The 144,179-nt window shown below is 30.6% G+C and overlaps 3 protein-coding genes across 7 annotated transcripts; 2 read left to right on the top strand and 1 right to left on the bottom strand.

Annotated features, from left to right (window-relative positions):
• Window positions 1-80,857: 80,857 nt before the first annotated feature.
• On the bottom strand, window positions 80,858-83,539 carry LOC126741397 (elastin-like). 2 transcript variants are annotated; one of them, XM_050447791.1, is made up of 4 exons: window positions 83,376-83,539; window positions 81,757-81,982; window positions 81,258-81,611; window positions 80,858-81,196 (listed from the first exon to the last, which is right to left on the bottom strand). In XM_050447791.1, the coding sequence occupies exons 1-4, from the start codon at window positions 83,385-83,387 to the stop codon at window positions 81,024-81,026; spliced, it is 765 nt and encodes a 254-aa protein (XP_050303748.1). In that variant the 5' UTR covers window positions 83,388-83,539; the 3' UTR covers window positions 80,858-81,023. The 2 variants fall into 2 exon arrangements, with proteins under 2 accessions (XP_050303748.1, XP_050303749.1); XM_050447792.1 differs by having other exon boundaries at window positions 81,270-81,611.
• Window positions 83,540-102,272: 18,733 nt separating this feature from the next.
• LOC126741245 (glucose dehydrogenase [FAD, quinone]-like) lies at window positions 102,273-129,626 on the top strand. Of its 2 annotated transcripts, none has more exons than XM_050447623.1 (10): window positions 102,273-102,437; window positions 109,266-109,452; window positions 112,670-112,855; window positions 115,599-115,858; window positions 117,265-117,467; window positions 118,161-118,268; window positions 122,987-123,120; window positions 124,618-124,802; window positions 126,174-126,371; window positions 129,142-129,626. In XM_050447623.1, the coding sequence occupies exons 1-10, from the start codon at window positions 102,325-102,327 to the stop codon at window positions 129,413-129,415; spliced, it is 1,848 nt and encodes a 615-aa protein (XP_050303580.1). In that variant the 5' UTR covers window positions 102,273-102,324; the 3' UTR covers window positions 129,416-129,626. The 2 variants fall into 2 exon arrangements, with proteins under 2 accessions (XP_050303580.1, XP_050303581.1); XM_050447624.1 differs by lacking the exon at window positions 102,273-102,437 and adding an exon at window positions 102,803-102,960.
• Window positions 129,627-135,837: 6,211 nt separating this feature from the next.
• LOC126741477 (uncharacterized) lies at window positions 135,838-143,728 on the top strand. 3 transcript variants are annotated; one of them, XM_050447894.1, is made up of 5 exons: window positions 135,840-136,154; window positions 139,727-140,011; window positions 140,069-140,413; window positions 142,002-142,925; window positions 143,056-143,728. In XM_050447894.1, the coding sequence occupies exons 1-5, from the start codon at window positions 136,029-136,031 to the stop codon at window positions 143,098-143,100; spliced, it is 1,725 nt and encodes a 574-aa protein (XP_050303851.1). In that variant the 5' UTR covers window positions 135,840-136,028; the 3' UTR covers window positions 143,101-143,728. The 3 variants fall into 3 exon arrangements, with proteins under 3 accessions (XP_050303850.1, XP_050303851.1, XP_050303849.1); XM_050447893.1 differs by having other exon boundaries at window positions 135,838-136,154; window positions 139,727-139,918; window positions 142,002-143,728; XM_050447892.1 differs by having other exon boundaries at window positions 135,841-136,154; window positions 142,002-143,728.
• The last annotated feature ends 451 nt before the right edge of the window (window positions 143,729-144,179 follow it).

Below are 144,179 nucleotides of genomic sequence, written 5' to 3'. Positions count from 1 at the left end.
GTTTAAAGTTCCGAACTCCTAAATATCTAATCTGGAAATCTTCAGAGAGTCGTTTAGTGACGTGTATCGCCCTGATCATTTCCGCCTTGACGAAGTAGCAGGAAGCTTTATAGATTTTCGATACACATGGTTATTTGTGAAATTAGAAAAAAATTTAAAAAATATATAAAATACATAAAAAAAATTAAAATAACTATAGCTCTCATTTAATCTAGTTATTTGCGTCTTGTCACTTAAGTAAATTTTCTGTTTTCTTAAGCATTAAATTTTCAACTTACAATCGAAAATTGTTCTTTTTTGAAAATGTTTACATACATATTTTTTTAATTAGGCTAAATATTGATAAATGTCTTGCGGAATATTTTAAATTAAAATATAGCCCTAAATAAAATGACTGGAAAATATTTTTGATTCATTTATTCCGTGCATAAGGCAACAGATTTATGTAATATTGTATATAGGTGTCAAATTTAGGATATTTATGATAAAAAATCTAGAACATATGAAATATCTCTTATTCAAAAAACAATTACCCAAAAAATGGTTAAAGATGTAACGAGTAGCATTATAGTTTAATTTTTATGTAAAATATGAGGACCGGTATGTACATTTGCTTCATTCATATGTAAAAAGATGTAAAAAGAGCCTTGTTAGGAAACATAATAGCTTTGAAAATATGAAGTAAATTTAATTATCAAAATAATGTTACCTTAGTCATATATAGAACCAAGTTAAATAGTTGGAATGACCAAAATAAGCAGACATACATTTTGATAAAAGATTTGGTATTCTAAGGGCTTATACCTTAAGTTCTATGTTACATACTACAACCATTGTAACCTGTTTCCTTATTGTACAACGTATCTTTTGTTTTTTCAAAAACCTCGGACAGGTCGATTTTATTTTTGAGGTGGACAATTTTTCAGGAGGATCGTGTGTGCACCTTGTTTTAAATGGCTTTTAATTCTGAATATAACTGTTAAGTTTGAAGTGGCTGCTATCATTTCTCAGTATATAAGTAAAATTAAATAAAATAAGTTTATGAAAATAAGTTAATTTGTTAACTTCTCCCATTGAGCCTCGCCAACTTCTATACAAAAATAAAGGTTATAATCAAAACGAGGTCTGACATTTTCTAAAAATCCAGGTATTTTATCTGACACTAATTTATGAATTTTTGGGTCTTTAAGTCTTTCAGGGTTTTTGGTTTGGTAGCCTAAACTTTAGTTTTTAAATGCCCCATAAAAAAATTAGGTGGCGTCAAGTCAGGCGACCTAGCTGGCCATTCCATAAAGGATCCTCTCCCTTCAATCCAACAATTAAGAAATATCTTATCAAGATATTGCCTCCCATTAGCAGCATAGTGTAGAGGTGACCTATCTTGTTGGAAAAGGACTTGATCTTCATTATAATCGTTTTGGCCTTCAATTATTTCCATTATTCTTAGATTGGCCGTATTTTCCAAGAAATTTTGATACATTTTATTGGCATAACAATGAAGTCCCCTCAGATTCCCATTCAAACATTTAACTTCTTAGGGAACTGAATATAAACTTCACGAAACTGTACAGGATTGGCATCTGACCAGTCGCGGCAGTTATGACCAATTACTTTTCCATTAAGTAAAAATTAATGTACATTCATCTGAGAAGCAAATGTTGTTGTTGATCAACTGACTAAGGGTTTTCCAAAATTCTACGCGTTTCTCATATTCATCTTTATTTAGTTCTTGCACCAGATAAATTTTGTAAGGATGAAATTCGTTTTGCTTAAGTATCCTATGAATGCAACTTTCTCTTACTCCTATACCGGTCGCCAATTTTCTGACTCTTATTACTGATTCGGCATGAAGTTGATCTGGGACAGCTATTTGCGTTGCTTCATTAGCAACAACAGCATGTTGAACCTTATACTTTTTATGTAACACACTGCCAGTTTCCCTTAGTTTAGCCACTAATTCCAGAACGTATTTTCTGTTGACTTGTTTTTCTAGATAAAGGTCATTAAATACTTGTACCGTTCTATTGGTACAATTGTTGAGACGAAAGAAAAACTCTATCATCTCAACTCTTTTTGCAGTAGAATAAATCATTGTTAATGCAGTACTTCTACACGAAGTACTTTCTATAAGACTTAGGTAAAGAAATATTCTCATTTTATAAAAAGTACCAGTAGTTTTTAGTAACTAAATAATTCAATTAATTAAATTGGTTTTTATGTATGGTACATTAGGTATTTAGCAATAATACTAATATAATTATATTATTTTCGTCTATTTGTTGAAAACATTTGAAGGTATTCCTTCTGCTTATAATTAATAAATTAATAACAAAAAAAGGTCTTTGAAATAAGGTATGGTACGACTTCTCTTGATATTTAAGATTTTAGGGGTGGTTTCTTTCCCTCGTTAAGGATAGCAGATATCAGAATAGCCTCTTAGTTAATAAGTTACCCATTCAAAAATAAGAACAACTTGCGCTTTTAAAAAATATACCTAAAATAGAGTCTAAACCACATTTTTAATTTTTGCTTTTATTAGAATTTTGAAAAGCTCTTATATACAGAGAAATGACAGCAGCCACTTCAAAATCGGCAATTATATTGAGAATGATTAAATTAACTTTAAAGTAAGGTATCACACGACATCTGTTTCCTTAAAAGATTTTAGGGGTGATCCAACTCCCTCGTAAGAGGTTGTTGGTACGAGAGTGCCTTACTTATTAAAATAAAATTGACGTGTCCGAGAATTTGAAAAAAAAATTTCACACCGAACATGCCTTTGTTTTGTTTTCGCTGGGACACCCTGTTTATAAAGATGATATTAAGTATTTTCGTTTAAAGATGGGTCGAGTAGTATAAAATCATTTTATTTACAAAATGAAACAACTGAAATTACGAGTAATAGGTCAGGATTTAATTATTTTATCCAATAACCTGAGGGATCTTGTATAAAAGATTAAAAGACCTTTTTTTAATAGCCTATCGGATAAAAAAACCACACCGAAAAACATTTTTTAATATTATATATATATTTTAAAGTTAACATTGGTAAGATTCGCACCAACGCTCCACCTACACAGCAATACTAGGGGTGACATTATTTGTTAGTTAAACGATATCGTTATCTTCAAGTTTGAACGCTCGATAATCGTGGTGATTTCAAAATAATTCATGGCTTTTATTTCAATAAATATTTAAATTATTTGATGTTTAAACTTCCTAAGGATTCAAAAAAGGGACGTGATTTAAAATAGGTAGCTCGACTGAAGCTACATACGTAGATAATTTAATATGATTTTCTGTGTTCAATTTCACAAAACGTAAAAGTTAACAAAATATAAAGCGAAAAAAAAATTATTAACAAAACAAAAAATTTACTTTTTTGAAGTCGTCAGCTAACTTTTGACGTCACGCTAATTAAAGGACGTTCTCATCCGCTCGTAAAAATCTTAATTTAAAAAGCAATTTAGATGATTTACATATACAAGTTGAAACAACGCATTATAAATTTAGGATTATTTGCTGTTTATTTATCAGCTTGGGATTTATATCCACCTATGACCTAATCCATATCGATAGTACCTATGAGCATATACTACTAATGGCTCAGTATGATTATTAATAGTGAAAGGCACAGAGTTGTATATAAAAATATACAACTCTTACCACATTATATTATTTTCCAGTACTTCATCTTTAACTGGCGGTCTCTTTAAGAGATATACTAAAATTTGAAAAAGAAAATTAGTAAACATTCCAGATTTTTCAATAGTATTGGCTGTGTATAGTTGACAATAGGAAAAAACTTGAGTGTCATCTTAAAAATATTACCAAATACTAAAATATTGACCAAACTCTTCATCGTTTTAAGTAGGGAATCTTTGCATTGCTGAAATTAGACTAGATCAGATCTTTTCAGAAAACAGTGTGCACTCTAACTTTGCAGCAGTTTTAGCCTCTGAGCATAATTAATATTCCTTCCAATATATTGTGACGAAGAACTCCTTTCACATTTTTTAACGCCTACCTTACCTTTTGGCAGACTCAATATAATGACAATAAGAAAAAAGTAAATATATAATCCATGATAAAAACATGCCTTTTATTCAAAACATAATCAATAAAATTATTGGTATTAATATTATAAAAACTCTCGATCAATCACAAAAGGCTTATCCATATATATCCGATAAAAAATATGTCTGGCTCCTCTTTAGTAAAAGTGTTATTTGGAATTATTTGTCAATAATATGATCCCTATTCTTTGTTTAGTTAACAAAGGGCTTATTGGTACAAAAAAAAGTTCTTTATAAAGCCATATATAATAATAAATTCAATAAAAACCAATGTTAATTTAAATCTTATTTTTTAAATTGTATCGTATTTTTCCCTATGATAATGCAGCAAATTATTGACAATTTATTTCATTCCAAGGAGTAAAAGAAGAGAGCATAATTTCTTAGCTTATTTAAATCATTATCGGAAAAGCAATTGTCCTTAGTGAAACCTTAAGTGAATTTTAAATAAAGTAACAAGAAGTTATTTACCAATGAAAAGAAGACTTCCGTCATTTACAACTTAAATAAACACATTTAAAACAATACTAGTTTTTGCATAAGGGTAAAGTAATAAGTAAGTAAGTATAAGTAAGTAAGTAATAAGTATAAGTAAGTAAAGGAAAAATGTCGATTTATTTATCTACATAAATTTAAATGTCTGTGGCTATGTTTACGTATAACTTAAGAACAACAATACAAAATCACGTGAAAATTTGCACAATTATTAGTTTTTACCCTCGTCCGGTTGTAAGTGTGTAAATAGATTACATTACAACATATTCATTAAAAATTATATATACTATATTAAAAACGTGTTAATTATGGATGTGTTTTATTTTATTCTAGAAGAAACAAGTGAAAAAATATAATTTAAACATTAATAATTAAGAAATAATATTCTTTTATATAAAAGATAATGTGTAGCATAAGGGTTTGTGATTGGTAAAGGTCAAAACTCGATCACGACTTTTTTTAGTCTTATTTTTGTTTTATCCACTAAAACCTATTGCAAAGTTCTTATAAATAACAAAAATAAGAACGAATAAGAAAAATATTGTATGTAAATTGTACTTTTAAGCTTAATCGCACTAGGCTTTGTGTCAGACAAAAATATTCACAATTCCCTTAAAATGTAAGTAGTTTTATACATAAGAAGTACAGCTCTGTTTCAAATACACAGCTCCAAGACATGACAAATAAAACTTTTAAATTATAGCTACAAATTAACTGATTTTATTTTGAAATATTAGGATATATTAGGTTAACTCGCCCTTTAAAATATCCTTCGTATTTTCATATAACACATTGTCCTGTTTTGTTTAATGTTTGTTATTAGCGACTCTCACGGAATCATTAAATACTTTGTATTGTTTAGGCTTCTTTTAATGCTTTTTTCAGATTAAATTATTGTAATTAATGTGCCTGGATCCTATCGTACATAAATTCTGGTTTATAGTATCGAGTGCTTCAACAAATCTAATAACACCAAAGTATTAAAGTATCTTATTCTTTTTAAAATATTGAGAATTATGTTATTACATATAAAATCAATATAAGTCTAGTCAAAGAAAATACACTTAAACATATTCGAAACTAGGGGCGAAATTGTCATTATAACTTTTAATTCTGCCTTTAATACAGCAATTTACAATGTATCTAGTCCATTTTTTTGGATATTTAATTTTATCTTTAACTGAATTTTAATACATTAGATATTTCTATAAAAGAATATTATGGCAAAGCTTGATTTAAGGCATAGATGCTAACTATGATCAATTGCTATCTGGTAAAATATTTTTAAAACCTTTAAAAATAAATCCTTAGTTTATACAAATATTTTTTTTGTTAAATAGTATGCAGAGGCTACCACTTTTTCCTATTATTAGGGTTTACGATAAAATGACCTAAATAAGCTATATTAGAGTCCAAATGGGGAGGTCCGATTTGGATCCAAAATGTAAAAAAAATAATCATTCAGTACCCCACGTACAGCATGCTTAAAATATATTTTTACAACGTTAAATCACTCCGCAGAAATAGTTCGCTAAAGAGTTCGCTTGATGCACTACATAATTACTTTTTTTTATCGACAAATAGTAGCTTCGTCCCCTGGATTTTCTTGGAAAGATAACAAAAAGGTTAGATTGGGTAATGTCTGGAGAAATTAAATGAGATCGGTCGGCCTAAGAAAATCCTTTGTTCCGTTAATCTAATGTGAATTATAGGATTAAAACTCCTCCTTTTGTGTGTAGATGGACGGCAAAAACTACTAATCGTGTTTTAGCGGACCTAAGTAAAGTTTTATACATTTTTTACTAAAATCACCTTAATCCACTTAAATATTTATCCTAATCATTTACAATATATTTTATATTTTTTCTTTACTTTGTAAATCTACTAAATATAAGGCATATATGTATACATGGTTTCAATAAAATTAATTTCATTCTTGCTGAAATATAACTATATATAATATAATATTGTTTACTCATAAAGGGTGTTTTTTTAGAGGCGGAGAACTTTTATTTGGCAACACTGTTTTTTATGACAGTTCTGGGTTATTTTTAGATTAGTTTAGGGTATTTTTAGTTTGGTTTGGCAATTCATCATGAACAGACTCACGCCGGAGCAACGTTTCCAAATTGTTCAAATTTATTTTGAAAGACATGGTTCTATTCGAGAAACTGTTGATCGTTTTCGCAATACTTTTACTCTAGTCGACAATACACATCCCGTAAGACGCCGTACAGTGCGCACGCAACAAGCGATAGCTGCTGTGCAGCAAAGTGTTGATAATGATCCAAATGTGTCAATTCGTCGTCGTTCTCAATAAATGAACTTATGTCCATCCACTTTATGGAAAATTTTGCGCAAAGATCTCGGATTGCGAGCATATAAAATTCAACTTGTCCAGGAGTTGAAACTCCAGGATCATCTTTTGCACCGTACATTAGCTGAATGGGCGGAAGGAAAGATTGCTATTGATCCACGATTTCATATGAAAATTTTGTTCAGTGATGAAGCACACTTTTGATTAAATGGCTATGTAAACAAGCAGAATTGCCGAATTTGGGGGGATGAGAATCCACGAGCTATTAGCGAAAAACCGTTACATCCAGAAAAACCAACCGTTTGGTGCGCTTTATGGGCCGGTGGAATCATTGGTCCTTATGTCTTCAGAAATGCTGATGGTCAGAACGTTACAGTAAACGGTGAGCGATACAGAAACATGATAACCAACTTTGTTGTGCCTCAATTGCAAGCCGTTGCAGGCGTTGCAGAAATGTGCAGCAGGACGGTGCCACGTGCCATACAGCGCGTCAAACAATTAATTTACTACAAGAGACATTCGAGCAACGAATAATTTCAAGGAATGGACCTGTAAACTGGCCAGCTCGTTCGTGCCACTTGACGCCATTAGATTATTTTCTTTGGGGCTATGTTAAGTCGCATGTCTACGCTGATAAACCCGAAAGACTTGAGCACTTGGAAGCCAACATACGACGCGTGATTGCCGAAATACAGCCTACAGTACTGGAAAGAGTGTGTGAAAATTAGACCTCTAGATTACGCCACGTACGCGCCAGCCATGGTGGTCACATGCCCGAAATCATTTTTAAATATTAATGCCAAAAAAAATTCTTTAATATAAAAGCAAATTTGTTCATATCAATAAAATATTTTGTGTTTAATTTTAATTTAAAGTTCTCCGCCTCTAAAAAAACACTCTTTATAAGACAAATCTTCATAAAATCCTATCGTGTAGTGCCGCTTAAAATTTCGTTATTTTATCCTGCAAATTTTACAAAACTGGTTGGATCATTTCGGACAAAAAAATGATCACTGTCACTCTAAATCTGAACTTACCATGTACGGAGATCAGTATGTTTCGGTGTGTAATTCAATTATCCACTAATTAAACTTATATAACATAACATCCAGGTGCATTATTTTCTAAGCTTCTGAACAACCAAAGACAGCAGGCGAGTCCTGAGAAACACTACCTTGTGATTTTAAAGCTTTGGTTTTAGTTTGCTTATAAAATTTAATTCAGTTTATCATGTTATATAAAGTCAAATGAAATAATTTTCAAAAAATTATAATGTAAGTCCACAGAACTATTAATTGAATAAAAACTTACATCTATATAAAAAAATATTATCAACCTCCAATTGCTTGGAGCTATACAAATATCTATGGCGGGCTTTTTAAAAAAGAAATTGATCCTTAAATCTATTTAAGTATAATATGAATAGTATGAGATTATAAATGAAAAAGTGCTACATAACTAAATAAAATAAAACGTAAATAATTTCCAGCAAACTAAGAGAGCAATAAAATGTAAGCAAGGATAATAAAATCTACAATGAAAAGATTCGTCAATCTAAATGCATAAAAATATCGCCGCACCAAACAATGAATCCGAAAGTCACTGGTATGATATTCTGAGTTGAGTGAATATAAGTAAGATATCTGTAATATCCAGCAGGGTAACCTAAGGGGATAAGAGATGTGTAGGTAAACAAAGTTTCTCAAAATTCAGTGAGTAAATCAGTGTGTATAATACATTTAATTACGATTTAATACTTGAGTAAAATTACTTAAAGGACGCCGGTGTTATCTTAGTTTGATAGGGTTTCTTTTATTTACAACTTACTGGTTGGTGAAATTTTACTTTCTTACAGATGATCAATAGTAGAGAAAATTAAACAGTCTAACTATGATAGATCATGTTTTTCAGGAATCACATAAAACATATCTTAGCAATTAAGACATTAAAGAAAACACAGGGAAATTTTTATTGTATGAAAAAATATATCTATAAAACTTAATACAGCTCAAATATTTCATAAAAAAACACTTTGTTACTGAGAAATTTATGTTATTTCAAAAAGTAATTTTTATGTTACCTCCCTCGGGAGAGCTTACTTGCTATGTGTCAGCTACTGTCCCATATCAAAGTCTTTTTAGGAGCACTGCAGCAGTTTTCTGTTGCACTATACCTAAAATAAGAAATTTATAGCAAATATATAGAGCTATAAAGAAAAATTATTATTGTGCACAAATGTTTTGTAATACCATGTTAATGACAAAGCAAATGATCACAATATTTGTTATTTTCTTTAATTTTAATAAATGATATATGTTATTGAGTGCCATCGAGCTTTTAGTCAAAAGGATATTATTGACACTTTGTTATGCAAAGAGAACAAAAATCCCGAAGAAAAAACAAGTATAATCATTTATTATCCCGTTTCGCCAATTAACATACACCATCATATAAAAAATCACAGAAACTTTTCAACCTGGGTAATAAACTTCGGAGAGTTTTGAATTTAATCAACAATATGAATTTTAAAATAAATATACTGGGTGTTTAGTTAAGGTTGTACACTATCAATATCTCAAAAACCCTTAACCTAAGCCAAATAAGAAAAAAAAATCATAACATAAATGGCAACGAGCATTCGTCCAACAATAAAACAAGTCAAAATAATTTTGAACTTTGCAAAGTCGCAGTAACTTTTAAAAAAAAATAAGTAAAAATTCAAATTTGGCAAAATTAATAAATTCAATTTTCTGTGAATTCGCTTTAAGTCACATTTTTATTGGATCAATAATAAGGGTGGAGGAAACAAATAAATGTTGTCTTGTTTAAATTGCTATCTATATCTTGTACACTTCCTAACCAATTTTAATGAACAAGTTGTCATATGAAAGATAATTTAAAACAGGTAACAAGAACAAGAACAAAATTCTCAGAAAAATTAGTCACTTATTTGATGTGCTCGAACTGTTTTCCATTATTTTGGATATAGTGGTACAGCCCTTGTTGTGTTGACGAGACAGCAATTTCTGCCATGGATACGCTGTTTATAGCTATTCTAATTCTCTCGATCATATTTTCTCATATTGTTGGTCAAGTTTTGTAAACGAGATCTTGTTTTTCTTTGTTCTTTCCTATAAATAAGAATCGAGACAAGTTAAAGCATAGCACGAATTAAAAATTGAAGGTATAATTCACAATTTAGAGTTATATTGTAGATTAAAAAGCCGATAATCTTTCCCTCAACAATTCCGCATCATACATTTACTGTTCAACAATGTTGGTGGTCAACTTAACGAACCTAGTGAGGATTATTATAAAAGCAATAATGTATATTGGACAGGTTTAGTGTACCATTACTGGTAAGTTAGGCTTCATCTGTCCTTTTCATTTTATCCAAGAAACGGCTACTGTCTCTTATCATATTAAGAAACCAATGACAAACTTAAGCGTTTATCGAAATTCGGGTCTAATAAGGCCTAATGCAAAACAATATGATAGAGATTCTTACTTCCATAGAAGATCCATTAAAATTTTATGAATGGAACGAACTAAAAGCCTCAAATCCCTGTATATTTTGCGAATACTAGCGAACTATGCGAACCAACATTGATATAAGCTAAATCGCTTATGATATTCGTCTTATTTCTGACTGTGCGATACCTTATTTGAGTCGAAGTTGATTGAACTCATCCAGTTTCTCGTAGTCGTATTCCTAAACGAGTAAACACGTGCCTGAAATGATGCGTCCGATTAGGATAATCGAAAGCATACTCTCTTGAAGCTCTGGCTGCATTTCAAAAGCACTTAAAATACACACGTAACATATCGGATACGTCTTCATTTGTAAATGGCATTTTTACTTTAATAGCGAAAATAAGAAGTAAACTTTCCTTTACAACACAATAAACAAACTAAAATGACAGTTATTGCATTTACTGCCATGACAACAAAACGCAATATTTTTATTGTTGTTTATGGCTTGCAGTGACAATACAAGAATTAGTTCAAATGAACTAAGATTTTTTAATCTGGATATTATGCAGACCTTTTATATGCACTAATTACTAGCTATATGAAACTCGATTTTTTTTACCTCTTTTATTACAAATTTTTTGCCAATAACTTCAAGACAAATAAAGATATCTAAATTATTTAAAATGTTCTTAAAATTGAATTTTCAGGTCCTTGATCAGTAAATTTTCGGGCTATCTGTCATATTTTGATAGAAAAAAGAGTTTTAATGAAAAAAGTTTTTTTTGTAGAATAAAATTAGTTTTATTTAAAGCTTTTCTCACCAATAAGTGTGAGATTTATTAATTTTAGGATAGTTGAACGACGTTGTATAATTTATTTGATTGTTCACATTATGGCACTAAAAGACATAAAACATAAAGTCCTCAGAGCAAACACAATGTGATGAACTTCAAAGACATTAACCCTCTTAAACTATAATCTATAATCTCGTTAGCTAATAACGGCAAAAAGTGGAGGCTACGCCCCTGACGGTAATTTACATACGAAGCAGAGAGTATTATTAACTTCAGAGTTAACCATTTTGAGGGCTCTTTAAAATTTTATTAGTTCAGCATCAGTAATTTAACAAATTTGCACCGTCAGGATTTATTTATAGGGGACTAGGAGATCGTTTGGGGGTCGATAGCGTAATTAACTGCAGGTATAAAGTTGGCACAAAGGGATTTTTGCGGCCATCCAAGGGTTTAATTAAAAAGGCGGACTTGATAAAGGTACCATTATTTTGGTTTATTTGTAGACATTTAAATAAATTGCGTTGTAAGTATGGCCAAATTTATAGTCTATGGATTTACGAGTCAGTAGTCTTAAAAGAATCTTTAATTTGATTTTCTTACCAAACTGGAACTGGTAATAAAAATTAATTAGAATATATTGGAGAGATTTGCTATGGTATACACATATACAACTGCCGTTTTTTCTTTTTCCTCTACCTATAGGTAAGCTTTCTAATGCCTTCTTCATGAAATGTTGCCTTAGTTGGAAAGTACCAACCTCCTAGCTATTTTTTCATTTTAGGAGAAAGATAGAACTCAGTCGGTGCTAGGTCGGGACTGTATGATCAAAATGTGATGACATTTTGATCATACGTCTCAGTGTCAGACTGTCATGAGGTCAAAAGTATTCTATTATTTTAATTATTGAAGAAGTTGTTGGATTTTGCTGGCACTCTTTAAGGGCAGACATTGTCATGCAGCAGAGGAATTCCAGACGACAGCATACCTCTTTTTTATTCCGATGGGATCTTCGCAAGCGTTGTAGGTTAGTCTGGATGCATGAACTTCGCGAGCAATACACTTTGCAGAAAACTAATAACAGCATTCAATTTGCACTTGTCGTAATAATTAATAGAGGCTGCCATGCTTAGGCGACTATAACACAGCACAAAATGTATTCTAAAATGTATAGCTCCTTGTATTCCGCAGCGACAAATGTTCGTAAAAATATGGCATAGATTACCGCACACACCAACGGACTGCTTTTTTTTGTACATTGTTATATTTTATTCCTAATGTCAATCATGTATTTACATCAGCAGTTACACCAATAAGACGACCATAATTTGCAAAACAGCAACTGATTAAAACCATTTTCATCTATGTATATTTATTTTAACTAAATCGCTAGCAATTGCAATCAAGGTATTTGTTATTAAGCTAGTATGCCTAGAATAGTTAACCAGCTAACCTTAGTAGGTATTTAGTAGCCTGGTGAAAATAAACCAGAGCTATGTACCTCATAATCTATATCTCTTTTAGATCTACAATTTGCCCCAGAAAGGATTAAATTGTATCTTAAAGAAAGATACGAAACAATGAATTATTCTGAAGCAAAAAAGGAATTTTCTTTGAAAAAAAGTTATTTTAGGGATTCCATATTAAGCTTCAACGAAGTTTTAACGAAATTCACTGGCACAAAAGGGCAAACCCTACGGTACTCAAGTATCACGGACAGCGCCAGTTATACAAAGGTGTCTGTAAATATTTTTCTTAAAGTTCTGCAAGTTATAATGTATATACTCGTAATAATGGAAAAGACGTACTTTGGGAGTTGATTCCACAGACTTGCACTTCTCCATAAAAAGAAATCCTGATATAGCAACGTTCTAGCCGTCTGAAAATGCACTCAATATTCATAAGTCGCATCTGCCTGTGAAGAAAGTGATCCTTTCTCTAACGAGGATACGCGATTTAAATGACCATTTAATGGAATTTCGCCCCATATCGAACAAGAAAATAACCCTGTGGCAAATCCAAGTCACAAGAAATTTTTTGGAGCACTAAGTTTTGCCACAGGAACCATAATAAATATATCGAAATTTAGGCCTATTTTACTTTTATTATGTTTGGTCTTTGGTGCAGTTTAGCAACATATACCTAACCTAAAACCAGACGTATCGCTTCAAAGCTATCAAACGAGTCGCGTTTTGGCGACATTTTCCGGGCATAGAGTTCGGGACGTGTAAAATCGAATCAAACCGTGGAATCCTATGAATTCCTATGAGTATACCATCTTCCTTTTATGCGCCATACTATCCAAACTTCTAGTTATCTCTGGATATCTTAAAGGACGTATGGCTCTTTTCTGGATAGAATCAAGCAACTTCAAAGTGTGTTTAGGTGCAGAGCTCCATATGTGAGGGTAATATAGTAAGGAGATGAATGGAAGACCTTGCAAAATGTTGAAATTTTTAAAAAGCCGCTTTAGCTGTTTGCTAACATGATCATGCCTCATGCCAAGACACATTGCTACCGCCACACTCAACAACGAACTGGATGAAGACAGCGGAAAAGTAAGCCGGGTATAATAAGGCTTGGGGCAGCCTTTTTAGTAAATTCGGCAGCCTGAGCAATAGCTGCGTTAAGTTCAATCAGATTGCACTCACCCCAGTCTAAAATGATGTTAAGGTAGTGTTATATTTTCTCTCCGTCACACCTAGCCAGCTCGTGCGTTGTGACGACTCGCGACCGATGGTGGTCAGGCCGGACTTTTGACGGTAATCCGATAGATCGTTTACGTATCGTTTAAGACGCACATGTATCGCGTCGATCCTTTTTAACAAGTAGCGTTAACTTCCTTCACTTTGTTTTTATAAATTAAAGTTGTAAAATTGAAGTTTACTTTCTCTCAACCTTACAGATGACTTCAGCCGACACCAAGTATCTGGCGACGTCTATGGTACTGGGTATCGACTGAAGTCATCTAATCGGGAGACTTAAAGGAAAACACCAATGTACAATCATCAGAAAAATTGTAAATTGGATTCGAAGTCTTGTTGCGAAGATCGTTGATATATGTATAAGAGGGAGGGTAGGGAACAAGATGCATCCTTGAGGGACTCTGCGATGTGTGTCCATTAATGTCAACCTGGATAGATGGGTTCTCGAGGAAGCTTTCAAGCCAAGCAACGAGAATTAGTGGCAAACTATAAGAGTAACCAGAAATAGTAACTCTATTTACAACTTAGACAACCTCATTCGCATCGCACCGATTGGGAGTCAACGTAAAGATTATGACTATTTATTTTGCGCCCATGGTAAATAGCATTTTCTGGGAGTGGGTATAATTGATTGTCTCTTTAATGTTTATTCCCTATCTCTCTCCCTTATAGGAAATAACAAGAGGCTCGGAATTTTACCAAGGTTTTTAACATATTTTTTCAGATACTCTTTTCTGATACTTTGGCCAGGTACCAGACTTTGAGCATGTGATCCGTCAACTATTGGGGCTTGAGGTTTATGATATGTATTCTCGAGTTTTTAGGTAGTAAAATGAAAGAAAGATCGATATTAATAAATTAAAGATAATACCTAAACTAAAGACAAAATGGAATACTAATTTTTAACTTTTTAGCCTATTTTTTAATTTACTCTAAATCCTGTTGAGCCGGCATAAATTTGTAAACGAATATGCCTTGAGCAATTTAAAAACTTATAGTGCTTTTAGATGCTAATAAACTCTACAAAATATGTTATCGCTCTGTGATATTAAATTGAGGTATTAAATAAATTTATTTGTTTAAGATTTTGTTCATCAAGTAACTACATCAATTTTATTGCTTTAAAACAAACCTCTTTTATCTATATTCCAATTTTATTTTCAAAAAATTCCAATCATTAAATCCTCCCCTTCACCTAAAGAAACCTTAATAAAGATCCCAAATATTTCAAAATGAGGTCCTATTTGTTTACTTTCCCGATTTATTTTTCATAACTCGGTAGAATTTATTTAAGCACACGAGAATCAATGTAAAGGACTTGCTGGTAGTTTTATTGGTTGGGTTGTTTACACGAAAATATATTACTCGTTGCGACAGACTCCCTTGGGAAATTTAAAAAACGTATTTTAAGGTAAAACTGAATCTGTTTGATGTCATCTGTATATATGCGACAAGCAATCCTTTACGTTTTCATCTTAAATATTTGACCAACGGCCAAAAAACTTATTTTTTTATATCTGATTGAATTCATACGTTTAAAATTTATTTTTTTAAACAGAACGGATGCTTGGTACAGTTTATACGTTTAAGATGCCCAGTAAGTATTGCCATTTAGCTAATATTTTACTTCAATGATCTTCATACAATTTTTTTCATGAAATCTCATTTTAATGCATTTGGCAAAATAATATGTTACATTGTACAACTTTAGAAAATAATCATATCGTATAAGATAAGCAAAATCTATTATCCGACCGCAAACCCAGCCAATCCCAAAAAGCTGTTTGATTTATACCTCGATTCAATTTCTAAATTTATTTCACGCCCTAAATCCTGAAAACCAGGTGATATAAATCCCGGTGTTTCATATTCGCCCGGAGGGTCAATTACATGAAAATGGTTAAATAAAACCGCAGATCGAAGATGGATTAAATGCGGAATGGCCGTTTTAGAAAACCGACAGTCGAGTTGTGGTGGTTTATTTTATAAAAGATTAAAACTCTATGACAGATTTTAATTTATGGAGTTGATAAAGTAAAGTTTGGTGCTGAAAAAATGATAAAAATTTTGACTAAATTGACCATCAGTTAGTCACTTAGTTCACTAGTAGTGAACGATCATCCTGATCTAAAAGAATGTCAATGAATGTCCAAGTTTTGTAAAGATAGAACATTAAGATGACTTAATGACATGAAGTTCAGATATCCTTTTTATCACAATTGAAAGTTAAATGCCCTGAGAATAATAGAAAACTAACATCCAAAGACATAATGTATGAAACATTAATAAAAATGCACAAGAACCCAAATATTTCTAGTTGAATAAACATTTAGGTTAAGCGTTCTTCAAATGTCAGTCAAGCAGGTAGTGTAATGGTAATAAATGCAGAAATATAGTCTTTTAAAAATTGGTTTGCATCGCACAATTTGTATAATAAAATCGGATTTGTCATTACCAAATAAAGCACAAATTATCGAGAGTCTATCATAGAGACCATTCATATACAGAAAATATGATAACACAATTATCACTAAAAAATTATAAATAATAGCAATCTACCAGAATATAACAAAATCTAATGCGATATTAGTTAGTCACGAAATGTTGACCTCCGAATAGACACACAAAACCTTGATTAGCTATAGTTTTTAATCTTTGTCTGTAGACTTAAACTCTTTGCCAAAAGTAGTTCTACTTAAATCATATTTATATACTATTGTCAGTGTTTATTGAATGTGTTGTAAATGGTCTCATTAGATTTGTTATGAGACAAAATGACTTGAAATGGAATAAGTATAATTTTCTTACTATTAGGATTTAATAAGGCAAATTATTTTATTTTTAATAGACGTCCAATAGCAGTATCAGCAAATATTTATCCATCACTAAAACACTAGTTGCTATTGCTATTAATACTAAAAAAGGAGTAAAATGGGAGCTATATAACACACCATCTATAGTTCGTACAAACATTTTGAAAACCCCATCGGTCTCTAACTTTTTATTCGTATGATGTCCAAAAGTTGTGTCAGGCTTATATGTGATAAATATAAAAATATTTGAGGTACGAAAGCTAGATCGAGGCAATTTGGCTACATGTGGATTTTGAAATATCGCAGCATCAGAAACCGCAATTGGTATTTACTAAAGAAGTCTCATGACCTCTCAAATCATCGAAGTTTCATTAATATGTATTTTGGTAATGGAGCTTCAACAATATATCTTAAAGGATATTGCAATATTATTACATCAAGAAATAGGAGACAAGAGATTATGTGTTAAAAGATTTAATCGGTGGTACAATGATAAAGTACTACAGGTCTACCAAAGTATCAGGGACCTCTGAAATGCGAAAACGAAATAGTGAAACCACTGTGCAAGGGAGACAGGCGAGTGAGAGCCTGATATTTTGGTCACCATATACATGCAAAACTGTTAAAATGGCTAATCCAGCTCTGAACTCAAAAAGGAAATCCTAGTAACACTGTTCATCACAAACAGGTCAAAGTATTCAAAATCTTTTTGGTGATGCTAACTCCTAAACTAAAAAACTAGTTTCAGGTGGAAAAGAATAAAGGTTAAGGACTTGGCTGATCGATAGAACTAAGAATTCTCTATACTCTTAAAAATATTTTTGAGCACAAAGGAGTCTAAAGTTATAGTGAAGAAACAGGAAATAAAAAACTTCATTATAATAGAAGATTGATCAATCAATCTACCAGGTAAATTTAATTAAAAGCTACAAGGATGGTGACGAAGACACTTAACGTAAATTCATTAATTTCCGAGTAATGAGAAAGCACCGATTTATTTTTTCCAGTTATTCTTTAAGACATCTTCTTTATGATCCCTCTAATTTTTTAAATAAATATTCATCTATTTTTATAAGAGCTTTCCCAAATTCTCTTTTAATAATTTGCTGGAACGGCCGTTTTGCAAGTCAGATTTTCATTAGAGCAGTCTACAAAATGAAAAAGTCCCCTCTTTGATTTATTCAAAGTTCCTGTGACTTAAATTTTGTCAAAGAAATCAGGTCATCTAGACGGGAACGTATGCAAATACGTAACGAAAGAAAGTTACCTTATCTTATACATTAAATATTCTGATTATATAGTCCTTAAAAAATCCGATTCCTTTGAGTTTGTTTTTTATTAATGAGGTCAAAAACTTATTTGCTACAACAGGATTTTTTCTTTTTTAGTATAAAATTACTATTTAAAAAACGTAAACTAACTTAATGCTTAGTGGAAAAACTTTTGATTTAACTCCTTCTAACCATTTTTTTTAAATCGTATATCCTAAAAATAAGAAAGACTAATCACAAACTCTTGATTTTTTTTGCAATAAACCTTAGGGATTCTCAATCTTTATCTGTATATTATATAATGTTTACTTACACCCAGGTCCCCTTGTTTATCCACTCTCTTTATTTTATTATCGTTATACGTATATTTATATTAGCAATCACTTTTTTAGGGTCTATGACTTACACGTAAATTGACTTAAATTCAAATTGAAGCTATTAAAATTACATCAGCTTACTATATAAAAGAATTGATCCTGAAGGGTTTTACATGCTTTATTTTAAGAACCAGTGCAGCTGAAAACAAAAAGCAGGCATTCAGAATTTTTAAGTTTTTCGTCTATACTGTTAGTGATAGCTATAAAAAGAAAGGAACCAATATTTGATCTTTGTGGTACCCCAGAATATTTTAACATATTAAAAGCTGAGGCTTTGGGAGTATAAATCGAATTGTATCTGTTGAGTGAAATATGAATATACTTAAACATCTAAACAACGTTAAACTCTTAGAATTAAACTTCGTCTTATCCGAGGCTTTTTCCATATTGCTTGTGATATGTTTTCGATCGGCCTTCCTGGGTGTTTAATCATAGGAAAGTAAAAGTTTATTTTTAGTAAAAGCTTTAATAAAGATTTTTCTGTAACCCATCCTGAACATTATATACGCAGAATTGTCCTTTGTGATTTAATTAAGAATGCTTTTAACATATGAGAACTCGTATTTTAAACATCTAATAACACAGAAGTTTTTTGGTAGTTTCTCAGCTGGAGAATAAAATTTATATACGATAATTAATTTCTTGATATATAAAATCTTGCTTTTTGTTTTATTTTCATTTAAAATCACACTATTCTTAATAAAGCATTTTGTTGCTGATCATTTTGATTAACTTCGTCACTGTTTTGTATTAGAAATGGTACCAACGTTGAAATTATAGTTGTAAATCAAAAACGGTATGGTTTGAAGAACCAAAAAATAAACAATTAAAATCCACAGTGTTATAAAAACATGTAACTAAAATTATAATAACCAGATTTTTTTTTATTGTGTCACACACAAGAGAAACATAAGCAATGTAAAAAATTGTATTAAATTGAAGTGTTTATAAGTCTCTTTGTAACAATGAATGATCTTAAATAGTAATAGTAATAGTAGTAATTATTTTCCATTAATAAATCTTTAGGTTTAACACTATTATAATTAAAATTATATGATTTTAATTTAGAAAGAAATAGAATATGAAAATTAGAAGTATATTTAGTAAAATGGTTTCATTAAGTGACAAAAGACTACATCCAACATTTTTGTGGTTTTGGTTGTAATATTTCTGTTCATTTTACAATATTATATATTATCTTTGTTAACACTAAAATAAACTTAACCGTATATCGGATCAGTGTTACTTTGGTGATTTTGATTTGATTAATAGAACCACGTGCCTCTGACTTAAAAAATACTTATAACTGTCATATATTCAATTTCTATCATTGATAGAGTTGCATCCTATCAAAAGCGTAGACAGTAATAGTTGCGATTAAGTTTTTATATTGGATAAAACGTTTCATTCAAATCCCAATATAAAGAGATTACGACCGAGTTTAAACGAAAGGAATTAAATCGAACTGTAATTCTGCCTGATAAAAACGGAAATTTTAAATGAACAATTGAATTAGTAATAAAATATCCTTTACAACTGTAAGGTGGATTTCTTAATATATATTTTCAAGAAGAAATATGGAATTTTAAATTTAGCAAATATTATGAACTACACTTTTTGTACGACTCATTTCAGTTTGACTCGCTTTTTTAATTCAAGATAGTTTAAATATTTTACCTTTTCACCTGAAGATACCTTAATTTGTGTTTTAAAATGTGATTGCTAGATGGCACGAAAGTAAAATATGACAAAATTATTATTTAAATAGTTTCTTTTTTCAGATCTAATGACGACTTTAATTTGTGTATTAAAAGATTCATTTTAGATGGCGCTTTAGATAAAAGAATACTGAAAGGTCCCAGATCCCTAAATAATAGTGCCCCGCCAATGTCTCATATTATTCTACAGGACAGAAATTATAAAAATAATCTGAAAATCCTTGTTTACTTGAATTTAAAAATTTAAAGCAATTTCCAGAGAGATTTTTAAAAAATTATTAGAATACCGATCCGTACTGGTAAAGTCTATTTTATTTAAACTCTATAAATTATCCGTATTGGTTACCCAGGAGACCCATCAAGACTACGTCCCAGATTCCCAAATACTTTGTCGGTGAATTCTCACAAGACCGTCACGTGTTCTGGAGCTATAAAATAAGTTATTGTAGTCAATAAAACGATGGAAGTTTCCTGGCGAACATAATATGACCAATTTTATTGGAAAAAGTCGGCATTGGAAGCTGAAAATACGCGAAGGCAGATGCTTTGTCATTTGGTATAGTGCAGCAATTGAAACTGGCTGCTTAAAAGCTAAAATATATGGTGTATAGGATATGAATAAATTTATAAAATATGATTTAGTATCCACTCAATTTGAATATTTGAATATTTTTTAGCCTTCCTGCGTAATTATTCCAAAAAAGCACCTTGACCCAGAAACCAGGAATTGGTTTAGAAACTTTTTTGCTTAGTTTCGTCCAATGAACACGCCTCTGACAAAAGTCAGTTGATCTGTTTTTTTAAATATTTTGTCGCATTAGAAAAATAAATCGAAATGCCAAACTATAACACCCAAGACCTTTTTTAACTAAAGAAAATTCAGAGAATATGGCCTGGTGCTCTCCACTGTATGCCATCAACAATGTCCAAGAACTTAAAGGAGTAGCTGGCCTCTTTATTATAACCTCCAATATTATCTTAAAATTAAGTTTTAAATCCGAAATCTGTGTCGTGAAAGAGGTTCAAAGATGCAGTTCAACGAGCAGTTTATAGCAAATAAATTCCTCGAGCATAGTCCTTACTCGTCGATTAGACCGATTGTATTGACGCCTAGTCAATACAATCGCTTTAATCCAAATTAAAAAGGAACCAAAAACTCGACAAAATAGAGCAGTAACTAGTACACTCTAGACAGCTTTTACTCGATGCCCGCAACCCAATCAAAGGCCTTAGAAAACTCAACCTCCAAGACCATCAAGACCGAATCTCAGACCCCCAACTCAAGGTGGAAGCTCTTGCTGACTCCTTGGAATGGCCAATTGACCTCCAACCTTCTAACTGACTACAACGAAGACAAAATTTTACTACCGCATACAGAAACGCCTGACAGCTCTACCCCTATTAACCAATATAACAATTCTTGCCAAAATCAGAACATCATTAAGTTCACACAAAACAGGAAGGTACCTGCGGCGGATTACATCCGCGATCTTTAAAACCGCGAACATAATTTTTGTTCTAAAACCGAATGGAGCAGCCGAAAGGCTTGCAACCAGCTACTGCCCCATAAGCCTTTTCTCTGCCTTGGAAAAGGTCACAGAAAATCGGGCGAAAAGGAAGTATCGGATTATCGGATATTCGACATTCGGTTACTCGAATTGTCTCGACTTGCACTCGAATCCATTCTCGATTTTCTACCGAAGCAGTATTTCTGGACGGACATCAGCAAGTTCTTTGATAGAATGAGACATGACGCTTTGATGTCCAAACTGATCAATAAACATTTCCGACGTCACCAGGCACTGCTAATCCTTTCTGACTAATCGCTTCTTTAGGGTCACTGCCAATGGTTTTATTTCTACCACCAGCAGTACCACAGGGATGTCCTTACATCCCTGTGGTACTGCTGATTTTCCGATACAGGAATTCACAACTTTCATCCAGTACGCTGAAGAGACTGAATAACAGCCACCGCCTTTAGGAAAAACTGGATCATCTCCTGCCTTCACTCCCAGCTCCTCATGAGGTTATCAGTCAATCCCAGAAAGACTCAGGTCGTGTCTTCAAAAAAAAAACACGCACCTTCGACTCTTCTTCAACTCCCCTGGTTAACACATGAAAACTAACTTGGTCTCATATTTGACAGCAAACTTTTATGATCCCGCCACGCCAAATATCAAGCAGGAAAAGCCAAGGAAGAGCTTTCGAACATTTAAGCTCTACTCGACTCCTGAAACAAGTTTTCCATTAAAACAAAGCTCCATCTGTTAAATACCGATGTCCGCCCTATCCTCACTTACGCCTTCCTGATTTGGAAAGACATAAAGCCCCGCCATTTTCAAACTATCAAGACCTTACTCTTACCCGCTACCTGGTGTTATCCTTCGATTGGACTAACCCACCTGGATTTGCTAACGTGCATACTTCCTACTTTGTAGAATGAGACAGCCCCCCCGCCACGAATAACAAAATATACTGTGTAGTACTATAATATCTGTAACTGTTAGTAGATATGAACTTTTGCAACTAATATAATAATAAAATGCCACTTTCAAGTCAAGTCTCAGAATACTAAAAAGGTGCATTTTTGTTGACTACTAGTATCAACTTCTATGATAGTTTATGACCGAAAAGTTTTTAATGGCGAGTTCTCTTGCATATAGAGATAAATTTTCATTTTGAAAAAAGAAAACACTTATTTAGCATATAAGGGCAATAATTATTAATAGGCATTAAGCATTTAAATATATTTTTCAATAGAAGCTCTGCCTTTTTCCTCTGACCTGTGCAATGGAACTATGAATTGAATAATCCAAATAAATAAAAAGTGTATTTCCTCCTCAAAAATGCGTAAAATTGTACTTCCTCTTATAAATATAGAATAAATTAGGATTTAATCTTCCTGAAAGTATTTTTAGGTTAACGTTTATAATGTTAATTGATTGCAAAAATAAAAAAAAGAAAGAGTAAAAGTTATTCCTTTTATCCGATGAGTTCCGACCTGAGTGACTATTAGCTAAAATTTATTTCAGTCCGATCCACTCGAAAAAAATTAAATTCAATAAATCGAACTATAAAACGACCAGCCCAATTAGACGAAGTAAAGAAGGAATAAATAAGAAACGAAATATCCAGTCGGATCACAGTTTAATGGCAAGAAATTCCTGGCAGCAGCGGCGCGGCGTTCCCATTTCTGTTTTAAGGCACCCCAATTCACTTTTAGAGCTAAGGTTTCAATTAAAAGATTCTCGTGTAATTGAAACCTCAGGCAGAGATAAAACAGAAAGATTTATATCTGCAGGAAGGATATAAATTTTCCTGAAAACGGCGAAATAGGTCACTGCCACGGCGAGCGCTCGAATCATTCTTGTATCTGTTAGATTTTGAATTTCGAAAAGGCTAAGGGCATTTGACGTGCGATATAAATAATGCATGCTGCCTAGCTTGTCTAATATAAGACCGATGCAAAATAAATTATTGATTAAGTTAGATCTATAAGCCATTGGTCAGCTTGAAATAACGTTAATTTAAAATAGCAAAAGTTAAGTTTATTTAAAATAATTTAGACTAAAAACCTTTTGACGTGCTGCAGAAAGAGCTTTTATCCAAGAGCTAACATTTTTCATTTAATGTATTTTATTGCCTTTACGTAACCGCTATTTCTCAATAAGGAATTTTTTTTAAAGTCTAAGTTATTTAAATATATGCTATTTTTTTGTATTTATTGAGAGCAATTCAACTTTAAAAATAGGTGTAAATTTGATTTTATTATTTAGACTAAAAACTTTTAATAATAGTCACTATTTTAAGGTTAACATACTATAAAAAAATTGGCAAATTTGAAAAAATTGTTATAAACAGATATGTCTTTACTCGCTTACACAATAACAAATAGTAAATATTTTTCTTGTAAATGGAAATTTTCCGCGATTATAAACAAGGGGGATCTTATACACTACTAACATACAAAATGTTTTCAAGAAGCAAATATTTAAAAAAAATCAAAATTATTTTACGCACTAGTGCGGAAAAAAAATCAAATGAAAATTTCAAAAAATAATAAAACATTTTAAGTGCCGAAATTAGGCATTGCTACGTATACTTAGGTCTTTTAAAGCGTGATAAACGAATAAATTCATATATTTTTATTTAAAAATTATGAAATATTTATGTAATATCAAATCTCCTTTCTAACCCAATTGCCATTAAAAAAAAATAAAAATGTACAAATCATTGAATAGATTTGAACCCATAACTGTTTGCATGTAAATCGGGTATCATAACAACTACGCCAGCGATACTAGCGAGAAAATTCCGTAAGCCGCGTACACACATAAAACAAAAGATCGTATCGTAACATGATCGTATCATGTTTGCGTATATGTGGACGGTCCATCGTAACAGCGTAGCTTCGTAACATCGAGACATCACGGCGTCCCGTAAGTTGTCGGTTTTTCAGCGTCACTTCAAAGACATGATGTTGCGTCGTCTGTTTGCAAGTTTCGACGGGAATGCGTAAGAAATGCGCGCCATTACATTTATTTGTATATCTTAGCTAGCTTAAAAACATTGATTTGGACTGGTCGGAAGAAGCTACTCTTAATTTCATGGAAAGTAACCGAAGCAAAAGTATTTTGTGGGACCCAAAAAAACTAAGATATTATAATGAAATAGAAAAAATTATATTTAGCCTACACTTTCAGATGAGTTTCTTACTTCTGTAAATGAGTGCAAAAAGGAAATAAATTGTTGGTAACAACACTCACGCGAGAGAAAGCTAAAATTAAGAAGAATCAAGGTACGGGTACAGGTGAGTAGAAATAAGAGAATTTTAATTAGCAGAAGATCGTTCGTGTTTTTCATTTTCTTGCACTAGGAAAATGAATGTTTTTTTAGGAACAGCAGGTGTTTATGAAAGTGACTGGTTTGCCCTTAAAGGTCTACTATTTTTATAAGACAAAAATGATCCGATAAAAAATATCTGACAATAAACTATTTCCACTGCATACATTTCTTCTAGCGGATTACTGCGTTTTTGCCACCAACGTCTTGTTTGTCTACGTTTTTTTTTGTTATTAATATGATAGTGCATGCTACTTCAGCAATTTACATTATTGTAGCTTCGATACTAATCAACTACCTTAAATAATTTAAAGTGATAATGGAAAAAAAATGAAGGGCAGAATGTTTTGTTACACTATAACTTATCGGAACACCGAAATTCGGAATGTAAAGCCGTATATACACACAAAACAAAACATCGTATCATGTTCCCGTAATATCTGTGGACGGTACATCATTACAGCGTAACTCCGTAACATCGAAACATTAAGGCGTCTCATCAGTAGTTGTCGGTTTTTCAGCGTCACTTCAAACACATGATATGGGGCGATGTTGCGTCGTCTGTTTGTAAGTTTGGACAGGAATGCGTAACAAAAGCGCGCTAATACATTTATTATTAATGTATTAATTAGTTCGAAAACATCAATATGAAGTCGTCGAAAGAAGCTACTCCTAATTTCATAGAAAGTTACCGAAGCAACGACATTTTGTGGGACCCAAAAAATCACAGATATAATAATAAAATTAAAATAAATAATACTTAGCACACACTTTCAGAAGATATTTCTATAGATGAATGCGAAAAGAAAAGAAAATTTCCCTATTAACGGTACTTACGCGAAAGAAAACTAAAATTAAGAAGCGTCAAGGGTATAGGTGAGTGGAAATAAAAGAATTTTAATTAGTAAAAGATCGTTCATTTTTCTTCATTTTGTTTCACTAGGACAATGAATGTTTTTTTTAGGAACACTAGATGTTTATGAAAATGACTGGGTTTGCCCCTAAAAATCTACGGTTTCTATGAGACAAAAGAAACCGATATTCGACAATAAATTATTTCCACTATATGCATTTCTACTAGCGTATAACTGCGTTTTTGCCACCAACGTCTTGTTTGTCTAAGTTCTTTTTCGTTATTAATATGATTGTGCATATAAATATATGCTGCTGCAACAATTTTTATTATTATTGCTTCGATACTACTCAACCAATTTAAATAAATTGAAATGGTAATGGAAAAAGATGGAACGGTAGAATGTTCTGCTCTAGGTTATATGACAATGTTTTGTTACATGATAATTTATTAGAACACCGAACTTTGCTACGTAACAAAAAAGTGTTGCGCGACGAATTTCTATATTCACCATGCTTTCCGCAGGTGCACCCTAACTACTAATAATAATTTTTCACTTTGATTTGAACAGGATTTCAAGCTGGTTCTTTTTATTAATTTTTTTAGCGTTAAGATTTAATTAATCTATGCAACTGATAATATTTATATGTTTTTAGCTATTTCCGCATTTTGGTATTCCATCTCTTATGGCATATTTAGCAATTATTCCAACATCCTTAGAGTAAAACACATAAATCTTTATACACTTTTTGTCTGCCTTTTAACTTTACATTATTAACAATCCTTTATTTTTAGGAGGAGCTTTATCTATATTCTAAATATATCCTTATTCACTTCTTCGAGCTGGTAATAAATGCCTAATCATAATTCTTGCAGTCGAGTAAATCACTTGCTGCTAAAACATTATAGACCCTTTAAAAATATAACACTGTCAATAACTTTATATTTAGACACCTACTTGTAAGCAACTGTCGTCTGCTTACAAGTAGGTGTCTAAATATAAAGGATAAAGTCCTGTACTTAACGGTGTCACACTGAATGTATGACCACCATGTACATATAATATCGAAACCGTATTTGCAAGAAACGAGAAAAATAAATTACATTTTCCTCTTCAAATATCCCGAAGAAAACTCGAGGGTCAAAAGGCACCGAACGTGGAGAATTCATTAAATTCATTTCCCAAGGGGCCACCGAGACCGTTGGAATAATAAATAAGACTCCTCGGATCGGGGTTCAATTAAATGATTTTTATGTAATCGAATTCTAAACTGTCCAGATTTATTTCACATTAACGCCCTAAGATGTTTCTTAAGTATTTACATATAAACTTCATGTAAGATGGATGATTTTAAAATATAAAACATACCAAAAGGCATATAGCTTTTTAATTTTATTATGTTTTATTACGACGGCCAATCTTAACAAAAGATGCATAATTTAAAAATATTTTACAATGAATATAGGACCATTTAGGGCAAACGCCTAATTAAAGTAGCCCTAAGGAAATTAATTTTATATTTCTCATTTTCCTGCAAACAGCACAATTAAAAATTAAATATCAAGCTCCCAAATTTCTCCGAAAATTTCCCTCGCATTAATGGTTATGACAGCAAAACAAAGCTTCCACAGATTTTTATATATACCATCCTTAATAAAATTGATATTGAAAATGTAATAAGAATTGAACTTATGATATTTTAATATTGATTGGATACTTATACAAGTCAGGTTGTAATGACTAATTATCTTGTACTTAGCGTACTATCCACCAAAACTTGACTCAATACTGCTATTTTTCTAGATTCATTTAATACAGATTTTTAAGCTTCTTCTTTTCTATGAACAGAAGTTATTTCATGAAATTTTGCCATTAACTCGCTAGCAATTTTTTTAGAAACTTATTTGTTAGGTTCCCATTGGTTAAGCAAATCCACGACCTGATATCAAGTACACCTTATACCTTACCTTAACACAATGTATAAGGAATTAAAAGTACTTTTTAATGCAGGATCTTTTAATCCCCATTTCCATTTGAAATAAGTGAGGGGATGACTTAGAAGGTTGAAGGTTTTACGCACTAAAATGTTCTTTCCTATCCTATAACTCCTATGAAAGATACAAATATAAAAACTTAAAAGTAATAATGCAGTAAACCAATATTACTTAATGTAACATAATTCCTGCAGCATTAGTAATGTCACATCTAGATAGTGGGTAAATAAATATTTGCTATTTATAGGCTCAACAGGAAATTCACTATTATAGCAATACAATATTTAAAAAAATATATTAAAGTTATTTATTTGTATAGCTACTATTCTAACTGCTAAAATCACCCACTATCATCAATCATCATTTTAAGGAACTAATATTTATCTATTTTCGGAACAATTGTATTGTCAATATCAATTGATATTTTAGAAAAAAACATATTTGAGAACACTATATATTTTGGTTATTTTATATTTAAATTTAATTTAGTTTCATTAGATATATTCTGTTATCAAGTTATCTAGATCTTACACAGGCCATAGTCTTTTATTAAATGTATAAAATATATATATTTTAATGCCCCAAGGATAATCTAACATAGAAGACCCGAAACGTTAGCATTATAGAAATTTAGATAACCAAAAGATGGAAATGACTTATTATTCAACTTAATCCTATTTAAATTATCATGCTGATCTACTACAAAGACATACTTAAATCGTAATTAGTGACCTGAAAAAATTTCAAATACTTAGGTTAACTAAATTAGGAAAATACCAAAAATAATAAGCACGGCATATGCCCAGAAATATGGTCAAGAAAAGAGTATTTCATAAAAATACCCTTAATTTATATCAGATATGAAAGTTTAATAAAAAGTTTGATATTATATGTATAATGATTATGTATTGTTCAATTTTCATATCTTAAACTGAAATTATTCAAATTAGAAAAAATGTTAACGCTTATATAATGTCCACATATATCAAAATCTCTATTAAATTTTATTAGTTCTAACTCTTTCTCAAAATAGATCTCAAACCTTAAAAATCTGTTTTATATTCTTAAAACAAACTAAAAAAGTCCTCAGTAATATAAAACACCCTCAGTAATGTCATATTTACTATTTTTAAAACAAAGCATGTTTTAAAAAGATTATTATGAATAAAATGGAGCTTAATAATTTATGCATAACTTAAATGAATACGATTCTTTTAGCACTTTAATAAAAAAATCTCATTGGCAGTATAATAAGAGCCACGTAAATTGAAATTAACTAAGTAAAAATAAATCATATTAAATGCATCATATTTAGCCTTAAGTTTTTCGGGCACAAAATAAGTTTTGTTTTATTGTTTTGAATTGATTTATTGATATTTTATCTACTGGAACAAATTCATATTAAACATTTTGAAACGTAATCATAAAATTCTTCGCAGAACTTAAAGCCGTAAACTACGGTTTTATGGTATTTCATAAACTACAAATTACTAATGCAATTGAAAGAAATTAACACAGATTTAATTCAACAGATTTATTAACTTGTGTATATAATTAACAGATCACAAATTACTCAGCATTTAACGAAATATTAAGTGAAATTCGATTTCACCCCGAAACAGACTATTTTCAGAATAAATATCAGATTTACGACGTGACATCTGCGCGGAAAATAAAACGCTAGAACCATATAACTTTAGGACGACTATAAATGTAAAATTACTTTCCAGGAGACAACTTGCCGTATATTGATTTGCACTTTAAAATATGGAAATTTATTGCCCCTGGTTCGGTCGGACGAAGCGCCCGCTTTCGCGTTCCGAGATTTTCAGCGTGTCATTCAAAATTAATTTATTAGAAATGTTTTTTACACTGAATCGAACAGAGTATATATACTGGCTTAAATTATGAAATATCCATAAAAAATATGACCTAGATTAATTCAAATTAAAACATATTTTTCGTTAATATAGGGTTTTCGTCATGTAAACAAATACACATGTTTTGAGGTTCATTGTAGCAAAAAAAAATATTAGACTCACTTGCTTCTTTTGGTATATCATTCCTTATATTAAAATATTTATCATGAAATCAGATTTACTATAAAATTATATTTCCGAGTTTATTTAAAGTGAGTTAGCTTCTATTTGTTATCAGAATTAAATGATATATGAAAGCCTTATTTACTGAATACTTTTAACCAGAAGTTAATCCAAGATACCAATAGAAATTAAGGAACGCAGAAAAGAACAACCGAAACGAGACAAAAAAATAGGACACTACTAAAATACTACACTAGAAAAAGAGTTATCCGTAATAAGATATGATGATATATATAACTTATACAAAATTGCATGCAATTGGGCACCCAATATGAAATCAAAATGCAAACTTAGTATTCTTTCCATTTATGATTACTAAAGTATTTTTTTATTTCTCTAGAAAGAAAATTGGTATTTTTATCTTCGTAATTTGCATGTTATAGGTAAAGGTATCACTTTCTTCCCATGAAGCAGAATGTTTTCACGTGGAAAAAGTCTAAATAAATGCTTTGAATGTTCAAAGCACCTAAAACTAATTAAAATTTTTATTTCGAAATAGTTTAACAAAATCATTTCGATGATCCGAAATTCAGATATTTTTTTAATTTTCCTATTAGTTTGCTTGCAATAAAACGTAAATATATATAATTGTTTGATAATAATTGTGCTATAGGTAAGGTTGTCGAATGGGTAGTAAAGATTAAGGTTTGCTAATCCGGAATTTATCAAAGGTATATTTTTCTTAATTCTCTAGTCTTATTGAGTTTCATATATTAAAATACTTATCTGAGTAGTAATGAAAACAACTTGTCGACCTAAAAAAAATAAAATTATCGTAAAACATAAAAACGGAAGAAGACTGCAAGAAAAATTATAACTAATAAAAAACGCTGCAGAGCAATTTCATCATCTACTGAAATAAAGATGTTATCAAATGATGTTATGAAATGATGATCATAAAACAACATAGAAATATCGATTCGTGATTTAATTAAATTTATCTCATCACAAAATAGTAACATTTTTGAATATATGGTCGGTTGCACCTTAAACTAAGACTCTTTACTTAATATTATTAGATATATGTCATATTATTTTAATAATTTTTTTCAGAATTATTTGTGTAAAGACTAAGGCTTAATTAATATTTGGAACTTATTTGTCTGCCAAGATTAAAATGCATTTAAAAAACAATATTTTGTCCAAAACCAAATATCTAAACAACACATATAACATATTTAAACTATTCAAACGCAAAAATTTGTTAAAAAAGAAAAAAATTAAAAGAAAAAAAATGTTTTAAATTAATTGTCAGAAAAACATTTTATAGGGTAACAGTTATACTTATAAGCACTAAATCAAGTATTTTTTTAATAAACGGTGCTTACTTAAATAGTAAGTCTTAAAAACAGGAGATAACAATATGATTTAATAAGCTCTGATCTAAAATTTTCCTTTTCTAAAGATGCTTGCCAATTCTGGCACAATTATAATTCACTTTGCAACCAACAGATCCTAAGTTCAAATTCGTTCAATATTATACAGAGTATTAATTAATGTTATATAAATATTTCACGGGGGTAATAGTACTCGTCAAAACTAGAAAGTATAAATATATACATGCCCTAATAATTGGTACTGATATTTATTTTATATTTGGTACATCACTTATTTTCTACAATATTTACAATAAAATAATTAATATCGCAATATACAGTGTTCAATTTTATGGAATTGCTAACAATTTTATCTTTCAGAACATTTTCTGGAACACCCTATATAAATTGCAGCATGAAATTTGATCATTCTGATCCTTTGTTTATTCGTTTACTCATATCTAGTACCATTTTTGATTTCGATGGAAATAAAATGTAGTTGAAATAATAAATGTGGAGGATGCATTTAATTAATGAACTTGCCAATGGAAATTGTTATAATGCTAGACAAATGTGTGCACAAAGGTATCCAAATCGAACTTACCATTTGTAAATATACATAATATATAAGCTGGCCCAAAATCTTTTATTTCAAAACATTGTGTCAAAGAAGCTTTCAAAATTTTTACATTAAACATTATTAGGCAAAAGAAAGAAATTCTCCATTGTTTTTAGCAAATGTGTGCCGACTGTAATGAACCAAAACTAAACAGATTGTTTCATCTTAACCAATTTATGTTGGAATCCAAATGTGAGAAAAATTACGTACCGCCACACTTAAGCATAGAGGTGACAAAGTTTTCTAATCAAATTGACCTGGGATCTAGACCCCTAGATCATATACCTAAATATCATAAATTTATTTTTCTAGGGACACCTGAAAACATTAGGGTATCAAATTCCAGTCTTAACAAAAGAGAATTTAAGAAAAATAATAATGCGACCTTATTAGTGGAATATTCGGCAAGTTGGAAGTTCATGAGGCAAAAACTTAATTCGTGCATTTCAGCAAGAGGCCGATATTTTCACAGCTTTTACAATTTAGTTTTATTTTTTATTAATTAATTATTTATTTATTTTGTTTTCATTTATATCTGATTATTGATAATCCTGTAGATTAATCTTAAATAAAACACACTTAAAATAAACAACTTTTACTGTGCTTTATTTTGTTTAAACTTGATTTTTATCGATAATTATTTATGCAAATAAATCAAAAATTAAAATAGATAGTTTAAGAGATAAGATGGAGTACATAAAGAGTAATTTTTTTATTAAGTGAAGTAATGCAAATAAGGAAGAGAACTGCTAAAAATATTGGTATTTTGTAATCGTTTCATTAGCAACTAACAATAGCAAATTTCATATTACAGATAACGATCGAAACATCGACGAAAATATATAAATATATTGTTTGTCGTTTATTTACCATATCTAACAAAAAAATTAAGCAAGCTTATAAACTAAGGTCACGATAAATAATTTACATGTAATTTAAATTTTAATCAATGACTAACATACAACACAAAATGAAATTATGAAAATAAACAAAATCTTTGTTCGCTTTTTAAATTTTAATTCATAAAATATAATGAGATAGAGGTACCACTTATAAAAGAGAGACACTTTTAAGTGTTTCTGTCTCTGATCTCAATTACAAAATAGGAGCTAAAACGAATGACCATTACTATTTACATTACAGAGAAACTTTGTCCTGCATAATAGAAAAGACACCCTTTAGACCATTCATATAAGTACTTTTTTTTCCTTATTGGGATTGGATGGACATTTTCATTTAACATATTAACATTAGGTTGACTGAAATTTGTCAAATATAAAACGTTCCCCTGTATATTTAGAGATCTATGTTTTTTTTCATATTCATTGTCATATTTAACAGTATGACAATATTTTATATATTCTCTACGATTTTATCTATATTTTTTTATTTATGAGAACTGTGTTACTCACCTACAGCTTATGCTTATCCTGGTAGAACTTCTATCCATAAAAAGGACTTCAAACTCAATATATTCATATGAGTGTTCTTTGATTTCATAATATAGGGTGGCTCATTAACAACACTTTAGCAGGCTTTAGGGCTTTAAATGTAAAAATTTAAACACATATTTGAACCCGTATACTTTTATTTTCAGGGGTCTTTAAAAACCTTAACCCTTTAGTGGGAGGAGCATTTACTCGATTTTTTTCAAATGGACCAATCTATTCATGTAATATATTTTTTGAAAGATCATTTAATTTACTTAAAAATTTTGCTTTTATTTTAAATTTGAACTACGCGTCGCTGTACAATAGCTTTTTTATGATTTTTACCGGATTTCTTATTTTAGGTTCGTTAGCAAAATATTTCTTAATCAATCGATATATGTGGATAGTTCATTCTATAATTTTGTGTGCCTTTAATTCGATAAATAAAATGGTTTATTCTATTGCATAAAATACCTTACAGTGGAAAATAAAATGTGTAAAAAGTAGGTGTTTTGTATTAGGGTATGATGAATTCTACAATAAGTATCAAAAAACTTTATGATGTAAGAGATTTTTGTAGACTACTCTACAAAGAATTCTTAAGCATTATAAATAGCATTCAAACTCAAGTTTTTCAAGAATAGAATGATGATGATGATGACCTTCGTTTTCAATTTTGTGACATAGGTCCGAAATAATTTTAAGTACTCCCAACTACCTCTTTATATTTACATTAATATGTTTGCTCTTCAGACAAATGAAAATTTTTTCCTAGTAGCTTTATCAATCGACATAATCGTCATTAGAGCTCTTACACGAATCGAACGGTCTATCATAAGATTCATACACAACGTCATGATAAATTAAACGTTCGTGTTATTATTTCCATTTTCTCCCATTTTTTCTATTTTCTCCATTATTTCCATCCACCTGATTTGTGTTTGGCGATTTATATTATAGAGCTACTTTAATGTTTGAATGAGAAATAACTCATTAATTTAGAAGTGTTAGTTACGTTAAATCAGACGATTTCACTATTTATCATTTCCTAAAAAATAAGTAAGGGTCTGAAGTTGCAAAGATGAAGGAAATTATCTGAAAGCTAAAATAATAATCACGGAATTTTGAAATATTATTTACATGAAATTTAGCTCCATATGAGCAATTATATAACACAAAGGATTCACTTGTCCAGTTCTTTTAATTTTAAAGTTTTATCTGTAAATAAATTCAATACACCATAAAGATACTCATCATTCAACCTTTTTTATAAGCTGATAATATCCTTTAAAATTATGAGATCAAAAAATATAGTGATAAATTAATGTGTAAATATGTCTCCCTGAAAACAAAAGTATTCGGTTGCGAGGATTTTTCAACATTTTCATATTCAAACTTTGGATTGTTTTCGATGGGCCATCCTGTATACGCATAATTTTTAAGTATAGGGATAACTCCAGTATTTATATCCTTTAATTATTTGTTGACAGCGTGCGATATTTCTCCACTATAACAGCCACATATGTAGCCATTATCCCTGTTATATTGAAAATGTTACTGAAATCCTTAACCTATTTTTTGATAAGCCATTTGTTATTTATCTACTTAATATTTATTAAAATAAAATGAAAATGTATTTGCCTTATTCAACAAGAGAAAAGATAAAAAGTGCTTTTTAATTTCCAAATTCGCTCCCAAAATCTGCCTATAAATAATAATAACAACTTCCGCTATCGGCGTCCCGGTGTACATTAATCACCGCTCAACTCCACCGCGTCCGATACGGCCAGAGATAAAACGAAGAGTCACTTGACAATATTAAGGCGATAAAAGCATAAAAAGGTAATTTTCCACCAGGGAAAAATACGACAAGAAAATGCGAGATTGTAAAAATATTATTGATAAAATGGTTTCGAGGAAATGAAAAAGTCTTGGTTATTTGTTTAGGTGCCAGTTTTTAAGCCGATTTTCTTTAAGGCGATTGACTATTGACTTTTTAAATTAGAATAAAAAGTTTTTAAAAGTGACTTAAGATACTTAGATAGATAAGATATTTAGATAGGTAGAATTGTTGCTTAGGTTAATAATTAGTAATAAGTGGTAGATACGAGAATAAGAATTTGATTTCTGCTTTATGTTTAAAAAAATTTAATGTTACTTTATTATCTTATTCTAAAAGAATGCTAAAAGGATTGAGTAGAAAAGTTTTTTTTTCATATCTAGAATGTGATATTTTTTTAAGCCAGAAGTAATCGCTCCAAAGTTATAAATTGCTGATGATTTTAAAATTGTAATTTGGCGTGACTGGCCTCAATTTATTGTGATGTAAAAAAGAGAAGAAAAAACTAGGCACCAGATCTATTAGAATTTCCTGAACTATTACAAAAAATATTTAATTAGTTGAATGGATTTTAAGTTAACCTTTTCTATAAAAGTAAAAATATCTATGATTAAAAGAAATTGCCACATAAATAAAACAACATTAAAATAGTTGACATTGATTTAGATATAAGTAACCTTAAAGTCAATCATCATATCTAATATGTGTAAAAATATTGAATTGGGCAAAAAGTTTCTTAAATAAAAGTGTTCTTTTCGCTCTATAAATCTGTATTAAACAAGGTACTTTTCAAACTAGAGGATTTTATTTCCCTTTCTAGACTCATCCAGCTTTTTGTCTGATGGAGTCGTCTTATTACAGTTTCTTATTTCTCTGCGTCTTGTAATTTTCAACATTCTAATGCTTACCTTGGTGTATTAAAGATGCTATCTGAAACTAAAGATCTTCTTTTAGCAAAATCATCCGCCTTTTCATGTATCACTGTGTTCCAGGGCCCACACAAGTTTTACATTGTTAGTTTCTTCTGGAACAAGTATCGATATAATCCTAAGGTTTATAACTGCCCTCATGGCTAACTGACTGTTAAATATTCTTAGGATCTCCTTATTATTGACACCTTCATTAATGTCATTGCTTTGCATACTGATCTATTGCAAATATTTCTATCTGCAAGACCCCTACAAGATTAGCTAGAAATAGACTCTTTCTTACTTCCGTTGTTTTCTAAAAATTTAGCTTCCTATGAATGATGTTGCCTCTACTGGCACAAAAGTCCCCATATAGCGATGTTCTAGACGTCTATAAATGCAATCAATAGTCATAAGTCGCATGTACATATTGCTCTAGGTGGAATGACATGATCTAGTTTGGGAGAGCATTTGCCGTTATGGTATATCTAAAACAGCAGCCTTTGTCTTAGCTGCATAAATTTAATCAAATTGCAATTCACTCACTCCAAAATGATGTAAATATCGGTATTACCAGTTTTCACCTGGTGAAGCCTATGATACTGGGTGTCGGCTGAATCCAGCTGGTTGGGCGAATTAAAGGAAAACATTAATGTACTGTCATCAGTTGTAATTTGAATTCGATGTCTTTTCAAGAAGGACGTTGATATAGAATAGGACAAGGGTAGGTAGCAAGATACATCTTTGACGGACATCAGCATTTATTTGAAACCTCTGCGAGAAGTGTTCATCAACGACAACCTGGATAGATCGGTTCTTCAGATAGCTTCCAAGATATGTAACGGGATTTGGTGGTAAACAATAAGAATACAGTTTTTTTAAGAGGTTTTCATGCCAGACCCTATCAAATGAATTTGAAAAATTCAGAGCATGGGATTAACTATATTTCTCGATATCCTCGATCTAAATATGCCAGACATAGGCCAACTGATCGCCAGACCTGTGTTTTCGGAAACCGTATAGACGGTCGCTAATGATATTGGTGGACAGATATTTTAAAATTTGGTGGTTGAAAAGTTTCTCCAATACCTTGGCGATTGCCAGTACTAAAGCAATTGGACCGTATTTTATGGGCACCGTCTTTTTTCTTATTTTTGGGTATTGATTGAATCCGTGAAAGTTTCCAGTGTCTTCTGTATGAAAAAGAAAAAAGATTGCACAACGATGATGCAAAAAAGTGTGACCGACTGCCTTTGAGAACTTTTTGGCATCAAAGAAACGTTTCTTAAAAAAGTCATCTGCTATAGGCCAAGCTTGCCATCGTCTTAAATAATTAAATGAGCAGAGCCAGTAATGCCTCCATACATGCTGTGGGAGTTATTTTTAGCACTATTTCGAGAAACAATTTTTAAGAATGATGACGTTTTTCGTAATTATATAAAAAGTGCATTTCTTGTGACGGATTTATTGATATAGGACTACATACCAAAAAAAAATTAGTTTTGGCTTAATTGATCCCTAAAATACTTTTGAAAATAAATATGGAGGGCAGTGTCATAACATTAACGTCTTTAACATAGTACACACTATATCTGTCACTAGATAACAATTCAAATTCGAATAAAATTAAGAACAAGAAAATGGCTTTCATCTAGATATGTAAAAATTTGAAAAATTTATATTTGCTACAGGTTGTAGACTTTCAAAGAGGAAAGGATGTTTTCTTCTTCTTCTTCCTCAAATACAATGGACTCGCGTCGTATTTCCAATATTGTTGTTTATGGACCTACAGTTTAACGTGGGTTCCGAACCACAATGTTTTGTTTTTATAAGACAAACACAAACAACCATGCCCATGCCGGGATTCGAACCCGAGACCACACGATTGCATCGTGAACGCTTTACCCACGGTGTTACCGGGGTCGGCTAAAGGATGTTTTAAAAGTTAATTTTTTATTTGAAACATTATATTTTTATTCTACAGTTGCTTACACTCTATGTGTAATCCCTGAACCCTTATAGTGGTCGGTTATTCATCTATTAGATATCTCTGGGCTATTTTCTCATTTTTATTTCATTCTTATGTCAATATGTACCTCACTAAAGTCATGTATTTATATGCTATTGAAAAACTGGAAAAAACTTGCATGACCTGCTAAGATAGTTTGAGAAAAATAAAAGCATTTGACGATATCAATTGGTTTTTTCTGAGTTTATTTTACGACGCATTAAAAAAGTAAAGACACTTTTATTATTCGCAATAATGGGGTGAAACGGGCCCAAAGGGTGACTCACCCTATAACCAAAATATAGTGATTGTTGTTCCTCCTACCTGTATAACATTTATACCAGATTGCGCTCCCCTAACTCTTTTAGTTTCAGAGATATTTGCATTGAAATTTTTCAAATTGACACCCTGTATACTTTTCATATATCCAAGAATATGATTAAAAGCTACAAGATAAAATTAAACTATATACTGATTTTATTTATAATATAGAAATTAAAATACATTTTTTTTCAAGACTCTTTTTTATTACTAATAAAGCCTTAAAACAAATCAAATTTGTAAAAAAATAAACAAGATAACCATTACTAAGGCCTTACTGATTCTGATCCTATCACATGCATTTTTCACAAATAATCCTAAATCTCCTCGAGCAAGAGATAATATAATTTTGCTCTGTCCGAATATAACTAGTAGTATATATGAAATGCCCTTTCAGCACTTTTAGATTGAACCTTTTCGATTCTCAACCCAGCGGTAATATGACATGTGAGAGGAATAAAACTTAAGCCAGTCAAGCGTTTGTAAAGTTGTTTTTTATTTTTCAGATGCCCTAAGAAAGTAGTTCTTTTAACAATTTTTGTGTACTTGACAAAATTTTAAAAAAGTATACTAAAAATTTGATATATTTTGTGTAGTATCAATGTGAAACAGCAAACTGTAAAAAGTCATTTTAATGTATTTTAAAAGCTTGTGACGAAACAAATTCACAGCATTTATATTTATTAGTATTGTATTAAAAATTAAAAACTTTATAATAATAGTAAAGATAATAAGAATAAAAATAATAGAAATAATAATAATATATTTATATAAATTTTTGTTTTTGATATCTTCTGGGAGGGCTTTTGCTTTTGTTCCAAATGATGACCCCACCTTTTCTGAATCCTACCAATAACCTCAGAAATTCTTTTTTTTGTTTAGTTATTATATTTTTTATATATATAAGGTGTCCATAACGTAAGTGCAATCCTCATCCTATTCTCTAGTATTTCGACCCAATCCCTTTTAAAATTTGCTATATCAAATTTTGCATTTATTTCCGATAAATACCTAAATTTCACACTTACTCAACAATAATTAATTTCTCAGTTTCAAGGTTTATTTTAATTTGTTTTATATAATTCCATAAATGCCAAGCATCTATATTAACTGAGATGAAAAACAGATATATTTAAAAGTAAAAAATAATTGTAGAGTCAAAATAAAATATTTTGTTTGATGCTACAATAAAATTAAATAAAAAGTGGTTTCAACGTTCAAACAATGTCTGGCCAGTTTTCAGCCTTTATTGTGGGGCATTTTATTGTGGGGCAATTTCACATTTTAATGTTTGATAAAACATAATTTTATTTAAATCATTTATTTTTTTATGTGTAATATATGATCCGGCATTTCTTATACAGGCACGGGGACTATTTGTTACTTTGATGGTGGTCACTTTATCGTCATCTCTTCTTCTTTTTAAAAACAGTGGTTGTTCGATGTCAGTGTTTAACAAAAAGCGAAAAAACTGGATTCTTCTTGCCGGGTCTTTTTATAAGCCCTATTCCCCTGCACCATGCAAGAAATACCTTCCCTTGCATGGTGCAGCTGTATACTCACCCACAACATACATCTAGATCTTTAGCTACTTTACTAACGTTGATAATCATCATTACATTGACATTACTGGAGATTTTTTTTAAAACAGTGGATCTTTTCTAATAACGCCTTATAGTAAGGATCAAGGAAACTAATGTGATAAATGTAATGACATTAAGAACTTATCCGCTGCTTCTAGCAACTTCGTTTATTAATCATATTTTTTTTCAAAGCTCCTAAATTATTCATTGCTAAAATATGGTACTTTGCCACGCTTAATAAAACGCTCTGCATATTTACTCAGTTTCTTATATTTCAATTTTTTGAGTACAAAGATAACTTAAGTGTATTGGTAAGAATCTGCTTAAAAATAATATCCAAGTATCATATAGCTAACCAAAAAAATATAAATAAATTTGAGCCATATCTGAAGAATTTATTTATGTACACATACTTGAAGATCTGAAGACTTTCATTTCAATAGGAATTTTATTATATAACAAACATGTGATAAGTCGTGCCACATCTAGAGTTACCAAAAGCCAATAGCCTTGGAAAAACCAATGAGGCATCTGATTTAAAAAAGTTAATATTGCTGGGTAAACTGTAGGTGTTACCCAGATATTTGAATCTAGCGCACGTAACGTAATCTGCAGTTTCAGCCTCCTCCAAATATTTCAGCATTCCGGGTTGTCTATAACACCTCTAGAGAGGATATTACGTCTTTAATGCCAGTATCTGGTTTAAAGACCTGTCATTAGCTGAATTTTGGGTCTTTTTTAAATGCAGTAGTTGTCGAGTGAGACAGGCAGAGGGCCCATCTATATGTGCCCTAGCCTGTCTTATGCTAGGTACTTCCCTTTATTTTCAGAGGGTGTATTGCTCTAGCAGACTCTCTATTGATGCATTGACTATATGTATCTATAAAAATAATAGGTCCGGGGCCTACCGACCGTTTCGCAGATCCCAGTATAGTAAGCTCGCAGACAAAGTCGAGCTCTGCAATTCACCTTCACCAATTCCTCTACAACCTTTATGCATTGCAGTACGAGCTTGGAACTCACCTTTTCGGTCATACTAGCCTCAATGGCAGCGCTGCAATTCGGGCAGATTGATACGAGTATATCGTGGAAACTGAATTTTAGAATTGAAGACAGTAAGGGCTCCTCCACAGAACACTGCACCAGCTCTGTTGTTCATTCTAGAGCCACCCATATACCAGATGGTCTCTTTGTTTAACAATGTAAGGACATTGGAGTCCTGCCACTCCTCTCTACTTACTATATGGGGCACGAAACCCTTGCAATCTACTATTTTAGATACCATGTAGTCATTGTTAGTCAGAAGGAGAGGACATCCCTGTACGGCCTATGAACAGAGTTTTGCATGACTACTTTCAGCAGCCCGTAGTTCAACAAGGATGTATCCTATGCGAAATCTTTATTGTCTCGAATTGCACTTCAACATAAATATTATAAAAGAATGAGATCTAGTAACTAAAGTAGTTTTATATAAAGGAGGATAAAAAATCCCTAAGCTTTAGGTTCAAGGCATGAACATCGCTAAACTTTATTTTATTGTACAGGTAATTATTATCTTGTGAAACAAGCGAAGGTTACGGCGGCTTGTCATACCCAGCTAATTGCAAGTTTTTTAATTAAAAAATTGCATTTTATAAAATACTGGCTCAAGCCTTTTAGGCATGAAGAAAATGTAATTTTCTTGCCACACGGCAGAAACAATATGTATTTGATTATCTGGCAGAAATCTAATTTGTCAAGTTAATTTGTAAGTAAATTATTATTTCAGATCAGTCTGCATAATGTGTCTTGATTTATAATTGATTTATAGTTGAATAATTATTATATTACTTGTTCTCCCCAGATTTAGGAAATAAATTTTTTAAGATTATTATAAAAAAAGGTTTAATATCTGCCTCAATTAAAACTTTAACCTTTGTAGCATCACAAGTCAGAAATCCTTACCTTATATCCCTATATATTTATCATTATCAATTGTTCTATACATATTGAAAAATCCTAATGGTTCATTTATTAAAAAAAAGTCTTTTTTATAATACGCTACCTCAAAGTCTGGCTCTTGTTACTTTCACTATGTAAATTGAATTTTATCCTAATGGTCTGAAAATAACCTTCACCCTCTAGCTGATTTATATTTCATTTACCAGAATTTACCATTTTTTATCCGTTAACAAATTTCACGGTCGTCAAACATTATCGTTTTTTGCCCCTCGCTATATATTACCCTGTTTTTGTTTTCTATATTTTTTTATTTATTTCTATTTTACATTTTGGCTGGAACAAACTGACTTTTATATCCAGGCCATAATATTTCTAAAACTTGTTTAAGCTTTAATTTAAAAATTGTCTAGTTTAAATATTTTACGTAAAGAAGGAAATACATTTTCAACGCGTTATATCTAATTTAACAAAAAAATAATCCTGAAATACCTAATCTTGAATAAAAAGAGAAATGTAAAGGTAAATCTTTCCAATAAAATTACAATAAAAATAAAAAACCCGGCAAACGCAAAACAAGTCTAGAGACGACAAACTGCTTGGAAGGTCTAAATCCCGTCTTAGCTTATGAGCATTCCAAAAAGGAAATTACCTGACGTTGGTCTAGCGCACAATTTACTGCATATTACGGCGCTGCCGCACATTAATGCTCCTTCTGTGCCGCTTCCCGTCTTTTCAATTCATCCTAACTACCCATTCAAATTACAAAGTTGATACTATGTGCACAGCATTACCGTTCCTGGAGTCGCAATACAGTGAGGGCTCGAAGTATTTTCCAAAGACGATTTTTTTTTTTTTTTTAATGGGGATGGTTATAACTTATTAAGGATAATCAGCAACTTATAGGATAAACAGAAACCTATATTACTCGGAGAAGTTAAACTGATTTTTTTAATAACAAACCTGGATTTTCTAATCAAATAAGCTGAATTTAATATTGTTTCTTGCTGTTGATGAAAAAATTTATTTTTTACTGTTAATAGTTTTTGGGAACAGAAAAAAATTAATTACATATAGTAAAAATACTTTCAAAAATTATTCGCTAAGAAGCTCTGCTAAGCAGCTCATATATAAAGTAGACATTGTAATTGGTCGAGGAACTAAAATATATCAATTTCAGTGCTTATTTTTGCATGAATTGGTAAATGTTTGTCATTTAATGTCAGTCGCTTAATATTTTTGATCAAATTACTTGGTATTACTCCTGTAATTCATTTAATGATTGGAACAGTCTCTACTTCTTTTATTTCCTATTGTCTTCGAATCGGTATTGTAAATTTCTATAAAAAGTGTTATTTTCCTAAAAACTATCTATTATATTTAGGTCAAGCCTATCATTACTTACCCGCTGACTTGTAAGTATAGTCCAGTCCTAGTACAATTTGGGTTCGTTATTTCCTAGTATCAGATTCGGGGTTTGTTATATGATGATTTTCTTCCATTTGTGAAGGTGTATCTCTTTTCTTCACTTCATGGTCTACTAATTTTCCTTTAATTTAATTAAATGTTAATATTTATCTTGCTCTAAGGTTTTGAGTGCTGTCACAATGGTCTCATAGCTAGCAGGCAAAGCCGATAACAAGTGACACAATATCTATTTTCTCTTGACTAGCTTCGATAAATTTAAGTTCCCTTACAGTATCTTCAAATCTTATAAAGTGACTTTCTAGGGTGAGTATTTACTACGCACTGGCCAATAATTTCTTTACCTTTTTTTATCAAGTTTTACCTGCTGTTCTACTGAAGTATCTATTTCACTTGTTAAATGGGACCTTATCTGTTGATTTTGCTGCTAGATTTGAACGAAGTATTTTAATACTAGCTCGTGTCGCTTTTTAGATTTTGTTAGCGTGAATATTTAGCAATCTCCTTTAATAATATGCTGTATGGACCCCGACGTTTCACATCGATATCTACATCTGTTAAGCTGTATTGCTTGATCACCTCCAATGAATTTCAAATATATTGATTTTATATAGCCACTGGAAATCCTTCAATTTCAGGAAAAAGCTGCCGCGAGATCAACCAGTATAGTTCCACGTGGCAGTGTCGACGCACTTCTGTCGAACCTTGTTAACGAGCTTTTTATGTAATTTTCTCAGTCCAACTTTCTTCCGCTCGGTACTGTGATCGGTTTGAACCTTAAGATGTGGTATTTGCCTAATTTAAAGGTCATCCCTGTGTCGCTAGAGAACAGTTTTTTTTGGTCTAATTGGTTTCGGGTAGGCGTTAATAACCTAAGATTATTCATATAATATAAATGATCAAGCATAGCTAGTTCTCTATTGTTGTTCTTAATAGCAAATTTCAGCAGCCTCAAAAATTTTAAAAGGCTCCTTACTCTATGCATACTTTGAAGTTTGAAGGCAACTCTATTTTTATTGCCAAGCAATTTTGATGCTGGGAAGATAGGTCAACTACGGAAATTATTTGTGACTATATAGTCAGGAGCTTTAAGGGGAAAACTTTTGTGAGTTCAGTTTTTAATGATCTTTGCAAAATGTTTAATTTTGTATTACATTGAATTTCACTGCAGAGGTCTCTCTATAGGTCTATGGTAACTAAATCTAGAAAAGAACCAGATGAAAATTAAGATGAAACTTAGGAACAATCAGATGCTGTACTTGGAGGCTATTGTTATTTTTCTATTCATATTTCTTATAAGATGTCATAGTGGATCTATTCATCTATCGTTAAAGTTAGTTGAATTTAGTCGACTTGCGAGTAGATTCATGGCCAGGTAAAACCACAAAATGCTGGGAAATGCCCCTGAAGTATACCTTGTGAATTGGGATTCGGCTTGTTAATAATTTTTAGTAGTAATTTCATCATCATTTTGTTTATCATTATCATTATTATATCATTTGGAGGCCAGCATTACCGAGTGCGACTTATAAGCGGGAATGACGTTAAGTTCCCTCACAATATTTTGTTTTATTCCCCCGAGATTGTTAGAATGACCATTTTCACTGAGTGTCTCAAGTATAAGCACTGAAATTGAAATTTCAATTCTCGATATTTATCGCGCTTTTTAGATTCCTTGATAGTAAAATTGCTCTAGTAGTGCAAAGAACTCGATAAGAAATATCTCCTTGGTGCTGGGGTCCAGCAGAAAAATAACAGGCTTGTTGGCCAGAAAGACATAATTCCAATAAAGATGGCATCTATCATTGACAACCACAGGCTCTATTTCCTGTGTGACTTATGGAAGAACGGGCTCTTTATCTTTACCATATGTCAACCGCAGATGGAAATAGAAAATTTTGACACCGCAGTATGTAAATTGACATACAGCAATTATGCGTAAGTAAAACAATCTGATATGATGTGGTTATCGTTTCAAAATGGGAGTGAAAAGCTTTACAGAAAATGTTGATATTTTTTCTGAATATATGATTCTTATAGACCAACGTGTTGACTACATCATCCTGATAAACCATCAGAAATCATTCTGTTTAAGACTTAAGTCCTGAAGATATAAGGAAGGTAAATGTGTATTTAGAAGAATGATTATTGACCCGCACATTCCTGAAGAATAGAAAGCGCATCAGCTTATATATGTGTTATATATTATAAATCCGTCCATTTCGTCCGTCCATCTGGCTGGCTCGTTTTTAGTGGAGCCAAGTCTTAAAGTCCAAAACTATAGCTCCGCCTTTAGTTATTTTCTGCCTTTAAGATGGCGGGGTAGGTACAAGAGTTGGACTGAGGAAGTTGAATGTAAGCTTTGGTGGATATTTAACAGCTCCTCAGCTGGAGAGAGAACGAAAGTAGTAAGATGTAAAAAAAGAGGGCCCAAAAAGTTAAACCTTGTCCTCGAGGTGATAGTTCTTTCGTGCATCTCACTATATTTGAGCGGATCTTAAGACATCTTAGAAAATTAGTGCGTAAAATGTTGAGTTATTATTATTATCAAAAAAAAAGTCAACTCAGGCTAAATAATAAAAGAGTAATAATCAGTTGTAAGACTATAAAACACAATACTCCTTAGTTTATCTCGAAAATTATGCGATCCATTTTCTGAGAAAGTAACCCAAAATTATTGAAGATTGGAAGGAAATGAGCTGTAAAGAGCGATAAAGATATTTTATTAGTCAACTAAACGGTGTAATGAAATAGCGAAGACAATAATCTAACTTAAAGCGCACTTGAATCCAGTTAATGTTACTTTTGAACTGAGAATAAATTTTGAATCTATGTGTTTACTTTAAAGCGAAAATTCTAGTAATAAATCTATTTATAAGTGTACTTACCCAAGTCATTAATTTGACAAAAAAATTACTAAATGTGTGTGTAATATAACATAATCTAGTAAGAGACATTTTAATAAATTGGTGACTTTCTTAAATAATGTTTTGTGATTGATTTGAGTGTCACACCAAAAGTTATTTTAGAGAATGCTACCAGTCAGATGACCTTTTAAATTATCATTTGAGACCAATTAATTATTTACCAGTTCTATTACTAGAGTTCATCTGACCAAATCAGACTCAACTATTTTTTTAAAGTATCGGCAAAAACAAAGAGAACATAGAGTCACGGTCTCACAATATTTAATCACAGGCTACATGTGTTTCGGTCTAGCTAGAGCATCATCAAGCCATTCACAAACTTCACACTACATAAATAAACAATGATTGTTTATTAAATAAATTCCGAGAATTAGAAGTAATTGAGAAAATGAAGGCATAATTCTTTAAAAAAAGCTTGCTTGCTACAGAAAAGTGAGGGTTTTAACATATTAACTTTTAGGGCTAATAAAGATTTAGTTACCAAACCATTAAAATATTTTTACTAAGGAGAAATAACTCCTATGAGAAAATAATTCTAGGGCTATCATGTATATTTAACATTAATTTATAATCAAAACATTTTATCCAAGAAAATTGCCTTAAATAGGTTTTTTTAAAATTATTTATCCGATAAAATATAAAAAGCACTTTAAGAACACATCTCTAAAAAAGAAAAAAAAAAGGCAAACTCAGACATCTGGGTACTTTTACAAATCTAATGGATTCATGGAGTTAATCGCACTTCTTTTCTTTCTTCAGAGATCGATTCTCTAATCGTATTAGAGAAAATATATAAAAGTTTAATCGGGAGACCTAAAAATTAGAAAGAATAATAACAGTAATTTCTTTAACAATTTTATTAATCCGAAACATCAAGATAATCTGAAAGCAAAAAACATTGATGATGCGTTAGAAAACAAAAGTTCTACAGGGAAACTTTTGAAAAGATATTTACATTAAGAAATATTTCCTCAAGCTATGTTAATATATTCTGTATATTCAGTAAGACACAAATGTTAAATGATGATTTGACACCTTTTGGACAATTTTCTATCGCCTTCACCTTTTAAATAGCCTTTATTTGGTGAAATAAATAAGAAAAAATTAAATACGAAAAATAAAACAGACCTATGCAAAGCCGGTAATACAATTTCATTCATCAATATTTTAAAAACATTTATTTTTAAAGTAAAATTGTATATTTTATGTATGTACGTATTCCTGAATTATTGATATTTTACAATAATGGGTCAAAATAATAAAAGTCAATATAATAAAAGTGTGTTTTCAATGTCGGCTTTAACGCATGTTTTATTTAAAAGTAATATATTGTAATTCCAGTATACCTCTATTATTTTAGTTATGCCTTTTATTTACTAAATTCTTGTTTGTTTGTTCAAATAAATAATGATTAATATAGTTTTAAGTAGTAAATTCCTACCTCTTGATAATCGCTTTTTGATGTTTAGTACCACATAAACTGCCATGATAATGGTATTTCTGTCAATCTGAAATAAAGACGTTACAAGTAACAAGAATCAATAGTAAAGGAAGGGTGTGAGGCTAATCTGAGAGGTTCATCAGGCCTGAAATATTTAAAAGTGGATCTATGTAATATAAGAGGTCTTAACATGAACATAAAAACCACGCACCAGCATCTGCAAACAAACAGATCTTACATTTTAGCTCTAGCAGTAACGAAAGTGAACTCAGAAACAACCCAGGTTCATATATACCCTGGATACGACCTCAATACCCGATTTATGTACAACTACAGACTGGCCGTCTTCATTAGAATCTCATGCCAGCGAAAGAAAGCTTTCAAACACCAAGGTTCGATGTTCTATGGCTCAAAATAACAACCGAAATATCTTCGAAGTATTTTTGCATATTATTAAGGTTATGGGCCAAATTGTCAACCAGCAAATTTTGAAATACCTGGAGTCCAACAGTATTAGTGCCTGTCAGGGGGTTACTGGTGATCTGTTGGTCTATGTCACGCATGTTTGGACCGAGGCTATCGAGAAATATGATGAATTCCGTGCGATAGCTCTGGATATCTCAAAGGAATTCGATAGAGACTGACACGAAAACCTCTTAAACAAACTGTATTCTTATGGTTTGCCACCAACCTTCGTTACTTGGGTTAGAAGCTTTCCCGAGAACCGATCAATCCAGGTTGTTATTGATAGACACACCCCGTAGTGGTTTCAAGTTAATGCTGATGTCCCTCAGGGATGCATATAATTCCCTAACCTCTTCCTATTATTCCTATTATGTATAACAATGATCTTCTTGACAAGAATTCAAATCTAATTTGCTGATGAGAGTACATTGATATATTCCTTCAAGTCGGCCAACCAGATAACTTTAGATAACACTCAATGGCATAGGCGTCGTCGTCGCCAGGTACCAACTATTATTGCCGACCTTAACATTATGTTGAGGTAGGGTAAAAGCTGATCTGATTGAGTCTAATGCAGCTAAGACTCAGGCTGCTGTATTTGCAAAAAAGGCTACTTCTGTTCTCCCAAGCCTTATTATGTCCAGACCTTGCCACTCCAACTGTGTGAACGTTGGAGAAATATGTCTTAGCATGATCATGTAGCGTAAATAACCAAAACCACTTTTCAAAAACTTCAAAGACTGCACACACTGCAACAGCTTGTAACGCTTTATAAGGCTTAGATTCATTTATCTCTTAAATATTGCTCTCAAATATAGAGATTGTGATGTCCAAGAATATTCCTTATTTTTAGAGGGTCGAACTTTATATAAAAGGTTGCTTTAAATTCCTTCTTAACAAAAAATTTTAATTAATTAGAAGTTTTAGAATATATGTGTAAAAGTAATCTGAGTTTTAGTTAATAGAAATTGTTAGTAAAAACCTGATTTTAAAAACTTAATATCAGATTTTGCTTAGAAGATACTAAGAAGTATATTGTCGATTTTAAATTTTTTTAATTATTTTATTCTATGTTTTCTAAAGCATTTTTTCTATTTAAAGATGAAATTTCAGGGAAGTCGGATAGTATATAGCAAATACCAATCTTTTTATCTATCTGGAAATAGGGGCGTCAAAAACCTTTTTTTGTAGGAAGATGCCTGGATACCTAGAACCAGAACTCAAAGAGATAAATCCTAAAAAATTACATAAAGGTCTAAATGGTATATGAGCTTGTTATAGGGCCTCATTTTATAATAATAAAATAAGAAGACCAAAAAAAAAACTTAAAATGAACATAAAATAATGGCAAAATGACTCGATATCTAAATATAATATAATGATGTAATAATTGCCTTAATTATGCTGCATGCTTTTGGTTTGTCCTCCTTTTATATTTCTTGAATATGCCGATTCAGTGAGAACAGGCGTCTGGGTGGACTGCGTCTCAGGGTTTCTGCTGACTGTGAGGTTACAGTTCCTTATCGGGTTTAGGATGGCGTAATTTGATCCGATGAGAACCAAGGATCAGATGACTTTGTTAGAGGTGACTGATGTCATGGGAAATTGTGATATAACATGTATATTAGCGCATCAAATGGAATTACTGGTATATATATTTAAATTATGTGCACACAAAAATCACATGTTGAAACCTAACTATCATAAAGGAGCTGCATACAAATAACCAGAAACTAAAAAAAAGGGGAAAAGTCGACTCTCGAAGTATTATTAACTATTTAGCTTTAAAGGGCAACATGTCGAGGTAAATTAAACAGACACATATACACTTTATCATTTTAGACAGCTGAATTTGCCAGAGAAGAACTAGCTTACAGGTGATGAACGTAAGATATTTTAAAAGTGCAACCACTAAGGAGAACAAGGCTAGATTTCCAAACTACTAAATAAGGCTAAAGTACCATCGAATAAAATAAGAAAGACAATAGAGTCGAGGAATATATCCAAAGAACGTGTTTATTATATATAAAATCAAGATTTAGACATAAGGAAAATATCTGAGCATTGGGTGCTGCCTTTGCTTACGTTAGACTAAAAACGTATTCGTATGTAAACATTTCCGATGCTCTTTGGGTGCATTTTAAGTATAATAAATGAGTTGCGCTTGAAGAACAAAAAATTTTTTAAAGTGAGGATGATGTTGGTAAAACATTACTTTGCAGAAAAAGCCACCAAGTAACATTTGGGACCTATTATTCTATGGGACGGGTTAGGAAGCATTTATTTAGAAAAGTGTGTCGACTTACAAGGGGACTGTGGAAAAATGGAAATAAATTTAAAGAAAAACTGTCTTTTATCTTTGAAAGCTGTTCACATCACGGTTGACTGACTACAAGTTCAGCTAGATAATATTTTGTTGGGAAACTAGCAAGGTGGACTACCAATTTTCTCATCAATAGTGTCACATTAGTGTATACCACAAAAAGCATAAGTATTTAGCTCCGGCTTTTAATTTGAAATTGCAAAATGTCAAGAAACTTTAAATATTTAACATTTAAAATTAAATATTTATTCATAAAAGAAGCTAGAGCAGTTACGGTAGAAGCAAGGATATTCATTTACTACATGCTTTAAAAACTAATTAATTAAGGGCTATTATGTTATTTCTGCAGTGGTTAAAGTAAAACGTTCAATTAAGGTAAGTAATATTTCACAAATATTAGTTAAAAATTAATTTTAAAAAGATGGTGCAAAAAACCAAAGCGTATAATGTAATCAGTTATATATTTGGAAATTCTGAAATATTATATAATTTTAAGGAATATTATGTTTTAGAAAAAACAAATACTCAAGGCAATGAAATAGGGTAGGGTCAAAATAGTATTAAACCTAATACAGATTTTGTTCCAATCGAAATTTAGGAGGAAAAGAAAGGACGTCAAAATACAAATAAATAATAATAATCACTTAGAGGTCAATTCAACTTGGTCAGAGTGAAATCGGATCAAATAATCAATAATTAAAATGGTTTATGCCCTACAAGAGAGAATAGAGATAGCAAAGTTATTTTTTACTAACAATCTAAATGCGTTTCAAACAGCGGAACTTTTCAATGAACGTAAAAAAATCAGAAGCATGCAAAGAAATCAAAGAACAAATTACAGAATTCAGGGAAACAGGATCGGTGACCAATAAAAAAGGAACGTTGAGAAACCTGTAACGAACCAAGCTCAAGAGGTTGCGGTTTTGGGACATGTTAATATGGACCTACACTAAGCATTTGACAGTTAGCTTCTGTATCTGGGACCAATCGGGCAAGTATATAAGGGATTCTAAAATCTCATGATTTCCACCCCTATAAAATAAAGCTGGTACATGAAATAAATGAAGACGAGGAGGATTGGCGCTTGGAGTTCTGTGAAATAATTAGTGAAAGAGCATTAAATAATCCGAGTTATAGAATGTTTGAAATTTGTCTCGCCAATGCATGTTCATTTTTCTTAAACGGCACTGGAAACCATCTACTAATCCACACTATATCACGAAACACATACTCAACATCCCCAGAAAGTAAACCTTTGGTATGGCATTTATATCGAGCATATTATTGGACCATTTTTTATACCCGGTAATCTTGATGGGGATATGTACGTCAGGTTATTACAAGAAGCTATCGGTTTAGCAGTAATGAACATTATTGAAAATGATAATAACAATCAACACGTTGAAGGCGATATGATGTTTTAGGAGGATTTCCCTTATTACTCAATAGTTGTCGGTAAATATTTAAATAGTAGGACGCAGAGGCTTTGTTGAATGGCCCGCGCAATCGCTTAATCTTTCACCTCTGGATTTTTTTCTGTGGGGCACCTAAAGAGTAAAATCTATGCTACCCAAGCAGCTTCAGTAGAAGAATTGCGTGAAATGATTACATTTGAATACAAACATAACTCCTGATACGCTACCAAATATGCGACGTCAATTTGAACGAAATCTGTATTATTGCATGGAGATTAACGGTGTCCATTTTCAGCATTTGTATTGTTGTTATAAATTAATATTTTGGCAAAAAAATGCGATAATCTTGCAAAAAACTGTATTAATTATTAAAATAGTCAATAGTTTGAGAACCGCTTAAGTAAAATCCTTTAAACTAAATATAACCGTAAATAGGATCGAAAGATCTCGCAAACAAGGTATCACTCGACCGCTAATCTACTTAAAAATTTTGAGGTTAGTTTCACCTTAGCTAAGAGATGCCAGATAAACGTGGTATTATGCTCTGAAAATGTTTTTTCCTCATAATCTAAATTAACGTGTACCAGCGTTTTCTTATTTAAATATTTACGAGCCCGACATGACCGCCGTTTCGTTTTCGTTTAGCCACCCTGTATACTTTTGAGAATAATGTTTTAGGTGTAATATTTACAGAGAGCAAACCTTAACATTATCTTCATGTGTATGAAAAGTTTTTTATTATTTGCAAATCGAATTTTTAACGAAACCGAATTTGTCATAGTAAGTAACATTTCAAAAATTAAAAATAGTGTTCTCTCAAAATAGTTACAACATTCGTATAAGTTAAATACTTAATAAGAATACAAGTATAGTTGAAAATATTATAATTTTTTTTCCAATTGACATCTTAACCAATTTTTCTTTATTTAAGAATGAACGCTATTAACCATTCGCCAAGTTCCCAAAGGATAAATTAAGATATAAGATGTACTCAATAGCGATTTTCGCCGTCTCTGAAAAAGTAAAAGCCCCGGCGCGCAAATTTGAGAAGATATAAATTTTAATTTCCTTTTTCTTAAAGGCAATTATGATGTGACGCTATCCCGGTATCTGGTTAGACTTTTAAATATGTAATTAGACCCGACATCTGACGGCTGGGCTGGCTGGCGCGAAACTGTAAAAAGTATAAAACTTTTAAATTATTTGAATTTTACTTTGTGCCTGAAATGAATTCTGCTCTGAAAGCCTGTCAATTATGTTGCTGGGAAATCGCGACGCTCTGAAAGGCGAGTCAAAAAATTGATGATATTAAATTTTATTAGGACCGAAAGAAAGTATGACTTAAAATTTGAGTTAGTACATTAGCTCTAACATGGCATTAAAGGCTTGATAATATAATATTATACATTCAAAACTTTTTTGATGAACTAATTATACTATGTTATTTTTCTTATTTCTATTGAGGACCACAAATTATATATCAAAAATCAAACATTGTAATTATGATAATCAAAGATATAAGTATCTTAGAAATGTTATATAAGCAACGTCGCCTTACGCTTTTACTGAAATTTTAACATCTAAGTGTGATTTTTATGCGTGGAACATTCATGAATGATTTTTTATCAAAACTTTCGACGTTGCCAATATAACAAAATGAAAAACGTTTTCTCACCACCGTTTGTGAGAATTTTGGGTTTATTTAAAAGAAAAGTTGTGTTATATATTAATAAAATTATGGATTATTTGAACTTTATAGGCATATTTTTTAGATATATCATCGTTAATTTATCCAAACATTTTGAATATAATTTTATGACCTAAATATTTAAAAAGTAATTAAAATCCTATTTACGAGTTCGATAAAACCGGGTACCCAATTTAATCAGACTTGTTACTTTCAGTTTTTGCAGAAATTCTGCTGCTTCTAGTTAACTACAACATATCGCATTATAAAAGAAAAATTAATTGTCAGTCATGAGATTAAGAAAACATGCAAAATACAATGCTTAAAGTCCTAGACCGTAGAAGATCTTGTGAAAAAAAATTGTAACTGAACTAAGAATTCTTGCTTGCGAACTGGTCATACAGAATAGCATCAACCACAATTTTAATACAGGAAAAAATGGCTCGTAAGTGTTGGCTTTATTGGTTTAGTATCCAAATCTCTGATTAAGGACTCCAGACTACTTCAATTTGACGAGCAATAGGATTTAACCGAGCAGCCGTAGGAAAGTTTTTTACTCCTTTAACACAAGTTTATGACCAACAAAAGATTCCTCTTGAGCGCATATGGAATAATGATAAATCGGGAATTACACCTGTCGCCACCAGCAGTCTAAAGTTATTTCTCTAAGAAAAAAATTACCAACTGGTGCTCTGGTTTTCGTCGAAAGAGGAACATTGGTTACCGACAAAATATCTATAAGCGCAAGTGGTTCCTATATGCCTACAATACTGTTCAAGTTTCCAAACGCACAGATTCTAGATCACGTACTTTCTGCAATATTTGCTCCACTTGAGTTCCACCCAAGTGGATGGATCCAAACACATATTTTTATTAAATTGTTTAAAAAGTTCATTGAGTTTACTCACCCAAAACCAGAAAATCCTGTCCTATTAAACTCTTTAATGAGGCTTTTGTTAAATCGTTATAGTACAATAAATGGTTTCAGGAAGTCTAGAATACATATCGAGAACTTAATATATAAGAAGGCGAAACGACACCCAAATCTCTGTTATCTCCACCTATCGATTCTTCCCAACCAAGCTATAGCTCCTTAAACTCCCACAATGCAAATCATACTAATCTCTCTTCATCTCCTAAAGAACTTTACCAAAACCAATATGTGATTTTTCAGTCTCCAACAGAACTTGTTCCGATCCTCAAGGCAACCAGGAAGCCATCCAATGATAACAGGAGAAGAGAAAAGACTGCTGTAATAACATTATCTCCTTATAAGTCTGTTAAAGGAAAATTTTAAAAAATCTCCAGTTGTAAAGAAATTAAATGAACTAAACAAAGAAGGAAAAAATGTGGTAAAAAAGCTTCACCAAAAACAAAATTAATTCCGAAATTGCAGATTCTGATAATTCGAAGGAAGAAGATAATAATGACAATGCGTGTCTATATTGCAATGAACTATTTTCAAAGTCTAAGAAAGGCTGGATAAAATGTGTGGCCTGCAACAAATGGGCTCATCAAGCCTATAATGCTTATGATCATGTTGATAAAGTTTTTATTTCCGACTTCCGTTCATATATTTGCAATTTTTGTTCACATATTTTCAATAAACATAAGATAAAGTCAGTTTTTGGACTGGTGCTCTCTTCTGCTATAATAAATATCAAGACAAATCAAGTCTGATCAAGAGGGTGGTAATCAAAAAGTCAATAAAGCACTTACTGTTAAAAATTTATATTTTTCAGTACCCACCGCTATCCCTTGCAGCAGCTTCCAATCATTGCAGTAGAAATGTTGAGAGAAATATGTTCCAAAGAAGCAATAACCAATAGACAATAATAAGTGGGAGAAAATTTTTATTTCAATTTTTGACCTGCTGCAACAGCCTATTTCCATCGTAATATTGCACAATTTGATGAATATACCTTTAAATAAAAGGTTTCCAAAAATACAACCTCACTTTCTCTTTACTTGTTTTATGTTATCTTCTTCTCCTAGCCATCTAAAGAAGTCTCAAATCCGAAACGAAACTTCATGCTATAACAAATAAAACAAATCGAGAGAAAGTGAGGCCGTATTTTTGGAATCCTTTTAGTTATAAAAACTATACCCTCGGCACCTGGCACCATCACTTCAATATTCCTTTAACAAAAATGATTAGATCAGTTTATACATAAAAAAAGGTTCTAAGATGAACCTCAATAATTATCGGACAATTTATTTAATCCCAACTGTTAACGGAAAATATTTAAGACTCTACTGACAAGTCAAATTGAGGATTAATTTGAACAAAACTCAATATTTTATGTTAAGCAACGTGGCTTTATCTATAACACTCGATGGATACGTGAATCTTTGAATGCATTTTACCATCGCTCACAATTTGTTTCCAATTTGTTTAAGCTCAAAGCTATTTAAATTTTTAACGCATCTAATAATATAGTTTATTTAATTAGTGTTATAACAATTACATTTTTCTAAATTGTGTATCTGTTTTTAATACGTCTAAAATCTTATTCAAATAAAATATAAGAAGATAACAAATATCGTGATCTTTTAACTTGTAATTACCATAGTATTACAAGAGAAGTGTTAATTATTTTTTTGTAGCTAGGTAGTAGTTTTGGCATATATTTTAGGTTAAAAAACACTCAAAAATAATTTTATTATTTTTATTAGTGATATAATAATCATATTTTAAAAGATCTTATATATATCAGATATATAGATCCTATTTAAAACGCCATTAAATTTTTTTGCGACATATATTATGTACACGATCCTATCAAATTCCACGCGAACGGAAACTAATTTAACAGTTTTATTTAATATTTCCAATTTAATTTTTGCTGATTCTAATAAAAAATTAATTGGCTTTAAATAGAATAGTATAAAATAACAGTAATTAAAAAAGGGAATGTTGATAAAAGGCATCAGCACAAAAACCCACAAAAAAGAGATATCAAAACAAGAAGAGATGCAGTTATAAATTGGCTGATCCATTAGTGGTCAATAAGAGTTTGATTATGTTGTATCCGAAAATAAATCTACCGCCCTTAGAATTCACAAATGCATGTCAGAATCTGTGAAAATAAACAAATAAATAATGCCTTTATTATATCAAAATTTACATAGGCGATATCTAGTCTAGGGCAAATCACCTTAGCCTACTAATTAGCTAAACTAAAGTTATATAGGAAAATTATAAAATAATCAATTAATAAAATTTCTAATATAAGAAGATTTTTTTATAAAGTGAGAAAATACGATTTTAATTTTATTTTAAAATCAGCAATGGACATGCACTTAAGCGAATTTGGAAGTTTATTGGCAAAACGAAAACAAGGACCTAATAATATAGTTATAAAACTTAGATCGGCATCATGTACTTCTCTTCATAAACTTAATTCTTCATGAAGGTAAGAAGGACAAGAAGTATAAGTTCTGAAGAAATTTTAAACTGGATTTCTCCCACAAATACTTGAAAATCATCCAAGAAAACTATTTTTGCTTTCTATCTGAAGAGCATTAAAGAACACTTGATAGGCTTAATTTAAAATTATTGTTCGATGAGAATTTTAAAGCACTTGACAAATATAGCATAGTCCTGAACACTGTAATACTTAACAGCCTTATACATGCTCATACATTAAAATTAAGATAGGACCCAAGACTGCTCTTCGAAGAAGTTTAAAGACGAGCGCTTTAGTATCACCCCTATCCAAGTCTCAATGATTTCTTGAGAAACTTTTAACAAGAGAGATTTTTTACTGTGCTCCATTTGGAAGTCACACTAACCCTGCGAAATTATGTTATTTGTGATAAAAAAAATATAAATTTGATGTTAAACTTTTCTGATTTTTTTAAAATTACTGGGATAATTAATATGAGTGTAAAGTTGTAAAAGTCTTTTAATCACAAGAAAAATAACCCCCCTTTAAACAGCAGTCTATAATAAAGATGTGGAATTAAATTGTAGAATACAATGTTGGAGCATATTTGCTGTTTTTACAATTGGCATTAGATTCTAGATAGGAAACTATTTTTAAATTATCTGTGACAATAGCCAAACTAAATGGAAACTGAAAATTGAGTTTAATATTATTATTAAAAAAAAATCAATTGTCTGGACAGCTCTCTAAAGCACCACAAACTGATGAAAAATTATCAATAATTTTATCAAGAATTTGAAGATTTACGGTTAAATATTTTCAGAACTTTATACTATTGTTGTTATTTTGTTGACGTTCCAAATATGATTACTTTCCTTGCCGAATCATTCTCATTACTAAATTGATTCTTAATCAGTTGAACTCTTAAACTAACCTCGATTTTGTTTTATTTTTTTCTCTGAAATATAAAGGGATACATGATTAAATACAGGGTGATTGATGATTGATGGTACCTTGGACGTTTACGGAGAACGGAAAATAGATTTTTTTTGAAAATTTGGCATCAAAGGTTTCAGCTAGTGATCTAATGATTAAAAATATTTTTAGCTATGCAGCGTTGCCCCTTATACCAAAAAGTAGTAGCAACTTTGTTATTTTAAACAGAATACCCTGTATATTATTTTATTTTCTGATCCGATGTCACTTTATGATTGTTTTTGTATGAGGTATTTCTATACCTATATCATACTGGTAAACCAGTTATCCATCGTCACATTTCTGTTTGATCCATGGATGGATTTTGTCAAAGTTTCTACAAAATATTCCGCTAATGGAAGACCATTAGTTTGGGTACAAAGAAACGTCGAAAGAAACATCGAAACGTCACATAACAAAACAAGGTTTATACCATATTTGGCAGGTTTGTTAGGTATATACATTCTAAACGAACAGTTGCCACGAAATCCAACTAACTGTTCGTCAATAGTGACGTAAGACCCTAGTTTATATGAACTTCTACATGTAGTTATAAATTCTTCCCAAATATTTTCCACTGGTGCAAATCTGGAAGCAGTTCTTCTTTCATCACGAGTTGTTTTGTCGTCAAAACGTAAGCAAGCTGTTAAAAATTCAAATCGTTTTTGGCTCATTGTAGCACGATATCTTGTACCACAAAAAGATGTGTCAAACATGGTAGTTGAACTAAGGTGTCTTGACTGTGTGATCTTTTAAATTTGCAGCAAGAATATATAAACCGATTAGTGCCTTTAATGCCTCCAAATTGGTTTCGGAAAAAATTGCATCATTAGCACTGTATTTCTGCTTCGCTAAAATGATTTGCTGATTAGTTCTACTATTTGATTAAGAATATTGTCGGAAATAAATGTTTGAAAAGCTCGCAAAGGATCGAGAATACTCTGTAATTCAGGTGATGGGCCGGGTTTAACGTATACTATGTTTTTTGATGCTGTCTTACAGTTATCATTTTTTAGTGGTTTATAGAATGCCACGTCTAGCCATTTTTTCCGATCAAAACATCTGTGTTAGCAATCACCACAAGGTGTTATCACTTCCATCTTCTTTCAAAACCTAAACAGACAGATAAAATGGGTTATAGTTAAATGATATATTACCTAGTAACATATTACCTGGAAAACATTATTGTTTTGTTTATTTTTAACGCTTCGCTTTCTTTTGCTATTTTTCGTGGTTCCACCTAAAGTTGAAGGGCAATCTTTGCATTCTGTACTATTACTCCAAAGATTTGACAATGTTTGCACGAGATTAGACTCTACTTGTTCTATTGGTAACCATTCTGTGTTACTAGCATCATCTATTGACTCGGTACCGTCATCGGACTCATCGCGGTTAATTTCATCCTCAACTTCACTATCACTACTTTCGTAAAGAAGATTTTCTAGTTCTTTATCATATCTAGTTCGTTCTTAGTATCGACACGTAAAAATGTCGCTTAATAATATTCGCGTAATAGTATCGACACGTAAATTCTACGTATTGCGTTTCCTAAAACAGCATATACCACACCCGCAGTGCACAAACATTAACTGGCGACTAAATACTTAATTCGGCTAAATAAGAACACAAACAGGAAAACCTTGGTCTGTTTTCTGTGATACTTCGCGAGGTACGATATTCACGCAAGCATTGGTGGAAGGTGAGAAGTATCGATCAACAGGTAGGCGCTACACAGAAGAAAGATGTGAATGCGCACGTAAATTTTACGTACGCTACTGTTCTAGGGTTAAAATAATAGCCTTTTTATTACTACGGCACTGGAACGCGCAGAAAATTAAAATTATGAGCGTAATTTACAGAAGTATTATACATTAGTCTTCATTATAAAAATTTGTTCTATATTATACAGGGTTGATCAAAATTGGTGATTTTACCTCTAGATAAAAAAATTCTGAATACATTTTTATAGTGAAAACTAATGTACAATACTTCCGTAAATTACGTTTATAATTTCAATTTTCTGCGCGTTGAGTGCCGTAGTAATAAAAATTTATTTGGAGCTATGTTATGGTCAAAAAATAAAGAAAATAATTAATTTCTCGAAAACTACTAAAGATAGGTACAGGAACTTACACAAAAACAAAATAATATAATAAAACAAATAATATACAAGGTATTCTATTTAAAATACCATACTTGCTACTATTTTTTGGTATAAGCGGCAACACTGTATCGCTAAAAATATTTTTAATCGTTAGATCACCAGCTAAAATCCATAATGCCCAATTTTCAAAAAAAATCAATTTTCCATTCTCCATAGACGTCTAAGGTACCATTAACCATCAATCACCCTGTATATTTTTGTTTATCACGTGAAAAAAGGTTTTTTTCCAACCGCTAAAACATTGTGAATATATTTTCAGAGAAACTAAGTAAATTGAGGAAACCATATTACTAAATTTAAATTAAATTGGTCGATATGGCGACCTCTAATGCTGTAGAGGAATGGGTTTGTAAATTTGAACGCACAAATTCAGCGGTCAATTTCAAACATAATAAACCAAATAACAAAAAAAAATCGATTGCATAAGCGTATAATCCAAGAAATATAATCTACTTAGCGAGCTTAGCCTCTAGGAATTTGTAAGTTATATTGCATAAGAATCTTGCAATCCTTGTCCAAAAAAAATTGAATTTTCCAAACACTAATAAACAATAAATAATAGAAACCCTAACGCATTTGCCGTTTGCTCAAACATTTCTTAAGATCCAACGAGGCTCACTTCCAGTTATCCAGCTATCAGCAAAAACACATAATTTCCCTCTTCTCACAAATATAATAAGGAAATTACATACTGATATGTCACTGTTGTCAAATATTAGAATAAATTTAAAATTGCTAATAATTAGGTAAATCTTACCAGAATTTACCAGTTATTTTACCATAGTCTATAAATATTGTTACTTGATTGGAAAATGAAAGTAAATGACCTAAAGGCTAAAACAGCGAATATCATTAAGAAAAAATTTATTGAAAATTATTAAAAATTTAATGAAATGTTTGTTGTGGGTGCGTAAAATTCTACATGATCTACACAAACAACTAAAACTAAGTCCAAAAGTGTGCAATAACTTCAGTGACAATTAATAATTGGGCTCTATTTTTTTAAGGAGAAAAATGACAATGATTTTTCCATTAATTCTGTATGATATATAGGTCTTGAATTCAATTTGATCTGGGTAGGGTGCGGTAAAAATCAGCCAAGGAGGCTATTGGGCATGACTAGAGTTAGCAGAGGTCGATAGCCTTGGAAAAGTCAATGAACCATCTGTATATCAGCTGGTCTCTTTGTTTACTAATACAGCCATTGAAAATTAATAATATTCCTCTGGGTATATAACACCATTTATATGTTATCACGTGAAATGATTCAAGAACGAATATAGAAAAAGAAAAGCCATTTCTCTGATATTAGAAAGTAAAATTTACAAACTAGTAACGTTGATTGAATATTTGGGAAGATACGCAACCTTATGGGCTAAAGCGTGACCGCAAATATGCGTGAAAAATAGATGGCGATTCTCTCCAGTATGCGCGAAAATAATTTCGTCCGTCGCTTCTCATTAGTAATCGGCCGATCATCCGAGTCGTGTGGGAGAGTTTTTGCACAGGTTCGTGTTTGCCGTATTGCAATTTGGTAGTTGTTAAAAATTTTTCTTGGATATCATAATCACAAATAGATAGATATATGTAAATGTGTTTAGTTTGTGAGACGATGGCTCCTTTAGGCAAAATTAATCAGTGTGCGTATATTAATTAAGACTTTGATTTATAACAACCTAATATGGGAATCTCAAAATCTTATTAGAAAATCTTTAAAAAAATCTATTTATAAACCTCACAGAAAATTATCTATTTTATCTACAAAAATCAATCCGAACTCTTAAAAATACGGTCTCTTCATGTCTATGAGAGCCATTTTCTCTTTTTCTTTTTTTTACTTTAAGAAAATTTTAAATCAATATATTATGTTTATGGTCTTTAGTGTTTTAAGTATTTTCAATAATTGTTTTCATGATGAAATTCATTCATGAAAAAGATAAAAATAAAGCCTAAAAAGCCTTTAAAGTTATTGAGAAACTGGTTATAGTACGAATGGTAGAAAAGAAGTACGAATAGTATAAAAAAAATAACATATTAAATGAATGTCGAGTAATGTTTTCATTCCTGGAGAGATTATATTTGAGCTTGAAGAAGGTCACTTTGCTGCAGCGGTATTCTGCGACTTCTCTAAAGACTTTGACTGTGTCAACCATGGAAATTGCTCGATAAGCTTTCTAGATATGGGTTTAAGGGAGTTGCTCTAGAATGGTTAAAATTTTGTTTTGTTAGACAAAAAAAAGTTTGTTTGGCCAAATGGCAGTTTGTCTGAACTTTGTGTAGTAAGCAGGGTTCGTTTCTCGGTCCTATTTTATTTCTATTGTATATAAATGACCTGGCGTTTCTCCAGATAAGAGGATTCTTCACTATTTTTGCAGATGACACCACTATCTTATGGGCAGACAATAATAAAAGCACATTAACAAAAACAATTTCTAAAGATTTATTAATGATTAAACAGTGATTTGATGCTAATTTGTTGTCTTTAAACATAGATAAGACTAAATTGTTAAGTTTTTATGTTCAGAGCAGTTCATGATTCACAAGAAAGAATTGGAAGTGAATAATTTTAACAGATTTCTTCGAATTGTTATCGATCATAAACGTAAGTTTTATGGAGATATGTCAGGAGGCAAAAACTGGCTAGACGATGTTATGCTGTTAGAGTGGTTTTAAATGAACTGAGATTGATATCTGCAAAAACGTCTATTTTTTTTTGTCGAAAGTTGGAACTTACTTTCATACAAAAATACCTACAGTATAGAATAACATTTTGGAGTTGCATTAGTAAACGGCTTTTTGACTCGATGTTTGTTTTTAAAAAACGAGCCATTAAATATATGTGTCATAAATCTCCACAGGACATGCAGACCCCTATTTAAAGATACTTTCCTTGTGTTGCTTGTTTATTGTTGAGTCTGCTTGCCTAATATATAAAAAAATATAAATTGTATCTTCAAAATAATGGCTCCTTAAAACGTTATAATATCAGAAAAGAATACAATATTCCAATGCCCATCCCGAAAAGTGAACTAAGAACTCTCTTATTTACTTGAGCATAAAAATGTTTAATCATTTTCCAAATGTCATAAAAGTCTCTAGAAGTTCTCCTCGCTTTAAAAAGTTCTTAACGAAACATCTTAAAAGCAAGTATTTTTATAGCATTAGAATTTTTTTAAGATAATTAGGAACAGGCCAATCGTATATAATTAGTTTTTAGTAAAGATGTAAAGGTTAGAATTTGTGATGTTACTCTAAAAAATTTTTAAGTCGTCTTGCTTTGAAATTGAAAATACATTTTGTGTTTATACTAGTATGTTGAACCCACTATTGTGTATTGTTTTTAAATTATGTGTTAGTAATATGTCGATTAATGTGCCTATTTTATATCATAGAAGTACCATGTCAACAAGTAGGTATCATGTATTTATGAATAAAGTATGTTTTGAATTTTTTGAAATTCGAAATTGTATTTAAAAGAGAGAGAGGTATATAATATTTAATAGGGATGATTCCAACTACTCACTAAAAATTACCTCGTTGAAAAAGTAATTCTTGTTGTAAAAGGGTTATTCAAAACTGCAAGTTATTAAACGTCGTATTTAAAAGTTAAAGATGTTAACTTGTAAATGAGAGAAAGCGTTTACAACAATGTATAAATGATTTTATTTTATATTTTCAAATAACGCCAGAAAAAAATAAAAAAACCATTTTGCCAAATTTCACATTTTTCCTGAATATTAGGAAGTATTTGGCATTTTTCCAATTTTTAGATTGCATTTATTCAATCATTGCATTTATATTGCGCAACTTTCGCCTAATTAAACCATTTATTGCTCATCCTTATTTTGGACATCCTGTATAACCGCGATGAGACCCTTCATACTGTTAAACAAAATATTTGTTTTTTTTTCTTATTAACTTTTTCTAGTTTTAAGAATTAGTAATTAAGTGTTTCCCTGTATTGCAAATTAAAGTGTGGCCTATTTTCGATATTTTATAGTGTTGTTACACCCTTATTCAAAACATTTCAACCCTTATTCAAACATTCATACATTACTTAACCACCACATTTATCTATAACTATCTTTATAGTTATTTATGCGAGATCACAGCGCATTTAAATATCGGCAATAACAAAATAAATAAAAGCGCTGTTATCATCATCGCCCTTGTCTTAAAAAAATAACAAAACGGCCGGGCGGCCAAAGATTTCCGCGTCGTTAAACTGCAAATGGTCAATATAGCGCCGACAAAGAAAAACAAAGTTGATGATGGCTCTTTAAAGACAGAACGTCGTATTTTAAATTTTAAAGGTGTCATCGTATAGGCGAGAAAAAGTGGTCACAATAATTTATTCATTTAATAAATGTTTTTGTCATATATTTTGAAATAACGCCAGAAAAAAATAAAATGATTTTGCCAAATTTCAGTTTTTTGCAAAATTTAGGAAGTATTTAGATTTTATTATAAAAGGACACTATATTGCTCAACTTTCCTCTAATTATTCCACCTCTATTGACGTCCTGTATAACCGTGATGCGGGGTCTTTAAACAAAATGTTTTTTTTTTGTTACTAGGTATCTTTTTATAGTTTTAAGTATAGTTGTAACAACTGGTAATTGAGAATTTTCCTGTGTCGCTTAAAACTTAAAATGTGGCCTATTTTCAATTTCTATTAACATCCTCACTCACAACCCCTTACTTTACAGATGTCACTACGCTGCACATTTTTCAGATATGGAATCACATGACAAAATGGGTTACTTTTTACAAAAAATTATTGATCAAGAAGTTATATTATGATCGGTATTAAGTCTTATGAATTATTTCAATTATTCTTTATAATATTTACGTGAAACCTACTTATATCTTAAAATTTGTTCCACATATTTTTTGTATATTAGTTTTTAGTTAATTAAGTGCAACGGGCTTTTTATTTAAAAACTTGACCCTCTTGAACACAAAATGAAGGAAACAATGTTTGTTGGAATTATAACTTGTATTAAACTTTGTTGGTAATTTTGTAAAAATAGCTTTTTATATATATTTTTGTATTAATTTTTGTCTCAAAAACATATTTTGGTAAGTAATTATTTGTTTATAAAATTTAACTTTTAAGAAATTTCAATATGCCTCCACCCTTAAGTATATCACTTATCACTTGACCACCACATAAATGACACCGTGTTGTATGTTCAAAAAAAATAATAAAAACATAATTGGCAGCATCATCCCATATCTTAAAAAAATATCCAACACGGCCGCGTAACCGGAGATTCCAGCGTCGTTGAAAACCTGACTCAAAGAAGCCAAAATCCAAGTCCACACAGCTAAAATAAATCGTTCCCAGATTTGACGCTTCGCGGCAGCACCACACGGTGCACGAAACTGAACGGCAATCCGATAGTCGACCGGGTACACTTTTTAACACAGGATTGCGTATCTTCCCAAATATTCAATCAACGCTAGTAACTAATTGTATTTTATTATACATTTCTATGCAAAGCTGAGTGATGAAGACTTTATTATGAATTGATTATTGAAATTTTTGGATTATTTGCAAACTCTTATCAGAAAGGCATTTTGCTGTGGTATAGTATTTCAGTTAGTCTGTGTTGAAAACTAAAAACAGTGACCAAAATGCCTGGAGCTAAAATTTCGACATTTACAAGGGTAGAAATTATTACTTTAGACCAAGAAGGTTTATCGCGGCATTAGATCGCTGCTCGTTTGAATATTGTTAGGAGTACTGTTAGTAGAACGATTCAATGATTTAAAGAAAGTGGCAGCTTTGTGATCTAGAACTGTTCGAAGACGTGTTATCAATGAGCGAGAAGATCGTTATTTTGCTCAATATGCACGTAGAAACCGCTCAATTCAAATTAGACCGCTATAATTCCAATTTCAACGCACGTACAATCGTGTTATATCAAGTCGTACGGTTTCCAGAAGAATTTTTAATGTTGGACTTTATCAGAGACGGCCGCTGAGAGTGCTATTATTAAATCATCAACAAAGACAAAGGCGTTTTCAATTGGCTAGAGAACATCCAGCCTGGCTAATGCCACAGTGGAGATGAGATGTCATTTTTAAAGACGAAACAAGAATTGGTTTAATCAGCGATGATTACCAGATTAAATTGGCCGCCACTGTCGCCGCATATGAATCCAATTGAATATGTTTGAGACTACCTCTCCTAGAGCCTAAACCATAGAAATAACCCACCTAGGAACCGCCAAGAGCTTATTTTAGCAGCTCATGAAGAATAGGTCAATTTGTTGTTTTTTTTTAGAATAAGTTGTTTTTTTTAGAATTTATTTTTTTTCTCTTTTCCTTAAATATGTATTTTTAATCTAATAATCATTACCTTATCTAAAAACATTTTGCTTTGTCCACATACATCTATGTCCAATAATATTCCAAATTCTTTTTGCATTTTTATTTAAATTAATGTCGATGTCATAATAAAAACTAAATAGGAGGTGCAAAACTTTTATCAATCAGTGTATTCTATCTTTCTTGTTTATTGACAAATAAACGATGCTACTTATGATTGAGAAATGTCAATAAAACAAATAATATAAGCGCCTTAATGGAAGCCTCAATCAAAGCAAAGCCTCACCAATAAACGAGTTCATTAGCACGCCAGTCACAGTTTTACCTTTGAGAAAGTCGAAGAATTGTCAGGCTCTTTGTAACTGAAAAGTTTTTAAATTTCCATATTAAATACTGAAGCTAAAATTTGCGAAATTTATACATTTCCTTGGCAAACTTTTAAGACCGCAGCTCTGAATTTCCAATTAGAATTATTCATAGCAGGATTTCCGATTTATTTTTTTGTTTTATCGAAAACTCATTAAAAATATTAACTCGTTTAAATGTTTCTTATTAAAACTGACTAATATTTAAGAAAACAAGAAATCTAAAGTTATTTTAAGTTATGTAATTGCGGGTATTTAAATTACTTATTATATACCAAATTATTTTTGATCCTGCTCAGTTTATTAGATGATATCATTTGTTTAATGATTTATTGTTTTAGACTCATTGTTTCTATAACATTTTATTCATTTTGTAGCTAAATTTTTATTAGTTTTAACAAGTTTTTCGCGCGGTCTTTAGCCTTTAAAGATCCATTAATCTAATTTTCCCATTCCAGCCATTCCTGGCTTCTTCAGATGTTATTTAGCTACTTTTTTATTAAGAAAAAGTCAAATTATTCCATTTAATTTTTTAATTTTTTTTTAGAATTTTGGGTCATTATGTCAAAACGAGGATTCAACTAAATTAATTGTATTTTAATCGATTACATAGCCCAACGAATGGCAGTTTTCAACGATATCAAATTTGTTAAAATCGTTAAAACAATTGATTTTTTTTTACAAAAATGATAAACTGAGTTAAACTAAATGAGATAAACTGGTTCTCTTTATAAATGTAAAGAAAAAAATTTTTGTTATTATAAATTGGAAAAAATTCAATTTTAATATTTTCCGTCGATTCTTCATGATCGATTTAACCATATTTTTTTTTACCCCACGTCATTCGACGAGCGGTTCATAAAATATGGCAACATCTGATTGGGTCACCAATCATATGTTCTAGATAATAATAGCAATTATTATAATACAGATCAAAAACTACAAATAACTCTTAATATCAAGTCATGTGAGCAAAAACTATAGAAAGTTAAAGTTAAATGTAGACACTGTCATAACAAACTTCAGAGATTACACAACATTTGTTATTAGAATGCTTATATCCAGCTTTGCGGGATTGTGATATCGCAGCCGATTCACGATAACGTTGCCAAAATATTCCACAATACAATCTGTAAATGTTATAACTAACTTATTCATAAAGCATGCGATTACAACGAAGGGCGAGCAGGAAAAAGTACATTAATATGTATTTGACAAATATGACTTTGACACATGAGATTCTATTCATTTGATAGTTTCCATTCTACGGAGAGAAAATGTGGCATAATGTTTGAAATGTATTCGAGGAACATAAGCTTTTATTTGACATAAAAGATATATGTATGCAGTAAATCTTTTAATGCAACCGTATATAAACAAATTTGACAGAAGATATATAGTTTAGTTCTGGTAGGGCCAGCGCTTTATATAACGTTTTAAGGGTAATTATCAAAGTAAAATCTTAACTGTTTCTATTTCCTAGTCCCAAAAATCAGGAATTTGTATTTTCAATTTCCTTATATGAGATATAAATCTATTAGTAAGCAAGACCTTTGATTTTTAAGAACATGTTCCAAAGTCGTATTAGTTTTTTAGTTTGATGTTAGAACTAATTTCACACTTACCATTATTTTAATTAAGGTGGCAATCTTAGAGCATTCTAAACACTTTACTTTATCAATAAGGTCGTTTATAAACATAATAAATTAAAGTGCCCTAAGATTAGATTTTTGAGGTACGCTTGAGCTTAGTGTAAATGTACAAAACTTAGTGCCTCCAACTTCTACAAATAGCAATAAAATTATTAGATAAGAACTTAAAAAGCTGACAAAACTCTTTAAAATTAAGTTGTTTAAGATTTATTTCTAATTATATTTAAAAATATTGTAAATACCTTACGAAATTGTAATGTACGATACCTTACGAAAAAACAATTTTAAATGCCACACTAAAGTGTAAGATATCGAAAAAGTAATCAAAAGAATCCAGAAGCAATGACGACTGGAAGAAATATTTGTGGTGTCCTAGAAGTGAATTAAACAAGATCAAGTATTATAGAGAAACTGGGTATTAACCGTATAAATGTTTTAAATATTCCAAAACTTATAAAATATTTGCTGGTTTTAAACCATTGGTCGTTTAAAACCAGTGGCGAAGAATAGAATTTTTAGAAAGCATGATAGAAAATGTAAATGAAAACAATTTTTTTTTACGAAATATTCTGTTTTGAGATGGATTTTTTTCACATTATATGCGAAACATAACCCTATCGTTGTTTGATATTGGTCTCGGGAAAATAAGCATAGAAGTCTTTAATTACGTACTCAATATCCTTAAATGTTTGGGCTGGTATTTTAGGCGACTATATTATAGAACCATTTTTATTGACCCCAAAAGTACCTTGAGTTGCTAGAAAATTAAGACGGCTATCGGGGTTATGGTAAAAGATTTTTTAATAACCACTTTTCTTAACGGACTTATAGTGGCGATATTAAATGTCCTTTTAAATCTAGAGATTTGTCCCCGAGTGACTTTTATTTTTGGGGTTATCTTAAAAAAACCATTTACAAATACGAATATAGTAGGCCAGCTAATTTAACGAAGTTACAAGATTGTATTTAACCATAAACTTTTTCGGAAGTACGAAATTGCTTCAATGATAACTTAACTTACTATTTTTTCAAAGAAGGAGGGTTGTTTGAGGTTTTTATTTGAAGAATTAGTTTTTGCTATATTTATTTTTCTTGAGATTTAATTCTAATTTTGTATAGTGTTGAAATTTCTACTTTCATCAGACTTTATATTTTATTTTTGTTAGATTACACGTCATAATAAACATTTTGAGATTACGATATTAATGCGTAAAATTTCCCTTAATATTTTGCGAAATTTTATTTCAAGTTATACAGTTACCCTGATCATGTCTAGTCAGATATATTACGTCCCATTTTTGATTTTCTTAATAAAGTTTGGCTAATAATATGTTAGAAGTGGTCCAGATTCATGAACTACAAGAAATAAATGCATGCCTTTCAAAAGGTTACAATAATTTGAACAAAAATGTATTGGCCATAAATGATTTGGAAACATTACTGCCATGCTAAGGCTCAAGTTGTCCTAACTGCAAAAAATGGTTTTTAAGGTTAATACGGTATTGCACGTAAATGGCGATAATCTTTCGGCCTACCAAACGAGAAAGTCCTATGTGTATTTCAAATACCCGAAATAGTACTATTAATTTTGGCCTAACTGCAAAAACTGTAAGGAATCCTAAAACGAATTGTCTTAAATAGATTTTAGAAAAAGTTTATGATTTTACCAATTTTAGAGACTCGGTTCAAAATGACAATTTAAGGAAAGTTTAAAAAATATAATTCAAATAAATTTTGAAAGAGGTTGTAAATTTTTACATTATAAAGAAAAGTTTTCTGATGAACTTAAGCAGTTGGACAATATATTTTTGGCTAAGTTTTGCAAATATGAGCTAACCACGCCAAAACAAAGAAATGCTCCTAAGGGAATTAATTGAATTAGAAAAAACAATTTATTCAGTAAATTAAAGGATCATCACCACCAAACAGGCTTTTATTTTGGGAAAATCTACCAATTTCAATAATTGATGATTCTGGTGACATGAAATGAAAATAAATAGTTTTAAAAATGACAGGGTGTTTGGTGCATCATTTGGCAAATTTAATTGGCTGAAAAAAAAATGTCTTCTTCTTTCAGCCAATTCAATTTAGCAAATAATGAACCCAACACCCTGTATATGTACCTTGTCATCTATTTTTGTTTAAGTTGTTTTAGGCTCTAGAGTTGCTATTATTTGATTTGGTATTATTTGTTTTTTACTTGTGATATTTGAGCTTAGGATTTTTTATTTTTCTGTTGTTTAAATTGTCCTAACTACAAATATTTTGGAGAATAAAGAGAGTTAATAAACCTAACCCTAAATTGAGGTATAGTGTTGATTTTCTTACCATATATTTCAGAAAAAAAAATATTCGGATTAAATAAGTAAAAAAAGTGCATATAAATACATTAAAATTAATATTTAGCAGTTAGAACAACTTGCCTAAGCAGGGCAGATTAGGCCTAGCATTTCCTACTTGTATAGGTTTTATAAATGTTAATGAAAGAGATATGTACGTTCAGGAAAAATTAAGAAGAAGTGACTCTATTTTAAAAATTAATGACCGGGCACTTCAGGATGAGAATTGTCAGAATCAGTGTTATAATCTACTGTTCTCATTTTTATTTTAAAGCATCAAAGAATTATGGAATACATTTCCTGTATTGAAAGCTTATAAGTTTAAATTGAATGCCTTGATAACATAAGACTTACTGCATCCATTTAATGCTATCTGAAAAAGATGTCTTTGAAGGTATAAGGCACCTGACGTTAGAGATACTACAAGGTATATTAAATTAGTTTATTGAATATTTTTATAGAAGAATAGTGTAAAGATATTTTGAAGTATGGAGACCAAAAATACTAACTTTATATTGTGGCCTATGCTCATCACATTACCATTGCATAATATAAATAATGTGCCTAATACTTTTAGTAAAACACATTTTTTTTATTTAATAATGTAGTGTGATGTTTCTCTATAATGAATCTTTCAATTTTTGACTACATACATACCTACCCTTAAAAATAACGTATCAATAATAATTAAACAATTACTTCTTGTTTGAAAATTATACTATAAACACTAAATATACGTCGCCATTACTTGCAAATAATTTTCTCTTTCTGTGAAAAACTGTGACTTTATAATTAAAAATTATTAAACAAAAAAATTCGGTTATGCTGAAAAAAATAGACCCCAACAACAATCCTACTACAATCTTGTGCTTTGTGTAATATTCGAATAAATCAGTGTTAAACTTAAGACTGAAAGAGTTACTTTGCAATGAACGATGATGTGACACATTGTACTTAAATTGTTATTTGAAGTAATAGGAAAACGTGTTTTGAATAAAAATATTTTTAGGCGCATAAATATATTCTACATTAATATGAAATAGTGTTTTATTCGCATTTAAGGAGCATCGCTAAACAACTTAACCTGTGCATTTATCTCAGGCAAAATAACTTTATTTTCCAAGACTTTTTTTGCGCGAGTAATGTATCTAATGTCCAATTTAATATTTTTGTAATCGACCGCAACGAAATGACGAATAACGCGCTAAGCAAGGAAGCGAACGAGTCCTCTATCAGATTTAATAAAGTGTGATATGATATAATAGGAAATTGACTTCACTCGCGTAGTTCACATTTAATCAAAGTTACTCCGAGTTCTTGATTTGCTCTGACTGGCCGATCGAGCAATGCCTTCTGTAATAGAATTTCTTGGCGTGTAGTTTTTAAATGGCTGGATTGAGACAAACTGCATGAAATGAAAAAGCTAATAAGTTTGCAGTTATTACATAAAAATATATATATAGAAAACTCGTAGTACTTTACTTAGCTAAAATAGTTAAAATAACTTCCTTGCTCTTCAACTACATTACTATTTGTCTTTAAACTGTACCTCTTGGATCAGAATTAGTACTCTCGAATACATGTAACAAAGCTTACAATATTTATTTAACAACTTTGCCTCCAAGCAAAATGGCAATGCAAGTTCGACAATTAATTACTACTTCCCCATTGTCTTCTATGTTCAAAAACATTCACATTTTAGTTATGCCGGAGCATATATACTTTTTAACGTTTTTCGTGTTGTTACTATCATTACTGTTCGTTAATATATATTTTAAGTAAATATTAACATCTATCGTGAGTATCCTATTATGAGTTGATGTTGCCATTTAAATAAATGACTTTATCAGCTTCAAGAACCATTATTCAAGACCGTTCTGCATGATTGTAGATTTGGAAAAATACCACTTTAACCATATATTCAACAGCTCTTGCATAAAAATATAACTAAAAGATGTCAGATCAAAGTATTAAAAACTTTAGAGTAAGTAGGTGGTCAATATCTGATGTTTTTGAAAAACGGAACTGAATTTTCTGGAAAATGCAATGACAGAAATTATTTATAGAGAAGATGTAGTGTGCCATTTTTTGTATATACAGGGTGTTCATTTGAAAACTTCCCACCACGGATTTATCGAAAACCACTGTTTAAAAAAAAAAGCCGAAATACGTCAAAACGTTTGTCAAGAGGGACAACTTTCCAACCTAAAATTACTTCACCCCCTTTCACCCTCTGCCCCCCAGGGTCATCCCCTTAAAAATTTTAAATGGCAAGGGATATCGAGTAATAGCTTGTTTAAAAGGTTTTTCGAAGCCTTTTATTTTGACGTTTGATTTTTTAAATCGGTCAATTCGTTTTCGAGAAAATTAGAAAAATCTTTGTTTATCTTAATTTGTTCAGACAGAAAACAAAAACATGAAAATATCAGCTTTTAATTCAATAAGTGTTCAAAATATTGCCCGTTTTTGGCCAAACAATGATATAGGCGATGTTCAAATTCCTGACGGACATTTTCAAAAACATGTTGTGGGATATCATGACAGCTGTCGATGATACGTTGACGAAGTTTATCCAAACTTTCAGGTTGGCGAGTAAACACAATAGATTTCAAATGACCACATAGAAAAAAGTCTAACGGCGTTATATCAGGAGATCTAGCAGGCCATTCTATAGGCCCCCTTCGCCCTATTAATTTATCTGGAAACTCGTCGTCTGAAATATATTTCCAGCAAGATAGCGCCTCCTTCTCACTATGTTCTTCCCGTTCGGCAATGGCTAGACGACGAGTCTTTTTGTATAATCCAGATGCAATGGCCTTATCGGTATGCACCGACTTATCAAGCGCACCCTATTACTATCGCTTTAAAAAAAACAACCTTAAATTATTACCATACCTTTGAACTGACTTTTACCAGAATATCCAGGAGTTCTGTTTTGATATTGGGTATGCTAGTGAGGATTAGCCGCAAAAAATTATTTATAATTTAATTTTAAATATGGGTACATCCAAATGTTTCTTGTAATTTATTAGAAGAGGTAAAACTTGTGACTAGTAAGTTTGGTAAGTTTACAAGAATCGCATTGATCAATTGTGGAAATACTATAATAATTAGGAAAAATGCGAAAATTTTACAAAACACTAAAATCGATGTGGGGCTAAAATATTGTTAAAATGTCTTCCATTTATACTGAAAGTAGAAAATATGATGCAGACCATACAATAATTCATGCTTTCCTGTAAGGAACGAAGACCAATTTTAATAAACTGTATACAATTTCGATAATTTTTAATATAGGGTGGTCAAAAAAGAAGATTATAAATAAAATTTAATAAAGACTGTTTATTTGCTTAAAAAACAAAAAACAAGGGACAATAATTTTGTATAACCTATTGATACTTATTCCGAAAAATTGTAGTTTTTGAAATATTTGCAATTTAAATATTTGTCTCTCAGAGGTTTCTACATTATATCAGTTGACTATGACGGTGCGGCATTAAAAAACAATCAAGTGCTAAAATAATGTTACTAGTTTAATGTCATTTGCAAATTGTCAAGCATAAATCATACCGGGACGATTAAATAGCATACTGGAAGATTATTGAAATTTATTTATTACTTACGAGGAACAGGACATGCATTTATGATATTTGGATAAACAGAAAACAACAGCATAAAATACTGTAAAGAAATTTAAAGAATCAATAAGTAAAATTCTGTCAATTTATTTTACTTCGATCTCAAAAAATTTTTAGATAATAATATCTGGATGGTTCAAGCGAAGTTTACTAAAAATAAGATTTTTAATCGACAAAATACCCATTTCTAGAGTGACACAAATGTGCTCTAATTTAGAGAACTAAACTTTCAAGAGTCCAGGCAATTTAATGTTTATTGTGCTCTAAGAAATTACAGCATCGTGGCTTTATAATTTTATGAAGACAATTTAAATGGTAAGTAAAGATAGTTCTGAATTCTTCTACTAATAAGACACGTGGTTTAATAATTTCTAAGTGAGCATTATCGTAAAATATTGCTCAATTTGAAATTAACTTCTCAACAGATTTGCTGCCAATTGATCAGAGTAATATACTCTACCTACACGATGAGCAGCCTCCACATAATGGCCAATTAGTCAACACTCAGCTGCAAAATAAAATAAATAAATAACCAAAATAACGGACCCTATCTTTGGTCACCCCGCTCTTCAGATCTAACAGTACTCGATTTTTTTTCGATCTGTGGAAGAGTAAAAAATAATTTTTATAATACCACAGTACTCATTAAGGAAAATTTCATGCGGAAGGTCAGAACTGCATTTGAAGAACTTAACTCTCAGTCAGTAAGTGAGCCACCAGCGAAGAATTACTACTTAGTGCGAGATATGTCTAGAAGTTCAAGGTTTATCAGTTTGAACATTTATTATATTTTAGAAACGACACATTTTCGGAATAGGTATCATTTTACAAAGTTACCCTTATTTTTAATACAAATTAATTATTAAAATAGAGAGTTTCTATTTAAAAAATATCACACCTACTTCTAGTATAAACGAAGGTTCCGCTATCTTGAAAATATTTTAGCCGAGTTGCTCCCATCGACTTCAAATTTTCAGAATTTTTCTAATAATAGTTTTCTACAGATCAATGCATTTCCTTGAAGAATATCAATGAATCAAGTATCGAGTATCAAGCACAACTTTAAGCAATTTCTGTAAAGAAACCGAATAGTGTGACCGGGATGGGTTGTATTGCATACTCAGAGTCTTTTGATTGTTGATTTTTATATTTACTTTGAATAATTTTATATTTATTTACTTACTGTATAAAGTAATTCTATTCTTATAAACATATAAACGAAAAGCCTTAAATTTTTTGAATAAAAATCTTAATTTCCCTCTAGATATTTTTTTAAAAATTGGTAAGCACTTTCTATTCATCCAGAGCTATTTCTCGATACAGATGTCTACAAATTTAAAATTTTTAGAAACAGGCTTCTGAACTTTTTGATCGGATTAAAAAATAACTGGTATGTTTTTTTAACTTTAAATACAAGAATATTTTTTTATATATTTAAATAAGTTTTTTTTTTATGAAATAGTTGAAATTCGAAATCGATGATTTTTTAAATTTTATATATTAAGTTTATATGTATATTTTTAAATTTCGCTAAAAAAAATTGAAATAAATGGGCAAAAATAAAAATATTTCATATAATTTTTTATTTCAAGAAAAATTATGAATTTTAATTTATTTTCTTTTAGTTTAACAGAACCTACTGAAATATCAAACAGGGGTGTTAAAATTTGTAAGAAATAAAATTCTGTAGTTCAAACTCGTGGACGGCTTTGACATTATGTTCATAGGAAGTTTCTTGCTTGATTTCAGTAGCATTAACCAAAAAACCCATCTTCAAATGTTTGATAAAACACCCCGTACATTTAAAACGGTGCACGTTTTCGTCTTATTTTTAGCTACAGATGCGGATGTTAAAACATTGTGATGTAATTTCAGAACCCTTTTATCTGCAAATAAGGAGAAAAAATAAAAATCGAAAAAATAAGTAAAGGAACTAAATCCAAATCAGCCATTTTGTATTATTAAAAAAAAATTGCAACGAAATGTCCAAATCATGTGTTAAAAAGGACTCGTACTAGAGTACATAATCTAGACCTTCGTGATATATCTTTCATTGTAATATTATAATTTACAAATTTTTTATTTTCCTACGCTCTTTTAGCTACAATATAGCGAATTTTTATAATGGTTTACCTTCTGTATAAAATCTTTGTCTCTGAATTTATCTAAAAAAATGTGAGAGATTATATTACCAATTTGTGTAATATCTGGCCTGTACCAATAAGATTATTATTATTACTAAATTAAATATTTTATTTTAATACTGTCATGTCTGATATTTTATTTTATGCGGTTTTTTCTCCTAAAAAACTTCTAGAAGTCTCCTTCAATCATCAGATAGAGGGACAAAATAAACAGCATTTTTTGAAAGCGATACTGACCGACGGGTAGCCTGGCTTCCATAAAACAAATTAAATATTTGATCCCGAATAAGAAAAAGTTGCCTGAGGCCAAAACGGGGGCAGTTTGTTCGGACCAAAACCGACGCGCAAAGTGCTTGGTCAGTTCCCTGGGGAACCACCGGGATTCCGATTTACTCTTAAGGGGTTGATGAGCAGACCGCTCGCATGGACGGAATAAAATTATATTTTTCATTTTATGCTTTATTCGATTTATTTTATGTATGAAGTTGTATTAGTTTATTGAACCAAATTATTTATATGGTACAATTTGTTAATTATTTTATTACTTGTATTATTGAATTTATGTACGATACTTTTTAAATCAGAATGTTTTGCAAATAATATTTTTATTAAAAATGTGAAAGTAATACTGGATAGTGTCGAATAATCCTAATTGAATTTTAAAATACTACAAGGTAGAAGCTCTTAAACAACAAAAAACACTAATTATAATTTAAAAAAAATTATAATACAACTATTTAAATATCTAACAAACAAACAAAAGTATCTAATTAAGAAAGTAGAGAAAAGCAAAGTTTATAAGACACCATCTGGAAATATTGATTTAAAAGTTCGAATTACTCGGTAATGTAGCGGTATTAGCAGACAAGCCCTTTGCCAATATTTGTACAGAATTTCAAAATAGGTCTTTTTTATCAATTACGGTACACTTTAAGGATTTAATAATAAATTCTGATTCAAAAATAAAATCTGAACATTTGTATATAAACTATTTATTTTTAAAACATCTTTTTATTGCTCGTCTTTTTATTTAATTTTTTTGAAATCATTAAGCAGCACTGTTTGGAAATCGTCATTTTCTTTAATTTTTAGTGAATATATTTTGTGTTATAAATTTAATGGCATAAATACAGTTTTGGGTTTATTATTTTTATATTTAAACGCTCAGCGCATCCTGTAAGGGACGACGACGATGTACGCGCGGACAGAAAGTACCAGAAAGCAATGGCTACTTAATCGTGCTGCCGAATTTTGGTTTTTTTTTAACTTATACACTAAAGTTGCAAATTATAATCAATACAATAAAGTACTATGTAAGACTATACAATTAAACGTGGTTGTGATAAATGGACAATATCAGCGACAGGGATCCTTGCAGGATGGAATTGAGGAGCCACATGTATGTGCCTTTCCATTTTTTACGTTGAGCGTTTGACTCTGGTCGTTTTCTAAAATAATAATTACAGTCCACTTTTCCCATCAAACTAAATTCGCAATTCTGCTACAAGCAGATCATACGCCCTTTAAAATGATAAGTCTTACTATGCCACTAGCTATTTGACATTCCAAAGTCCTCCTTATTTATCGGAATGTCCATCAAATATATAAACCTACAAAAATAATGTCCAATATTTAATTCGATTATATGTCTTTCTTGGAATTCCAAAATTCATTTTAATTAAAGTTACGATACAGTGATGCTCAGTACCTATTATGTTGGATTCGTGATATATATGTGTGTTGGAAATTAAATATTCTTTTTTACATAATGTATATTCTGTAAATTTCTAATATGTCATCGTAACCGTCCTTCCACCAGTTATAATTTACCATAATGCCAAGATCCTAAGGGGAAGACCGTTCCTAACCCTTCTCTGAAGACACGTTTAACCTCAGCTGTATGACCTGCAATCCTGAATACGGTACCAATGACTTTATTACTGAGATTTCAAAAAAGAAATAGACCGCTGCAAAGTCTAAAAGACAACTGATAACAAAAGTCTCTAGATCCCGCAGATCCCGCAATTGAGAATATAATCCTGATAATTTTTTTTATTCATCAAATACCTATTATTACAGAGCCACCTTTTAATCCTTGTTTATGCTTCCCAGGAACTCTCTAGTTTAAAATTAGAAGCTGTTATTTCCGACTCAACTGTGTGTCCTATCCTTATAAAAAAACTCATTTAAATCGTTAAGTGGGCATTATGAAGTTTGTTTTTTGCTTTTGCTACCATAGTTATTTACGATTTGCTAGTATTATCTGATGGCTTAATAAGTTAATTATTACTTTGAATTTTAGCAGGTCCTATAAGCCTAATCTAGGTGACTCTATATTGAACTATTAACTTCTATTTTCCATAAAATCCAGGTGGTATCACAGTGACTAAATTGTATATCAAAAAAAATTTAATTTTTTTTTCCCACTTATGCAGGGTTAAAATATCACCCTTAAGATTGAGACTTTATTGATTACTTTTGTTTGCAGCTTTAAAAGTCCATATTAAAAAATGGCAAACGTTAGTTAAACCACAAGTATCGATTTTTAATAACAACCTTGCAATTACAATGAAAATTAAACATAGTTTATTACAAAATAGCTGCTTATTATTTCAACTTTTGTAATCATCAAATTAAATCTAAATTCCTAAAAGAATTTAGGCTAAAAACCGAAAATTTAGAACGGAATATTGTACAATGGTTAAATTATTTTATTTATGATAAAGTACTAACAAGAAAATGAGAAAAGGACCGCTTAGAGGTAGTTGCAACTAAATTTGTTAAGTACGTACTTAACTGTAAGTGCATCTCATTAGGAACGGTTTGTTCAGAGTGGTGCAGAGTACAATTGACAAACGGCACAATTGCCTTCGTAAGCGAAGAGCTCGCTCCCGGCTGTCTAGTTGCTCTTTTGATTGTACCGTCCCTGTTAAGCAGAAATTAAGCTAATAGCGATAATGAATTCGGGAAGGTCATTACTTAAGCCTACTTTAAGCCGCTTGTCAAATACTCATGATGTTATCATAAGTAAAATGTTATTAAGGTAAAACATCAACAAAAATGTGATAAGTGTTATGAAATAAAAATATTTTGATATGCAAGAGAGTACTGGAAAAATTATTTCCTTGAAATATATTAAATATTACCCCAGAAAAATAATATTAATATAAGTAAATGCCAAATATAACATATTTTATGTGATAATTTTTTTTAAGTATTAATTTACGATAAATATTTGCTTTAATTATAAAAGTAATATTGCGATCTGACGGGGCAAAAATATGGAAAAATTTGGTATAAATTTTTCCATTTGGTAATAAATCTAGAAGATAAAATTTCGATTAAATGATGATAAGTTATCCTTTTTGGCGCCCAACAAAAATATCGATTTGAAAGTTAAAAATATTTAAATATATCTAGAAATACAATAAGGTAGAGGTTTTGTAAAACAGTCCCAACCACTGTTTTACAAAACTTCGGTTAAAAGTTAGGGCTCCTTAGGGCTCAATTTTGGGGCTTTTTTTATTTTACGCAAAGTCATATTAACAAACGTAAACCACAATATCTCTTATACTTACGGGGATATTTTGATAAATCTGTTTTTAAGTATAAAATATAAAAGTATTTATATATTATTATAAAAGTATTTTACTGTGGATATATTTCAACTAAAAATCATTACTTGAAGTTGATTTACTGAACTGAGAAACTATACAGTATTTTTATAGTTATGGTTGTTATCTTAACAGCTTGTAAAACGCAATAGAACTTGATATTTTAAAATTCATCTAAATAAAAGTCATGTAGTTATAAGTGATAAGTAAATTATTATAATTGTTAATAAAAAAATCATTATGGGTAAAGGATTTTCGCGAAAAATTCACCATAACATAAGATTGGTCCAAAATATTGGAAAATTTTTGTAGTTTAGAATCGATCTTCTTTTATTTAATTATTTATGAGATATCTTATCAAAAGTATATTCCGCTCGCCTAACTACCATGCTTCTGGTTCCATGGAATAACACAAGTAAATATTTTTAAACCGGCAATCTAACTAAAGAGTAATCTTACAAAGGATTCCTAGGAAAAAAATTATACCTTGAAAAATTAATTAAAACTGCATATCCCCTGCATATATTACGGTTTTAAAGTTCCGAGACATTTTCATAAAACATAAATCACATTATTTTAATTTTATGACTCTTTTTATTTAGGCCTTTTTTCGAAAAAGTTATGCTTAGGTTTTGAGGTACTACTTTCGCCCGCTAGTGCATAAAATTTCAATATTTTCAACACTTTCAATACTGTAACAACACAATATATGAAATCTTCTTGAAATCAGCAAGATTCTACTTTCACACTACTAATAAAAAACTAGTTATCAAAAGTAAAAAATATATCTATTTTTTAATACATTACAAAAAATATCTGGTGTATCGCAAACAATGCAAGAAAACTGCATTAAGATCTACCTTGTAGATATATAAAAAAACTCAATGGACAAAAACAAAATTTATAGTTATTTCACTAAGTTAGCTTAAGACTTAGTGAAGGAGACCTTTATGTCCAAGACCTCCAGCAAGTGTAGGTCCCCAGAGACCGTCAGCTTTTACAGCTCCAGCTGGTCCTACAATAGCTGCTGGAGCAGTTGGGGGTCCGGAAACCACAGCACCATGTCCACTAACTCCGATTGAGCCTCCTCCATTAGTAATTACACCTGCAATATAACAAAATGATTAAATTTTTAGTTTATTAAAATTTTTTGTCAAATTTCATACCAGCACCAAGACCAGCACCAAGACCGACGCCTCCAAGACCAACGCCACCAAGACCGACGCCTCCAAGACCAACGCCGCCAAGACCGACGCCTCCAACACCAACGCCACCGAGACCGACGCCAAGAGCAGGAGCAGCGATGGCAGCAGGTGCAGCAATAGCTGGGGCAATGAGTCCTGGACTGGCAAGACCAGCAGTGATGGCACCAGTGGTAGCGATACCAGCAGAGATACCACCGGCACTAGCCGGTCCTACGGAAATGGCACCAGCTGAGGCGGGACCAGCGGAGATGGCACCAGCAGAGGCAGGTCCGGCAACAATTGAACCGGCTTGAGCGGGTCCAGCTGCAATAGCACCTAAAATTGTTTCTTTTATTTATAAGGAGTATTTAAATTTTTATCTTATATAGGTTTTAACGTTGAATTGACATAATCATGAAACGTGATAATATTATTGCTTTGTATAAACAACAAGAAACTAAGATTTTAAAAAATCACTTACCAGCAGAAGTGGCTGGAGCCAAAACGGCGCCAGTAGATACACCAGGAGCTAAGACAGCACCAGCGGCTACACCTGGAGCAACAAGACCTCCAGCAGCAATACCTCCATGTGCCAAGCCCAAACCTCCAGCCAAACCTAAGCCACCGCCCAAGCCTAAACCGCCAGCCAAGCCAACTCCACCTGGATTGGCGAGGGCTACAGCAAAGGAACAAAGGGTGACGATGAGCTGTAATAAATAATAATAATATTATTTATACTATAAAACTAATTACGTAAAACGCTAATATGCTATTTATAATTAGTGACAAAGTTGTGCTTTACTTCTAGCCAAATAATTAATGCCTTGGAAAACTACTCTACTTTTTCTACTCTTTCGATTTATTATCAATGTATAATCCCAGGCACTTGCTCTTTTTATGTATTTATTTAATATTTAAAGAACAATATGTTTATTTTTGTAATGCTTAATGCTAGCTGATTCACATTTGTATACTGCCGCAAGTGGCTAGCAACTCATCATTTATTACCATTTCTAATTCACTAGAGTGAAAGTCGTGCAAGGGGAATATCCACTATATTAATGTAAGTGAGATGTAACGGACAGAATACTGATCATTTGATCCTTGAGAAACTGCTCATTTGATTTCCAATCTCTCAGAACATCATAGAATCAGGGAATTCTCCAATCTGTACTTTTTGCATATTTTTACATGGGAATATAGCAAACCAAGTTAGAGTAAAACCTTTAACTCCGTAAAGAGGAAGTCGCAAAAAAAATAGAAACCTCAACTTATAATGCTTAAATTGGTTGAAAATACATACAAAAGATTAGCCTTAAATTTAAAGGTATGATACTATCACCTACCTTATGCAAAGGTAAGACACTAGCCTCAATAACTGCAGAATATTTAAATGTTTGCTTTGTCTTTAGATAACAGGTTTGAAAGAAGTAAAATTACGGTAAATGTGAAAATGTGTTAGAGGGAAAGAAATAGGACTCTATATCCATCTCATATCGCAGTTTTATAGTAACAAAATTATATTAGAAATTAGTTATGCAAACAAAGTTAAATATTTAATACTTAGAATAAAACTGATTACATATGTAAATATACTTATTTGCATTAATAATTTCAAATAGGAATTTATTATCATAAAACCGCGAGTAAACATTTTAATTTTGTCCAAGAGTGTATTTTTTTAAAAATCTTAATTTAAAAATGTATTTTTGATGAAAACTTAAATAAATACACTATACCTAGTGCTATTATTATTATTTGGTACATATTAGGTTCACAGTAATTAATATTGATAACTTAAAATCATTATAAAATGATGATTCATGTGATGACCATAAATGATCCTAAAATTCATAAAATATTTTTTATGGCCGACAATCAGTTGTAGCCATCCAGTTTTTTTGTATATTATGTAAATGAAAATAATTTATTTTTTAAAGACGATTTGTCTATAATAAAACACTTAATTGCTTAAAAAATATTTTTTAACAACAAAACTATGCTAAGCTCTTCTGTTTTTTTACTATTATTTTTGCAATTATATCAAAACAATTGTAAATTTGAATTTGTGTAAAATGGTAAATAAAAAATAAAACTTACCAAACCGTTCATATTTGCCGTTGTTCTAGAACTTTACGCAACAGAACAATGTGGTTCTCTGCAGCCACCACCCTGGTTTATATACAAATATAGTTCACACCGACCTTCACTTATCTTGAATATATTTTATATTCTTGTAGATTAATATCAATATGGTCTTTTAACATTATAAATTATAAAAATGTAACTGTAAAGTAGGAAATGTTTGATACTAAAGTAAAAGAAAATGCATGTATATTCTGCATGGAAAAAAAACCGTTAAATTATAAATATACTGAATACCTTGATTAATTTAAATTAAAACAGAAACATTAAAACAAAAAGACATATCATTAAAAATTTATATTTAAATTAAAATAGATTTCATTTTATTGAAAAGTCGACGCAGTAAAACTACAATACGAGTCTATTACCGTATTGTGATCAGAGCCATCATAAATAACAAAATAGAGGAAGAGAAATGGGTAATTACTATTTGAACCGTTTTAAATCTAATAAATTTCAAGATGAGGGGTAATATTTGGCCTAATTGCATATTGGACTTATTAACATTATATTCCATCTCATTTGTAATAAAATACAGAGAGAATTCTGTAATATGAAAACTAAATCGAACGCTAACTAAGCTAGTTTCCTAAATAATGCCGATTTCTGAACGAATAATATTTTGTATAATATTTTTGGTGAAAATTTCTTAATCCTTTTTATGCGATTTATTAGATGTATCTAGGAGCAACCGTTTTTGAAATGCATGTGGTTTCAAGAAGTGAAACAGATCTAATAAAAAAAAATTAGGCAAGTTAATGTAAAAAAATAGTAAGTTTGGTTTATGTTGTCATGTAAAAATTCAAATATAATACAATTTTGATTTTGTTTAAAGTTTACGTTGGACTCCTATCTACATAAATTTGATAGGAAGGAGATCAGGCAATTTAAGAATATTTAAATATTATTAATATATATAATAATATATAAATATATTCACACACTTTTAAAATAAAAGTCAACTCAATCTGAGCACAAGAAGTAAAGTTATAAATTCATTTACCGAAATGTACTTAATTTCACGTGGTACCCTTGACCTATCTTGCTAAAACCTGGATAAAAATGCTTTCAGCGCATGGATTTTCTTTACTTTTTCAACACAAGCTGAAAAAAAATCCACAAAATCTCTTAAAATATAAATAAAGCTAATCTCAGTACTAGCAGTGAAGTTATAAAGCAATTTAACCAAGAGAGCTTGGTTCCCAATACCTTACTTTCTAAAACCTAAATACAGATTTGTCTAGTATATGGTTTTTCTTTATTCTTTTATCAAAGTCAGAAGAAAACTTTAAAAAATCTTTTAAAATAAAAATCAAGTCAATCTCAGCACTAAAACTAAAGTTATAAAGAAATTTACCCAAGAGTACTTAGTTTCCCTTAGCACTATTGACCTGTCTTTCTAAAACCTGGATAAAAATGCGTCCAGAGCATGGATATTTTTTATTTTTTTAGCAGAAGCAGAAAAAAACTTTAAAGAATCTTTTCAAGTATAAATCACTTTAACCTATTAGAGGTAAAGTTATAAGACAATTTACCCAAGGGTACTTAGTTTCGGTATTTAATCGGTCTCCGCCTCGAACTGTTTGTACTGTTGTATGTTGCCCTTGCGCACCATCAAGACGAACCCGATTTTTTTCTTTTCGCTTTCAATTGGTTCCTAGAACGTTAATGGAGGTTCTAGAGTAATTCGAGAGGGTAACATGGATTTCAGGAGGTTTTTATCCATCCTCATGGTTTCCTCTATAATGGTGTAGAGGAATTATGAAAATATCTTAAGCGGTTCTCAAGTTATGCTTGTAACTGTGAGTCAATGATTGAAAGTGATTGAATCATCCCAAGTAAATATCGGTAAATGGACACCAAATAATGTGACATGAAATTATGCGATTTGAATTATGATCATATTAAAATCAGAGATGCTTGGTGTTCACTACATCTTTCAAGGATTCTTACTAAAATCATGTTATCAACTTTCGATAGTGAACACGATTAACCATAACAGCCTTCTATACGATCCAGATAGTGACGATTTGAAGAGTGTTTGGTTTTTTAATAATATCTCAAATTTATGAAAATTCTATAATAAATTTACCAAGGTTAAAATCTACCTCTTCTGAAAATGAGGTACATTGAAAAATTTACCGCTTTTTCTATTCGACAAAGCCATGGGCATTATGATAGTCCCTATAGGCTTTAATTCTGATGTCATTATCAACTGTCTTATTAAAATACGCTGTATTGGAATAGGTAGAGCCCAATTGCTGGGTTAAATAACAAATCAATGATGGATTTTCGGTCACCCTCGCCAATAATAATTATGTTTTACGCTCTAATGCGAAGGAACTTTACGAGCATATTAGCTATGGATATATTTTGCTTCAAATGTTTGTCGTCCATAAATTAATTTTTCGCCTTTACAACTTTATACCACCATGTATAAAAGATATATAGGTACTTTATGATCAACACAAAGTAACTAAATTAAATTATATAAGTGTACCAAGCGTTTATCTAAGTACGTGTAAAGTATTTTAAATCTTGATTGGAGTGCACTCAGCAGCCAAATTCGGTGATTAAATAAACATAGGATGGTTCCGGTAAAACCTCATTCATTTTGATTCACAAATTAATTAAACTATAATCAAAATCATTTAAGGAAACTCTGCAGAGGTGTAGTCAATTATTCTTTCCCAATATTCAGCAAAACTGGTTATTTATAAATAAAATACAATTTTAGAAAAAACATTTCATTAAATGTTTTTCGCCTCATATATTGTGTTACTTGTAAAGATACTTTTGTTATCGCATTTTTATTATCAACAAAATAGTATTAATCATAGGATTTATTGTTTATTTTAAATAGAAATATTCTAAAAGTCTTGCAGTAATAGAACATAATAATCTAAATAATTTATTTTTCTTGTCTTTTTCATTTAGCAAATTAAATATATAAAAAAATATTTTTAGTAGCTTACAAGAAATTTATTTTTACTCTTGCATCAGATCAGTAAACCCCACCTAGAATAATTAATCAGATCACTTTATTAACAGCTTGCGGCTTTGCACGAGACATTTATATAGGAATAAATGTGTACATTAATCATTTATATAGAATCAGTCCTTATTAAGATCATTTACTGCCAAAACAAACATGTACAAATTAATAAAAAAGAGTAAACCCCATCGGAATAAACCTAATAAAAAAAAATAATTATGTTATTTTGGATAAATATTTCGATTAGATTTAGTGAATCAATTTAATTCGCTATTTTGAATTGATCGACAGCAAGACATTATCGTCATTTGCACATAATATGTAGTACAGATTAATGAGCATGAATATTAATTGACGTGTGTTGGGTATTAATATTGTGAATGTTATATAAACAATAAGTGGTTTGCATATTTTAATTTTCAATAGAAAATGGATAACAAGTAAAAAGCATCGCATAAGTATCATTAAATTGATCAGCTGCTTACCAGAATTCTTATACTTTCTTGACGCCTTTTGTTATACATTATATATGCGCAACAAAATTAATATAAAATACGTACAACCCATATCATACTATTTATAACTAACAAACATGGAAGTTTACTTGATGTTAATCCAAGATGCCAAGAAGCAGAAATTACCCATATTTGTGGGAGTAAAAGTGACTAAAGGCGATTAAAAAACCGTAGAAAGAAAACTTTGAGTGTTTAGATCAGATCAAATTAATTAAATACAACTTCTTCCCTTTTTTGAATTTTCCACCCACAAACTTTTTATACAGAATTTTATAATTGAAATGAATGAAATTGAGTTATATATCTAATTCTGCGTAATACATATCACTCAGCTAGTCTGCAAGAATAAGTAACTTACTCTTGTTCTAGAGTCAACAAAAATTCAGTATTTAAATTTGAATTCAAAATCTTAAATAGCACACAGAGAAACTATTATAGATACATAGAAATAAGGATAGGTATGGCACTGAAAAATTATTAGTATTAATTTAGCAGCTTAGGGTGCTTTCGGATTTTTCATTAACTTAATAAATTTAAAAAAATAAAAGTAAATTTTCTATTTACTCTATACCATTGCACTTACATACTCTGCACTTGAATATATACCGTACCACAATATACATCTCTGTTGTGGTAGTTGATTCGATGCTCCTGGGTCAGATTAACTAGAACTGAGTAAAAATTAATAGTAGATCGCCAGGTTTTTTGAAAATATCTCAATTTCGGTATCGCTAATAAATGATCTATATTAAGTAATATCTAAGCTCACAGAGAATATTAAACAAATGTATGTAGTTAAATTCTGTCCAAGTCTGAGGGGAAAGACTGTAAAGAGAAGGACATTAAACGGAGAATTATGAATCAGATACCCAGATTGGCTATGATTCTAGTGATAATTCTTTAGACAATTATATAAATGATTGCAAGGATATCCTAATGGCTTAATTATGAAAATATTTTAAAAGTTCCAGGATTAAAAAGTTCAAATCGTCAGAATCCTCCAAAATCTGCATTAGAATAATAAGAGCCAAAATTTAAAAAAAGAAGGAATAGTATTCTCGTTTCAAGATCTCGAAATCGTTGTATCCATTAATCGTTGGGGTCTACTTTTATTCATGAAACATCGCATTTATGGGAAGTACGATTTCAATGACTTTGCGCTACAGAGAACAGAAAGAAATATATTTCACTATAGGGTTCTTAACATTTTTTTTCTTTTTTGCTCTCAGGTTTTTTTTAGATTCGATGACCAAAACAACTTAAATAACTTCTATCTGGATATATTTGTTAGGAATTGTAAGATTTATTATACAAGGCTTTAATTTTAAGATAAAACAACCTTAATAACTTATTAAAGAAGAAAAAACACGTCAATTTAAATATATATACAGGAGGACGTTTAATTTTATATTTGATAGAGTTCTGTCAAAAACCATTAAAATGTTCGGCTGACGTACCAGCGAATAGTGAGCTAGAGCGTCTTGTAATAATATTTTATCGACATCATCATACTTTGGTATGTCAAATGGCTATCCTATAGTGTGACATTCGATGTTAAAGGGCATACAATCTACCACCCAACTGTGTATAAATGTATAAAAAATTTAAGTTTATAGACCTTTAAACACTAAGAATGTAAAAAGGTGTTTAAAAAATAAACAATCTAATCACATATTTATATAATATAATTAAACTAAAATAAGCAATTAATAAGCAACTTGAAATTCCTTACGAACATTGAGTGTTTTTTCGCTAACATCTCTAATTTTGCGAGTAATTCGATTCTATAAGTCATTAATATTTTTAGTTGGGATTTTATAGACTTTGTTTTTATATATCCCCAAAGGAAAAAATCTAGTGGTGTTAGGTCTGGCGATCGTGCGGGCCATTCCATGCTCTGACAATTCAGATCCTTGGAAACTGTTTATTAAGCTACACTCGAACTGTCAAAACGTAGTGCTGAAGAGCTCCATCCTGTTGGAAATACAAATTATTATTCCAACATCCATCAACACAAAAATATTTGGACTTAATAAAATATTTATTACCATACATTCGTACTGGTAAATCGCTTTAACTGGTATCATTTTTTTTTTGGCGAAGTAAGATGGAAAATTTTTTGTCATTTAAAATAATGTGTGATGAGGTTGTAAAGTTAAGTTGATAAATCGTCTTCTAATACCATACATTTTTGCTTACTATTTGCCTATACGTCAATTTATTTTGTTTTTTTTTGGTTTGGTTAGGTAGAAGATTGTATGTCCTTTAAAATGGTGTATTACTATTAGGGTAGCCGTATCAAATGCAAAAGTTTGAGGTCAATAAAATATGCATTATTTTCAGACATTTTTGGTTACTATTCGATGGTACGTGAACGAATTTTTTTAGCACTGGTGAATAGACATTTTAATGGGGGTTCCCATTTGATATTTCAAAATGAGGTGATTGACAGAATTTTGTCAAATATAAAGTTAAACGCCCCCCTGTATACGTAAATTGTTGTTTTTTTTAAGAAGTTATTAAGGGTGGTTTTGGAATGAAAATTCTATACAGAGTAATTATTATATTGACTTAAGCTTAGCAATTAGAATCACTCAGTTCAGACCCTATTTAATTTGACTTGTGAAAAGACGTATATTAGGACCAATAAATGAATTTTTTAATAGTCGTTACTTAAAATTGCTGACATTTCTTAGGCTTAAATACTCAGGATTATTCTCAGCGTATCTATAATTTAAATCGATCATACGAAGGATAAGTCTCTAAAAAAATATATTGGTGCTCATAAAACTAAGATCACGGTTTCATTAAAAAGAACTTGATATCTCGTTTATTTTGGTTTGACCTCTGTTGGGCTTCTACTTTACACTTCCTTTACAATAATAAGAAATAGAGTAGATACTTTTTAATTTACAGATCTGTTTTCTTCACTTATTGTAACCATTTTTATTTATTTACAAAATACTTTAAACTACTCTAAAACCACTTTTCAAGTTGTGCAAAGTCATGCTACCTGAAATTTTTATATGCTGTTGTAATACTTAGTTAATTGATATTTCATTTTTAAAGCCTTGCTTATCTCAAGTTATTGACGTGCGGACTCACAAGTAAATCATCCTTAAATTGCAAAATGTCTCACAATAAAGATTTTTTTTACCTTGAAAGAATATCCTTAAGAACTTATATTTCAGGTTTTACTACTCAACATATTTTATATGTCCCTAAACTAATGTGGTCCAATGTTGTAGTTGGGACCCAATGCCAAACCTGCTGGAGCTTTATAGTTACTCTTTAAAATTTAAAATTTAAAAATAAACTTAAATGAGTAGATTTGATATTTTCTGACTATTTGTGCATATAAGTATTTCTTTTTAATATTACTGATTTTGTGGTTAAACGTTTCTTAGATATTAACTTAATATCCCTTTAAGTTAAAAAGTAATAATCACTAAGAAGAAATAAATACTTAACATGTTTCTAAATGAAAGATTATCTAATTGCCATTTAAACGCGACATAATACGTCATACATAATAAACGAAATAACATGAACTTAAGCGTCTAATTCGGTATGTTGCCGTGAATAAGAGATTTAACCCTCCAAGGATCTTGCATTTACAGCCATATACCTGTGTCTGATTTCCGCAAGGAGCCTAAAGTGCGAGAAGAGAAAACAAATTGAGAATGGGGGAATCAAGTAGTCGAAAATGAGGCTCCATTTAGAGGAGCGGTGCGTGCGACATTCAATTTCCTTAACGACGCGCGAGACTCGTTTATCGTTTAGCAATCTGTCTCCTGCACCAGTTAGTTATCTCCGTTTTCAAAGTTTAAAACTATAAAGTAAATTGATAAAATAGTTAGTGTCATTATTATTTCTCTTAGGCGCTCTTGTTTTAGAAAGAAGATTTCTTTGGATAGATTGGTTCTTAGCCTATTATATTATCGTAATTTATATAAAAAGCAAAAATATCATATTTCAAAAACAAAACTAAAAACTACGAAAATAACCAAAAAGAGGAACATGATAAATGACCTTCATAATTAAGTTGAACATTTAAGTGAAGTAGATATTGATGTCAATGTATTTCTTTTTAATGAAGACTCACTATTTTACAGATGGTTCTATTTTGATTTTTAATGAAAATACCCAGTACATATAGGGGCTCTTTTCCTGGATGTTTAAAATCGTCACTTATTATTCCCGTTTGCAAAGAAGGTGATATAAATGTTCCGCCAAATTTCAGCCCAATTTCCCTTTTGTCGACATTGTCAAAGCTTATCGAAAAGTGATAAATATGGGATTTTCTGACCGGATTCAAATCAATTGCTCACAAGCAGTTGGGCTTTCGACCGCAAAAGGATGCTTTGATTTCCTTAACAACATCTATTTATAGACTTAATAATGATAATGCGATTGCGACATTGTTCTTTGATCTATCGAAGGCGTTAGACTAAGTGGTTCATGAAATTCCGCTGAGGAAGCATGAATAGTACTGTTTTAGAGGGAGTATATTATGAAGGTTTGAGACCTAGGTCAATCGGTTATCTGTTCGGGAGTACGATATTCTTTTTGGACATTAACTTTATGTTTTTCAATTTATATTAATGATCTAGTACGTCTAAGGATATTGGATCGTGTACTTTGTTTGCAGAGACACTTCAATCATCTGGCATTATAAAGATATAAACATTTGTAATATCTGAAGATGGGTTAAAAATTAAGAATAAGTGTAATGCCAATTGCCTTTGCTTTAATATTAATAAAACATTTCTTAGGTTTTAAATATGACCTGCAAAATGTGAATTTTAATAGTGATCCCCTGATAAGCCAAGTGAAAAATAGATCTTTGGGAGTTCATATTCATAGTACATGGGAGTTTAATCACCATATTTTTAAAATAAGTAAAAAACTGGCCTCTGAATGTTTTGCTATCAGGCATGTTCTAGGAGCTGATTTAAGTAAGAACATAGCAGGATCAGTCTATGTTTTATTACTTGTCATATGGGATTCTGTTATGGTGCTTATCTAGTCAGTACCTACTGATTTGCACTTGTACCTGCATTGCTATTTATTATGCAGGAAAAAATGGTTTCGCTTTATAAAAAATTAATATCGAAGAGAGTCTTGTCGACGTTATTTTATATATCTTTTTATAGTAAAAATATATTTTTTTAAAATTGTATCAGTATTTTAAACTAAAGAGGTCATAACTAGAATGACAAGGCAATTTTAAAATAAAACTGTTATACTTTATATATTAGGGTCGAACATTTTTTAAAGGTTGCCTCTTTTAATATGAGAAGTTGCCTCTGTTAAGCAGTTCAGGAGGAGCTTTAGATTGAGCTCTAAAATAGGATATTCGACGATCTATTTTAGATAACTCTAAAATAGATCGTCCTTAACAAAGCCTGACTACTAAACATAAAATAATACCTTAAAATATAAATTGAGGAGTAGTTTAGTAATTAATTTCTAAAGCAGAAGCCGTAAAATCTAATTCCAAACAACTAAAACAAAAAGTAGAAGAAATAAGAAAGAAAACTTTAGAAAGAATAAGAGAATAAGAATGAAAGAATAAGAAAGAAAAGAAACTTTAGTTATGGTAAATTAATCAATATAACTCTTGCAATAGTCCTACATGAAGTTCTCTAGTAATAAGTACTAGTAGTAATATTAATAGTAATGCTAAGAGGATCTGCGTCCATTGATTGACCAACCTTATTCATCCTTTTCAGTTCAAGTTACATAATTCCTCCTTTGATAAGAATAAAGATCCTAAGAGCCAAATTAGTTATAGAGAGGCTTAGCAAAAGATCTTCAGTTTAACTGCATCTAATTAACCTAAGTTTTTGGCCATGTCCAATCATCTAAGTAGGTAGTAAGAGACTTGCCTTTTATTAATTTTTTTAGAAGGGTTCAGGTCATGTGGGTAAAAGAGCTAATCCGAGTATTCCGGATGGATCCGCATGCTTACTTTAGTCCAGTCCAATTTATCCTAGATCGCAGCATAATTTAATTTGCCTAACCATTCCTGTACTCCTCTTTCAACTTTAAGCTCCTCTTCAACTTAAGTCATTGTAAGATGTTAGGTTTTGTACCCCGCTTCTTATCGACTATTGTGATACTCGCAAAATCCTGCATTATAAATTAAATTGTTTTGGAGACAATAAACACTGATTTAGGTGGTTCTTCATACACTCAGCATCAGTAATTTTAAAATTGTAGTGTATAAGCCGTATAATAGCCCGCCTCGTGGATTTTTCTGAGTCACAAAATCTCATTTATAGTAAACAGTTTGGGTTCAGGCAAAACAGAAGCACTGAAGATGCTGGGTTTTGTTGGTTCCGGGATATACTATCTAAAATGCAGCAAAATAAAAAATGCATCACAATCTATATGGATTTTGCTAAAGCATTCGACACGGTCTCTCACTCCTTGCTATTAAGAAAACTGAACCGTATTGGGGTGAGAGGCCGTGTGTTAGATCTTTTTAAATCATATTTGGAAAATCGTATCCAAAAAGTGCGATGTAATGATACACTAAGTAGCGGAACGGTCTTTAACACTGGAGTACCTAAGGCACAGTCCTGGGACCAGTTTTATTTTTTGTTTATATTAATGCACAAGTAGCAATAAAATAAGCCTAAACGTTGTAAAAACTAAATTTATAGCATTTTCATTAACGACTGCCGATCAACCCGAACAATCTGATATTAAAATTCATGCCACAACCTGTAATTTATTAAATACTTCTTGTACCTGTCCAAGTATACAGAAAACTGATAAAATTAAATATTTAGGCTTATATATTGATCAACATCTTGGTGCTCTAGCATGCTCATTCTAGCGGAATGAGCATGCTATCGAAACGGTGAAAAAACTTCGAAAACTATATTACAAATTTTATCAGCTTCGAAACATTCTAAATGGAAAAATAATAAAAATAGTTAAAAATAATTCCCTTGTAGAGTCTATTTTAAGATACTGTTATTAAGATAGATACTGTTAAGTCTATTTTAAGTACCAATTTGGGGTGGTCTTCGCGAAACTGCATTGCAGATTTTAAAAGTGTGCCAAGACAGATTCTTAAAGATAATTCTATATAAAAATATCCAGTATCCTACAATTAATAAAGTAATAACCAAAAAAATTTAAATATTGAACTAACACAGTTTATTACACGAAATTATAATAGTTTTAAAAAGTTGTTGATAAAGTAAATTAAAGTGCATTTCTTAATTATTTTTGATTATCAGTTTACGTAGTTGCCATTTGTCATAAATTATAATCCTCCGAAAGTCGATTATTTTGCAATTTTGTTTGAATTTTTAATTTCCTCCTAGGTATTGCTTGTGCCTCCTCCGCTCCTCTACTCTTTATAGTAGAATAACATATTTATTTACTTACAAGGAAAACAAAAACTTTTTTTGTCTTTGTATCAATGTAGGAAATGAACAATTTTGAATACAGGCCTAATTTGTGGTCTAGTAAAATTTTTCGTTTCATTCTAATGGATTGATTATTTAATTGAGATAATATGAAAAATAGGAATCACATTAATTTTTGTTAAAATAGCTATAGTTAGTACTATGAATTATATTATAACTTTTAAGTTGTGTCTATAATTTGGATTGTGTATTTGTGAAAATTTCCGTAATATATTGTATTGTATTGTATAAGTCCATACGTAGCAAAGGAGTGGAACTATAAAGGTTACGCAACGTTGTCGTTCTTCCTGCGAAAAAATGCCATCTTTAAACTATTGTTACTTTTGCATTTTGGTTACTGTTATGGCATTCATCAGAAATAGAACAATAAAACACACTTCACAAAAGTCTCTTAATTAAAATAAGGAATTTTAAGACGTCTTTAATGTGTTTTATATAGTTCTGTTTTTTAACATTACAAGTTTTAAATATACCTAACCTAATTTAAAAAGTCAGTTTAATATCTAGTCGCGAAGTCTCAAATTGCTCTTTCAAAGCTTGTACGCTTAATACTTCTTCAATCTTAAAAAATGCTAATACAAAAACTGTGAAATGCGTTTATTAATAATTAAATAATGCAAATTGAGTTCGTCTAAATTTAAAATATTAAATATTTCGTTAGTAGTTGCTCGTAATTTAATTAATGAAATGATACTTTAATAAAGATAATTTATTAGTATTGCTTTATTTTAGTTAGTTCCTATGTCTAAAGTTTTGAATGATACCATATACCAAAGACGAGCAATTAATATAACATTTCCATAAGCATGAGCTGATTAATTGTTCTCTCCTGTTTGTGATCCCTTATGGAATTTTTCTTTTCCTCTGGTTTTTTGATTGCCCTGCCCTAAAAAAGTCAATAAGCAGAAAGACGTGTTGATAAGTGCTACTTTAAATTTTTTTACTTCCTGACTTACGAACTCTCCTGACAAACTTACGCTTTAATCATTTAATTTTCCGTGCTAACATCTTTTTTTAAGTAATAAGTTTCATGGCTCCAACTGGGCAGTATCAGCTCGGTAATATTAAGGTTAGTTCAAGAAGCTACCTATGCATGGCTTTATTGACCTGGAAGGCACTGCATAAAACGATTCATTAAAAATTTGTGTGTAAATCATCATGTTACTTTTTACAAATGACTAACATTTTTTGAAATGTTTTTTTGAAACGAATTTTCTCGAGTGCCTCTCAATTTTTTCTAGAAAAACTGTTATTAATCATTTGTTATAAATCGATTGTTAACGAGAAAATTATTGCGTCGCCTAATATATATATATAGATGCACAGATAAACCAATCAGTAATGCACTTCGGTTTTTACTGTAACTAGAATTTTTATATAGATAAATTTAAATATAAATTATCTATTAGAATGCGAATAGCAAGTCATTTCCTCTGTTCTCTAGTTACATTTTAAAATAATATAAATTAAATGATGCCTTTTCGTCGCCACTTTTTTCACCTCACATAATAGTGATTTAGACTCAGTTAATTGACGATCCTATGACCCTATGATAGTCAACTTTTTTTATTGTTTTATTTTCTATTATTTTCTCATTTAACTACACTAATATTGACGTATTATATAATACAGTAATCGACTTTTTAAAATAGTCAACAAAGATAATACGTGTAGTGTAGTATATCTATCTAAGATTTATAGTAGCTACTAATCTGCATAAAAAATTATTTGGGCTACGACGCATACGTTCCGGACGAGCCATAGAAAAAACCGCGCAGTTGCGTTTGTTGGTAACTGACAGCAAACTCGTCATACGTCCCGCAAATGTCTATTTATCAATCTTTTAAAGTTGTTTACTTCGCTTCATAATAAAAAGAAAATCACGACATGAAGATGAATTGCTGAGAATCTTTTGATCTGCTCTCGTACTTCCAGTGGTCTCCTTGCTCTACTTTTTTACTCATTTAGGTATCAAGGTTTTAAATTTCCCAAGCACAGGTACAGAACCTTTAAATTTAACCATCAGAGCAACGTCTTACTAAGAAGTTTCTTTTTGCTAGAAGTATCTAGTAGAGTAGCCTTTTATCAAATTTTGTATAGATTTATTTTTATGAAACGAATTTCTGCTGGAAATAACCATATACATTGGTCTAGTGGAACAAAACTATTAAATAGCTTTTTTTAGATTAATATAGACGAGTTATGAGTTTCTACTACTATACCGTACTGAGCTTTTCTGTGATCCCTAGCTCATTTTGCAAAGCTTCAAAATGGCGGAGGGATGCCATGGTTCGAGGGAATATATTTGTTTTACTTTTTTATAACAGTTAACAGCAAAAGGAAGTTTTCACGGCCAATATTTTTATATAAAAGAAATTTTCGATCGTTCTATGTTGACGGTTTCTTGAAGGGTATACAGTGCTTTCATTTCAAAACGATCCATCCTTAATAACAAAAAAAAAAAAAAAAAAATACGTCAAATTATATATACACGTTTATATATAAACGGGGGACGTTTAATTATGCATTTACTGAAGTTCTGTCAATCACCTCCTCACCTCCAGCTAACCTCACTTTAATATGTCAAATAGGAACCCTCATCGTGTGATACATCATAGTAAGGACCGTAAAATTCTCTATTCAACGGTACCAGAAAAATGAAATCGGTAAATGTGCAAGCAAATAGTTAGCGAAAATGTCTAGAAATATTGAATATTTAATTTACGCCAAACTATGGTATGTCAAATGGCTACCCTATGGTGTGATACATTATTTTAAAGAGCATTCATTATGCTATCAATGGTTGTAAAAAAAAATAAAATTGATTGACCAAGAAGGAATTAAAGTGTAAATCGGTAGGGTAGAAAAACAAATTTAATAAGTTAAACAAATTTATTTTATTAAATGTTCAAAATGCGCGCCGTTATTAGCAAGACAATAAAAAAGCCTATTTTCAAACTCCTTACGAACATTGGCAAGGATCTGCCCGCTAATTTCTTTGCATTCTTGAAATATTCTATTTTTTAAATTCTCAATACTCTCAGGTGGGGTTTTATAAACTTTGCTTTTTAAGTAGCCCCAAAGAAAAAAGTCTAGTGAGGTTAGGTTTGGAGACCGCGCAGGCCATTCGATTGCACCACGTCTGCCAATTCACTTTTCTCGAAAATGTTGATCAAGCCACTCTCGAACTACTAAAGTGTAGTGCGCGGGAGCTCCATCCTGCTTAAAATGTATATTATTTTCATTCAATAATATAGCACCATGTTGATCTACTTGATTTTTCATAGATTGGATGATGGAAGGGTATATTGCATTTTCTAAAAGGTTTAAATAAATTTCGCCAGTCAAATTTTCTTGAAAATGGCCCGATTATTTCATTCCAATAAATTCCTGCCCAAACATTAATTTTTTGGGGATATTGGGTATGGTCTTCCCGAAAAACATGCGGATTTTCATTATCCCAGTATCTACAGTTATGTCTGTACACCAAGCCATTTAAAAAAAAGGTCGATTCGTCACTGAAGCAAATGTTCTTCAATAAATGGGGATCGTCGTCAATTCGCTGGCACATCACTTCACAAAATTGAATTCTCCTATCAAAGTCATCTTCTCCGGGTTCATGAAGAATATGAATTTTATAAGGAAAGAACATATTTTTTTTTTAAACTTTATGTACGGAACCAGTGGAAATATTTGTTAGTTTTGAGGCCTTTGGTATGAATAAAGTTGGATTCATAGCAAATTGTCCTAGTACTTCAACTTGGCATGCTTCATCGCCAACTCTATTTTCATATTTTTTTTTATTGCAAATCGATCTGGTCTCTTCAAATTTTCGTATCAATTCTAATACGTATTTATGGCATTTTCGCTAACTATTTGCTTAAACATTTACCGATTTCATTTTTTTTTTGGTACCGTTGAATACAGAATTTTACGCTGCTTACTATGATGTATCACACGATGGGAGTTCCCGTTTGACATATTAAAGTAAGGTTAGCTGGAGGTGATTGACAGAACTTCAGTAAATGCATAATTAAACGTCCCCCTGTATATCTAATTTGACGTGATTTTTTTTTTTTTTTTTTTTTTTTTTTAAGAAAGTTATTAAGGGTGGATTGTGATAGAATGAGAAAAAATGGTTACATTAATCTGTTTCTACAGGGTGTTTCAAAACTATGAGATCAAACTTCTAGAGGTTATATAATGCAAAAGTAGAAAAAATTTGAGTATAGGGATTCATGTCTAGAAAAGTATCAGTACGGCCCTACGACACGTTTAAATGTAGAAAGACGATAAATTGCCTAAATGAATTTAATGCATTTAATTTTTGCCTTTTATACATGATAACAATTGTTCAAGATGTCAATGTCAATTTTTTAAAATTTTATAGCTGATGATTTTAAATAATTTATCGGCTTTTGTGTATTGTTATCTTTAAAAACGATAACAGTGGAGCAGTTTCTTGGCCTCCTAGGACACCCGATTTAAGTTTGTTGGATTTTTTCCTGTGAGGACATATTATAAAGTTTTTGGTGTACGAAACTCCAGTAGAAACAGCACAAGATTTAACTGGATGAACTATAGCAACATTTGAAATCAAAACGGGTATTAAATTTTTAGTCAAGTCCAAGGAAAATGTCAAGGAAGACAGTTTGAACAATTATTATGATGATATAATGTACAAAAGGCAAAAATTAAATGCATTAAATCCTATTTAAGCAATTAATCGTCGTTCTAAATTTTAACGACTTCTTAGGGTCGTAGTGCCGTAGTAACACTTTTCCGGACATGGGTTTCTATACTCAAATATTTTCTAATGTTGCACTGAATAACCCCCAGAAGTTTGATCCCATAGTTCTGAAACATTCTGTATTCAAAAATATATGTAAATAAATATGGGACATTTCTTAGGATGCTAAGTGTCTCTGATGAGCAGCTACTGCTAATGTGAATTATTCATCTTTAATTTATTAGTACCACACTTTCGTATTAATAAATTTAATACGAATAATTTTCGAATTAAGCCGGGGTAGAAACAAATTGTTGTTATTGTTTTTTGTAATTATTGTATCACTCTCTACTATGGAAATTTTCTGATTAATTACAATAGTATTAGTTATTCTGAAGTGGACGTATGGTGCATCTCAAACACTACTTCTAAATATATTGTAGAACGTATTGTCTATACTTATAAATTTTTTTAATGATTATAATAAAGAATATATTAGGCAATGCATGTTAAAATTATAAGTTTACTTATTTAGATGCAAATTTCATGTATGTGAAACGCGATAACCTTAAAAAGTTTAATATCCTTTAACCAAATCACGTCCTTTTTAATGATAAGACGGTCAAAATGATCTTCATTACAGCAGTTTGTGCTTCAGTAATCCAAAATCATAAAAGGATGTAGAGTTTCTATAGCTCTACTTTTGCTCTGGATTGATACCCTAGTTCATAAGATTTATTTAACTAATATTTACTATTAACTTTTATTTGCTAAAAATATTGTAAAATTAGTTTGTTTCTCCTAGTTAAGTGCAACATGATATCACAAGATCAAGTTTCTCTACAATCTCCTAGGTAACAATTGTAATGAAATTATTCCAACTTTTGACATCATCGTTACGTATAGATGTTGTATTTATTTTAAATTAATATTATTTTTCACCAATTGAGTAACAAACAATTAATGTATATCCTTAAAAGCATATGTGATAATACTAGGATGTAATAATACTAAAACAATAAATATAAAAATAAAAGCATTTTCATGTTAACACTTGCGCAAAACTCCAGCATATTTAAAATAAAAAATGCATAACCATAAACTATTTTAGAAATTTTATTGAGTTCGTGTAGTTGCTTATTTTTTGCATTCTTTGATGTTTTTATTATATTTTTGGACACAAAATAAAAGTTATTAAGCATATTTATAAAAAATTTTAATGAATATAATAAAGATTATATTAGGTAATACAAGTATATTGATTTACTATTTATATACAAATCAAATGTATTTGGAACTTGCAATAATCTTTAAAAAAAATTAATACCCAGTAGCCAAATCAATAAAAGAAATAATTTTTTGTTATTAAATGGTAGTGGATAGGGTGTACCTAACTAAATTTTATCAATGACACTAAACACCAGCCACCAGCTTATTCCAATAGAATAAGACACACATAAAAGCAATTTATTGGTAAAATGTACATTTTCCGACCTCTATAAATAATAATATTTTTTATAAACATAATTTTTGGTAGTGATAAAGACGAGATAACGGATGAACTCTCCAGAAGGGTATACTATACCTAAACTAAGAGGCAAATAATGAATAATAAACTATATGTAGTACTAAAAGTCAATCAATTTTTGCCTCAAAAGCTTTAATAGATAACAGGGATTTGTTGAGAGCAGCTATTTAGTGAATGTAAAATTTGCTATGAATTATAATAATATTTAGTACTTATTTACAACTTTTAGTACTTCCAAAAATCTCATCAATCACTGTTATTACAGGAAAGTGACACTTAATCCCCAAGTTTGGTTGAAACCAAGCGAATCTATAATTATAAGTTCCTTAAGATGAATGAGCTCATAATAATAAAATTTATGGAGCTCATTCATCGTCCAAGTCGTTTATCTAGAAGCAAATCTAAGGTAAGTCCTAAAATCAAACTCTTAAGTGATTTTCATAATTAAATGCTTTAGACATATTGTGTTATTTTTGAGTAAAATATAGTAGTTAATTAAATTAAAATGGAATGATATTATTTTTTCTTTATGAAACAGTAGCCAACGAACATTTAAAGAAGCCAGTGAAAATGCTTTTAAAAATCTCGTTCCTAACCTTAGATTTTGAGAAAATGAGATAAATGAATCTTTGAAGAGGTTAAATGGGCAATTGTAAACATTTGAAATAAGTTGGGTTTCTTTAGGGTTCTACTCATATTTATTTCAATGACCCACTTCGAAGTAACAGTTCATGAAGTACAGCTTTGTGTCTTGTTGTATCTATTTACCTTTTATTACTCTTAATTTGCCTGAGAGCATCTTACAAGTATTGTTTAGAAATCTAAATTTTTTTTCCAAATCCTTCATTTATAAATTTTGAATGACTTTAGACAAATTAGACAGCTGTGTGCATTCGATTGTTTAGAAGATTGGGCAAAAGTTTAAATAGAAAGCTCTTCAGGATTGACTTGACTCTAAAACCCTAATTAAAATATCAATCAGACATTCAGATGTTTAATTTGAAATTAAACGTCAGACTTTAAAAAGTTCCGTCTGGTGTTAAATTTGTCGTAACCTTGGCTGTAAATCTACATGCCATCGAATTGTAATTTCGACTCTTATCTGCGATTCTTTCTATATTATTAAGTATATTTAACACCCTCTATTTGACAATTTGATAATTAGGTATTATGTAATTACCACATGATAATGCAAATGTTTTCCGTGAATAAACAGACGAATAAACAAAATTAAATACAATAATTTTAAATAAACTTGGGGTTGTTGTTTAATACAAATAGTTTGTATGTGTATTTGTCATGTACTATATTAATTTCTTATTTTTAACTAACGAGTTTATTTACTTGACTTCTTATAATGTGATTTCAAATATTTAAAATACGTTTCATATGCACATTATTTTTAAATATTTGATTTTTTTTAGCTATTATTAATAAAAATTTTGTTTAAAAAAATTTATAAGATAATGTTCTTAGATGAGACTGAAGAGGCTGCTTCTATTTACTGTTCCAAACGCAATATCTCTCAAAAATGTAACCCTACATGTGGGTTCTATAAAATACACTTAATATTTAAGCACTTTAAAATTATTTTGTGTATTATCGGTCAAGATAAAAATAATTCAAAAACTATATATTGCGATGAATAGGGAAGTGTAAAGTTTAGTGACTGCGATATTAAACAGAACCATGTCGTTTCACGCGTGTGGTTGCGAGACTACTTGGGTGAATCCATCCATAGCCGATACTTGTTCCGGAAATCAGTATGTCGTTTTTATGACTTTGGTTGATATGCTAATAAGGTAAGACTAAAATGTAAAATCGTACATTTTCTATAGATTTTTTTTCACTTAGCAGATGATATTTAATGAATTTTTCAGTTTTCTTTGTTTTCGGGTTTAGGATATTTCTAGTCAATGACAGTCATTAGATTACAATATTGAGAAAAACTTTTTTGTTCTTTACTCAAGGACACTACCTGACTTATAAATATTCAGAAGTTTAACGTTGCCAGGTAACTTTTTTGGTTTGTAGGGATTAAACATTTAACAGCTTTAAGACTGTCTGGTGTTAAATATGTTGTGACCTTGGCGGTAAGTCTACATGCAATCCAAAATTTTGTGTGTTATCAGTCAAGATAAAAATTTTTCGGACTATATAATGCCATGGATAGGGTAATGTAAATTTAGTTAGTGCCATATTAAATAGAACCATGTCGTTTCAAGCGTGTGGTTGCGAGACTTCTTGGGTGAATCCATCCATAACCGTTACTTGTTCCGGAAATCAGTATGTCGTTTTTATGACTTTGGTTGATATGCTAATAAGGTAAGACTGAAATGTTAAGTTATACATTTCTATAGATTTTTTCTCAAGTAATATATATTTTACTGAACAGATGATAATTATTGTTAATATTTTTAATTTTCTTTATTTCCGGGCTAAGGAAATTTTTTAGTCAATGACGGTCATTCCCATAATAAGTTTCATGAAACTGAATAAAAGATATACTTTGAGCCCATGTCCTTTCTTATATGTCTAACTAAATGCTTAAAGCAAAAAAAACTTTCAATTGATTTAGGTTTAATAATTTAATTTAGTACTCTCGTTTGTCATTCAGACTTTTTTTTAATGTAGCTAGTTTCTTTTTTAGGAAGTATTATGATAAATGATTTTTGATTAAGAATATTTTATTGCAGTAAAATACTAGGATTTTGTTTGCACAAATTAAACATTTTAGAGTCTCATTTTTTGTATATACTCTTAGTTTAACATAAACCTTTTATTTGTTTAAAATTGTTTTTCCTATCCCAATTTATTATGTAGTTTTTTTATCGGGTGTTGACCTGTATCCAGTATAGTTTTAGTTCTATGTAATAGTGTCTTATTTACTTGACTCAAATTTCACAGGCGGGTATTTGATGACTTTAAGGCCTATATATATTTGTTGACCACGTTTGATCATATTACTGATCTGGGAAAACTTAAAAATATAAATTCATAACTAAGATTATAAATATACTGTTGATCCAATTTGATCCAATTTTTTTATCAGTGTAACATTCAAATTCGAAACTATTTATTTTATTATTAGTGTATGTACATAATACTTTAGGTAACAATATAAACGGATTAAATAGAATAAAATATGATCCATTTCACAAAAAATCTTAAAATAAATAGTCATATACTTATAACTTCCTCATATCGGGAAGTATCTATATAATTTTTTATGACACTTAAAGAATAATTTTTAATAATAATAATAGCAAAAAGAATTTATATAAATTATTTTATATAATAACATTTATATAATAACAACCACCTTGACGCTTGACAGCAACAAAAAAGGAACAAACTTATTTAAAATTCAGGTGTTTCTTTCCTCTTTTATTTTTTGGACACGTCGATTAGCATTGTCAATTGCGGGTTTTTTGCGATAAAAATGGGCAATTCGTAAGTGGAAACTATAGCGTTAACATTGATTTTTTAATGGAACACCCTGTACATCATGGCATTTGACAATTCCAGATATATTCTGAATACTTTTTGTATGATATACTATATGCCTAAAGTAAATTTTTGAAGTTGGTAAAATCAGTTGCACATTTTCAATCACTTGCAGATTGATTAGATTAATTTTTTATTGAATTCTTTGCTTTAAATCATCACAAATGGATGGCAAACTGTTATCAAGTAAAAATTGGAAACTATTCGAATAATAAGTGCTACTTACTTTTTAAGAAAATATTTAAGAAATTAATGTTGGCAATATAGTTTTTACTTAAGATACTCAACAACCCAAATTTTTAATCCAATGAACGCATAGAATCAAATGAACAAGAAATTAAACATTAGTTGCCATAAATTTAAGATAAATTTCTTATGTTTGGTTAGTTTGTGACGTCATCGTTTTGGAGAAACTCTTTTCAGTATTTTTTATTTAGTTTTTCGTTCCTTATATATGGCCATTTCAAGTTTTTCAATTATCATCATGTATGTACATAGATGTAAGTAGAAAATTAAGTGGCTAATTAAATAAATAATAGACGTGCAAAGATAACAGATTATCATTGACCTTATCAAGTTAATTAATTGGGCATTTGGTTAAGGTATAGGAAAAATATGAAGGCCGATAAGTACTTACTCTAGAAAAGAAAAACGAAAATTTTAAAAATGTGGCGATTTACTTCACAACAGTCTCCTTTGAGCTCGATACACTTGATCCCGAAAAATCTGGAGAATAGTGCAGTTCGTAACTCCATTTCATTAGTTTGACGCTGGCGATATCAGATGTATGAGCCAATGCGTTATAATGATGAAAGATTACTTTTTTCTTTACCAAATTGGGCTGTTTTTTCTGGAATTCAGGGTCGATTGCAGTAACTCCTTTAAATTACGCTTAAATAACGTCCAACACTGCTGAAGTAGTTTACGGTTGCAAGGTCCGTAAGCAAACGCAAAACCCATAGCATCAATTTATACCCAAAATTCCATACAGAATATGTGTGGCCAACATGATCATTTAAGTTGCCTACTATCTTAGCACACGCACCTTCAATCTTCCAATAGTGGCTTTTTGTCACGTTATCCCCCGGAATAATCTTCGGAGCAGCTGGACATGGCTTTTTAACAGCGGACGTGCAATCAGGTTGAAATTCGTTTCTGACATCGAAGGAGAAAAGTCACCACGATATCATTGATTTTGTGCTCACAGTTGAGCATGTTTTAATTTCTCCTCCAAAAAGAAGAATCGAAATACACACCGATATTGTTGTTTTGCCACTTTTCTAAAACCGCAAATAAGCCCGCTTCACATGCACTCAGAATAAAACTACGAATCTGATTCGACTGAAAGTTTGATAGTAGTTTTCTTATGATAGTGACGCCATCGGGCGACGGGTCTAAGTAGTTATTGGACCGCCTTCGTATTACCACGATACCATTTTTCATGAATAGTCATATTTGAGAAAGGAATAAATCAACAGCAAATCACAAAACAATTTTAGTACTAACCCTTTATTTTTATTTTACTCAAGACTTTACTTACTCGTGTTTCGCTAACGAAGATAAAAATTAAATAAAGTGGCCTTATATACTAAAAATATAATTAATAGATCGGAAAGTTTAACAAATAACTTTACGGTAATAAAAGATTTAATAAAGAGAGAAAAACAATTAAAATATCTGCTACGGATAATGGTTAAGACAATAAGAGTTGCTGGTTAATCTTAAAAATTCTACCACATTTCAAAAAAATGAAAATAAACAAGGTTTCATTGCAATACCATATGATCCTATTTTGACAAAAGGCTTTAATAGAGTTTTTAAATACCTTAATTTAAGAATAGTCCCGCTTTATTTTTTAGATTGGATCGATACTAAATTAATAAAAATGATAGAACGTTGCGAAAAATTTTAGAAATACTTTTATTTAATTTATTTATTATATTTTGTTTTATATCTTATATTGCGTTTTTCTAAACTAATAACTTAAGCTTCCTCAATACATCAGTTATTAGTTTCCAACCTATTATCTATTTTATGTCTGTAAATAAACCGTTTATTAAAGATAGAATAGTATTTTATAAACTTATATATAAAACACATATTTATTATACAGATAACAGACAGTGTATAAATAAAAATAAATTACATATCATTCAGACTATTGGAAATTGGGTAAAAGTGATGCTGATTTTTGTCATATTGATATATGTAAGTGTCACTTTGTGCATTTTATATACCAATAAATGTTTTTCCGTTACACTGTCTATTTTAGATTTATTGTTTCAATAACTATATATTGTATCTTATTCATGCATATAACAAGATTCTATCGGTATTTTATTTATCACTTTATTATCTCAAATGCATTAAAAAAATGCAAATAATAATTACTCTATTTTAGTCTAATTAGATCACAAAAGTATGAATGAATTTAAAAGAGAAAAGAAAAAATCAATTCTAATTAAAAAGATTTATTTAAAGAGACACTCTAATCTGAATATAAATTTAAAATTATTTGAGAGCATGGTTTTGCCTAACACGCGCACTAATTACATTGAGAGAATTAAAAGAATGCTTGATCATTATCCAGAGAGACGTTTTAGTAATTAGTTGTAATTTGATAATTAAATTGTAGAATTCAATTGTTCGACAGTTTAATAAAGAAAAACCGTAGAGTAAAACCATGTGTACTCTTCCCTTTTTAAATGTTCAGAAATTAACCGAAATATCCTGAATTCTTATCTCATTTTGTGATTATGAAATTTGATGATTCTCATTAATGTATAAACCGGTATTATGTATTGTTCAATTGCCTATGTCGGGTATATAGGATGTATTCTATGTATATATACTTAAAACACCTTAAGTTCTCTTAAATTTGATAAGTCTATCTTAACCCGAGAAATGCTTATCCTGATCTTTTTAAAGCGTAGTTATAATATATATATTTAAATAATTTCGATGACATTTACTGATATATTATCGTTGGCCTCAAAAAAGTTTTTGTACAAGGGATTGCTTAATGATTTTTTGATAATCAGTGTTTAATAATTTACGACGGTCGCTTCTCTAGATAATATGTACCTCATTAGACTAATATTCACATGTCTATTCAGATTGCAGATTCTGATAAAAGTTATTGATATTCTATCGACTTTTTCTTAGCAGTAGCCTTTCTATTGCACCGTCGCGATTTGGTATCAGTTATTTTTTTATATCTTTTTTATTCATCCTGGATTACTTGCATGTTGCAAATACTGTCAAATTAGATAGATTTGCTTCTTATAAATAAGCTCTGCTTCTAATGTCCTGTGTTATTGATCCTCCAGTTAACTTAGTGGTGTTCAATACTAAAAACCACTAAAAGGAGGCAAAGTTTTCTTTGTAGGATTTCCTTTTTGTTTCCTTTTATCGTTTTAAGCTACGATTTGTTGGAACCTGTTGAACGTGGTGAAATAGTAAATCAAACCTCACATGCCCAGTGCTTTCTGATATCTACTACTCTCATTGAATAATTATTATCTGAGTCTGCACTAAAGGCTAAATGATAAGAGATATGGTATCATCTTTTAAAAAGCTTATATAGCACTTTATAGAACAGGATTCATAAATTGATCTAGAATGATGGAACAGGAGCGATTAGTCTATTGGAATCATTGACTGAAACCTAATTTTAAAATACATTATCAACATTTTATAGTTGAACAGCTTATGCCAAATTATTATGATTGATATACAAAGTATAGCTGAGCCAAAAAGATAAGAAAAGAAACAGGACGGATTGGTCAAAACAGCCAATATTATAAAAGATCGCCTTATCGCATTTCAGTAGAGCTGCCTAAAATTAATCTCTAATCTAATAAAAGTAATTGAAAATAGGCTTTTTAAAAGAAGAAATTAAGAAAAGCTATAGAAATTAGGTATTAAATATCTTTTATACAAAACCCTTTAGATATGACAGATACTCTATTACGAATAATACGGATTGCATTCTTACAGAAGATCATTAGACATATCTCATAATATTATATACAAATTGAATAAGTCTATTCAACGATACTCTAGGCATTCAAGAACTTCTTAAAAATTAGATGTGAGCACACTGAAAATGAATGGTTAAATAGTTCGAAAACAAAGTTTTGAGTTAGCAGGCAATATGATTGGTAGATCTAGTAGATAACGCTTCTGGTATTATCTGGTTATTAATTTAAAGATTTTTATTTATCTTACAATTCTTCATTCAACATGCTTTAAAATCCTGAGACTAACAAAAAGATTATTTTTACCTTGTCAGAATACCTCATTCTCTCAAAGGAAATTCGAGAAACGTATTGAACCTAATATCTAATAAATCAAAAATCACTCTGAAATATTCAGATCTCGTTTCTGATCTTGTTCTTACTTCTTTATGAGCTCTCTATTACCTTAAGTATTACCACAGTATCGATACAATCAATCCTTACATCTCAGCTAAATTATATATTATATTAATTGAATCAGGAAATCACTTAATGGTTGCCATTTAATCTTTTTACCAGAATTTAGTTTAAAGAATCTAATCTATATTCAGAATGATAGTTAAATAGAAAATACATTGGATAGTGGCGTATATGATATTACGAGAGATTGAAAAATCAACCTCATTCTTTCATCTTGAGAGTAAAAGAGTTGTGAGATGTTTTGACTATAGACGTTAGACGCTTTGTGGAATAATGGGAGACTCTTTCTGAAAATTTAAGTAAACGCAAATTACTGCAGCCTATTCAAGTCTAATAAATCATTACACATGAAGCTGCAATCTTGCAAATTTAAATCGTCTCTTTGAATACCTCATACACTCTTCTTTATTGGTCTTAATTTTATTGGAATTATGGTTATATAATTATCTTTCCTAAATGTTTCTGGTATCATTAAAGACTATGCTTCAGGTTCTTTAAGGTGCTTCTAAGGTCAATTATATGGTAAGTCAGATATAGAGTTTCAATGCAGTAACAACTTAATAAATTAAATAAATAACCATTGAGACCAACCTGTTGTGGATCACAAATTTGTAACCCGTAGGTAAATTTAAATTATGGACATCAATCATAATGAAAATTTTGATTATTTGCTTGTTTTTTTAGATACGCATGCAAAATCTCAGATCCATGTGGCAGAATCATTCCAAAAACACAACCGGCTGCGCAATATGACTTTATTGTAATAGGCGCCGGTAGTGGAGGTTCGACAATAGCTGGAAGATTAGCTGAAGTAAATGAATGGAATACGCTTTTGTTGGAAGCTGGCATGGATGAACCTCCAGCGACACAGGTATTTATAATACATACAATATTTAGTAATTTCGACTATCCAAATACAACTTTCACATTTTACGATGAAGACATTCGAGAGTTTACATTAAAAACGCATTATTTGCCTCTATTTTCTTTTTATGAATTACATGGATCGTACGACCAATAGTTCTTTTTCGAGATAGATGTAACTACTTATGCTATTATAGTTATAACTTAAGTAATTAAATATGGGAATATCTATATAGTTATAACTTAGATTAAAACAATTTCGCTAAAAAGCTATAGTTATGGCTTTAAGTGCAAAAATAAGTGTAATGATAAAATAAGTGCAATATAAAATAATGATAAAAAAAATTGCAAAAATAAATTTAAGTGTAAATTTTACTCAATAATTATATTTGCGGCATTTTTAATATATACTTTTAGTACGTGAATGATGTAGGGATCTTAGATACCTACTTAAAGGTATTTAAAAACACATTGTTGCCTTGAAAATCCTAAAAAAGCACGTTTAATCTTCGCATATTTAAATCTGTCAAATAATTACCTAAAAATTTCATAATGTTACTATTGGAAAGTTTTTTGGGCGCAGTTTTATAGGAATTATACGTAAATAGGTAGATCTTTACAATCGCGCCCAAATTATACCAAAGACTTGCAAATTATTTAGCAGAAATTCATTTTTTTTTAAATGAAAATCTTATTTTTTCATGCACTAAATCTTTATTATTTAAGTCTCATGTTGACCCTAAATAATGTATCTTAAATATATCATTAATTTTATTGCAGAACTTAATATTATATAAATGCTTCATTTTAATCCCACGTAAATATCTCAAACTTATATCAAAAAATTACCTTCACAAAAAATGAAATAACGGTGGTCGTAAAAGAGTATGTAATAAAAAAATCTCTGGGTAATAATAAACATCATAAATATAATTCAAGAAAGAGACAAATTACAACGAATGAAGCGTCACTTACATCATTAACATTACAAATATTTTAAAGACATAATGATATTTTTTTTAATGGAAAAAATTGGTAAAATTCTTGGTCTGTTTCTTGATTTGGCAAGGGCTTTCGATATGGTCCCACATTATCGATTCTATGAGAAGATTGACTGAAACGGGGTTATAGGAATAGCTTGGGAATTCATATAGGATCATTTTAAAAATCAAAAGTAAAAAGTTAAAATAAACTACACCTTTAGCTCTAAGAAGGAATTTGCCATACGAATTCCTTAAGGCGCACATCAAAGACTGCTGTTTTTGAATCGACCAAATAGTAGTAACATTACTTCTTCATTCGCCGATGATATAATTGATGATTCTGCAAGATATCTCACACAAAAAGTATCGTAGAGCATTACAAAAATAAGTTCTTGCTTATGTTTTAATATGGTTAACCTAAACAATTCAAAAAGATGTTCAAATTTTCTATAAACATCAACTAAAATTCTATAATATTACATTTTTGCGATAACAGAAATAATTGCTCGTGTCTGATTAAAATTATAAAATATCAGAGATAAGATGCTTAGATCTTCAAATTGATGAACACTTTAAATGGAATCGTCACGTGGAAATAACAACAAGCAAATCGAGCAAGTGAAAAGCGTTTTAAACATTAAAACTCTTAAACAGACCTGTCAAGCATTAAATGAATCAGTAACCATAGGCTGCCAAACTGCCGATAAAAATAAAGTTTTGAAAAAATGGTTTATTAGGGTGTTATATGGAAAAAAATAGATCCATTTTGCATCAATCAGGCTTCACGCACATAACATCCATGGATGAAGATAAAATAACTGCTCTAGTTTGTCTCTATTTTAGTAAGAAGTTTGATATTCTAAATCATAAACGTTTAATCTCAATATTATAGAATATAGGGTTTGGCATAAAGGCTTGTGGTTTCATAAAATCATTCTTAAATTAAAACATTTTAAAGTAGAGTTTTGATCTTCTCCCTAAGATACTAACATCGTTAGCAAAACACGTGTCGAAAGTAAATTAAATAGTTTTGGTTAGTGGTAAAAAAAAGAATTTTGAAAAAAAGAAATTGGGTGCTGCAAGGTAGTATAATTGCCCCTTTACTTTACATACCTCATACTGTTAACTTTTCTTTATGTACTAAAAATTGTAAATCTCCCTTTTACGCGGACGATAAGCAGTTATATTTCACTTTTCTTAAAAGAGGCTGAGCTAGCTGCAATTGTCATTTTTTTTAAATACTTGAATTACCATCATCTATTCTATATGAGGACCAAGTTTCTCTCTCTAAGGAAAATTTAAAAATTCTGCCAATAAATTAAATCTAAATATAAATAATGTTACTATAAAAAAAAACTATCAAGGATTTATTGACTACGCAGAACTTGAACATAATATTGAGGGCTTCGTAAGTATAATCAAATAAAGAAATATTTCTTCTGTTGTTTGCTTTAGGCTTTTTGGCATATTTTGTTAATTTAAATACAGCGCTTTGGTTTAATTTATTTGGAAGAAAATATAAAGAAATATCACCAAATATTTAACATTTTTATTGAACCTGCTAATGCATTAAATCATACTAATATAGACCCACGCCTAATATAGTTTAGCGGTAAGCAAACATTGTAAAAAGTGTAAAAGTAATATACTGGCAGATTCTGATTAAATTTTTTGAAAACCCTTTGATTTACTTCTTATAGGAAACATTGTGAATATTTTTTACTATTAACTAAATCAAACTCGGAATTTTTAGTTTTTTTAAACGGAGTTTTTTATGGATCTCTTGCATGGTTTTTTCATTAGTTGAGGCAAATTTCAGTTCAAATCGTAATGCACAATCATAATGTTTTACTACTAAGGTTCTTTTTCAATAATACTTGTTGAAACTGGACGAGCTATTCAGAATCTCCAAAAAACCTACTGTAAATATTACTTATCTTGATATACTACTAAAGGTCTTGATAACAAATTTGTTGATCATTTTCCGCTTTCGTGTCTTTAAAGATATATAGGGAGATTCAGAGTAAGCCAGTACAATTCCCTTTCTTTCTAGTCTCGTAAAACTAAAGATTATTCCTAATTGAGAATGAAGATATGAAGTTTTCTATATTACCTAGGTCAGTACTGTCATGAATATCTGGGATGTAATGCGTCCTTAACTTATAAATCGATAATCACCAACTTTTTATTACTTAAAAAACGTAATTTTTTTCTTATTTAAATTTTATCTTATTTTCTTAGATACCTGCAGTACCGGCCTTTACTAATACTCTGATTGACTGGAACTTTACTACCCAACAAGAATCAGGTGCTTGTCTATCTTCAAATGGAATTTGTTCATGGCCTAGAGGTAAAGTACTTGGAGGTTCCAGTGTTTTCAATGGAATGATGTACATGAGGGGAACACCGGCTGATTATCAAAGATGGGTATGGGTGCCTTATTTTAACATTCACAACGCAACTTTATGTTCCATTTGGTATTAGAATATAAGGTTAATAGAGTATAAACAACGTTTTGTGATGAATTAAACATTTTCGCGTTAAATAATGGGCTTGCACCTATTTTACATTTCTATTTATGATTTACATTTTAATTTCGTTCTAGTTTTATACTACTACCAATCCTAGATAACTATACGTATTATTTTCTAGTTGCTAATTGCTATCAGTAAGGCGGTGATTATATTTAAAAAAAATGATTCAAAATGCTTTTCCTTACTCACTGTCGGGTATTTTTTGTGATAGTGAAGTAAAAATTTCCATCATTCAGTTGGTTTTTATTTGCAAACCTAATGACTAAATGATATATTTATCTTCTTTTGAGAATAGGGACAAATCGTAATTGCTTCTTAGGTATAATTAGGATTACACTGTATATGTTTAAATAATTTTTTATATATTGAATTTCTAGTAACATGAAAAGTCATCCGTATTCAAGACGAGTCCCTTGTATAAGCCCTTAATGGGTCAAAAAAGTGCTTAAGTTCACATATAATTTGGCACCAAGGCCTAGCCGATAGTATAAAACATCTAGGCCTTCTAGTAGTGATAAAACAACTCTTCATCACTTTATCACTAAAGAATGCAATAGCACTCTTTTATTCAACAATCCAAATAAAAATCAGGAAGTCCAATATTCGTCTTAAGACAATTCTTTTTCAAATTTTTTGCGTAAGTCGTGGCACGATGGTAGTTTTTTATCGATGCCCTTTTGAGAACTTAATAAAAAATGTCAAAATAAGGAAAGGCTTAATATAAAACTTTAATATAAAATAAAACTGTGATCATAATAAATAAGCCCCATGAGAATATTAACTTATAGCTGATATAACAGAGGATACAGTAACAGCGGCATTAGAGGAACATCCGAGAACTTAGTCTCTTATACATTTTATTCAAAAGACCGACTGACTTGTAGTGAAAAAAGTATTATTAAGAAGTATTATTAGGAACTGTAGTTTTTTTAAAGTGAAATCATCTAGATACGATCTGGTTAATATACATGTCTAGCCAACGAACGTTTTTGGTACGAAAATCAATGTATTAACTTACAAAAACAAATTTAAGTCACTAGAATGTTGGCGTTTCGCCTACTAATTAGTGAAGACTTTAGTAAAAAAATTACTTCTAATGAAAAGTAATTTAAGTTTATTTATACGTGTCGTATTATATAATAGGCCAAGCAGCAAATTCAATTTCTAACCATGGGTTATTTTATAGTTTTTTAACAATTTTTCCTTTTTAGGTTCACATATTTATAATTTTTCTATATACAGGGTGTTTCAGGACTATGGGATCAAACTTCTGGGGGTTGTTCAGTGCAACAGAAGAATCCATTTGAGTATAGGAACCCATGTCCGGAAATGCGTCACTACGCCACTACGGCTCTAAGACGCGTTAAAATGTATAAAAAACATTAATTACCTAAATAGGATCTGCTGCATTTATTTTTACCTTTTGTACATGATATCATAACAACAATTGTTTAAAATCAACGCTTATCAATGTCAATTCTCAATGTCATGTTTACAAATTTTATAGCTTACCACTTTTAAACATTTATTGCTAATGGAAAACTTTAACAATCAACAAACTGCCATGCACGAGCAGCATCGCGGTTGTATCATGAACGTTATCCCGAACGACAGCATCCTGGATACAAAAAGGTTAGCCGCTGATGAACCATCAAATAGCACACGTTACGTCGCTAAGAATATGAATACGAGTAACGCTTCTGTCTGGCGGGTACTACACGAGCAACAACTCCATCCTTACCACTTCCAAAAAGTTTAAGGTATGACTGCAGCCGATTATCATCCTAGAGTTCAATTTTGTGGATGGCTTCTGGATTACCTCATTGCACAGCCAAATTTTTTACGATATGTTTTGTGGACCGATGAAGCCTCTTTCACAAGAGAAGGTATTTTTAATAGTAGGAATAGCCATGTTTGGGACGAAGAAAATCCTTTGCTGTACAAGTACGCGAGTACTTGGATCAGCGATTTGGGCACCGTTGGATTGCCAGAGGTGGAGCAGTTTCTTCGCCTTACAGGTCACCCGATTTAACGTCGCTCGATTTTTTCTTGTGGGGATATTTAAAATCTTTAGTTTACGAAACACCCCTAGAATCAGAGCTAGACTTAATTGGACGAATAACAGCAGTATTTGAAATAATTCAAAACGAGGATCAAATTTTTAGTGTAGTCCGCCGAAATCATGTGCTTTAAATTAAAACGGTGTATTGAGGTTGGAGGAAGACATTTTGGATAATTGTTGTGATGGTATCATATACAAAAGGTAAAAATAAATACATCAGATCCTATTTAGGTAATTATTTTTTTTTTTAATTTAAACGCGTCTTAGGGCCGTAGTGGCGTAGTGACCCATTTCCGGACATGGGTTCCTATACTCAAATGGATTCTACTGTTGCACTGAACAACCCCTAGAAGTTTAATCCCATAGTTCTGAAACTCCCTGTATATTTTACTCTTCAATTTACTTTTAAACACTACTTTCAAAATTACTTTTTGAAAACTCAGTAATGTAAATTTTATTTAAAATCAGATAATGTTAAATGAGTCTTATCAAATAATTAAATCTGCATTATACAAAATTGTGAGGGTACTAAAGCATTATGTAAATTAATGTTTTGTCAATAAATCAAATTAAGGTTGATGCGGGAAATACCGAATGGAGTTACGACGACTTACTCCCAGTATTTAAAGCGTCGGAAGGAAACAGACAAGTGGGCAGCTTGGTTGATGAAAAATACCATGGAACTAAGGGTCCGTTTACCATTCAGCAGTTTAATAGTCATCCTAAGCTTGCTGAAGATATCCTCATAGCTGCTAACCAAAGCGGATGGCCTGTATCCAATGATTTAAATGGGGATCAATTTGTGGGATTTGCTATTGCCCAGACGAATAATAGGTAAGTTAGAAAAAAATGATTCTTAATGAAATTCTCTTATAGTTTAAGCAAGGTGAATAATTTAGTAAATAAAAATTGTCTAGTAGATAAACAGGAATCTCAGAACTTTTAGCACATAAAAAAAATATATATTTGCAAGATCTATTCATTGATTCCTTGGATTTGGAACTTTTGGGTATTTATGAAGGACGTTATGTTCTTGGTGCCTATATTAAGTATTCATCAGTTAGAGAAGAGAATCATAGAAGGAGCAGAGGAGTTTCAATTAAAACTAATAATTTTTAAAAAATATCGGTTTGTCATTTTAAAATTTGCATTTGCAAAGACGCCTTATATTTCTTAAAATTGTCCCTCCACCTGAAAAAAGGATAGAATTAATAAAATGAGTTTTTTTTTTAAGTTAACTGTGATATTGAACCTCTAGATATTAAAAAATTTTGATATTTTTGATATTAAATGAGCTGCGTTAGATTGGCTGAGAAGCTATTTGGTTAATGAATTCAGTATTTAAAAATTTAAAACATTCTTTTTAGTAAATTCTGTATTCCTTTGAGAAACTCCAAGGGTCTTTTTAAATCCCTATACTTGAACGATGTGACTGAACATTTATCAGGTTAATATTTGATGCTTGTATTACATAAAGGTTTATAACAAATTGCTGAGTGGCCAAAGTTGAATAAGTTATTAATAAATACCTCAGAGTATTAACGCGTTCTTCAGGGGTAATAATGAAATTCAAGAGCCATATTATATTTAAAATGTTACACTAGATGACTCTTGTGATACTTGCAGCGCAATTTTCCTAGTTATATAAATGAAATGTGTGTAGAAACTCTTAAACAGCTAAATTTCATCCATCATAATAGCAAATATTTTTCTGCTGTAACTGAAAATTCTATATTTCAGATAGGTTCATCATTGTTTAAAGTATTATTCAATAATATGGTATGCGATGTTTTACGATGTTTTTATACAATATATTGAGTATAAAATAAGTTTTTGAAATATTTCACCGACAAAATATATGCTACAAATATATGGTTCTTCTAATTTTTCGATGCAGCAAACTATAACCATAATTTAAGAAATTATTATTTCTTTAAATGTAATTTCCAGAGAACTAATTAAGGTTTTCAAACACTTATATCCAGACTGCTAAGAACATTTAATTTGATGACGAATACTTTTAACTTTAGGCAACTTTTTACAGCAGTTTAAAGTAAATGTCAGCCACTTTGAGTCAGGGTATTATGAGGTAATTAAAACCTTATATGAGGCCTTTGTTGCTTAATAAAGGTAATATTTGTATTTCTATGTTAGTGTTTAAGCTTTTTCATTTATTTTAATATGTATTTGTCAAATTGTCATAGTTGGTAACACCTTATTTAATTATATAATTTTTACAGGGACGGTGCTCGCCTCAGTTTGGCCAAAGCTTTCGTCAGACCGCACAAAAATAACGATAACTTCGACGTCATGATAAACTCTACAGTTACTAAAATTTTAATTGAAGGTGATGGCGACAACAAAAGGGCTTATGGAGTTGAATTTGTTTATAATGGAACTACTTATACGGTTAATGCAACTAAGGAAGTCATTTTAGCTGCAGGTAAATAGTATACTTAGCATTACTCTGCTAACTACAGTCCAACAGAAACTGAGCATAGAGATAGTTCGTGCGGTATAATACATTTTTCTTGTGAGCGGCAAGCGCAATTCAGTGAAACATTGTCATTCTCTTTTCAACTTAACTTTTTGCCTACGAATATGTTTTACATGATAATGCATGGCTTTTTGGCAACCAACAAAGAAGTTAAATTAAAATTACGGTAATAAAAATCTTTAGAATAACTAAAATTAATTACAAACTTAAAATGAAATTAAAAGATAATGAATAAAAAAGTGTAAAAAACACAAAATGATGATGTAACATTAAAAAAACTCAATTAAAAAAATACGGTTTAGCCAGAGTTCCTCAAAAAAGCAAAAGGTGTATATGCACATTTTTCTTTATAGCTTTTCTCATATACCACTTAAGTGACTTCTATAAGAAATTATTTTTGGATAAAACTGTTTTACTACTAACCAAAGCTCTTTACTTCTACTTGCGACAAGTGTTTTTGGTTAGTCATAAGACTTTTTTGTAATTTGTGCCTTTAAAATATTTTATAAAATATTTTGAAGTTTTTCTGATCGATTTTGTCACTTTCTTAATGACCGTTTTTGTTTTTCTACTAGAAGGTCCTTAACACCATATTTTATCTCTTTTAGATAGAATAATATAAAATCGTAAAATTTCTAGGTGCTGTACAAACACCACAAATTCTATTGCTTTCTGGTATTGGACCAAAAGAGGAACTGGATGCTGTAAATATTGAACAAGTTCACAACCTGACAGGTGTTGGAAAAGGTCAGTAGAAAATTATTTACGTACGCATTTGAAATACTGATTCTTAAGTAATTCTAAATGTTATTTTGGATATGGTGGACATAAAAATGAAATGGAACAAAAATGTTTACATATATTACAAACATTGTTAAAATAAATGTGTGGCGGGCTTCCTGTATAATATACAATGCATTTAAAATAAGGATGTCTATCATAGGAATCTTGGAAAATAAAAGAGATACGAAGATGGTTTAAGTTAAGGTTTAATTAAAGAGAAGTCGCGCGTTTAAGCCTAACAATATGCTGTTTAGAAAGTTTTAAAATTCGCAGTAGTTCCCGAGATATGCATAAAAAACGAAAATTTTCCGATTTCTCTTTTATTTTTTTCTGACGTTAATTTAAAAGATATTATTGAAAAACGCAAGACACTTTCTCATTAAAACTTTTTAAGCTATATTAAACAGCGTTAAGAGATTGTACGTTTCATTTCGGAAAAACCATCATCCACTATATTTTTTTATATTTGGTGCGTAAAAAACTATACCCTGTATTAAATAGATATTTTATTACAAATATAACGATGTATGACACAATATGCTTAATATGCAATATATTAATTGGAACAAATGGTTTCATATTTATGTCATATGTTAAATAATTAAACAAGTTAGTTAAGAACTACTTACTAGAAACCAAAAAAAACTAATTTACATTAAAGATAATATTCAAACAAATTACCCTTGTTCTCCAAACACAGATAACAACTTCTGTCGAATTTAAAACACTTCTTAACATATCAGGTGTAATGCTTTCGAACGCTTCAAGAACTATTCTGCTCAGCTGATCCTCAGATTTAAAAGCATAGTTGTAAACATAATTTTTGCAATACCCCAAGAGAAAAAAATCAAGTGGAGTTATGCCCGGCGAACGAGGGGGCCACAGAACTGGTCAATGTGAACCTATCTTTTTTTCTGAGAATCCGGTCAAAAGATACTCGCACACGATTAAGGCATTGTGCACGAGCGCACCATACGGCTGAAACCTACAGTTTCTAATCTTTCCAAGCGGTAAGTTGCCCAAGGATTCTTCAAAATGGAAAATTAAAATCAAAATGGTACTGATGTCTAACCATTCGATTTACTGGGGGATTGTGCCTTGACCAATAATGGTATTTCTCCGGTTAAAAATTCCATTATTTGTCACCTTTCTCTCGTCCGACCAGAAAATCCTATGGAGAAATATTTCCATCTTCTTGACACTGCTTGGTGTAACATTCATAAATTATTCTCGCCTTTCTTTCTCACCGCGTCTGAGGCCTTGACAGGTTCTGAGTTTGAACGGGTGTAATTTCTGTTTTCTCAAAATGAAGTGAGCAGAAGTTTTCGGTATTGTCAGTTTTCCTACAGATATTTCCGGATTTTCAATTACAGCTAGTACTATTTTTTTTTCTTCATTGCAGGAGTTATTTCTTGACTTACTGTTTCTTGAATACTATGGTTTCTTGAATGCACCATACTGATTAAGATTCGAAGCAAATCGTCCTAAAATTTTTGTACTGGGTTTTTTCTCTCTAGATTGTTGACTTTTATTTAAATGCATACGACTAGCTTCAGCAGCGTTGATATAGCGTAGGATATAATATTTCAACGTATCAAATTTTTATTCAAGTAAAAAAGCATGTTTTATTTTGTAACAGAAAAAAGACGTAGCCAGAAGACGCAAGAACAAAGTTCAAAAACACTGTGTGTCAATAATAGGTCAATAAAATTATTTTGACATTTTCTCAGCAGCATAATGTCACCACCTACTAAAACATTGATGATGGTTTCTTCAAAACCAAACATCGTACGGAAAATCTCTCATCGCTATTTTGTAGAACTTAAAAAGTGACGAAGTGTCTTTTGTTTTTCCAAAACTCTTTAGATAATGGAAAAAAAATAAAAGCAAAATTGCAAATTTCGGTTTTTTGGGCATATTTTCGGCACTACTCGGAATATTAATACTTTATAAATGACATATTATTAGGCTTGAAAATGCGCAACTTCTCTCTAATTCAACCATCATTTTATCTCTTTTGTTTTCCAAGATCCCCTTAATAGACATCATTGTTTTGGACACACTGTATATAAGTAACCTTTTAGTACCCTTATAAGTACCCTATTAGCATTTTGACGGGAGGGGCATAATAAATCACTAATCCATAAGAAAAACGGAATAATCTTCAAGATAGTAAGTAATTTGAGGAGTTCGCGTGCATAACCGAATATATCCACTTTCATAAAATTTTCAGGCAACACGAAAAACACCATGTGTATTTATATTTAAAAATATAAATACAGCGGGGTTGACCAATATATTAACTTAAAAAGAAACAAAAAAAAATTAACAATTCGTCATTATTAGCAATAAAAGTTTGTATATATCCGTTTTTACATAGAAATGAGACATAGTAAGCAAAAATATATATTTATTTCTTTTTAATCAAACCGGATCAAGTTAATTAATTTGATAAAAGTAATAAAAGGAAAATTAAATATGTATTGCATTTTCTTCTTGGGTTTCAAAATTTGAAAAAGGCTCCGGTATTGTTACTACATATGTATGTAATAAGTTTTTGTATCACAAAAAATCTTCCCTGTTTCGACAATTATCCCCAAAATGCTCCATTAAATGATTTAAACATTTTTCTGGATTTGGAATTACCTAGTGGTAGCGGGCTAAGCTGTATGTTGTCTTCTGATTTTCCTTTCTTAAGAAGTGATTTCCAGATTGTGTCACCCAATGATGTAAACCGATAAAATTGAGACATATTCATTGTAACAGTGGTTTTGTTATGTTTATTCTCAATTTTTTTCAAGTGAATTCTTTTGCATTCTGTAATTCCCTTTATTTTCTTATATACTTTTCCAGTTCTTAAACATTTACCAGTCAAGGCCTAGTGTTTTTACCAAACCCACTTTCGAATATATTTCAACGTATTTTTCTTTTATTGTAATGACTGGATATCTTATGAACTTAAAACACTAAAAGAACATTTTTATTTGACCGGTCTTACAGGAGTTAAAAGCCCGTTGAATCACAACTCAACGTCCAAACAACAACTACTAGAATAGATAATAAAAAGTGCAATAGAATACGCACAATGTTTATTTGAATGCACATTGTTTATTTGAATATATCCACTTTTGTTATCAAAATTTGGATATATCCGGTTTTGTACCCAAACTACTCATTTGACACTAAAAGAAAAGTCTGTGATAACAAGCATTTCATAAATGCAATATTTATTTTCCTTAATAATTGAATTACACAATTATCATCAAATATGACTCAAAAACGTTGAGGAATCACATGTTGTATAACCTTCGTTTCACATGACTTATGACATGACACCACATATATAAAACGCAGCTATTTTGTTTTAAATGCAAATAGTATAGCGATACGATAATGTAGAATCATAAAGTACCTATCACTTGTTTTTTCCGACAGACAAAGTCCAATTACAATAAGTTCTTGCATTAGTCAGCTTCTTAAGTTATATCTGCATAATATAACAAATGAACACTAAATAATTATAGATGCAACATCAGTTGTTTAAGTTGTACACAGAAACGATCTAAATCACTTATAAAATTAAAATTTCAACGCCTGGCCGAGGACGGTCCTTGATTGGCATGACGTCAAAAGTTAGTTTCAGATGTTTTCCTTCGGGAATAATGCACGGAAGCCACTTAGATGGCGTTTGTGTTAGTAGCTGTTTGATGATTGAGGCGTGGGTTAGTCATGTTTTTTTTTTGTAATTTATTGAATTTAGAGTGTGTTCATTTGTTCTACTTCTTATTTAAAGTTCTTCTATAACCATCGATTTAGTTCCCGGGGAAACACCGGTCTGATTAAAAAAAACTATCTCTGTTCTATTCTACTTTTCTCTAAGAGCCATAACTTTTTCTTTTTGGATCCTTTGAAACCTAAATAGAAGTTTTTGCTGATGTTTTGCGACCTAGATAATTTTTTATTGCATGAATCGCAAAATTGAAACAATAATTGACATTTTTTTTTAACAAAAAACGAAAAGTGGTAAAAACGCCTTGATTAGCGAGCGTTTACGCTTGATGACCATAACAAAAATATCGGTAAACTTACTAATGACATCACCATCTGTATGTTTCTAGGGACGGTAAATATAAATAGAATTTTTATACAAACTAAAAATATAATAAAGCACTTAATAAAAATAAATGAAAAATGCAGTAACAATCAGATAGATAAAAACATATTGTTTATTAAATAAAACCTCTATTCTAATTACCTAACCTAACAAATCAGTAGATCTTATGGCACACTTATCCTTTTCTATGTAATATATTGTAAAAATAAATGAGATTTTGTCTTTTGCACTGATTTGTGATATGTTTTATTTCATATTTTCATTTTAATTTTTTTCGTTTAAGGAGAAATAAGAATATTCAAAATTATATACAAAATGAAAACAAATAGGCAATAAAAAATAAAAAGTTATACGGAGTGCGCTTGAAATTCATTTAATATCATAATATGGTTATAATCAAATACATTATGCAATAACTATGAGTATATAATATTATAATAATATAAGTAAATTTATTAAATTAATCGGGGTTTCAATGAATTTTAAAGGTAGAAATGCCATAGAAAAGGAGAGACCCTTACGCATGTACTATAAATACAAAAACTTAAATTATTTTTTTTTATGCCAGGTATAAAAAATCACGTCTCCTTCTCAATCGTTGGTACCATCAACGAGACAGATGTGGTGGATTTAAATGACGAATCGTTAGCACAGTACCTTTCCAAAGGAACCGGGCCTCTCAGTGGTACTGGAATGTCTCAGGTACGTAAAAAAATAATAATCCAATTGAACGCTATCATACATTGTATATAATGATGTATGTGGATGTTCTAGGAAGTAGGTAGATGGAAAAAGACAAAGTAATAATTAAAATTTTACAATGTTGCTTTATCGTTCAAAAATGTGGTTCTGCGTATTGCTTGCCTTGCCCTGAGAAAGTTTCAATTAAAGACTAGGGGTATACATGAAAATCTGAATTTATTAAAAGAGTCAATGCGTCAATATAACATTAAACATTACAAGCATTATAAAAAATAATGTCGGAAGTAACTAATGTTTCTAATACAGAGGTAACCAAAATCCTTAATGTAACATGAAATAATTTTAATTTGTTTCTAATATAAAATATCGAGTGAATACTCGATACAGTGTTTTTTCCTTTCAAGAGGTAAATTATAATATGAGATAAAAATGAGAAATAAATCAAAGTAAAACTTTTATAGCTTTAATGCAAATCTTATAAAAACAATTAAAAAAATTGACAATTTTGTTTTTTACTAAGCTGATCAATATTCTTGAAAAGGCATATCAATGCAGGTCAGATCACTAACAGTTTGTTAACCATTAACTCATAATCAATTAGGCTTTAGGCAAAAACACTATACCTCATATAAACACTCATGCCATTCTAGATCTTGTTACCAATATTTTTGGTTCATTCCATGACATCCGCTTTAGCTCAGTCATCTTCTGTGACTTAAGCATTTGAACTATTTGATTTTGTTAACTATGTTATCCTTGTACAGAAACTGCCATCAAATAGCTCTTCTCCTATAGGCCGTATATTCATCTAATAAAATCCTATACAAAAAAAGACTTAGTGGATGGAAGTCGATGGAGTGAGATCAGCAAGGATCACAGGATCTATCATAGGACCAATTTTATCTCTTACATACATAAATGATTTCCCAAATCATCAAACTTAAGCCAACTATACACATGTTCAGTAATGGTGTGCCTCCAATAAAGTATTACTTAATGGCACACCAACTAAACAAATTATATGTCCTATGAGAGAGTAAATATTTAAAATTAAATTGAGGTCATGTTTCTGTTATTATCGATCCTAAGCTGTAATGGGGAAATTGTGAAACATCAGTACCCTTACCTTGTTTGTTTTCTCTACAGAAGTGTGTCTGTTGAAGTGTTCCACACATCATATTTTATGCTTTCATTCCCATGGAGGCATGCAGCAAGGTTATAGAAATAGATATAAGATAGAATAGATAAGGAGATTTGTAGGGAATGGAAGTTGATAACAGTATCGTGAATACTTATATATATATGAGTATTTATTGTATGTAGAATGAAACATCCACAAACGTCCTATTAAATCCTCTTTAAGACGCCATTTAGACGTGCGATTTGTACGTCATTTTAACACTTTTTTTGTGAATAGATTTTACCGATATATTGTTAAATTTACACTACAATTACTGTTTCATACTAATATAATAATATGCCTATTTATAATAATAGCTCACAGCCAGAATTCCTAGCAACTATACTTCACCAGACGATCCAGATATTCAACTATTCTTCAGTGGGATGTCCAACACTTGCGCTTACAGCGGCTTGCCAGGTTTACCCACAGATCCAGAAGACCCTAGCGCTTTAAGGGTGCTGAGCATCGCATGCGTCAATTTACATCCGAAAAGTTCTGGGTAAGATAGTTTATATTAACTTATTTGCCTTTATTAATGGAACCTATGAGTATTTAGAAAACCTCGAGATTCTGAGAATACCAACTTTTGTATTTTTATTCTATGAGCCTTAGAAAGTAATAGTAAATCTTGAGTTTATTTAATCAAAAATAAGAAATTATGTGTGTAATCCAGGCAATACAATTTTAACATTAGATGTTAATTTAGAAGAAAAGCACAAATGAATTTAAAGGCAATTTTAGCTTTATTCTGTTCCACAAAAAACGCTGTTCAGGCTTAAATTTGAGGATAATCACTGAAGAAAAAATCGTTTTTTTTGTCCTGCACAAATAATAACAGAATAATATTGTGTATTAAAACTAAGCTAATCGTTCTTTTTCAAATACTTTACCTATAGTACAGTCAAAACTAGAGCGCAAGCAGTAATTAGGTAGTCTTGTAAATTTTAAAAATTCACGCAGCAGTTGTTTTCTCTCAGTGGTTTTGTAGTCACTCTTTTATAAGTTGCGAGTTCCTCAATTGCGGTGAATTTAAACTTCCCGAACGTTTATTATAGAAAATTTAATTATCTTTATTTTTTATTTTAAAAATGTTTCTGTAGGACTAATATGTTAACCAGGAAATGAAAAATACTTTCAAAAAAACGCAACGGAGGCGGCAAATAAAGTTAGGGTAAAGCAAACAAAAGTAAAAAGAAATATAATCCGCACTACTCTTTAGATAAACACCTTTGTTTCACTTGCTCTTTAAGTAACGACAAAGACATTGAAAAATCCTAATACCATGTCTATCAATATTTAACTGTAATGAGTTTATATAGGTTAAAAATAGAATATCTGGCACAATAGCATATAGATATTGAGACACTGTCTAAGGCCTTATTAAGTCCACGATGAATACAACTAGTTTTTTTTTTATCATTAAGATTTTGGCTTATTTGAGTTGTGAGGTATTGGATTAGGAGTACTTTATCCTTCTAAAATTTTATCCTAATTTAGTGATGAGATTCTTTAGTCTGACCTTTTAAATAATTGGTTGATAATTTGGAATTTTATTCAATGATGCCGCTTTATGAAATTCTGTTTAGTTGCTTGGAATTTGATGTAGATTGTAGTACTAAGCACAAGAAGAATATTAACGTTTCTAGAATATGCTTAGTAAACCTGGTATAGTCCGTTAAGATCTCAGTTAAACTAGAGATTAAATTTGAAATATTTCAGTATACTTACAGTGGAAAATATATTGTAGTTGATAATTGTCAATCTTTTATGCTAGAGGTTCATAATGAAATAGATAATACGAATATGCCCTAATATATATATATAAATAAATAAATCTATATTCTTATCATTTTTTTATCACTTATTCCAGGCAAATCAGCCTTTTATCGAACAATCCATTGGACCCACCTAAAATCGTAGCCAACTACTTTAACCATTCAGATGACATTAAAGTGGTTCTAGCTGGCGTAAGAATTGCTCAAAAACTGATGCAGTCAAAAATAATGCAAGAGAAATACAACTTTACCCTTCAGCAGTATGATTACGGAAACTGTTCCAGCCTTTATGAGTAAGTACTTATATACCTTATATTTTCAAAAATAACATAATAAATTATAAATTTATATATACATTAAAAATATTAACAACATAAAACTCTGCATCTGAATTCACAATAACGCTTTTTCTTCGAAAACGAGACTACAGCCCTGTAGGTTCCCCATGAATTCTAATGAGTAATGATTACTTGTTGAAGGTGTGAGTTTTTAGTAATTAATGAATAATAGGGCGCACTGCTTTTAACTTGGGGCCTGTGATGGGATTTGGAGACCTTTAGAATAATGTTTCGCTTTGGCGAGGGCGAATTGTACCAAAAAAATATAGAATGTACCTAAACAGTTGTAAATTTTAAAATGGTATATTAACTCCAAAAATGACATACCTATACAGGGTGTTTCAAATTTTGAGGATTACTTAGTTAACCATGAAAATGTCACAATAGCTTAATAAATGATGTATGTCATATGTAATGTAGTGACATAGTAAGTTAAAATATTAACAATGCTTTTCCTTATTAACTTAATTTAAAAAATTAAAGATATCAACTAGCCAAATGAGGTTATTTGTTTTCCATGGACAATGTGATCAAATAATAGCAAGAAGTGTAGAAAATGAAACGAAATGTATCCAGATCTACCATCAACGAATCGTTGAAAGTTTATAATGTTACAAACTAATTTTGTTAATTATGGCTCTACATTAAAACCTGAATTAGCAGAAGAAGCATATAATATTATGAATTATTGGTGTATTTTACTGGATATCCAAGAGCTTCAATTAAAAAAGCTAAGGATGATTTAGGTTTATCTTATTATTCAATTCAAAAAATATTAGCCAATCATAAAATGTATCCATAAAAGTTAACCAAAGTTCAAGCTTTGACACCACAAGACTATCACAGAAGGGTAGAATTCTGTGAAAACATTTTGATCATTGACTTGCAAAATTTTCCAGAGAGGAAATTTTCAATAGAAGAAATAATCATTTTTTGACTGATTTAAATCCACACGCGACCAAATAAATGAGTTTCCAAAAAAAAATTTAGTTTTAATGTATTTTTTCTTTTAAAAGATAATCAAGTAAAATGTGTGATTCTGCCAAATTTTTTGAAATTTTAAGAAGTGTTGTAATTTTTTTGGAAAATCTGCCATTGCAAGATTTTCGTACTTGTTGGTTTCAACTTAATAGAGCCTCGCCTCACTGTAGAGACAGTGTACCAAGAGAACTGTACGACATGTTTGACGATAGATGGTTGGCGTAAGGGACCATGGGATTGGCCGGCGAGGTCACCAGATCTACGACCCCTTGATTTTTATTTATGAACTAATATAAAGGAAAGTGGGTGTACGCAACACAAGGAAACAGTAAAGAAGAGCTACGTCAGCGATTTATTACCTATTTTGAAGAGCTAGATGAAAGCGAAATTAGAAGAGCGATAAATACATCCACCAGAAAATGATTTGATAAATCTTTAGAGAATAATGCCCTTTCGTAGCTATTTCGAAAATTTCCTATAATAATCCTTTTTTTTTTGTTACTCTTTTTTATGTAACGAAGTATTTTAAGGTATAAAGAAGCTTTTTTATCCATTGGTTGTAAATCTAGAAGCAATGTGTTACATTTTCTACATATTCTTGCTATTATATGAGCACATTGTCCATAGAAAATAAATAATACCATCAAAACTTTATTTGAGTAGCTAATAATAATGTTCCTTTTTTTTAATTTAGTTTGTTATAAAACATAATAGTTATAATATAACTGAAACTGTCACCATCATAACTAAATTAATGTAACTGTCATTTATTAAACATTTGCAACGTTTTCATAGCAAACTAGGTAATTTACAAAAAAAAATGTTTAAAATTATCAAATTTCATGAAAATAAGTAAGTATTTTTTATTCCACCATTCCCTTAAACGTTTGAAAGGCTTTTTTTAGACACTAGTGCGTTAAAAGTGAAACTATAAACCCTCGGAAGTACGTAAAATGCGTACTTTACGCACAGTAATAGAAAAAATTTTTTATGTTACACGTGTGTAAAATCTCTCTCTTTTTTTATCAATGCGACAATTCCGTTTCTTATTATTTTACACACTTGTTACATTAATAGGTATTTTAAAACTGTGTGTTTTCAAGAACTAGAAAATGAAAAAAACTTCTTTATTTCTAGTAGGTACTATAAAATAAAACCATTTCTTCTAAATGATTAGAGGAAAAACTGAAAACACTGAACACTGAAAAAACTGACACACATACACAATGCTTTTGGTATAGGAAGTTTTAAATAACCAAATTTTCCAGAATTATATTACTTTACTCTGGTGGAAATTATTAACGCAGTTATTTAGTAACTTAGTAATTAGTTAATTTAGTAACTAAAATTCCCTATGACTAATGTATGTCTTTACTGTTGTAGGTTTATAAGTGACGTTTTCTTCCAGGAAAAATCAGACTAATATTTGCCTTGCACTTCTTTTAATATTAAATATGTCACATTTTTGTGCATTCAGATATCTGAATCTTTGTGCGCTGATTCTCGCCTTTAAACTATTAACTTTATAATTGTATTTTTTTTCCTAAATAAAAAGACCTTTATTATTATCATTATTACTATAAACATTCTATGTCTACTTTTCAACTACATTTTTAGCAATTGATATAATTTTTCTTTTTTTTTTTGTTTTATTTAATTTTATAGTAGAGCGAAAGATAATTTAAAAAAAAAGACAAAATTAAAGATATTAAGGATATTAAACAAGATCAATGTTTTTTTTTAGATTTGATACAGATGATTTCTGGGAATGTGCAATTCGCTACGATACTTACCCTGAAAATCATCAATCTGCTTCGTGCAAAATCGCTCCTCAGAGCAATGAAGAGGCCTGCGTCAATCAGAGACTGCAAGTTTACGGTATTTCTAATTTAAGGATCACCGATGCCTCCGTGATCTATACTCCAACATCTGGTAATATCCAAGCTATAATCGTGGCTATCGCAGAGCGTGCCAGTCAGTTTATCAGGGAAGACTATGGTATTGATTCACAAATATAAAAAAACAACTTTCGAGATGTTAGTACAGTTTATAGACGTTATTTATTAAGGTGAAAATATATTTGTAATGTTCGTCAAAATTCATTAGCAGTGTTTTAGAATAGGCGCTAGATTTAGTAATGTGTAAGTCTATTCTATTTAGATCAATTTTGTATTATATTTTTTGTATGCCTTTGTAATCAATTTTTCCTAATAAATGTTTCTATAAGAGCTTAAATAGTTTTTAACACCATGAATACAAGAAAACTATAACAGACCCAAAAAATTTTAATGATAATGATTTGTTGTTACTTGTTTACAGACCTTGGGAAAATTCACCTAATATTAGAAAAAAATTATCAGAGATGCTGGTATTTTGGCATCAAATGTAAAAAAAAAAAACATAATATACTTGTATATAATATTATATATGCAAAAAGCACATCATTCAGATTTATCCCCAGATTTAAAACATAAAAATTGTCAGGTTCTGTGCTTCATTTTATAAAAAGTATGTATTTTATGACCAATTTAGACAGTGGAACAATGTAAGCCCATCAAAAACATGCCAAATGCATTATAGGTAGAAAAATTATTATTATTATTATTATTATTACTATTATTATAAAAATATTATAATTATAGATAGAAAAATCCAAAAACAGATCTATTTTTGAGGCTCCATATAAGAGTGGACCAGTTTTCAAAACCCACACAGGAACGTATAGGAAATTACAAATACTTTTTAATGAAGGATCATTTTGCAGACACTCCCACTTAAAGGATTAAAGGTTTTGCTCTGTTTTTTGCATCTCATCTTCCGAAAAGTTCTTTTTTCACTCTATGATGCTTTGCAGTAAGTTTTTGATGGACTATCCTGTAATTATTTTTACTTTATGTATTAGTAAATTTTTTTTCTCAGTGACTGAAGTTTCTTTTTGATATGTATTGATTGAAATACAAGAATAAGAGATCTGTCTCTATACATCTCATGTATACTGAATACTGAAAACATCATGAAAAAGGTGAAGGCAACATATTATAGAGACAGATATATTAGAGGGCTATTTTGTATTGTCTTCGTCTATCTCATGGTGGAATTAGGCTATCTGCGATTGACCAAAGTTTGAACTATTGATAATCATGCTTTTAGGATTAAGGGAGGATAGGTATGACCAACCAATATCATGAAATAATATGCGGACTGGTGAGTTTTTTCACACTGACATATACTTATGCCAAATTTACATTATGTTTAATATTGCAATTGACCTTGATTTATTGCTTATGGAACGTTATCAGTTTTGAGTTTATTAGTATATCTTGTATGAATGTGACACTTTTTCTATTTAAATGTATAGATTTAATTAGATGAGCTATTAATACAAGACTTACTTTTTTTATTAAGAACACATTATTGCAAGGTACTTTCTATGATATTCTACAATTCCCTCCAACAGTAATCTATTTTGCGGTCTCTTTTATCATCAAAAATGTTGTAAGAAAAGAAAGAAAAAAAAGGATTTTGTATGTATAAAAACCAGGAAATAATTTATTAGAAATATTACTTCTTAGCTTACATCTAAAACTTAATTTAGCTCGTAAAATTAAGAATCCACTACCGGATCAATATTGAGTTCGAACATTCACCACATTCAATAACACATTCTTCCTCATCAAGGTGTTCCTTTTGTATTTCAAAATGGCTTCCACATCTGCAAGGGAACAGAGCAGTTCCTTCACCATCTAATTGTACTTCACTTTTCTTTAATTCTCTATAGATTAACCCATATTCCGAGCAAGCATCCTGAAGTAAAAGAGCATCATAGTCCTTTCGCTTTTGTGAATCTTTTAGGACTTGATATGCCTCATTTATTAACAAAAATTTATCTGAGTTAGAAGCCCCCTTGTCAGGATGGTGCTCCTTTATAAGTCTTTGATAGTTTCTTTTTATTTCATAAGGAGATGCTTGGGACTGGCATTCCAGGACAATATAATAATTTTGAATACGGTAGTGTTCTGATGGTTTTTGCATTACTTTTACTTCGACTAAATAAAATATGTTTTTGCTGCACAATAATAATTAACACAAAATATAAATTTAGTAGCGGTAAGAGGTATAATAAAACATATACAAAATTAAATAAGTAAACAGTCAACTAGGTTATGTATTATGTACGTGAGGATACATAACCTACATGTTACGTACAATCTCAGTGTTAAGGTGATTTCAGACACAAGCGTTTCGCCGCTTCGAGTGCTACATTCGTTATGTTATAACTTGCCACGTAAAGGTGCGTACAAATTGAAGGAAGGAATGCCAGTCGAAATATATACTTTCGAATAAGAAATTCGCCTAAGTTATAAAGCGTAGAGTAAGAAAAATAACGGCCTGTATTATAAATAATTTTCAAAAGTTAGCTTTAACTTTAACTATAAAGTTACCCTTGGCAATAAAATGTCAGTTTTATAAACGTTCCATTTTTTATTAGTGGCATGTGCTACGGTAATATCCTTTTTACCGTAACTTTTCGTGTTTTCATTTTGGCTTGGCTTAGCAGTAGATATACTACTGCAAAGCCAAGCCAAACTATAAAAAATTGCGAAATTTTATATGATATATCAGATGCTTAGTAGTCTCGAGGAGATAATTTCGTGTTTTTATCACCATCTATATGTCGAGACATAGAAGCTTTTTCAGTGATAGGTTATATTCAAAAGTATTGACAGAATAGATGTCAAAAACCAGGAGAAAAACGCGGGACATTTGAACTCAATAAAAGCCGGGTGATTTAACTTCAAGGGGTTCGGGTACTAACCATTTAATCTGTGTAAACTAAGTTACGCATTTTTGTCGAAACTTCGAATTAAGGGTTTTTTCTGAATAAGAAATTTTCAAGGTATTTAAGCACAACTCAATCAAGATCTCTATTGTAATATTTCTATGAAAGCCATTTGCATGGTAAGTAAAAGCTTCATAAACATTAACTTTTAAGTTAAATTTTCCAATGTATTTTAAAATATGATTACAAATAAAATCAGTAACATTTTTCCTAAAAGAGGATTAAGATTTTGCTTTTTACCCTAACTTTCTATCTATTGAAATCTCCTACCTTTTAGAATACCAGAAGTTTATCGAGTTTTTACAAAATATACTACTAGTACCACAATATACAGGATGTCTCGAAGGTAGGTGCAATTCTTTATGATTAGGATGATGATATTATTAGAATTTAGGATGATAGCTAACCCAATTTTGAATATTTTAAACTAAACATGCATAAGTCGAAATTCGTTTTTAAATTTTTTCTTGCAATTATTCTAATAAAAACCCAAATTTTACAATTTATCGGTAATACAGCGCAAGTAATATCTGAGTTTGAAAGTTTATTTTGTTTTCTCTAATGTCTAATGTCAATTTAATCAAATACTATGAATTCCAAGCATCTAGTTAACTTACAGAGAAAATGGAGACATTGAAACGTGACAAATATTTGTAAAGTTAAAAAAGAAAACTTTGGTTGATACGCATATGCTACATGCCCCTTGCAAAAGCATCGTGCAGGAAAAATCTAGAAAGGAAGAAACTGCGGAACAGGGGTGTCCTTCCCAAGAATGTTAAAAAAACAATAGAGGATCTTGAAGATAGATCTACAGTCTAACGCTTTGGCGGGGTCCAAGGCGCGTGGTATAGTGTCCGTCAATCCCAACGCAGTTTTGGATAAAACGTTCTACTGAAGATATGGAGCCGATGGAGGGATGTGCTTATAGAAAGATTTGACGAACTTAAAAGCGGATACAGTCAAGCACCGAAACGGGGCAAGAAAGTTAATATCCTGACAGGTAAAAGCACCACCACTAATGATGTCAAATCGACTCCAATTATGTAATCTGACAAGCCAGAAAGCAAGAGTGGTCGTGAAGTTGACGATGCCGAGGATTCAGATCCAGACTCTGAGAGATCAGAGGAAGTCGTCGAGTGCATCAAAAGCGAACCAGATGGTCTAAAACGTGGGTGACTTTGTTATTGTGAAATTTAAAACAAATAAACGGGACCGCCTTTACGTGGCCAAGATCGAGGAAATTTCAGAAAACGAGATAACGGTCAACACGATGAGTCAAGTTTATTCGAAAAAGGATACTTTCTTTGTATTTCCTTCAAATCTGATTTATCTGACACTGAACACGGCCAAATCCAAAGAAAAGTGAATATCAAAAACGATATTTTAAAATCGGTCTATGAGTGGTGTAATTTTAATTTGAAGGTTAAAATCTCTTAAACAAAATATATTATAATAGCTGAGGAAAGTTTTTACAGACACTTACCAGCACAGTTAAATATAAAAATAGGGGAACATTCGATAGAATGTGTAAAAAAAAATTAAAAACTTAGGCATATCAAAATTAAAAAAATCAAAAATCAAAAAAAGTTTATTACCAAAAAAAAATAGTTATAAATATAATTATATGAGAAAATAAAATTTGACAATTTTTGGTAAAAGGAACTGCTTCGCGATTATATAAAACCGATAGCGCAATTGCTTGAAACAGGCCCTAACAAGAAAATGACATTACAAACCATCATATTAAAACTGAAAAGATTATAAATAAACACAAAAAAAAATTCCTAATTAACCTAAACAAGAGCCAAACTAAAACTAAAAAGGGCAGAAACTAAAATGGCAAAGCAAATTGGCTGGCATGCGATGGAAGGCAACAAGAATAGACAAAAGAGAACTACAAAAGAAATATCAAACAGGCCAGCTTATCTTTGGTCTTAGTTGATTTTGCAGTTTATGTTATACATACTACTAGGCATCTCGTTGGGAGTCGAGAAGAATTTGCTTAACTTTGGTGTAAAATTTATTAAGTGGCAAATCTTTAATATTATTTGGCAAGTTATTCCACATTGTAACTCCGACAACCGAAAATGACTTGTGGAAGTTCTATGTTGAGGTATTCTAAAACTTCCAGCATTACGAGTATTGTCTAAATGCGAGAGAGTAGTAAATAACTTATTTTAATAAGGGGGTTGACCCGACTTTATTATTTTATATATAAAGGCATATATGTGTAATTTTCTTCTCCTTTCCATATTTAAAATAGAATATATGTTTGAATAAGGTGTGATATGCTCCCGATAGGCAGCGCCATAAGAAAATCTTACACAGCTATTTTGCAATTTTTGTATGGATCTAGAAAGCTCAGATGTTATAGAATTAGAATATACGATATCACCGTAGTCGAGTAAGGGAAGAATAAGGCTATTGCAGAGATAATATTTGGTTTTACTCTTTAAGACATTTTTAAATCTGTACAGATTTCTGAGACGCATATAGCCTGTGTTTAATTTGTTCTTTATGTGTGTCTCAAAACAAAGGTTAGAATCTAAAGTCAATCCTAATATTTTTACTTCATTGACAACTGGAATTTTTTCTCCATTAATCTCAATATTTATACTTTCATATAAGTGTCTCAGATGTCTCAGAATTCCTGAATTACAGACATATAAAATGATGTTAGATTTAGCAGGGTTAATTTTTAAGTTATGCTCATTGGAATAATTAACTATGTTTAGTATATCGGATTTAATTTTTTGCTCAGAATTATTAAATTGTAAAAAATTTAATGGATAGATCGGACTTAAATTTTAAAGGTCATGGTCATGGCCACTTAAGGATTTCATATAAGGTTTATTATTTATCTAGATATTGACCTTACTTAAGCTTATGGACAAAAAACTATTTACAATGTACTTATCCTGCCTCACTTTAATTATTGTTCTAGTGCATAAATATTATTAAAACAAAATGAGTTGCCGGACTTCAAAAGTTGAAAAATAGGGCCATGCGCATCATACTAGGTAAAATAAAATTGATCCCAATAAAAGATCTAGTCAATACGTTGAAATTTGTCCATAAGAATAAAATTGGACATGCTCCACAGTATTTGTTAGTAAAGTCACATTCTCTTCCGAAATAAATGATAATAACACGCGATAGAAAAATAATTTTTATATACCTAAAGTTTCTCCAGAATATGCTCACAATTCATTATTTTTTAATATTATAAACAAATAAAATATGTTTCCAATAGAAATCAAAACAAAACACTTATTTCTAAAAAAATTTCATGTTGTTTTATCTGGTTTGTGTTTCGTTTTTGTTTGTATAATATACATATTATGTTTGTGCTAATTGTATAGTGTTTATTAGTTATTCAATTTTTTTTAACTGTAATATTGTAATTATTAAGTAAATCTTGTTTTTTTTTGACTAAATAAACTATATATATATAATCCAGTGCGAAGTCGAACCCGGCGATCACCGTCGCCGTAGTTGCGCTTAAAGTCGCAGCGACGCGACGTCAGAATTCGCTATAGCGAATTGCTCAATTTTCAACTTGTGAACCATCCGCCATATTCTTTGTCAACTTGTCAACTTCAGATTTTATTTAAACAATAATAGAATAAAACACAAACTTTCTCAACCTGGTTCCGGAAGTTGCGGCTTCGATGGAAAAATTGGAAAAACCGCTTTTTTCTATTTGCCGCGTTTTTTTCTAAAGATGCGATATTGTAGTTTTTTAATTGCTTAAATTTAATATCTGTTTCATAACTTTACATACATAAATTATGGAGATATCCAGAGGAATCTGTGTTTTGTGCTTAAACAGCACAAAAATTGTTGTACCTCCTCAAGCTGAAGACATTATGAATTTGTTATGTGAGATAATGGAGGGTTGCATTGATACAAACAAGGTATTGTATGCCCACTAGTAGTATAATTAAGTCTTCTGAAATCTTTTTTTTTATTTAAATATTTGAGCACACATTAATTTCATTTTTGTTAATTATAGTTTTTTTTTCTAATGTATTCATTTTGAAAACTTTAATAGATAATGTGAGAATTTATAATATGGTGATTTATCTTCTAAATATACATATTATCTCATTCCAGTTTTTAGAAATTACTGTCTCACTTAGCTGTCTCACAGTATGTAGTGTATGAGTCTGATGATGATGAACTAATCAAAATGCATAACTCTTGACAAAAGATTAGTATTTGCATTTGTGGCGAAAATTCTTCTCGCTCTTCCTAATCCGTTTTATTACAGCCACTCCATTTTAAGAATTGACTTCTACTCAAATCCCATGATGATTTTGAAAAGTTACAATAGGATCTAAATAATTTAGTAGTTTGGTGCATGAAGAAATGGAATGAAACTTAATCCAGCTAAATGTAGAATTATGACAATTCTCATTCTAGAATCAGTATTGATTTCAACTACATTATTGGTCGCTATATATTCTTGGAGGAACTTCTGTTTTTAGAGATTTGGGTGTCAATCTCAATACAAGCCAGCCATTTTTATTAATAGGGCTCTCCAGATACTTGGTTTTGTTTGTACTCAATACTTTACAAATACTGCACTTTAAAAGTATTTTTGTACATTGGTCTGTCCTCATCTGGAGTATGCTTCCTCTTTATATTCTCCTTTCTATGGGGTACATATTGATGCTCTTCAACTAGTTGAACATACAGTTTTAAAACAATTATCATATAAATTGAATTTACTTAATATGCAAAATATGATGCTATCACTATGGGCCATAAGAGAAGGGATCTTATCTTTTTTTACAATATTCTACATGGCAAATCTGGAGCTTCAGAGCTACTTCAATTAATCAATATTCATGTTATATAAATTTTAGTAAATATTAGTTAGAAGTTATTAATTATTATTACTGAATTATTTTCTGTGTTTCTGTATGTGATGTATGTTACTTAAATTCTATTACTGTTGAGAATTGGGGTTTGCCCATTTATAAATAAATAATAAAAGACTGTGCTTATGCACTTGTTGCTGCTGTTACAAATCTCTTTAATCTTACACTCTACTTTTATACTCTATTCCCACTAATAGGAAGGGCTTAAAAGCCCTATTCACAAAAAAGCAATAAGGCAGATATTAGTAATAATAGACCTATAACAATTATTAACAACTTCTTAAAATACCTTGAGACACTAGTACACAGTAGAATTTCTCAAGTAGAAAAAAGATTTTTTCATTAAGTAGAAAACATCTTTTTTGCAATATGGTTTCTTAAAAGATCCCTCCACAGCAACTAACCTGGTAATTACCACACAGATTATAGCTGAAAATCTATATAACTCATCACAACTTGAAGTCCTTGTTGATATCTATACAGATCTGTTAAAAGCATTTGACAAATTAGATTCATAGATTCTATTGTATAAGCTTAAGCTATTTGGTTTATCTGACAGTTGTTGTTGAGTTTATGGCTATCAGAATGATTACAGTTTGTTTTCCTCAGTAGCATTGAAGTCAATACCTATAAAAAACATCAGGGGTACGTCATACTCTAATTACCTGGTGCAACAATAACAAAATGTCTTTGACTATTGACAAGTGTCAAGTTATACTTATTAAAAACAAATCCTAATCCCATACTATATAAATAATGTATGAATATGTAGGCCAGACTCTTTTCAGGATCTTGGAGTGACATTTGACAGAAAACTATCCTTGACCTATGAATTCATAATATCCTAGTCATAGACATAGTCCATAGTCAAGACATTTGGCTTTATCTCCAGGCTAAGCTGTGAATTTAATAATGGAGCTACTGTAAAATGTCTTTTCTTTTTTCTTTCCTTTATTTATGCCTTGATAGTCTGGTCACAACTCACCTTTGAGAGTATTCCAAGGAGCTTTTTAAAGCTGCTTTACTTTAAAAGTCATCATGAAAACTTTGTCAAGCATTATTTAAGATTTACTTAAACTGTTTCATATGCAATCCCTTAATCAAAGGAAAATATTTCTCACAAGTGTTCTTATTTAAGTATCAACTTGACTATTCCAAGATATTAAACAAAATTACATTTCTTGACATCTTAAAAACTCTCCCACATTTCAAAAAGATAAAAATAAGCAAACTTTCATGGCAGTGAAATCCTATCTTGACAAAAGGCTTTGGTAGGGCTAGGGAAAGGCTAAAAACTTAGGTCTAAGAATGGTCTATCAAATTTAGACAACAGGTAGCTCATGTGAAATATGGAACAGTTGAAAATCCAAGTTTGGCTCAACATGTTTTAAACTACACACTAATTTCTTTCTTGTCTTAGTTTAAAAGTATTAAGTTTGATGAAAACCCAACTTTAATTCTCTCATACACCTACATTTGATCTAAATATAATTAAATCCAGAAACTATCCAAGTGAGCAGAAACTTGTGACATGTTATCTGTGAATGCCATTTTCTTCTTTATATGAACTTCATGTGAAATTCACATGACACATATAATCTTCTTAGCAAAGCCACTATAAATATGAAACAGAACATAAGTAAAAAAGGCAGAGAACTTATGACAAACAGCCATGAATTTTCACATCAGTTGTGGAAGCAATCAACAACAAAATATAACTTGTTATGACAGATTGTGCAAAGACATGTGATAAAGTAAAAAACCAATCATTACTATAACTATGTTCTCTTGGATTCTCTCTGCATACATGTGAGGATAAAGGTGGAACAATCTTTATATCATGATATTGCTTTAACATCTAGGGTGCCCAAGGTAGTGGTCTTTGTATACAGTACTCTTATGGGGTAATAATATAAACATTATAACTTAGTTTTTTTTATTTAGTGTTCTTAGAATTTAAAATTTTTTGATTATATATTTTTGACTACATTTGCTAAATTCTTTTTTGAAATACATATTTTTTGATTTTGACTTATTTTACCAAATTGTATAACCTCCGGTTTAATGGTTGAAATTGTGTTTGAATGTACATAAGTATGTCATTATGTCATTTACAAGAAAAGTACAATTGTAAAATTCAGATTATAATATGGCAAATAAAGAGTTTGTTCAAAAGACTGAATGTGCTGACATTTAAAGCTTTTACCTTTTTATTGCCTGTTGGTCTAGTAGAGCACTTTCAATTTGTTTTGAAGTTAAGAAAGTGCTGTCGCGCTCTTTTTAACTAGGTACTGAGTTTTGTTATTATAAATTAATACATTCATTTTACACCCAAGACCTAAGTGAAGCAGACATGTATATTATTTAAACTAGTTTATATTACTTATTTTTTTGAGTAAAAATATTCTAGTAATGGATATTCTTATTACACAAAAAGAATTAAAATCCTACTGACTGTGTTATTATTACAATTTATTCCCTATTATGGAGGTAATTTATTACCTGCTATGTAGGTAGTAAGTTAAATGTTGATGAAGGCAATGTTATTTATTAAAACATTAAAGAGGTAATGCTATATTTTTATAACAATCAATTATTTTTAGTTTCAGAAAACGAAAACTACTCTAAAAGCTTGTCCGTGCTGCTTGGATGTCCTTATCCAGGTACATAAATATAAACAGAACATTAAAGAATTCTCAGAGGATTCAGGAGAATGCTGTTTGTGTCATGAAAGTGAAAATCTAGTTTCTATCAGTGATTGGACAAATTTTGATAACCTTCTAGCAAATATTGAGGTAAAGAAAGGCCGGCATTGTTCCACTTGTATTCAATGTATACATCATCTGCATCAGCTTGACAGACTAAAAGTAAATTTTATGAAAAGATATGTGAGTCAAATGTTTGAATGTATTAGGTTGAAATAATCCTTTTTTCAAAAATTTTAGCCTAATCTTATGGTAAAGCAGCCCATAAAAAAAGAATCATCAAGCACCCAAAAAAGAAGATCATTTAAAAATAAAACTTCTGTACTCTCAGTAGGAAAAAGCCTTAAAAATCTAAAACCCATAACATATTCTCGACTGTCTCTGGATATCTATAAAGATGATGAAAAACTGACAAAACAAATCCCTTTTGTGAATTTGGTTCAATATGATTTTTCTGATGCAAACATCAAATCTGAAAAAAGCCTTGATGATACTGATTCATCTCCAAATGAGTGTAGCTTTAAATCATTTTTCAAGATTAAACTAAAAGCAAATAGAAGTACAAACAGAAGTAAGATTCAGAGGGTAAGTACATAATATTTTAATCAAAGCTTTTAGTAGATCAAAGTTCGTCATTTAACGTTCTTGTCCTCTAAATTTTTGAATTTTCATTTTAACTTCATTCAAAAGAAAAACAAATAATTTTAAAGAACCCATATGTTCTTATGGGATTCTCATTTATTTTCAAATTATCACATAATTACAAACAAAATATCCTACATTTACATAGTTTTAATTATAGCGCTGTTTGAAGAAATGTTGAAAAATACCGCCATTAAGCACTAAACACATTCTACTTCGTCTGCAAAGTGCCCGTTGCTTTTTTAAGTAATTCATGGCTTTCTTTGCAATACACTGCCGCATTTCTAATGCATAGGGCCTTCAGAGTTCACTTTGTACACCTCTTTTTTAAAGCAGCCCCACAAATAATAGTCCACTGGTGTGAGGTCTGGAGAACTTGGCGGCCAACTAATAAGACCACCGCGACCAATCCATAGTCCTGGAAATTCTTCGTCCCAATATTGCTTGACCTGAAGAGCGAAATGTGCGAAAGCTCCATTGTGCTGATATTACATTTGCATTCTAATTCCTTAATCTGATTATTTTCCGTTGTTTTAAATTCTTTTTACGTCAGTTCAAGTCTTATTAGTTCCTCTTTATGTATGGTCTTTTCTGTGTGTTCTTTGAGAAGTAAGTAATTTTGTTAAATTTGTTTATATTGAGTTACTTCATAATCTTTTTGCTTCTTGTCACAGAGCAGCTCTGAAGATGGTCTTTACACTGTAAAACGTTTAACATTCAAAAAGTTTTCTTATTTTGTTGTCTTATTTGATTACGTTTAAGTACATTGATAATTAAATAGTTTTGTACTATCACACGAAACACAAGAGTAATATTAAAAAAATTGATATAATGGTTTTTGACCAATCGTTACAGCAAATATTCACTCACCTCTTTCGCTATAAGCAATAGGAAATTGATTCCATATTCACTTTAATTTTCTTAAATACCTAATTTTTTAAAATTAAGCTTTCTTTACCCTTCTTGGGATGCAAGAAAGGTGGATTGATTTTCTTACTAAGTTGAATAGAAATCAGTTGATTAGGTCCAATATTAATTTCAGTTGTAATTTTTATAGCTCTAACAATTTCTTTGGATAAAATACGTTTGAATTAAGCCTGCGTTAGGCTGTTACTCGTAGTCACAATTGCTGACGTTTCGTTGATAATTCGGTAGGCTTCTTTGTAATCTAGCCGTACTGTTTCGAATAAATTATTAAAAGTTAAGAATGTCGAGCAATAATTGAAACAAGTTACAATTATTGTCAATCTCAAAATATCTTAAAATGTCATCGTTCGTTGAACGTGATTGTGTACGTTAATATGACATAAAATATTATTATGCTTAAATATACAGAAAAAATACCAATTAAGAACGTGAAAACTCCATTCATTTTAAATTACAAAGCCTTGCAATAAATTATTATTCCGATTATCATTACTTCCAATGGAAATATTTGAAACACAAAACGAAAATAGTAAAATTAGTCTCATATGTAGCTACTCTATTCCACACATTAACAAATATAAATAAAGACCGTTTTCATTTTCAGGTCTCTGCTGGCAGGGTAACAAAGCCAAGAAGGAATATGAATTTTTCAGTAATTAAAAAGGAATTAATCGTTAAAATTGCCAAGATTGACTTAAAAACGCTTGAAAGCCTTAGTGAAAAACATAAATTTGAATCTCTATCTGATGAAAATTATTTATTATCCAGGTCATCTACACCAACCAAGGCGAGCAGAAAAATGATGCCTGAAGAAACCTTAAATATTTCTAAGACAAGAAAAAGTGTTACTTTCAATGAGGACCTTAATGAAATTATCACAGATTGTGTTTCTATTGCAAACGAAAATTCAGTTCGGAAATCTGCAGTAAAGAATTCTGGGTCCACATTTGCCGACATATTAGATATTGACGATGATAATCCTTTACAAATTACACCCCAAGAAGTGGATTCTGATGATGAAATTGAGTGTAAAAAGAGTTATGTAGAGGATATCAAACAAAACAACGATAGTATTTTTGAGAGCTTAAAAAGTAGCACTGCAATAATAAAACCTAATGGTACACAAAATAGTAGGGAAGAGTCTGAAACCACCACAAAGGAGAAAGTAATTAGTAGCCCTGATTTGGAAAATGAGTGCAGTAAAGTGGATAATGATGACAAAGAATGCATTTTGGACATAACTGATAATGACAGAATCAGTGTTGCTTCTAATTCAGACAAAGACCTTACTGACAATGAAGAACTTACAAGTAAATTCATGAGAGTGGCTAATAATACATCTGCTACAGTTACACTCAAATCAGACTCAGAAGAGGACTTTATGTTAACACTGAAACAGTACAACGATCTTAAGTTATCCGGCTCAGAATCTAAAAAATCTGATGTAAGTTTAAAAAAGAGGCGTTTTAGTCTAATGGCTGATGAAGTTGACGAAATCGATCAGAAATCAGAAAATAAAAAAAGTAAGGTGAGTGAGGAGGAAACTGTTGAATCTAGTAATCACACTGATAATGTTTCTGAACCAACCAATCTTTCAAATACAGAGACCAACGTGGTTTCAAATAATCCTGTTGTAAAAAATGATAATAATGTTTTAGATGAGAATGTCGAATCCGATAGTAAACTTGAAAGTGAGGATATAGTTAATGAAAAAGAATCCGAGTCAGTGGTAGTAACTGACAAATCAGAATTAAGTGTCGGTTCTACTGGAATAAATAATTTAAAAGTTGATGGAAATGCCGTTTTAGTTTAAAGACTACTGGTTTTTACCATTTTTTGTTATAATATTTAAAACTAAGTTTTTTAAATTATTAAGCTATAGGTCTCGTTGTTTTTCGGTTTTTTTCATATTTTAGTGGTGGTATATTACGGTGAAAAACGTGAATTTTTGGAAAGTCAAGGCTAGGATAATTGGAGGTATTGTTATAAACTTTGTTCTTCTTAAACTCCTCCAATTTAGACTGAATAATTTAGCCCTTCAAAACAGTAATACAAGAGCAATGAATTGTTCAACGTTGAGTGATTACCAACACCGTTTTTTTAAAATTTACCTTATTCACGTTTTTGGCCGCAAAATATCATTTTGTTATTTTTTAAATTATTTTTTGTATTTTTATGTAATGTTTAAAACTAGCAAAACGTACTTTGATTTTCAATAATTTTTGTTTGATCCGTAAAACGATGTAAGATTTGAAACTAATCTGTAATTTCTTACGTGACATAAAGTCTAGTGGAAGATTTATAAAACTTAATAAAATAAGTAAATAAGTATTTTCTGTTTTATTTTTCTCCCGGGTGATTCAAGTTTCCTGCCACCGAAAAAACCTTATTTCTATGAATATTCGTACTTTTGAAGTACTTTCATACATCTCCATAAACTCCTATTAAAGATGTCTTTATTTTATCTAATATATTGAAATAAGAGAAGCATATTTTTAATTAAAAAAACACTCTTCTCTTTCGTCAGTGTATGCTTAGTAAGTAGTGTAGTACTCATACACAAATCGTGTTGAACTCATGTTTCTCCGAGTTATATAACTTTTCCGATGCTGTTAAATTTTCAATTCTGAGAAGAGTTGAAGCGGCTGTAAAACTACTAGTGAAAGGAGCTGATGACCAACAAATAACTTTCAAACTATCAAAAAGGTTTTACCGGTACTCGAATGCGACCAGTCAGATATAGAGTATATATAGATACAGTTAGATATACTCTTCGAATATA

This window comes from Anthonomus grandis, chromosome 10, assembly GCF_022605725.1.
Source record: "Anthonomus grandis grandis chromosome 10, icAntGran1.3, whole genome shotgun sequence".
NCBI classification, from domain to species: Eukaryota; Metazoa; Arthropoda; class Insecta; order Coleoptera; family Curculionidae; genus Anthonomus; species Anthonomus grandis.
Note: the sequence above shows the minus strand (reverse complement) of the source record. Positions and strands in the feature narration are given on the sequence as shown.

Bases quoted from the DNA above. Each gene is read 5' to 3' on its own strand.
- LOC126741245 (XM_050447623.1), top strand. From the start codon at position 102,325: ATGTCGTTTCACGCGTGTGGTTGCGAGACTACTTGGGTGAATCCATCC. The intron at 102,438-109,265 runs GTAAGACTAAAA...TTGTTTTTTTAG, and splicing joins TTGGTTGATATGCTAATAAG to ATACGCATGCAAAATCTCAG. The intron at 109,453-112,669 runs GTATTTATAATA...TTATTTTCTTAG, and splicing joins ATGAACCTCCAGCGACACAG to ATACCTGCAGTACCGGCCTT.
- LOC126741477 (XM_050447892.1), top strand. From the start codon at position 136,029: ATGGAGATATCCAGAGGAATCTGTGTTTTGTGCTTAAACAGCACAAAA. The intron at 136,155-139,726 runs GTATTGTATGCC...AATTATTTTTAG, and splicing joins GTTGCATTGATACAAACAAG to TTTCAGAAAACGAAAACTAC. The intron at 140,414-142,001 runs GTAAGTACATAA...TTTCATTTTCAG, and splicing joins ACAGAAGTAAGATTCAGAGG to GTCTCTGCTGGCAGGGTAAC.
- LOC126741397 (XM_050447791.1), bottom strand. The intron at 81,612-81,756 runs GTAAGTGATTTT...AAACAATTTTAG, and splicing joins GGCTCCAGCCACTTCTGCTG to GTGCTATTGCAGCTGGACCC. The intron at 81,197-81,257 runs GTATGAAATTTG...GTTATATTGCAG, and splicing joins TGGTGCTGGTCTTGGTGCTG to GTGTAATTACTAATGGAGGA.